The 144179-nt window shown below is 43.8% G+C and overlaps 1 long non-coding RNA gene across 2 annotated transcripts; it reads right to left on the reverse strand.

Moving 5' to 3' along the window:
- Window positions 1-5336: 5336 nt before the first annotated feature.
- Window positions 5337-84886, reverse strand: LOC141096318 (uncharacterized). Of its 2 annotated transcripts, XR_012233653.1 has the most exons (8): window positions 84762-84886; window positions 73727-73801; window positions 55620-55785; window positions 55233-55296; window positions 53336-53388; window positions 52669-52720; window positions 52034-52073; window positions 5337-6480 (listed from the first exon to the last, which is right to left on the reverse strand). It is a non-coding gene; the product is annotated as an uncharacterized lncRNA (long non-coding RNA). The 2 variants fall into 2 exon arrangements; XR_012233654.1 differs by lacking the exon at window positions 52669-52720.
- Between the last annotated feature and the right edge of the window lie 59293 nt (window positions 84887-144179).

A 144179-nucleotide genomic window follows, 5' to 3' on the forward strand; every position in this document is an offset into this window, starting at 1 on the left:
GTTCATTCTGTGTCCCAAAAATCGGAATAAAAAGTGATCAAAAGATGTCACGTGCCCGAATATGATACCAATAAAAACGTCAACTCGTCCCGCAAAAAATAAGACCTCACATGACTCAGTGGGTCAAAATATGGAAAAATTAAAGCTCTCAATATGTGGTGATGCAAAAACTATTTTTACAATAAAAAGCGTCTTTTAGTGTGTGACAGCTGCCAAATATAAAAACCACCATAAATAGTAAATCAAACCCCCTTTATCACCCCCTTAGTTTGAATAGTTTAGGCACATCAGAGGCTCTCCAAACGCACATGACACCCGCAGACCATTCCTTCAAAGTCTGCATTCCAAAATGTCACTACTTCCCTTCCGAGCCCCGACGTGTGCCCATATAGTAGTTTTCTCCCACATATGAGGTATCAGCGTACTCATGACAAATTGGACAACAACTTTTGGGGTCCAATTTCTCCTGCTACCCTTGGAAAAATAAAAAAAATTGGGGACTAAATGATCATGTTTGCGGAAAAAATACGATTTTTTTTATTTTCACGCCCGGGCATTATAAACTTCTGTGAAGCACTGGGGGGTTCAAAGTGCTCACCACACATCTAGATAAGTTCCTTGGGGGGGTCTAGTTTCCAAAGTGGTGTCATTTGTGGGGTGTTTCCACTGTTTTGGTACATCAGGGGCTTTCCAAACCCGACATGGTGTCCGATCTCAATTCCAGCCAAAAACGTCAAATGGCGCTTCTTCCCTTCCGAGCCCTGCCATGCGCCCAAATAGTCGTTTACACCCACATATGGGGTATCAGCGTACTCAGGACAAATTGCATAATAACTTTAAGGGTCCTGTTACCCTTGGAAAAATAAGAATTGAGGGTGAAAAGATCATTTTTGTGGAAAAAATATGATTTTTTAATTGTACGGCTGTACGTTATAATCTTCTGTGAAGCCCTTGGGGGTTCAAAGTTCTCAACACACATCTAGATAAGTTCCTTGGGGGGTCTAGTTTCCAAAATGGTGTCATTTGTGGGGGGTTTCCACTGTTTTGGTACATCAGGGGCTTTCCAAACGCGACATGGTATCCGCTCTCAATTCCAGCCAATTTTGCATTGAAAAAGTCAAACGGCGCTCCTTCCCTTCTGAGCTCTGCCATGCACCGAAACAGTGATTCCCCCCCTATATCAGGTATCAGCGTACTCAGTACAAATTGCACAATAACTTTTGCCATTCAATTTCTCCTGTTACCCTTGGTAAAATAAAAAAAATTGAACCTGAATATTTTTTTTGTGAAAAAAAGTTAAATGTTCATTTTTTTTTTAAATTTTCAAAAAATTCCTGTGAAGCACCTGAAGGGTTAATAAACTTCTTGAATGTGGTTTTGAGCACCTTAAGGGGTGCAGTTTTTTTAGAATGGTGTCACTTTTGGGTATTTTCTATCATATAGACCCCTCAAAGTGACTTCAAATGTGATGTGGTCCGTAAAAATAAAATGGTGTTGCAAAAATGAGAAATCGCTGGTCAACTTTTAACCCTTATAACTTCCTAACAAAAAAAAATTTTGGTTCCAAAATTGTGCTGATGTAAAGTAAGTATGTGGGAAATGTTACTGATTAAGTTTTTTGTGTGCCGTATCTCTGTGATTTAAGAGCATTAAAATTCAAAGTTGGAAAATTGCGAAATTTTCAAAATTTTCGCCAAATTTCTGTTTTTTTCACAAATAAACACAAGTTATTTGAATGAAATTTTACCACTAACATGAAGTACAATATGTCACGAGAAAACAAAGTCAGAATCACCGAGATCCATTGAAGCGTTTCAGAGTTATTACCTCATAAAGGGACAGTGGTCAGAATTGTAAAAATTGGCCTGGGAGTTAACATGTAAACCACCCTTGGTAGTGAAGGGGTTAATTAATAAAGAGCCACTCTCCCGGTTGTTTACTTCTCATATTGTAAGGTTACATTGGATCCCTCTTATCATTGTGTCTGATACGGGAGTACAATTTGTCTCTAAATTCTGGAGCATTTTTTTTAATAAAGTCAGGATTGACTTGTCATTTTCATATGCTTAACCCCCAAAAACCAATGGTCTGACTAACGGTACTGTCACACTTAGCGATGCACCAGCGATCCCGACCAGCGATATGACGCGGTCAGGATCGCTGGTGCATCGCTAAGTGGTCGCTAGTGAGCTGCCACACAGGCAGATCTCACCAGCGATATCGCAGGGGTCGGGGGTCACTACTTAGCTGTCAGACGAGGCGATCCTGACGTCCTCCCGCCCGCGTCCACGCGTCGCTCATCTCCACAGCAGGAAGCTGACGATGAGAAATGGTCCAGGCCGTTCTCGCGCGATCAGCGATAACCAGCTGGGGAGCCGGTCGGAGGTAAGCATCAGACATAGCGATATCGCTAGCAATATCGCTATAACATCACAAAACCAGTGACATTATAGCGATATTGCTAGCGATATCGCTTAGTGTGACAGGCCCTTAAGCGGACAAATCAATCTTTGGAACAAATTTTAGTGTGCTTTGTGACAGCTCAGCAGGAGGATTGTTTTTCACTTTTACCTCTTGCTGAGTTTGCTTTTAACAGCCGCGTAAAGGCCCCGTTACATGTATCAATGTCCCAGCGATCCCACCAATGATCCGACATGGATGGGATCGCTGGGACATAGTTAGGTGATCGCAGGTGAGCTGTCAAATAGACAGACCCACCAGCGATCAGGACCAGCAAGCAAGCTGGTATCCAAGGTAAACAGCGGGTATATAAGAGCCACGCGGCTCTTGGATACCCGCTGTTTACCTTGGAAACCAGCATCGCTGATCGCTGGTCTCTCGCTGCCACACGCAGTGATGCGCGCTGACCAGTAGGAGACCAACGATCAAAAAATGGCCCAGGACGATCCTGCACGATCAGCAATACCCGGCAAGGGGGCCGGTCGCTAATCCATGTCACACACAGCGATGTCGCTGGCGAGTTCGCTGTGGCGTCACAAAATCAGCGATCTCGCTGTGTGTGACGGGGCCCTAAAGCAGTCTACTGGAACCTCACCATTTTGCTGTTATTATGGTTTTCATGCCGGTTTCTGTGAATTTTCTAGGATTAGTTCTGAAGGTCCTGGGGTGGAGATCACCATACAGACACTTGTGGATGTCTGGAAGGAGATTCAAATGAATATTTGGACTATTCAGATTCGCCAAAAATGGAAGGCTGGTAGAAGATGTTCGGTAGGTTCTACTTTTAAGATTAGGGATAAGGTTTGGTTGTCATCTATGTAAATTAAACTGAAAATTCCTCCATCCCTTTGCATTCCTAATGTGTTCAATGAATCCCTATTAGTAGAGTTTGTCCCTTTAGCGTTGTCTCCCTCATCCCCGCCTCCTCCAGTTTTACTCAACAGTGACTTGGAGTATGAGGTTCAGAGGGTTGTGGATTCTAGTAGTGTATGAAATTCCCTCCAATACCTCTTCCACTGCAGGGGATATTTACAAGAGGAGAGATCCTGGGTTCCAGCTAGAGATGTGAAAGTCAATCAGTTAGTCAGGGCCTTCCATCTAAAATTTCCTGGGAAGCCTGGGATACTGTCATGGTTCCCCCTCAGTTTTTCTAGGATGCATTTACTGACACCTCAGTCATCCACTCTGGTTATGGGGCTTGCTGAGCTGTCAGCGTGTTAGTTGACAGCTTGGCCATACAATCTGAGAATGGGATATGCTGGCTGTCTCCGGGTGTTCATTGTCCCTGTGATTGACAGGCTACTTAACTGCACTGTTAAGGCCCCTTTACATTTAGCGATGCACCAGCGATCCCGACCACGATACGACCCGGTCAGGATCGCTGGTGCATTGCTAAATGGTTGCTAGTGAGCTGCCACACAGGCAGATCTCACAGCGATGCAGCAGCGATACAGCGGTCGTTACTTACCTTTCAGACAAGGCGATCCTGATGTCCTCCCGTCCGCGTCCACGTGTCACTCGTCGGCGCCAGCAGGAAGCCCAGCAGAAAGCACCCGATGAGAAATGGAGCTGCGTGATCTCGCGCAATCAGAGACAGACAGTGGGGGAGCCGGTCGGAGGTAAGTATCACACATAGCGATATCGCTAGCGATATCGCTGCTGCATCAACAAATCGGTGATGCTTTAGCGATATTGCTAGCGATATCGCTATGTGTAAAACCCCCTTTACTCCCAGATCTCTACCAGATGCACAATCAGCTACTGTGTGGTTTGCCTTACATTCTGTTTGTAGATTATTTGTAGCCTGATGTTGAACCTCGTTCTGACCATCCATCTATTTAACCCCTTCTGCTCTGGTCCACTATCCTACTGGTATTCTGGTCTCACTGGCGAGATCACTGTGGTGTCACAAACTGTGGCGTCCCTTAGAAACCCTATGTGTACGTTAGTTACCACCATGCTGATGCAGGGAGCTGGTAACTAACGTACACATCGGGTATCTAAGGGACGCACGTCCCTTGGATACCCGATGTGCACGTTAGTTACCAGCTCCCTGCATCAGCGCGCTGGTAATTGATGAACACAGCGACGCCGCGTGCTCGGCGCCGCTGTGCTGATTGCTGGTGAAGCTGTCTGTTTGACAGCTCACCAGCGATCATGTAGCGACTTACCAGCGATCCTGACACGTTAATATCATTGTTGGGATCGCTGGTGAGTCGTTATGTGTGACGAGGCCCTTAAGTCTTTGTCTCTTCCTTCTGTTTATGGCATGCCCTCCTGGCTTCTGACCTTGGACACCTTGACTATCTTCTTTCATGGCTTGGTTGTCAGAGGTGACTCAGCATCACAGTCACTCTGTCACTTTATCACTCTGAAGTACTTATTTTTAATCTCGTTGTATATAATGTTAATTGCCTTTTTATCATTTTGTAAACACAATACTTTAGCTTCCTTATATTATTCATTTTATTGATGTGTCCATATTTGCTTATGGTGTCAGCCTTATGCCTACTTGTGCACTTTTTGTGCTAACACATTACATGGTTTTACACTGGCTATATAAGTGTTAAGTGGATTATTACTTACCCCTGACATTTTTATGTCTACATTTGCAATCGTGGACTTAAGGTTTGTTTATTTCTCATATTTCTCTAATAATTTTTCTCACTTACATGAGCGAATGAGATGCCGCTTACATGTTTGATGTTGTCTTTCTCTTACTCAGCTGCTGTCTTGATCTCGAAGTTTAATCCATTTTTGTTACCTGTATGATTTATTTTTATTATTTTTTTATATATATTTTGAGATTGCTTAAATGTACTTTGCATTTCTCTGTATGTATATCAGCTGGATGAGAGCAAGTAACATGTTTTGTGCACTAAAAACTTTATTTTATTTTCAGAATACCCATACTCTCTGCATAACTATAAAACAATTAGTATTTTCATACATGCCATTCCAATCTTATTTTTTATTTATTTTTTGGATAAGAAACACGCATTTATTATATCTATATGTACCTATTCTGACAAAAGAGTTTGACTTCTGCCAGACAAGCGCATGTGCATAAGTTCACTGCTGAGATATATGGCACGCCCACCAGGGCTGTGGGGTACTCGGAACCGGGTCTGACAGTCTTTCGGGTAAATTACAGGGCCGTGACCCAACTCCGTGGCCCTGGCTGTGCCACACAATGGGGAATATGTATATGGGATTTAACGTGATGCCACCTGTGGTGTTCCACAATGGATGGCCGACGCTGCTAAAGGAGTCCTCTGGGGCTGGTGGTGATGCAGCTGGGATGGTTCTGCTCCCCACAGGAGGAGCAGGGCCCCGCGACTACCGAATCTGTTTTTGTCAAGCTTCGTGTACCTTGTGGTTCAGGGCTCAGGGCACAAGAGATCACTGGAGGGCACAAGCACTGTCGTTTTCTTTTCCTTTACTTGATGGTTCATAGTACAGACCAGGGCACTGGTAACAGATCGTGAAGGAGAGCCGGGCAGCCTGGGAGCAATTTTGGATACACCTGGCCAGGTAGGTATGGAGGCCTTCCTTCTGCGCTGTCCTCTTTTGTTCCTCACTGCCTAACAGCTCACCCTCATGCTGCTGTCGCTTTCTGTTTTAAAAACAAACCGTTGCCCGCATGGCAGGCAGCTCAAGCCTATCACAGGTGCCGCACCTTTGTGTTGGCTCCATGCTCTGGTATGCTGCTGTGCCTCTGGGCATTAGATTGGGCCAGGAGACCTGCAGTCCCCTGCTCTCTGTATTTAGCTGCTGGGACTTCAGTACCCGCGCAACCATGGACTCCGGTATCCGTTTCCTAGCGCTCAGCTCTGGGGCGAGTTAAACACAGCTCCACTCCCCAGGTTCTGCTTGACTTCTCTCCTACTGACACCTGGTAAGGGGACCCCTCCTTGCTTCCAGACATGGCAGTAGTCCCTGTGAGGGAGGCAATGCCACTGTGGCAATCGGACTCCTGGGGTGCCACCTTCCTCCTTAGTGAAATTCAGTACTCCCGAACTGAGGAAATATAAACATATTAACAAGTGAGCAATCATAAATATTTACAAGATTTCAAAAATTAAAATTACAAAAACCAAAGCTCAAAAATAGTCCTGGTGACGATTAGTCAATGGGTCATTGTCCATTGTTCATTACTGAGCCAGGTTGGTAACTATACAAGCATTGTCCTGGTCACAACGAATCCAGCAGTGACCCAATCGTCCATTAAATCAAGTAAAATAGGATTGCTCCAGAGTTCTTACAGAGTTTCTGTAGGCTCATATGCTTGACAGTTACGTACTTACTAGTGTTGAGCATTTCGATACTGCAAATATCGGGTATCGGCCGATATTCGCTGTATCGGAATTCCGATACCGAGTACCGATATTTTTTCAATATCGGATATCGGAATCGGAAGTTCCCATAATGCAATGAGCCACTGTTGTGGCTCTGATTGGCTGCCGAAATGACGTCATCATGATGCGCGGTCCGTGCGCATCATGATGCGCCGCCAGTTTTGGCCTTCCGGGGGGTCTGTGCCGACTGCCCGGGGGTATGTACCGGCATGCCTGGGGGTCTGTGCGGCCTGCCGGGGGTCTGTACGGGCCTGCCGGGGGGCTGTGCCGGCCTGCCGCTGGTCTGTGCCGACTGTAAGGGGGTCTGTGCCAACTGCCCGGGCGATGCCTGCTACCATGACAGTCATTGACACATTAGCCAATGATGGGACAGTAGTAGTCCCATCATCCGGCTAATGTGTTGAATGTAAAAAAAAAAACATACTACATACATGCTACATGCTACATACATACTACATATATACTACATGCATGCAACATGCATACTACATATATACAGCATACATACATACATACTACATATATACCACATGCATGCAACATGCATACTACATATATACTACATGCATGCCACATACATACAGTGGGGCAAAAAAGTATTTAGTCAGTCAGCAATAGTGCAAGTTCCACCACTTAAAAAGATGAGAGGCGTCTGTAATTTACATCATAGGTAGACCTCAACTATGGGAGACAAACTGAGAAAAAAAAATCCAGAAAATCACATTGTCTGTTTTTTTTCATTTTATATGCATATTATGGTGGAAAATAAGTATTTGGTCAGAAATAAAATTTCATCTCAATACTTTGTGATATATCCTTTGTTGGCAATGACAGAGGTCAAACGTTTTCTGTAAGTCTTCACAAGGTTGCCACACACTGTTGTTGGTATGTTGGCCCATTCCTCCATGCAGATCTCCTCTAGAGCAGTGATGTTTTTGGCTTTTCGCTTGGCAACACGGACTTTCAACTCCCTCCAAAGGTTTTCTATAGGGTTGAGATCTGGAGACTGGCTAGGCCACTCCAGGACCTTGAAATGCTTCTTACGAAGCCACTCCTTCGTTGCCCTGGCGGTGTGCTTTGGATCATTGTCATGTTGAAAGACCCAGCCACGTTTCATCATCAATGCCCTTGCTGATGGAAGGAGGTTTGCACTCAAAATCTCACGATACATGGCCCCATTCATTCTTTCATGTACCCGGATCAGTCGTCCTGGCCCCTTTGCAGAGAAACAGCCCCAAAGCATGATGTTTCCACCACCATGCTTTACAGTAGGTATGGTGTTTGATGGATGCAACTCAGTATTCTTTTTCCTCCAAACACGACAAGTTGTGTTTCTACCAAACAGTTCCAGTTTGGTTTCATCAGACCATAGGACATTCTCCCAAAACTCCTCTGGATCATCCAAATGCTCTCTAGCAAACTTCAGACGGGCCCGGACATGTACAGGCTTAAGCAGTGGGACACGTCTGGCACTGCAGGATCTGAGTCCATGGTGGCGTAGTGTGTTACTTATGGTAGGCCTTGTTACATTGGTCCCAGCTCTCTGCAGTTCATTCACTAGGTCCCCCCGCGTGGTTCTGGGATTTTTGCTCACCGTTCTTGTGATCAGTCTGACCCCACGGGGTGGGATTTTGCGTGGAGCACCAGATCGAGGGAGATTATCAGTGGTCTTGTATGTCTTCCATTTTCTAATTATTGCTCCCACAGTTGATTTCTTCACTCCAAGCGGGTTGGCTATTGCAGATTCAGTCTTCCCAGCCTGGTGCAGGGCTACAATTTTGTTTCTGGTGTCCATTGACAGCTCTTTGGTCTTCACCATACTGGAGTTTGGAGTCAGACTGTTTGAGGGTGTGCACAGGTGTCTTTTTATACTGATAACAAGTTTAAACAGGTGCCATTACTACAGGTAATGAGTGGAGGAAAGAGGAGACTCTTAAAGAAGAAGTTACAGGTCTGTGAGCCAGAAATCTTGATTGCTTGTTTCTGACCAAATACTTATTTTCCACCATAATATGCAAATAAAATGAAAAAAAAAACAGACAATGTGATTTTCTGGATTTTTTTTTCTCAGTTTGTCTCCCATAGTTGAGGTCTACCTATGATGTAAATTACAGACGCCTCTCATCTTTTTAAGTGGTGGAACTTGCACTATTGCTGACTGACTAAATACTTTTTTGCCCCACTGTATATACTACATGCATGCAACATACATACTACATATATACCAGATATATACTACATGCATCCAACATACATATATACAACATGCATACTACATATATACCACATGCATGCAACATACATACTACACATATACTACATGCATACAAAATGCATACTACATATATACCACATATATACTACATGCATGCAACATACATACTACATATATACTACATGCATGCAACATGCATACTACATATATACCACATATATACTACATGCATGCAACATACATATATACTACATGCAAAATACATACTACATATATACCACATATATACTACATGCATGCAACATACATATATACTATATGCAACATGCATACTACATATATACTACATGCGTGCAACATACATACTACATATATACTACATGCATACTACATATATACCACATGCATGCAACATACATATATACAACATATATACTACATGCATGCAACATGCATACTACATATATACCACATATATACTACATGCATGCAACATACATATATACTACATGCAACATACATACTACATATATACCACATATATACTGCATGCATGCAACATACATACATACAACACACATACTACATGCATGCAATATGCATACTACATATATACCACATATATACTACATGCATGCAACATACATATATACTACATATATACTACATGCAACATGCATACTACATATATACTACATGCATGCAACATACATACTACATATATACCACATGCATGCAACATGCATACTACATATATACCACATATATACTACATGCATGCAACATACATACATACAACATATATACTACATGCATGCAACATGCATACTACATATACAACATATATACTACATGCATGCAATATACATATATACAATATATATACTACATGCAACATACATACTACATATATACCACATGCATGCAACATGCATACTACATATATACTACATGCATGCAACATACATATATACTACATGCATGTAACATACATATATACCACATGCATACTACATATATACTACATATATACCACATGCATGCAACATGCATACTACATATATACCACATATATACTACATGCATGCAACATACATATATACTACATGCAACATGCATACTACATATATACTACATGCATGCAACATACATACATATTACATATATACCACATGCATGCAACATGCATACTACATATATACCACATATATACTACATGCATGCAACATACATACATACAACATATATACTACATGCATGCAACATGCATACTACATATATACAACATATATACTACATGCATGCAACATACATATATACTGCATATATACTACATGCAACATACATACTACATACATACTTGTTGTGAGTTCATTTTCCCCTTCACCGTCGATGTCCGATGAACTCCCTCTTCTGGTGAAGGAAGGTAGTGAGGCTGATTACCAAACACCTGATCTGGTAGATGATGACTGGGTAACAGGAACGTCTGACTGGATATAAGGCAGCCGACGCCCTTCTGAGTCGCTGGTGATTTCTCTGCTGGATTCTTGGAGACCAGTCTGATTCCTGCTTCCCAAAGATAAGTTTTTGCTCTGCTATTGAACTTATTAGTTTTGTTTTGTTTACCCTGTTTTTTTGGCGTTCAGCCATCCCTGGTCGGGGGTGTGCTGAGTTCCATTTTTGTCTCTGATCAGTTTGTCTTTTTGCTCTGTCTTCAGAATTTACCTGAGTGCTGATATAGTCTTTTTGAAGTCCTAGCAACTTCAGGGCCTGTTTTTCCTATCAGACGGTTGGGACATTTTTTGGTAGGGTTTTTTATGGATTGCAGACAGCAGCTTTTCTATCCTGTCCTTTTTAGTTAGCTTGGGCCCCATCGTTTGCTCAACCTATCTTTCTATCTGTGTTAGTGTTTTCATCTTGCTTCACCGTCATTATATGTTGGGGGCTGCCTATTGCTTTGGGGTCTGCTCTGGGGCAGTTTAGATTTCCCCTTTCTTTCTTTAGGCCTATTTAGTTCTCCAGCTGTGATCGAGGGGTCTAGGGCATCGTAGGAACCCCCCACGGCTACTGTTAGTTGCTGTGGATAGGATCAGGGGTCTGCAATCCGATAGCTAACAACCTCTCCGGTTTTCTGGACTTAGCTTGTATTTTTGTTTTTTTTCTCCTTCAGTGACTCATTCATAACACATACTACATATATACCACATGCATGCACCCTGCATACTACATATATACTACATATATACTACATGCATGCAACATACTACATATATACCACATGCATGCAACATGCATACTACATATATACTACATGCATGCAACATACATATATACTACATACAATACATTCATACAATACATACATATAGACATACAGTACATGTAACATAGAGTACATACTCACCATCACTTGTCACTTTGATCCCTGAAGCCATTGTCATCTGTGGAATAAATATTAAAATAACAAACCACCAATATACTTACCCCTGATCCGCAGAAGTCCACGAGTGTCCCACGACGATCTTGCGTGGAGAACAGCAGCATCAGCTGATGCTACCGTTCTCTAAGGGCTCCAGGAATCCAATGACGGGAGATAGGTATCCTTCCGCACTGTATTCCTCCACCACTATAAAAAAAAGTCCCTTGTCTCACTTTATGGCAAAAGCTGTGTGGGAAATTTCTCACACAGCAATGCCATAAAATGAGACTAGGGACTTTTTTTTACAGTGGCGGAGGAATACAGTGCGGAAGGATACCTACCTCCCGTCATTGGTTTCCTGGAGCCCGTAGAGAACGGTAGCATCAGCTGTTGCTGCTGTTCTCCACGCAAGATCGTCGTGGGACACTCGTGGACTTCTGCGGATCAGAAGTAAGTATATTGGTGGTTTGTTATTTTAATATTTTTTCCACAGATGACAATGACTTCGGGGATCAAAGTGACAAGTGATGGTGAGTATGTACTCTATGTTATATGTACTGTATGTCTATATGTATGTATTGTATGAATGTATTGTTTGTAGTATATATGTATGTTGCATGCATGTAGTATATATTTAGTATATATGTTGCATGCATGTGGTATATATGTAGTATGTATGTTGCATGCATGTAGTATATATGTATGTTGCATGCATGTAGTATATATGTAGTATGCATGTTGCATGCATGTGGTATATATCCAGTATGCATGTAGTATGTAAGTTGCATGTAGTATATATGTAGTACATATGTATGTTGCATGCATGTAGTATATATGTGGTATATATGTAGTATGCATGTTGCATGCATGTGGTATATATGATGTATATATGTATGTTGCATGCATGTGGTATATATGTAGTATGCATGTAGTATATATGTGGTATACATGTAGTTTGTATGTATGTTGCATGCATGTAGTATATATGTAGTATGCATGTTGCATGCATGTAGTATATATGTAGTATGTATGTTGCATGTGGAATATATGTAGTATATATGTATGTTGCATGCATGTAGTATATATGTGGTATATATGTAGTATGCATGTTGCATGCGTGTAGTATATATGTTGTATATATGTATGTTGCATGCATGTGGTATATATGTAGTATGCATGCAGTATATATGTAGTATGTAAGTATGTTGCATGCATGCACTATATATGTAGTATGTATGTTGCATGTAGTATATATGTAGTATATATGTATGTTGCATGCATTTAGTATATATGTAGTACGTATGTTGCATGTAGTATATATGTATGTTGCATGCATGTAGTATATATGTTGTATATATGTAGTATGCATGTTTCATGCATGTAGTATATATGTTGTATGTATGTTGCATGCATGTAGTATATATGTTGTATATATGTAGTATGTATGTTGCATGCATGCATGTAGTATATATGTAGTATGCATGTTGCATGTAGTATATATGTATGTTGCATGCATGTAGTATATATGTGGTATATATGTAGTATGCATGTTGCATGCATGTGGTATATATGTAGTATGTATGTATGTTGCATGCATGTAGTATATATGTAGTATGCATGTTGCATGTAGTATAAGTATGTTGCATACATGTAGTATATATGTAGTATGCATGTAGTATGCATGTTGCATGTAGTATATATGTAGTATATATGTATGTTGCTTGCATGTAGTATATATGTGGTATATAAGTATGTTGCATGCATGTAGTATATATGTGGTATATATGTATTATGCATGTTGCATGCATGTAGTATATATGTAGTATGCATGTTGCATGTAGTATATATGTAGTATGTATGTAGCATGCATGTAGTATATATGTAGTATGTATGTAGCATGCATGTAGTATATATGTAGTATGCATGTAGCATGCATGCAGTATATATGTAGTATGTATGTTGCATGCATGTAGTATATATGTAGTATGCATGTTGCATGTATGTAGTATGTATGTAGCATGTATGTAGTATGTATGTTGCATGTATGTAGTATGGTTTTTTTTTTTGTACATTCAACACATTAGCCGGATGATGGGACTACTACTGTCCCATCATTGGCTAATGTGTAAATCACCGTCATGGTAGCAGGCATCGCCCGATGGGACTTGTAGTCCCATCGGACGATCCTGCACAGACCCCCGGACAGTCGATACAGACCACCGACAGGCTGGCACAGCCCCCCAGCAGGCCGGTACAGACCCCCGCAGCCTGCACAGACCCCCGGACAGTCGGTACAGGCCACTGGCAGGCCGGCACAGCCCCCCGGCAGGCCGGTACAGAACCCCGGCAGTCGGCACAGACCCCCGGGCAGTCGGTACAGACCCCCGGCAGGCCGGTACAGACCCCCGCAGTCCACACAGACCCCCGGGCAGTCCACACAGACCCCCGGCAGGCCGGCACAGACCCCCGGAAGGTCCGTGCATACCCCCAAGAGGCTGTACAAGGACAGAAAAGGTTTTTTCTTATTCCGATACCAGAAGTCCCATAGACTTGAATGGGACTTCCGGTATCGGAATCAGCGATACCCGATACTTTTTTCGTATCGGGCCGATACCATCCGATCCGATATTTTAGGGTATCGGATGGTATCGCTCAACACTAGTACTTACATTACATATTTACATATCTTATTTGCACAATCTACTTACTGTACATGCGGTACCTTACGGGGATTTGACTTAGGGTACTACGGGTAGACCTTCATAGCACTGGTACTGGTGTAGTGCGCTCTCTATTGGCTGCGCTACAGGTGACTACATAGCACGAGTATACCTGATGTTCTACGACCACTGATGCTCACAGTGGGCATGACAGATTCACTGCTGGCAGGAGGTGGATTCTCCGGCTCCGCTGCTGGTGTGGCATCTGATGCTTGAGCCCGCTGGTCTTCAGGATGGTCTTGAGTCGCATCTCTTTCTGGCCCTACTAGCTGGGGAAAGGTCAAAATGGACATGACTATGGCCTGGTTCACCCTTGTTCAATTTGGAGGGGACTCGCCGAGTACTGTGCTGATCTTTTCCTTCACCTCTTCAACTGGCTGAGGAATGTATTGGTATTCAATCCTTTCCTCTAGTTGGTCAGGGCATGGTTTTAGATGATCCCTTGACACTGCCACTGAGCTTTCTCCTCCATCTTTACTGATGATACTCACCTTGGTGTTATCAAAGTCTGAAGGTAAAGCGGTGTATGGCTCAGCCTCCCACTGGTCATCTAGTTTGTGAACTTGTATCTTCCTTTTGAGTACCTGTTCTCCAGGTGACAAGGGAACTGCAGGGGCGTGCTGATTATAATTTCTTTCCTGCCTCTGTCTTGCCTGGGACAAACTTTTCTCTACACATTCTTGCACCTTGTGATATTGTTGCAGCCGCTCCGTATCCCAGTCTGGATCTGGTGATGTTGTCTCAGGTGTTAAAACTCCCATGTCCAAGTCAATGGGTAACTTGCCAGGTCTTGCCCTTATCAGGTAGGAGGGTGTACAGTTGGTGGAATTCACCATGATGTGGTTATATAAGTCTACCAAATCCATTAACTTTTCTGGCCACAGGCTACGCTCTTCCAGGGGCAGAGTCTTCAACAGGTCTATTACTACCTGGTTCATCTTCTCGCATAACCCGTTGGTCTGGGGATGATACGGTGTGGTTCTTATTTTCTTGCAGCCATACAGGTTACAGAACTACTGGAACACTTCTACTTCGAAGGCTGGGCCTTGGTTGGTAAGCACTTGTTCAGGGTAACCGTGCGGTTGACAAAAGTGTTGATGAAATGCTTTGGCTGCCGTCTTCGCCATCTGATCCTTCACTGGTACTACTACCAGGAACCGGGAGTAGTGGTCTACTACAGTATGGTGAGAGCGTAGACATAGCCTGACCGTCTTGGGGCCAGCTTCATGTGGTCAAAGGCTACCAGCTCAAGTGGTTGTTTGGTGACTATGGTCTGTAGGGGAGCCCTCTGGCTATCACGATCTTTCCATCTCAGGTTGCATGGACCATATTCTCGACACCAATTCTTGATTGCTTTCTTCATGCCAGCCCACCAGCCCAGTTGAATCGCTCACGTAGCAGGACTTCCAAATTCTTCCACCCAAAGTGTCCTGCTCCATTGTGGTACGCTTCTAAGACCATTGGTGCATCCCGCTTCGGGACTACCACCTGCCAGACCAGTTCATGGGGTCGGGAGTTGACGCTTCTCTGACACAGCTTTCCCTTATAGATGAAAAGCTTGCCCTTCTCCTTCCACAACTGTTGGGTTTCTTGTGTAGCTTCTGGACGAGGGTTTGAATCAGCTTGTGTCAGCAATTCCTTTACTAGGCGGACTGCCGGATCGCTGTCCTGCGTTTCTGCCCATCCATGGTTTGGCAATGGGTTAATCCTTGCCTCTTGCACAGCATGGTGCTTGTCCCTCATGCAGTGGGAGCACTGGGCCTCACCAGGGCAGTGGAAGGCTGGTAACTCGATTTCTTCGAGTTCCTCCGGGTCTTCTCCCCCATCCAGCAAGTTGGGCATCCTGGACAGCACATCAGCATTAGCATTTTTATGTCCCGCCCAGTATTTTATGGTAAACTCGTAGTTGGACAGCTGAACCATCCATCACTGCTCCAACGCACCTAGCTTTGCCATTTCAAGGTGGGTCAGAGGATTATTATCCGTATAAATGGTAAACTTCGCTGAAGCCAGGTAGTGCTTGAAGCACTCCGTTACTGCCCAGACTATCTTGAGAAACTCCAATTTAAAGGAACTATAGTTGTTGGGGTTCCTTACCGTGGGATAAAGCTTCCTGCTGTTGTAGGAAATCACTCTCTCTGCTTTGTTGTACCTGGGACAGCACTGCTCCCAATCCCACGTTGCTGGCATCCGTTTAGAGTATAAAGGGTTGGCCATAGTCAGGGTAGGCCAGGACTTTGTTTCCCGTAAGAGCCACCTTCAACTGAATGAAGGATTCTTCTTCTCTTTTACTCCACTCGAACAGAGGATTCAGGTTATTGGCTTTCTTGGACTTGCCTATTAAGAGGTCCTGCATGGGTGCTGCTATCTTGGTGAAGCCCTTTATGAATCTCCTGTAGTAACATACCAGCCCGAGGAACTGCCACACTTCCTTGATATTGGAGGGTCTTGGCCAGTCCTTGATCATTGTGACTTTTTCAAGGTCTGGTGTTACACCTTCGGCGCTTACCACGTGACATAGGTACCGCACCTTGTGCTTCAACAGGTGGCACTTGGAAGGCTTTACTTTAAGGCCAAAACTGGAAAAGACCTCAAACATCGTGGCCAGGTGCTCCAGGTAGTCTTTGTACATCTTTGAGTAGACGATGACATTGTCCAGATACAACAAAATGGTTTCAAAGTTTTTATGTCCTAGGCAGCATTCCATTAACCGCTGGAACATTTCCGGTGCATTGCATAGCCTGAATGGCATGCAGTTTAACTCGCAGAGGCCCATTAGTGTCCTAAACCCTGTCTTCTCTCTGTCTGCTTTTCCACGGGATCCTGCTAACACCCACTGTTGAGATCTAAACTGGAGAAATAGTTAGCGGATCTCAGTGCAGCTAATAATTCCTCAATTTGTGGTAACGGGTAGGCATCTGTATGTGTAATGCGGTTAATCTGCCTGTAGTCAACACACATCCTCATTGTACCATCTTTCTTTCTAACGAGGACTAACGGAGCTGCCCAGGGGCTACAACTATCTCTGATTACCACAGGCTCCTTCATCTCCCGTAAAATACCCTTGGCACATTGATAATGAGCTGGAGGTGCAGGCCAGTATTTCTCTTTAATGATCTCGAGTGGGGATATGGTGTTGGACTTCTATTACCTGCCCAAAGTCTAGAGGGTGTTTTCTAAAGACCTGCTCATATTCTTGAACCACCCAGTAAACTCCGTGCTTTTGGTGTGAAGGGGTGGAGTCAGTACCTACTGTATGTGTAGCTTCTGACACCAATCCTCCAGCTGCCCCTCAGGGCCATTGTCCTCTCCCTGGTCGGACGAAAGCAAGGGTTCCACAGCCTTTATTGCATTATTACTGACAGTGAACAGCTTAGCAAGGGTGGCATAATGGGGTGAATGGACCTTTCTCCCCACAATTCAGGATGCGTATCGTTACCCTCCCTTTGTGGACATTGACTATACCTCTGGCTGTCAGGATGGTGTGTCTACTATCAGAGTACACGAGTTCTACCAGGGCCTGGTAATCTTGACCCCTGAGGCCTATTGCTGCCTAACACCAAATCAACATTTCACTCCTAGGGGGTATTGCAATGGGAAATAGATCGCTTACTCTGATACTGCAGACTTCTCCACCAGACAGCTCTACCTGTTGTCTCTGCATCAGGCTCTGATTTCCTTTTGCAGGACATGCTGCTGACTGGAACTTCCGGTCTCAGCTTCATGTTGCAACAAAACAATAAATTCTTCAAGAGAATTCTCTATTACTTTGGTGATTAGAGTGATCATAGGATGGCATTCTCGTCTGTTAATATCAACTATAATCAAACCTTGCGACTGAAATTCTACTCGGCCAACCTTGTTGGTCACCTCCATATACCCCACCTGAGGCAAGGGCTGACCATTGCTGGCAAAGATGATAAAGTGTTCATCTGGGCTGCAAATAATGTCTGAATCAGCCCAATACCGTTTAAAAAAGATATATGGCATTGTTGTCACCTGGGAGCCCGTGTCGAGTAGAGCATTCATCGGGAAACCATCCATCACCACTGGGAGGACCAGTGGTCCCCTGACATACTTGCCTCGCCACTGTTGCGGGCCTAGTTGTCTTACTCCCGGGGGTTGGCCCGCTGCCCCCCGGGGCTGCTTGTTTAAATTAAAGAATTTTGTGATGTGCCCCGCCTTGTTGCAGTGGCGACAGATGGGCCGTCTGTCCTGGTTGTAGCAATTGTCTCTCCCTCTGGTTGGTGGGATTCTTCTCTGCCATTGCCATGGGATGTCATCTGGACTGGAGGCCAGCTGGATCTTCTCCTTTGGGGACACTTGCATGGACTGCATGGTTTTGGTTAGTGCAGCCACACTTTTGGTCAGCTCCTGGACCTGGAGATGTAGGCCTGCAGAGGAGTCATTATCTAGGGTCTGCACATCGGCCTTCATGGGTGCCAGAGAAAGGACGCCACCTCCTGATGGTATGTGATAGCTGGGCACTGGAGGGATGCAGTGCCACTTGGGGTGGGTTCTCACAGCACCCAGATGGCCCAGTCTTTAAATCATGTGAAGTCCAGGTCAGTGTTTTGCAGGGCCATAATGCGCAGCTGTGTCCGGTGAGTGGTAGACAGGATCCCCTCAGTAAACTGTTCAGTTAGCAATCTGTCCTCGTCTCGCACTCTGTAGGGGTTTACCTGTTTAATGGCCTGCAGAGCCTCTTGCAGGTTTAGGGCATAGTGCCGTACACTGTCCTGCGCTCTTTGTTTGCACACGTATAATTTAATTTTAATCTCCGCTGCTGTTTGGTTGTCAAAAGTATCCTACAGCCGGGCCAGGATTTGCCTAACAGTCATTTTGCTGGTGTCCAGCCAGGACTTCGCCTCTCTCTGGGCCGCATCGGTTAGCCGGCCAATAAGGATGCTGACTTTTTGGCTTTCTGACAGGGGGTACACTTCGAATAAACTATGCAGTCTCTCCCCAAGGTCGCTCAGGGTGTGTGACTCCACTGAGTACTGAAGTAGCCAGGCCGCCCCTGGAATATATGGCATGGATAAAGGCATTACGATGGCTGCAGATGCACCCGCCAATGGATCCTCACCTAGATTGGGCATCTCCTTCCCTCCATAATAACCTCAGCCAGGCTTTGGGTATCGTTACCATAGTAAGTGGCTGCTCCGCAGGCGGGATGGATTGAGCTCCCAGGGGTTTCCAAGTCGGGGTCTCCTGCTTTCTGCACACCATGTGACGCAGTAATTGCAGCTATTACACAGCTCAATAAAGTCTATCGCACACAGTACCCGGTAATACCAGGCTACGAAATCCTGTTTGTGACACCAAAATGGCATGCCCACAAGGGCCGTGGGGTACTCGGAACTGGGTCAGACATTTCTTTGGGGAAGTCACGGGGCCATGACCCAACTCCATGGCTCTGGCTGTGCCGTAAAATGGGGAATATGTATATGAGATTTAATATGACGCCAACTGTGGTGTTCAGCAACGGATGGCCGATGCTGCTAAAGGAGACCACTGGGGCTGATGGTGACGCAGCTGGGATGGTTCTGCTCCGCACAGGTGGAGCGGGGCCCCAGGGCTACCAGTTCTGTTTGTTAGGCTTCATATACTTTGTGGAGCAGGACTCAAGGCGCATGAGATCACTGGAGGACACAAGGACAGTAGTTTTCTTTTCCTTTACTTGATGGTTGATAGTACAGACTGGGGCACTGGTAACAGATCGTGATCAGGGCCGGCGCTAGGGGCAGGCAGACCAGGCAGGTGCCTAGGGCTCCCGCTCCCCCAGGGGCCCCCAGCTAGCGGAACATCATGGAGCCGCTATGGGGCCCCTGTGAGGCAGGGGGCCCCGCCTGCCCCCAGTGCCGACTCCCGCCGCCGCATTGAACTATACCGGCATCATAGACGCTGGTATAGTTCACCGCAATGATGGAGGAGAGGGCATTAGCTGACGCTCCCTCTCCCATCATTCCCCGCTCTGCCTCTTAAAGACAGCGGGTGCGCGATGACGTCATATCATCACGCGCTCACTGTGTGCCAGGCAGTGTAGGCTGAGCCAGGAGCTGGGACCAGCACGGGAGCGAGGAGAAGAGGTAAAGAGTGTGTGTGTTTTTTTTTTGTTTTGTTTTGTTTTGTTTTTTTTAATCACTGTGAGTACTGGACTGTGGGGCCACTCTCGGGGGGGGGGCTATATACCAAGCTGGGCTGTATACCACGCTGGGCTCTATACCACGCTATATACCATGCCGGTTTCTATACCACGCTATGTACCATGCTGGGCTGTATACTATGCTGTATACCACGCTATATACCATGCTGGGCTGTATACCACGCTGCATACCACGCTATATATCATGCTTGGCTCTATACCACGCTATATATCATGCTGGGCTCTATACCACGCTATATACCATGCTGGGCTCTATACCACGCTATATACCATGCTGGGCTCTATAGCACGCTGTGTACCATGTTGGGCTCTATACCACGCTGTGTACCATGCTGGGCTATATACCACGCTGTGTACCATGCTGGGCTATATACCACGCTGTGTACCATGCTGGGCTCTATACCACGCTGTGTACCATGCTGGGCTATATACCACGCTGTGTACCATGCTGGGCTATATACCACGCTGTGTACCATGCTGGGCTCTATACCACGCTATATACCATGCTGGGCTCTATACCACGCTGTGTACCATGCTGGGCTCTATACCACGCTGTGTACCATGCTGGGCTCTATACCACGCTGTGTACCATGCTGGGCTATATACCACGCTGTGTACCATGCTGGGCTATATACCACACTGTGTACCATGCTGGGCTCTATACCACGCTGTGTACCATGCTGGGCTCTATACCACGCTGTGTATCATGCTGGGCTCTATACCACGCTGTGTACCATGCTGGGCTCTATACCACGCTGTGTACCATGCTGGGCTATATACCACGCTGTGTACCATGCTGGGCTATATACCACGCTGTGTACCATGCTGGGCTATATACCACGCTTTGTACCATGCTGGGCTATATACCATGCTAGGCTATATACCATGCTGGGCTGTATATCATGTTATATACCATGCTGGGCTGTATATCATGCTGTATACCATGCTGGGCTGTATACCATGTGGTGCTGGGCTATATAATATGCGGCTGTGTTATATACCATGGGGAGTACATTTTTCATTATATTCTATGGGGGAGGCTGTTATATAATATGGGGGGCTACATTATATTCTATGGGGGGCTGTATTATATTTATTCTATTGGGGTGATTGCATCATACTCTGAGGGGGCTACATTATACTATATGAGGAGGCTACATTGTATTCTATGGGGGGCTGCATTATATTGTATGGGGGCTTCATTATACTATGAGGGGGCTACATTATATTCTGTAGGGGCTGCATTATACTGTATATGAGGAGGGCTACATTGTATTTTATGGAGGGGCTACATTATACTATACAAGGGGCTGCATTATACTCTGAGGGGGTTGCATATATTCTATGGAGGGGCTGCATTATACTATTTTGGGGGGCTGCATTATATTCTATGGGGGGTTACATTATATTGTATGGCGGGTCTGCATTATGCTCTATGGGGTGGCTGCATTACTATATGTGGGCTGCGTTATACTGTATCGAGTACTATGGGGAATACATTATATGAATAACTATGGGGTGCATTATACTATGGGAAGTGAATTGTACTACATGGATGACTATGGCGGTGCATTAAACTATATGGAGGACTATGAGGAGTGTATTATACTATATGGAGGACTGAGCAGTGTATTTTAATATATGGAGGACTATGGGTAGTGTATTATACTATATGGAGGAGTGTATTATACTGTATGGAGGACTATGGGGTGTAAACTGTAGATGTGCTGCTGATAACATGATACTGTGTGGTGATCCATTAGTGATGATCCTGTCCCTAACATCCTCTTTCAGATGGGGGAAAGAGGCCGGGAAACAAGCGTTGAATGACTTCAATATTGTCGATCTCACTCATTTAGCGGCCTGAACTCAGCGCATGTAACTACAACCAAAATGCTTCTGTGTGATGTGCAATATGTTACAGTAGCATTTGGGGCCCCATTTTAAACTTTGCCTAGGGCCCCACTTTGCCTTAAACCGGCCCTGATCGTGATGGAGAGCCGGGCAGCCTGGAAGCAATTTTGGATACACCTGGCCAGGTAGGTATGAAGCCCTTCTGCGCTGTCCTCCCCTTTTTCCTCACTGCCAACAGCTCACCCTCCTTCTGCTAACTGTCTCTTTCTGTTTTAAAAACAAACCGTTGCCTACATGGCAGGCAGCTCAAGCCTATCACAGATGCCACTCCTTTGTGTCAGCTCCAAGCTCTGCTATGTTTCTGTGCCACTGGGTATTAGATTGGGCCAGGAGACCTGCAGTACCCTGCCTTCTGGATTTAGCTGCCGGGACTTCAGTACGAGACTCCAGCATCTGTTTCCTAGCGCACAAATCTGGGGCGAGTTTAATCACAGCTCCACTCCCCAGGTTTTGCTCGACTTCTCTCCTACTGACACCTGGTAAAGGGACCCCTCCTTGCTTCAAGGCATGACATTACTCCCTGTGAGGGAGGCAATGCCACTGTGGGAACTGGACTCCTGGGGTGCCACATATAAACTGCCCAGAATCCTCAATGAAAACTTTATTGGCTGACATGCGTGCTTGTGTGATTTCCTTAATTGTCTTATATGCCTGTGCACACCTTTCTCTATGTATTGCTTCCTTTGTACCCTGTGCACAGGCGCAAAAGCCATATAATCTATGCGCACACGTGGTCATTCAGACTGCATGATTTTAAGCACTTACGTGATTGGTGTACCGTTTAGAATGTGATGATCCTCCAGTAAGTCCAACGGCTGATTCCCATAATTAACTACTACTTTCTTATTTAAACTGCTTTATGCACACACAACTCACAGACCCCTGTGGAAGTCACATCAAAGAAATTTTACCACTAACATCAAGTGCAATATGTCACGAAAAAAAACAATCTAAGAATCAGCGGGATCCATTGAAGCATTCCAGAGTTATTGCCTCATAAAGGTACAGTGGTCAGAATTGTAAAAATTGGCCCGGTCATTAAGCTGCAAATTGGCTCTGTCACTATTGGGGTAAGTGACATTCCTGCTACCAGATATGCATATATTTTATCAATTCCTGCGGGCAAACTCCCTCTATGCCAAGTTGGAGAAGTGTGTGTTTGAGCAGGAGTCCTTGCCTTTCCTGGGCTATATCATCTCCGCCCAGGGATTGGCCATGGATCCTGCCAAGCTACAGGCGGTGATGGATTGGCAAGAGCCCCATTCTTTCAAAGCGGTGCAGCACTTTATGGGATTCATAAACTACTATTGCCAATTCATCCCCCACTTTTCGACTTTGGTAGCCCCCTTGGTGGCCCTCACCAAGAAGCGCGTAAATCCCAAGTTGTGGTCTGTGTCTGTCTCCAAAGGTGAAAATAACTTGGCACTCAACTTATAGCGTCCAGAATAGAAATAAATTTTATTTAGTCAGTCTCCAAACGTTTCGGCCTTCATGGCCTTCAACAGTCTGATAAGAGATTTAAACATGATAAACAAAAAACATGATCCACAAAAATTTTTTTATACAATTATGTCCTCATATAGACATATAGAAAATCACAGTATATGATTGTATATAAACAAAATAGATACACCAATACGATGGGACAAAAAATAATAATATAATGATATTATTAATAATAAAAAGAGAGAAGAGCCAGCACTGCCAGTGGTCAGAACACATAACATGAGGTGCATATGCACATATCTTACTGCATTCAAAATGAGACATTTAGCAAAATATTGATCAATATATTGAGCCACCCCGCCACGCCAAGGCAATCTCATATGGGGGGTCCTACTCTACATTTGTATTTATTCACTGTGCCATTGCGGCCTCCTAAATGTTTTAAAAGCAAGACCATATCAAATACAATCCATACCTGAAGCATGACTGCATCACTCCAGTGCAGCCAGATGGAGCAGGTGCAGATGAAGGCCAACCAGGTCTGAACACAGACATCTCAGGTTTGACCTCCACACACTGCCCAACCAGCAAACACAGATGAAGGGCAATGCAGGCTCAGACATGGATGCAAAAATAAATAAAGCCTGGGGCCCTCACCAAGAAGCGCGTAAATCCCAAGTTGTGGTCTGTGTCTGTCTCCAAAGGTGAAAATAACTTGGCACTCAACTTATAGCGTCCAGAATAGAAATAAATTTTATTTAGTCAGTCTGCAAACGTTTCGGCCTACATGGCCTTCAACAGTCTGTGATAAGAGATTTAAACATGATAAACAAAAAACATGATCCACAAAAAATGTTTTATACAATTATTTCCTCATATAGACATATAGAAAATCACAGTATATGATTGTATATAAACAAAATAGATACACCAATACGATGGGACAAAAAATAATAATATAATGATATTATTAATATCCAAGGAAAACTAGGTGGAAGGACGGAAACAAAAGTTAAAGGAAAAATAAAAGAAAAACACACCTACCCGACTGCTTTTTTTGAAAAAAATTTTTTAGTGGATGAGTAGAAGAATGAGCATTATGCAGGCTCCTATTGAAATATAACAGGATTTTGCAAGTTAAAAAAGGATCCAAAATGAAAAAGGTTAATCCTTTAATGGGGATCAAAGGGATACTATAAAAAATACCTGTTGGACGGAGTATAAAAGGTAAGCTGTACGGCTCCCTATTACAATGAGGATCTCTGTAGACAAACATGCACCAAGAGGTAAGTATAACGTGGTAAGTATGTGAATGCATGCAGAAGAAGGAGAGCACGTTACCTGTTATTTATGCTGAGAATGCCTGTATGGCAGACCCTTGTGAGGCTAGAATAAGGTAATATATGTCAGGAGATGATTGTAGAAAAAATGGTTATAAATAACATTAAAGTGGTATTATGGACATACCTGTTATATGAAATTTTAAGGCATGTACAAATTACCTTATATACTTAACCTTTTTCATTTTGGATCCTTTTTTTAACTTGCAAAATCCTGTTATATTTCAATAGGAGCCTGCATAATGTTCATTCTTCTACTCATCCACTAAAAAAATTTTTTAAAAAAAAGCAGTCGGGTAGGTGTGTTTTTATTTTTTTTTCCTTTAACTTTTGTTTCCGTCGTTCCACCTAGTTTTCCTTGGATATTAATAATATCATTATATTATCATTTTTTGTCCCTCCGTATTGGTGTATTTTGTTTGTTTATATATGATTTCATATAGTGTGATTTTCTATATGTCTGTATGAGGACATAATTGTTGCATAAAAAATTTTTTGTGGATCGTGTTTTTTGTTTATCATTTTTAAATCTCTTATTGCAGACTGATGAAGGCCATGTAGGCCGAAACGTTTGCAGACTGCCTAAATAAAATTTATTTCTATTTTGGACGCTATAAGTTGAGTGCCAAGTTATTTTAACCTTTGTGCTTTGGTTTGGGTAACCTACTTGTGCACCCTGCAGTAGTGCCATGCTATAATATACATGGTGTCTGTCTCCAAGGCATTTTCCTCCATTAAGTCCCATTTCACTAGCGCTCCCATTCTACATCGCCCCGATGTAGATAAGCCCTTTATACTGGAGGTGGATGCCTCTTCCGGCGGTGCTAGAGCGGTACTTTTCTAGAAGGACACGCAAGTTCGGAAGAAACCATGCTTCTTTTTCTCCAAGACCTTTACACCGGCGGAGAGGAATTATTCCATCGAAGACAGGGAGTTGCTAGCGATAAAGTTGGCCTTTTTGGAGTGGAGACACCTCCTGGAGGGGGCTCGTCACCCTTTCTAGGTGTTCACCGACCATAAGAACTTGGTGTATTTGCAAACGGCCCAGCGATTGAATTCTCACCAGGCCAGATGGTCCCTGTTCTTCTCCCAGTTCCATTTTACCCTACTTTTTCTCTCCGGGGAGAAGAACGTCCGCACCGATGCACTTTCTCGCTCCGTGGTGTCATCAGAGGAGGAGCATCAGCTGATTGTCCCATCCGAGAGCCTAAGGACCGTGGCTCCGGTCGCCCTTGAGTCAGTTCCTCTGGGCAAGACATTTGTCCCTGCCCGTCTGCAACCGGAGGTCCTCTCTTGGGCTCACTCATCCAGGGTGGGTGGACATTTTGGGACAAAACGGACCTCTGAGCTTCTGGCGAGGACGTACTGGTGGCCGCATATGGCCCGTGACATCAGGGACTATATTCAGGCATGCATCACATGCTCAGGTCCTTCTCCAGCTCAGATTGGACCATCAGGAAGGTCCTGGAAGGATGCTGCTATAAAAGGTTGAATGCAAGGGCTGCCAAAAATTTGGAGGCGCTACAATGCCCCTTTGAAGAGTCGTAGAGGAGGGCCTCATGAAAAAATGGGCTCATTATTAGGAAATGGGTCTCCCATAGTGTTTGCCTATGCAGTGAGTACAAGGGCTACCAAAAATTTGGAGGCACTCCAATGTCCCTTTGAAGAGACGTAGAGGATAACCTCATGAAAAAATGATACCCATTATTAGGAAGTTGGTCTCCCATAGTGTTTGCCTATGCAGTGAATGCAAGGGCTGCCAAAAATTTGGAGGCACGCCAATGCTCCTTTGACGAGTCGTAGAGGAGGGCTTCGTGAAAAAATGATCCCATTATTAAGAAATGGGTCTCCCATAGTGTTTGCCTATGCAGTGAATGCAAGGGCTACCAAAAATTTGGAGGCACTGCAATGCCCCTTGAGAGAGACGTGGAGGAGGGCTTCATGAAAAAATGTTCCCATTAGAAAGGAGCGGGTCTCCTAAAGTTGTAATCGCAATGCACAAAGTGTACGGGATGACAAACATTTACCCCAGGGGTATACATGAAAATACTGTATAACCAATTTTTATGGGCATCATAAACACTCTTTAAAAAAAATTATGTGAGTGTTGCATCATGGACCACGGTCACCCTGGGGATATGGTGGTGGAGGAAGAAGATGAGGAGAAGGAGGAGGACAACAGCAAATAGCCAAAATCAGGAAGCATATACCCATGTGTGGGTGTGAATAGGTGCATGGGAATAGACCTCCCAAAAAAAGACTTGGGATTTATATTTATGTTACACTGCTATCATTTGATGGTGTTGAGAAATCTGGCCCATTCCAGCCCTTATTCATTTTTGTAAGAGTCAGCCTGTCATCATTTTGAGTTGACAGGTGGATGTGCTTATCAGTTATAATTTAACCAGCGGCAATAAATACCCGCTCTGTCAAAACTCCAGCGGTAAGGAAGACCAGGATCTCTAAGGCAAACCAGCTTGGATACCCAAAAGTTATAAGGCACAGAGGAATCACAGAGGACATTGGTACAGTCAGCAAGGTACTCTCTCAGCATCTTCACAAACTTTACACTCCTTGTGAGAGTACCCCACACCTCAGGCCTGTGCAATGGGAGGGTCTAAGAAAACTCGTCCAGAAATTTACCAGTGTTCCCCTGCCTCTGCTGGATTGGAGTTGTGTCTTTCTCACCTGTACTCCTTGGTTGTCCAAAGAACTGTGACCTCTGCCGCCAGTATTTTCAGATGGGAATTTTTTAAATAATTGCGCAACAAAGGCCATCTAGTATGGCCCCATTTTAGTACCCTTGCCCACCTCAGGAATAAAAGATTAAAAGTTCTCCTTGTAGTGTGTTCTAGAAGTGTTACCAACCAATAATGACTGTCACCCAAAATTTTGAGATGCAAGGGTCATGGGAAAAGCAGCGTAATATAAACTCAGCCATGTTTTGACAGACTGCTAACAGGCAAGACTTCCATGTCCTCACCAAGAGGATGACTGACCATGCTCTCCTCCTCTTCCTCATCCTCCCTTTCCTCAGGTCATCCACGCTGAACGGACAGTATGACAGTTGTGCAAGTAGTACCGTCTATAGCCCATGAAACTAGCTCCTCTTCTTCCTCCTCCTCTTCCTCATTGTCACCCAATCCACGTTGGGATGACATGAGGCTGGGCTGTGTGTAATCACCCTGTATGGTTTCTTGATATATGTCTTCATGCTCTACCTGCAATGCATCCTCTTTCATTGTGAGCAGAGTGCTTTTCAGAATTCAAAGATGATGCTAATTATGGTGTCATTGCCACTCACCATTTTGGTTGGGTCCTCGAAGTTTTGGAGGATGGTACATATGTCTGACTACTATGTCCACTCCTGAGGTCTTATGTGTGGAGCCTGAACTGAATACTGACACCCTTGTTGATGCTGAAAGTCAACCACTGCCCTCTTCTGCTCACAAATCCTTTCCAACATCTGCAGTGTAGAGTTCCAATGTGTTGGGACATCACACAACAGTCGGTGAGCCGGAAGCTGCAAACACTGCTGAAGCACGGCAAGGGCTGCGGAAGCTGGTGCTGACTTTCTAAAATGGGCACACAGGCGGCGTACTTTCACAATCAGATCTGGCACAGCTCTGGGTAGCTTTTGGGAAACCGTTGAACAATGAGGTTAAGCACATTGGCCAGGAATGGTAAGTGTGTGAGCTAGCCTCGCCTCAGAGCTTGTCCTTGTTTTTGCAGAAAACTGGTGTCAATAACTAGGCTAAGACACAGCAAAAACATGCAATGGAGGCCTGAAATGGCATAACTTTTATCACACTGATATGTGATGCGTGTGGTGGAGATACCTCACTTTAAAATTTCTGACCTGTATTTTTTTTTGCAGCAAACTGGTGTCAATAACATGGCTAAGACACAGCAAAAAATGCATTGGAGGCCTGAAATGGCACAATTTTGAGCACACTGATAAGTGATGCTTGTGATGGAGATTTCCCAGTTTAAAATATCTGGCCTGTATTTTTTTTGCAGGAGCACCAAACTGGTGTCAATAACTAGGCTAAGACATAGCAAAAAAATGAAATTAAGTCATTAAATGGCACAATTTTGAGAACACTGATAACTAGGCTAAGATAAAGCAAGAAAAAATGCAATGGAGGACTAAAATGGCAAAAGTTTGAGCACACTGATATGTGATGCTTGTGACGGAGATACCCCACATTAAAAATAACTGACCTATCCTTTTTTCTGCAGCAAACTGGTGTCAATAACTAGGTTAAGACACAGCAAAAAAAATGCAGTGTAGGCCTGAAATGGCATAATTTTGAGCACACTGATTTGTGATGCGTATGATGGAGATAACTCACTTTTAAATACTTGGCCTGTATTTTTTCTTGGGCAGAAAACTCGTGTCAAGAACTAGGTTAAGACACAGCAAAAAAAGTGCAATGGAGTCCTGAAATGGCATAATTTTGAGAACACTGATATGTGATCCGTGTGACGAAGATACCCCAATTTAAAATATGTGGCCTGTATTTTTTTTTGCAGCAAACGTGTCAATAACTAGGCTAAGACACAGCCAAAAAAATGCATTGGAAGCCTGAAATGGCACAATTTTGAGAACACTGATATGTGATGGATGTGACGGAGATATCCTAGTTTTAAAATACCTGGCCTGTAGTTTTTTTGGAGCAAACTGGTGTCAATAACTCGGCAAAGACAAGCAAGAAAAATGCAATGGAGGCCTGAAATAGCACAATTTTGAGCACACTGATATGTGATCCATGTGACCAAAATACCCTACTTTAAAACATGTGTCCTTTCCTTTTTTTTGGCAGCAAACCGGTGTCAATAGCTAGGCTATGACACAACAAAAAAAATGCAATGGAGGCCTGAAATGGCACAATTTTGAGAACACTGATATGTGATCCGTGTATTGGAGATACCCCACTTTGAAATATCTGGCCTGTATTTTTTTTTCAGCAAACTGGTGTCAATAACTAGGCTAAGACACAGCAAAACAAATTCAATGGAGGCCTGAAATGGCACAATTTTGAGAACACTGATATGTGATGGGTGTGACGGAGATATCCTACTTTTAAAATATCTGGCCTGTAGTTTTTTTTGGAGCAAACTGTTGTCAATAACTCGGCAAAGACAAGCAAGAGAAATGCAATGGAGGCCTGAAATAGCACAATTTTGAGCACACTGATATGTGATCTATGTGACCGAAATACCCTACTTTAAAACATGTGTCCTTTCCTTTTTTTTGGCAGCAAACTGGTGTCAATAGCTAGGCTATGACACAACAAAAAAAATGCAATTGAGGCCTGAAATGGCACAATTTTGAGAACACTGATATGTGATCCGTGTATTGGAGATACCCCACTTTGAAATATCTGGCCTGTATTTTTTTTTCAGCAAACTGGTGTCAATAACTAGGCTAAGACACAGCAAAACAAATTCAATGGAGGCCTGAAATGGCACAATTTTGAACACACTGATATATGATCCATGTGACGGAGATACCCCACTTTAAAATATGTGGTCTGTCCTTTTTTTTGGGCAGCAAACTCGTGTCAATAAGTAGGCTAAGGCTAGTTTCACACTTGCTTTTTTTTGCAGCGCGTTTTTCCCGCAAAAAAACGCATTGAAAAAACGCATACAAAAGCATACAACTGCTGCGTTTTTTTCAAGCATTTTTATGAGCATGCATGAAAAAAACGCAGCGTTTTTATGCGTTTGTATGCGTTTTTAGTGCGTTTTTACCGCGTTTGCGTTTTTTTCCAACATTAGGTGGCCCCTCACACTAACCCAAACCATGACTTTACTAACCCTAACCCTGACCCTAACCCTTAACCCTAACCCTGACCCTAACCCTAACCCTAACCCTGACCCTAACACTTAACCAAACCATACTTAACCCTAACCCAAACCCTAAACCCTAACTAACCCTAACCCTGACCTTAACCCTAACCCTAAGCCTAACCCTAACCCTAACCCTAACCCTGACCCTAACCCTTAATCAAACCATACTTAACCCTAACCCAAACCCTAACTAACCTTAACCCTAACCCTAACCCTGACCCTAACCCTAACCCTAACCCTAACCCTAACCCTGACCCTAACCCTTAACCAAACCATACTTAACCCTAACCCTGACCCTAACCCTGACCCTAACCCTTAACCAAACCATACTTAACCCTAACCCTGACCCTAACCCTGACCCTAACCCTAACCCTAACCCTAACCCTGACCCTAACTAACCTTAACCCTAACCCTAACCCTGACCCTAACCCTAACCCTAACCCTAACCCTAACCCTGACCCTAACCCTTAACCAAACCATACTTAACCCTAACCCTGACCCTAACCCTGACCCTAACCCTAACCCTTAACCAAACCATACTTAACCCTAACCCTGACCCTAACCCTTAACCAAACCATACTTAACCCTAACCCTGACCCTAACCCTGACCCTAACCCTAACCCTAACCCTAACCCTGACCCTAACCCTTAACCAAACCATACTTAACCCTAACCCTGACCCTAACCCTAACCCTAACCCTAACCCTGACCCTAACCCTTAACCAAACCATACTTAACCCTAACCCTGACCCTAACCCTAACCCTAAACCCCCTTAACTAACCCTAACTTTACCCAAACCCCTAAATTCCATTGTCTAAACTAATGGTAAAAAAAAAAACGCATGTGCAAAAAAACGCATACATGAGCATGCCAGTGCGCACATATGCGCATCCATAGGCTATAATGGCCAATTTTAGCGCAAAACGTGCGCATACGTGCGCATGCGCTTTTTTGCAGGGCCAAAAAATGCAACATGCGCACGTATGCGCACGTTTTGCGCTAAAATACAAACGCACACCCCAAAAAAACGCAGCGCATGAAAATCGCATACGTGCGCTTACCAGCGCGCAGGTATGCGCACCCATGTTAAATATAGGGGAAAAAACGCATGCGCAGGTATGCATTTTTTTCCAGCGCAAAAAAACGCAAATGTGAAACCAGCCTGAGACACAGCAAAAAAAGTACAATGGAGGTCTGAAATGGCACAATTTTGAGAACACTGATATGTGATCTGTGTGACAAAGATGCCCCAATTTAAAATATATGGCCTGTATTTTTTGGTCACAGAAACAACTAGAATGTGACAAAAGTAATAATAAATCAAAAATCTATGAAAATGAACAAACGAAAGTCAGACATTGCTTTTCAACCATGCTTCCACTTAACTTTAAAAAAAATAAAACTCATGAAATAGGCCTGGACAGAGATGATGGTACCCCTGAAAATAATGTTACAAAAGGAACTACATGTTGACAAGCCACAAAGCTTCTGTGAGAATGTCCTATGGACAGATGAGATAAAAATTGAACTTTTGGGCAAGGCACATCAGCTCTTTGTTCACAGATGGAAAAATGAAGCATATCAAGAAAAGAACACTGTCCCTTCTGTGAAACTTGAAGGAGGCTTTGTTATATTCTGGGGCTGCTTTGCTGCATCTGGCACAGGGTGTCTAGAATCTGTGCAGGGTACAATGAAATCTCAAGACTTTCAAGGGATTCTAGAGAGAAATGTGCCCCCAATGTCAGAAAGCTTGGTCTCAGTTGCAGATCATGGGTCTTGCAACAGGATATTGAAACAAAACACACAGCTAAAAACACCCAAGAATGGCTAAGAGGAAAACATTGGACTATTCTGAAGTGGCCTTCTATGAGCCCTGACATAAATCCTATTGAGCATCTTTGGAAAGAGCTAAAACATGCTGTCTGGAAAAGGCAACCTTCAAACACGAGACAACTGGAGCAGTTTGCTCTTAAGGAGTGGAACAAAATACCTGTCTAGAAGTGCAGAAGTATCATTGAGAGTTACAGGAATCGTTTGATTGCAGTGATTGCCTTAAAAGGTTATGCAACAAAATATTAAGTTAAGGGTATCATCATCTCTGTCCAGGCTTATTTCATGAGTTTTATTTTTTTTTAAATTCTGTGGAAGCATGGTTGAAAAGCAATGTCAGACTTTCATTTGTTCATTTTCATAGATTTTTTATTTATTATTACTTTTGTCAGATTCAAGTTATTTATGTGATCATTGAGGGTTTTTCTGTCATTAAACGAGGGGTACCATCAATTTTGACCACGTGTGTATATTTATTCTATGTAACGATTAAAACCTATAATGATGCTAGATGCATATATATGCATGCTCCAATGTGACATATTGCTAACAGGATCACTTTTGAAGGAGCACAAACCCCATCCATTATGACAGTTTTGTAAACTAATGCTGTTTTGTATAAAACACAACAGTCGCATTATGATCTTAGAAATATAAGCTTACTGAAGACGGTTGATAAGAGTACAGTAAAGTCCCAGTGGAAAGGTAGTAAAGTAATAAATAATTGTTTAATGTTGTTTGCTGCTCTGCTGATTATTTTTCAGGGGGATTGGTTGTATGTTCCTTCTGAAACCTGCAGGCAGATATTACATTTTCCATCTTATGTTGATAATCTGTCTCTAACTACAGAAAGAAGAAATCACTCACAGCTTTATCAGTTTCCTTTTGGAGTAAAAATGTATTTTATTTATGTGCAGTTCAAAGATTAAAGATTTTTGTTTTACTATACAACTTTCTTAATATTTATTCACTGGTTGATCAAAGATAATGTTATGGACATTCAGAAGTATCATTTGCGTTTTTTGTTTGCTTGTTTTTTAAAAGACGACCTGCTGCCAAGCAAATACATCTCTTAGACCTGAAGAATCATATATTCGTACTGAAATTCCATGCCAGCTTGGTTGTGTAATTGTGAAATAAAAACTAGCATTTTATGAGTCTAACATTCATAAAATGGTTATGGTGTCTTAACCCTTTAAGCCCCAAGAGTGGTTTGCACGTTAATGACCAGTGGTCCCAATTTTTACAATTCTGACCACTGTCCCTTTATGAGGTAATAACTCTGAAACGCTTCCATGGATCCCAGTGATTCTGTTTTCTCGTGACATATTGTACTTCATGTTAGTGGTAAAATTTCATTCAAATAACTTGCGTTTATTTGTGAAAAAAATGGAAATTTGGCGAAAATTTTGAAAATTTCGCAATTTTCCAACTTTGAATTTTTATGCCCTTAAATCACAGAGATATAGCACACAAAAAACTGAATAAGTAACATTTCCCACATGTTTACTTTACATCAGCACAATTTTGAAACCAAAATGATTTTTTGTTAGGAAGTTATAAGGGTTAAAAGTTGACCAGCAATTTCTCATTTTTGCAACACCATTTTATTTTTACGGACCACATCACATTTGAAGCCACTTTGAGGGGGTCTATATGATAGAAAATACCCAAAAGTGACACCATTCTAAAAACTGCACCCCTTAAGGTGCTCAAAACCACATTCAAGAAGTTTATTAGGTGCGTCACAGGAATTTTTTGAATATTTAAAAAAAAATGAACATTTAACTTTTTTTCACTAAAAAAATACTTCAGGTTCAATTTTTTTTAATTTACCAAGGGTAACAGGAGAAATTGGACTGCAAAAGTTATTGTGCAATTTGTCCTGAGTACGCCAATACCTGATATGTGGGGGGGAACCACTGTTTCGGCGCATGGCAGACCTCAGCAGGGAAAGAGCGCCATTTGACTTTTTCAATGCAAAATTGGCTGGAATTCAGATCGGACGCCATGTCGTGTTTGGAAAGCCCCTGATGTACCAAAACAGTAGAAACCCCCCACAAATGACACCATTTTGGAAACTAGACCCCCCAAGGAACTTATCTAGATGTGTGGTGAGACGTTTGAACCCACAAGGGCTTCACAGAAGTTTATAACATACAGCCGTACAATTAAAAAATCATATTTTTTCCACAAAAATGATCTTTTCACCGTCAATTCTTATTTTTCCAAGGGTAACAGGACCCTAAAAGATATTGTGCAATTTGTCCTGAGTGCGCTGATACCCCACATGTGGGGGTAAACGACTATTTGGGCGCATGGCAGAGCTCGGAAGGGAAGCAGCGCCATTTGACGTTTTTGGCTGGAATTGAGATCGGACACCATGTCGTGTTTGGAAAGCCCCTGATGTACCAAAACAGTAGAAACCCCCCATAAATGACACCATTTTGGAAACTAGACCCCCCCAAGGAACTTATCTAGATGTGTGGTGAGCACTTTGAACCCCCCAGTGCTTCACAGAAGTTTATAACGCCCGTGCGTGAAAATACAAAAATCGTATTTTTTCCACAAACATGATCCTTTAGTCACCAATTTTTTCATTTTCCCAAGGGTACAAGGAGAAATTGGACCCCAAAAGTTGTTGTCCAATTTGTCCTGAGTACGCTGACACCCCATATGTGGGAGAAAACTACTGTATGGGCACACGTCGGGGCTCGGAAGGGAAGTATTGACGTTTTGGAATGCAGACTTTGATGGAATGGTTTGCGGGTGTCATGCTGCCTTTGGAGAGCCCCTAATGTACCTAAACAGTGGAAACCCCCCACAAATGACCCCATTTTGGAAACTAGACCCCCTAAGGAACTTATCTAGATGTTTGGTGAGAACTTTGAACCCCCAAGGGCTTCACAGAAGTATATAATGCCCAGGCATGAAAATAAAAAAATCGTATTTTTTCCACAAACATGATCAATTAGTCTCCAATTTTTCTATTTTCCCAAGGGTAACAGGAGAAATTGGACCCCAAAAGTTCTTGTCCAATTTGTCCTGAGTACGCTGATACCTCATATGTGGGAGAAAACTACTGTATGGGCACATGTCGGGGCTCGTAAGGGAAGTAGTGACGTTTTGGAATGCAGACTTTGATGGATTGGTCTGCGGGTGTCATGTGCGTTTGGAGAGCCCCTGATGTACCTAAACTATTGAAACTCCCCACAAGTGACCCCATTTTGGAAACTAGACCCCCCACGGAACTTATCTAGATGTGTGGTGAGCACCTTGAACCCCCAAGTGCTTCACAGAAGTTTATAACGCCTGGGCGTGAAAATAAAAAAATCATTTTTTTCCACAAAAATGATATTTTTGCCCCCAATTTTTTATTTTCCTAAGGGTAACAGGAGAAATTGGACCCCAAAAGTTGTTTTGCAATTTGTCCTGAGTATGCTGATACCCTATATGTGGGGGTAAAACACTGTTTGGGCGCATGGCAGAACTTGGAAGGGAAGGAGCACCATTTGACTTTTTCAACGCAGAATTGGCTGGATTTGAGATCAGACACCATGTTGCATTTGGAGAGCACCTGATGTGCCCAAACAGTGGAAACCCCCCAATTATAACTCCAACCCTAACCCCAACACACCCCTAACCCTAATCTGAGCCCTAACCCTAACCCTAGCCCTAACCCTAGCCCTAACCCTAGCCCTAACCCTAACCCTAGCCCTAACCCTAATGGGAAAATGGAAATAAATACTTTTTTTAATTTTATTATTTTTCCCTAACTAAGGGGGTGATAATGGGGGGTTTGATTTACTATTTATGGTGGTTTTTATGTTTGACGGCTGTCGCACGCTAAAAGACGCTTTTTATTGTAATAATAGTTTTTGCATCACCACATATTGAGAGCTATAATTTTTCCGTATTTTGACCCACCGAGTCATGTGAGGTCTTATTCTTTGCGGGACGAGTTGACGTTTTTATCGGTACCATTTTTGGGCACGTGACATTTTTTGATCGCTTTTTATTCCGATTTTTGGGACGCAGAATGAACAAAAACCAGCGTTTCATGAATTTCTTTTGGGGGGGTGCGTTTACACCGTTCCGCGTGCGGTAAAATTGATAAAGCGGTTTTATTCTTCGTGTCGGTACGGTTACAGCGATACCTCATTTAGGTCGTTTTTTTATGTTTTGTTGGTTTTTTGCAATGAAAACAATTTTATATAAAAAACAATTATTTTTGCATCGCTTTATTCTGCGAGCTATAACTTTTTTATTTTTTGCGGATGATGCTGTATGGTGGCTCTTTTTTTGCGGGACAAGATGACGTTTTCAGCGGTACCATGGATATTTATATGCGTCTTTTTGATCGCGTGTTATTGCACTTTTTGTTCGGTGGTATGATAATAAATCATTATTTTTTGCTTCGTTTTTTATTTTTTAAGGGGTTCGCTAAAGGGGTTAACTAATGGGAAAGTTTTATATGGCGGGTCGCTACGGACGCGACGATACCAAATATGTGTACTTTTAATTTTTTTTTTATTTTCAAAAAATGAATTTATTGGGGAATATTTTTTTTTTTTTACTAATTTATTTAGCGATTTTTTTTTTTTTTTTTAACTTTATTACATAGTCCCAGGTGGGACATCACTGTCCTGTGACAGATCGCTGATCTGTCACATCACAGATCACTGTGACAGATCAGCAATCTGTCACAGGCAGTTCTGCAGACTTCCTCATGCCTGCGCTTTGCAGGCAGTGAGGAAGTCAGCTCCCTACAGGCCCCCGAAGGCCCCCGTCGCCATCTTGGATCCGGGGGCCTGTAGGGAAAGAGCCCCCGGCAGCAGCGCTGCACATTGCGCTGCCGTGGGGGCTCAGGGTAGCACGGAGGGAGCCCCCTCCCTGCCGATGCTTCCCTTTAACTCCCGGTACACCGCGATCGTGTTTGATCGTGGTGTACAAGGGGTTAACGTGTCGGGGGCGGTCCGTGACCGCCCCTGACACATTGTGCCGGGTGTCAGCTGTGATAATCAGCTGACACCCGGCCGCGATCAGCGGCGCTCACCACGTGGGCACCGCTGATCGCATTAGATGTACTATCCTGTCCCTGGGAATTAAGTCCCAGGGCACATGGACGGGATAGTACGTCTAATGGCAGAAAGGGGTTAATATTAGACAGTGAAACTTTTCAAAAGGATTGTACAACCAGTCTGACCTGGATTTTTAAATTTTAATCTATTTATTAATAAATGCTGCTTTGATTGTGAAATCTGGTGAAAAAATCCAATTTAAATCTTTTGATTGATTTACCTGTGTAAGAATCCTTTGCAAGGAAAACTAATGAGGAAAGTTTCTATTAGGCCGGTTTCACATGTCAGTGGCTCTGGTACGTGTAGAGACAGTTTCCTCATGTACCGGAGACACTGACACACGCAGACACATTCAAATGAATGGGTCTATGCCGATGTCAGGTTGTTTTTGCGGACACACGGTACGTGTGCAAAACACACTGACATGTCAGTGTTTGTGGGAGCGCACAGGCCAAAAAACGTGCTGAACACGTGCACATGGAGAACAGTTCACACTGTCCTCCATGTTCATGGAAGGCCGCCGTGGAAGAAGCGCTACTGTAATCGCTGTTCCCCTGCGGCTGGTGTCTAACGCGGCTGTCATTCTTCTCTCCTGCTCTGCCGGCAACAGCGAGCAAGAGAGAATGAATGAATGAAAACCTGACGTGGGGTCCCCCTCTGTTTGTGAACCAACCAGGCAAAACTCACAGCTGGGGTCTGCTATTCTCAGACTGGTAAGGGGCCTTTGATTTTGCCCCCCCCCAGCCTAAAAACAGCAGCCAGCAGCTGCCCAGAAAAGGTGTATCTATTAGATGCGCCTATTCTGGAGCTTTGTCAGGTTCTTCCCACTTGCCCTGTAGCTGTGGCAAGTGGGGTTAATAAGGAGTTAATGTCACCGTGCTATTGTAATGTTACATTAAGACCAGCTTATTAATGGAGAGGTGTCAATAAGACACCGATCCATTACTAATCCAAGAGTTATTCAAGGGTTAAATAAATACACACACAATTAGAACAAAGTATTTTAATGAAAGAATACACTACACAGTGTTTAAAGCTTTATTACACTCCTAATTCCATATCGACGCCATTGTTCTCCTGTAAAAAATTATAAAATAATAAACCAATAATATCCATACCTTTCTGGCGATCAGTCACGACCTATGGTGTAAATCCATCTTGAGGGGTTAATCAGTTTACAGCTAGAGTGCTGTTAATGTAACCGCTCCAACTGTAAACTACTGGAGAATGAATGATAAGCTACGCACAGGGTCATTGATGAGCGATGACATCACAGAGCCTGCGCACGCTGCTTCCATTCATTCCTCAGTAGTTTACAGTGGGAGCGGTACTGGAATTATCTGGACATGTGAGACTGCACTTAGAGGAGGGCACCAAGCTTGTGTAGAGAGGCATATACAGTAGGCTAGGGGAGAAGGTGTTCAAATAAGGCTCTTACAAGAAGAATAAACCTCGCTATCTAGAGCTGCCTTTTGCATTTCAGAACTGGAATATTTGTTGATTGTAAATTTTAATGTATAATTTGTTTTTACTTCCTATCTGTGCATGTGAAATCATAATCAGCTTTGCCTTGTTATAGAGTACATAATAAGACAATCTTGTAGTATAGCTAAAAAGTGACAAAAAGCGCACAACATGGCATCACCCTGGCACAAATACTGCAGATCATATGGTATTGATCACCTGGATGAATTGTGTCAGTCACATCTATTACGCAGATATAGACCCCATCTGTTACTGTTCTGTATGTTGGAATACAACCAGCAGTAAATGTAATAGTAGAAAGGTATATACCGATAATTCTGCTGCGCTGCTGGAAAAGAAAATATCCAATGGAGATGATGGTGTCGAGAATAGAGCAGTTTTATTAATCTACGAGTGTGATAATTGAACAAACTTCTTTATCATGAAAATACTGCAAAAGAGGCACACAGAAAGATGTTGGGGTTTAACCACTTTCTGACATTTGTCATAATAATACGTCCCTGTGCCCTGAGCCTATCTGACCAGGGATGTATTATTACTGCATGGCAATCACCCACACACATATGCTGTTCGTGGGCGATCACCGCCGGGTGTCAGCTGATTCTGACAGCTGACACCTGGCACTAAGTGCCAGGAGTGGAGCACACTGTTCCTGGCCCTTTAACCCCCTAAATGCTGCAAATGAAAGTGATTGCAGCTTTCTGGGAACCAGAAAATGGCTGTCAGCCCCTCTGCCTTTTGATTGGAGACCCCACTTTGTGACGCGGGGTCCTGATCAATGCCATTTTTACTCAATGTTGTCTCCAGAGCTAGGAAAGTGCTAATCATAGAATCATAGAGTTGGAAGGGACCTCCTGGGCCATCTGGTCCAACCCCATGCTCAAAGCCGGATTCACTAAATCATCCCAGACCGATGTCTGTCCTGCCTCTGTTTGAAGACTTCTATTGAAGGAGAGCTTACCACCCCTCGTGGCAGCCTGTTCCACTCATTGATCACTCTAACTGTCAAAAAGTTTTTTCTAATATCTAATCTGTGTTTAATCCCATACAGTTTTATCCCATTGCTTCTAGTCTTTCCTTGTGCAAATGAGAATAAAGATGATCCTTCTACATGTGACACCCCCTGGAGGAAGCACTGACAGCGAAATGCGCATCGGGGTTGAGGATCTTTAGCGGGCCATTTGGCTTTTATGTGGCAAGAGCTGGGAACAGGTAATATGTATTTATGAGATATTTATAATATGATTGATATGTCTGGTTGTGAGCCGTGATATAATGTAGCGTTATGTGCAATGCAACGGCAGTATCTGTAGCTGCAACTATTTGCTTCAGTCTGCATTTCTAATGGGACTTTGCATTGTGCAAAGCACATAGCAGTATCAGGAACTGCCTTAGTGTGCCTTTTGTCTTTTTTGTGCAGACTGAATATGCTATAAGGAATTTCTCCAATGAATATATAAATAAAATAGAAGGTTGACAAACTTTGGTGGCACTCTTTCTAGAGTATAAGAGGAGTATCTCCATATATGCGGAGCACACAATTTACAAATTGATGCGGTTTTCACTATTCTATCTTGTTAGTAGTGTAACGTTAATTTGAATCTATTTCATATGAATTACTACCAATTAGGCCATGCGGTTTGTTGCAATATCTATGAAAAAAGGTAGATTTTACTGAGAAATATAAAACTAAATTGAAGAGGATAATTTATCTCTGTATAATAATTATATGGTGTGTTTTCAATGATATATTTTTTGTCTTATTTTCTAAGATAATTCCACTGAAATTGCAGAAAATATTCCATGCACAATTTTGAAATGCAGCTTACAATATATGTCCATCTTTCATGTTCCTTGAACTTTTGTATTCGCTAAATTTTGATCTTTTGTATGGTATGAGGCACTTTTATTTTATATGTTGAAATAAAAATTGGAATTTTATATGAGTGTTTCTATCACATTTTTTTTTTATCTAGATGTAGCGTATTGTCTACAAAGATCAGTATGTTTCATTGATATTTAAAGTGTGGCCCATCCCTTGGTAAGGGAAATGGGTTTGGGTAGTGTGCTTATCAATTGAGATATTTGTAGACAGCTATTAAGTCTCCTCTCAGTCTTCTCTTTTGCAAGCTAAAAAAATCCCAAATCCTGCAACCTTTCCTCATAAGACATGGTTTGCAGACCGGTCACCATTCTGGTCGCTCTTTTCTGAACTTGCTCCAGTTTGTTGATGTCTTTTTTTAAAATGTAGCGCCCAAAACTGGACACAGTATTCCAGATGTGGTCTGACCAAAGAGGAGTAGAGGGCAATAATGACTTCATGTAATCTAGACTGTATGCTTCTGTTAATATATCTGTTGTGAGCTCATTTTCGGGTTTGCCTCTGGCTTCTGGTGAGGGTTATGGAGCTGGCTGTGCTGACAGAGGAGTAGTGAGTTCTCTATCTGGACTCCCTCTGTTGGTGAAGGGAGGTAATGAAGATTATCTAAATGGCAGAAACCGGCCACCTGAGGAAGAGGACTGCGATTGGACATCAGGAGTTTCTGATTGGATTTAAGGCAGCCGACTCCCTAGTTTCTTGCTGGTGATTTTTCCTGACTGTTGCTCCTGGTTTCCAGTTTGGTTCCTGCCTTCCTAAAGCTAAGTTTTCTATGCTATTGTTCATGTGAGTTTTTGTCTGGTTTACTTAGTTTTTTTGTTCAGCCAGCCCTGGCTGGGACTGGGCTGAATCCCCATTTTGTCTCTGATCAGTTGATCTCTTTTGCTCTGTCTTCTGAATATACCTGAGTGCTGATATAGTGATTTGAAGTCTAGCGACTTCAGGGCCTTTTTCTATCAGATGTGTTGGACATTCTTTTTGGCAGGGTTTTTTGCGTGATTGCAGACATCAGCTTTTCTTTCCTGTCCTTTCTAGTTAGCGAAGGACGCATCGTTTGCTCAGTCTGTCTTTCTACCTGTGTCTGTGTTTTCATCTTGTTTCACCGACAATACATGTTGGGGGCTGTCTATTGCTTTGGGGTCTGCTCTGGGGCAGTTTAGATTTTCCCTTTCTTTCTTTAGGCTTATTTAGTTCTCCGGCCGTGTCGAGGCATCTAGGACCACCGTAGACACGCTCCAAGGCTACTGCTAGTTGTTGTGGATAGGATCAGGGGTCTGCAATCCACTAGTTACCAACCTCTCCAGTTTTCTGGGTTTAGCTTGCTTTTTGTTTTTTCCTCCCTGGTGACTCATTCATAACAGAATGACCAGCCATACCGCAGATTCTAGTGTACTCAAAAGCAGGAGAGAATTGTAAAAAAAAAAGAAAAAATGCACTTCCGGACGCCACTCCGGAAAAACGTGCAGCGACGACCCCCGTCACGTGATCGGGGTTCATCGCTGCATTACCATCATAACCAGAGGTCTCCTTGAGACTTCTATGGTTGTTGATGGCAGATTGCTATGAGTGTCACCCTGTGGCCAGCTCATAGCAAGTCTCTAATTCTGCTGCATAGAGGGGATCTGAGCATCACCTCTATGTAGCAGAGGTGATTGCACTATGGCAGTTTCTAGTCTGATCACTAAACTACGTTCGGATAAAAAATCAAAACGCCAGAATTAACGGGCAATCAAAAGAATGAATTTGCAGAAAAGTGGTATCATTAAAAACGTCAGCTCGGCATGCAAAAAATAAGCCACACCAAACCCGAGATCATTAATAATGGAGCCGCTATGGGTCTCGGAAAATTGCGCTGTTTTTTTTTTTTAGCAAACTTTGAAATTTTTTTTCACCACTTAGATAAAAGAGAACCTAGACATGTTTGGTATCTAGGAAGTCATAATGACCTGGAGAATCATAATGGCTGGTCAGTTTTAGCATTTAGTGAACCTAGCAAGCAAGACAACAAGTGTGGGATTGCATTTTTTTTGCAATTTCACCGCACTTGGAATTTTTTTCCTGCTTTTGAGTACACAGCATGGTAAAACAAATTGTGTCGTTCAAAAGTACAACTCATCTGCAAAAAATAAGCCCTCACACGGCCATATTGATGGAAAAGTTAAAAAGTTATGGCTCTGGAAAGAAGAAGAGCGAAAAACAAAAATGAAAAATCGAAAAAAGCTCTGGTCATGAAGGGGTTAAAAACCTTACGTGATACAGACTTTTGGAGCACATATTCATGTTCAGGACATCAAAATCTATAAGATACAATAAAATTTTCTCAGGGACAAGAACTTCCCTGAAATTTGTTGCGCAGTGTAATTATTCCTTATTCAAACAGAATATGCATTCTGAAAGCCAAATGGTAACTTTTTCCATTCTGAGCCTTTCTGTGTGTCCAAAAAGTAGTGTACAACAATTTGAGATATTGCCAAGTTGAGTTAATTTTTAGCAAAAAAATAAGTAATTTAATCAATACTGCAGAGGACAAATCCTGCACCGCTGCAATACCTGAGCCCAAATATCCACTACGTGTGATCACCTCGTCAAATACACTGCCCTTACGGATTCACGGGTGCCAAGCCCTATGAATAATTGCATAAATCCATATACTGAAGAGAAAAAAGGGTGGCACTCACCGTTTATATGGGACCCTTAGAAGCGCAGGGAGCGCAAAACGGCCATCGTCCGACTTTTTCTTCCCATTCTACCCTCCTGCTGAAGATGTTTTAATTTGTCATAATAAAGACTGGATTTTAGAAACGGTGAGTGCCACCCTTTTTTCCACTGCTATGCCTTGTCAAAATGACAAATTTTAACCTGCCACAACATTTTACTAGAAACATGTTTTTGTTGGTTTTCTGTTTCTTTTAAGCACCTGTGAATTAAAAATGCCCTCTCTTGGTGAATTCCTTGTGAGATGTGTTTTTCAAATTAAAATTACTTATGTTGAAGAGGGGTTTTGACCATGTTTCGGCACATAGAAACTATACAACTGAAACATGGCATCTGCATTCTATTCCAGGCAAATTTGTGCTCCAAAGTAAAATAGAGCTCCTTTCCTATTAAGTCCTGAATGTGTGCCCAAAAATTCGTTTTCAGCCACATATGGATATCAGTGTATTCAAGAGAAATTGCATAAATAATTTTATAGTCCATTTTCAACTATTACCCCTTTGAAAAAGACAAATTTGCTGCTAAAAAACATTTCAGCTGTAGAAATGTAATTTCTCACTTTTACATTCCAATGTTATTATACAACTAAATTAATTTCTTGAGAAATTTCAAAATGAAGTCAACTGTGTGGAGTTCTGCAGCTCAGGTGCCTTGCAAATGCGACATGGCATCCACATGCCATTCAAACAGCACTTCTTCTATACAGACGCAAACAGCGGTTTTTGATCACAAATGGGATTTTGTCAAATTCAGGAAATTTGCTTACCTAATAGGGATGTGAATAGCACTAAAGTGCTTGGATGTTTATTAGTTTAACTAAGCAATTCTTTATGCTCGGATGCCTGTTTCGAGTAATGAATATACAGTATGGCAATAAGAGTCAATGGGAAATCTGAGCATTTTTCCAGCAGACTCTACAAGGAGGTCTGGAGGGCAGTGAACCTGTTGAAATGGATGAAAAAAGTCCTGAATGCAAGAATAACAACATGAGGAAGACCACTGGAAGCATCTTTGACTCCAAGATCGCTGCTGAGAACAATGGTGTCACACTTTTACTCCACTTTAAGGACTGACAATAAAACATTCAAAATCCAAGAGAAATTGGAGTTTACAGGAAAACATTTTCTTAAGAAACATTTAATAAAATCATTGGACATTTCAGTGCAATTTATGAAGAATGCATATTCTGTTTGAATAAGGAATAATTACACTTCCAAAAAATTTATGGAAAAAAGTCTATGTATTAGATATACAGATTCTGTTCAAATTGTCATGTAATAGTACTCCTAGACTCATAAAAACTATGCACTAAGTGCAATACCTGCCAAAAATCAGAAGCAGGGTCATTTATACACCCTTGAAGGCTCCAACTGTAGTGCCTCATTAAATATTGTGTTCAGAATTATAGTTATGGTACTCCTACACTCATAAAGCTCTGCACACAATCCAAAACCTTCCAAAAATTACAAGCAGGGTTATCAATGCACTCTATAAAACACCAACTGGAGAGCATCATTCAAATATTAAGAAAGTGTACTTCTATACTCATAAAGGTTCTGCACACAGTGCAAAGTCAGAAAACAATTGTAAAAAGGGTCATGTTATGAATGAGTCACCAAGGAGGAAAAAACAAAAAGCAAGCTAAGCCCAGAAAACCGGAGAGGTTGGTAACTAGCAGATTGCAGACCCCTGATCCTATCCACAACAGCTAGCAGATGCCGTGGAGCGTGCCTACTGTGGTCCTAGACACCTCGTCATGGCCGGAGAACTAAATAAGCCTAAAGAAAGAAAGGAAAATCTAAACTGCCCCAGAGCAGAACCCAAAGCAATAGACAGCCCCCAACATGTATTGTCGGTGAAACAAGATGAAAACACAGACACAGGTAGAAAGATAGGCTGAGCAAACGATGGGGCCCTCGCTAACTAGAAAGGACAGGAAAGAAAAGCTGCTGTCTGCAATCACGCAAAAAACCATGCCAAAAAGAATGTCCAACACGTCTGATAGAAAAAGGCCCTGAAGTCGCTAGACTTCAAATCACTATATCAGCACTCAAGTATATTCTGAAGACAGAGCAAAAGAGATCAACTGATCAGAGACAAAATGGGGATTCAGCCCAGTCCCAGCCAGGGCTGGCTGAACAAAAAAACTAAGTAAACCAGACAAAAACTCACATGAACAATAGCATAGAAAACTTAGCTTTAGGAAGGCAGGAACCAAACTGGAAACCAGGAGCAACAGTCAGGAAAAATCACCAGCAAGAAACTAGGGAGTCGACTGCCTTAAATCCAATCAGAAACTCCTGATATCCAATCGCAGTCCTATTCCTCTGGTGGCCGGTCTCTGCCATCTAGATCAGCTTCACAACCTCCCTCCACCAACAGAGGGAGTCCAGATAGAGAACTCACTACTTCTCTGTCAGCACAGTCAGCTCCCTAACCCTCACCAGAAGCCAGAGGCAAACCCGAAAATAAGCTCACAACAGTACCCCCCCTTGAGGAGGGGTCACCAAACCCTCATCCACGCCACCGGGCCGATCAGGATGGGCCCGATGAAAAGCACGAACCAATCTATTGGCATGAATTTCAGAGGCAGAGACCCAAGAATTGTCCTCCTGGCCATAACCCTTCCACTTGACCAAATACTGGAGTCTCCGCCTAGCCAGACGAGAATCCAGTAACTTCTCAACCTCATATTCCACATTACCTTCAACCAATACAGGGTCAGGAGGTGCAGCCATAGGAACTACTGGCTCAACATATCTCTTCAACAGCGACTTATGAAACACGTTATGGATCTTAAATGTAACAGGAAGAGCCAATCGAAAAGAAACCGGATTAAGAATCTCCAAAATCTTGTAAGGTCCAATAAATCTTGGCTTGAACTTTGGAGAAGCCACCTTCATAGAGATATTCCTTGATGACAACCAAACTATATCACCCACTTTAAACCGGGGACCAATGGTCCTATGCCGGTTAGAAAACCGCTGGGCCTTTTCCTGGGAGAGAGACGTTATCCACTACTTGGTCCCAAATCTGCTGCATTCTCTCTACCACAGTGTCAACACCTGGGCAGGCTGAAGATTCCACTTGCCCTGAAGAAAATCGAGGATGAAACCCAAAGTTACAGAAAAAGGGCGACATCAAGGTGGCAGAACTAGCTCTATTATTTAAAGCGAATTCTTCCAAGGGCAAAAATGAAACCCAATCATCCTGATCAGCAGATATAAAACATCTCAAATAGGACTCCAAAGTCTGGTTTGTTCTCTCCGTCTGCCCATTGGTCTGAGGGTGAAACGCAGAAGAGAAGGACAACTGAATTCCCATCTTGGAACAAAAGGCTTTCCAGAATCTGGAAACAAACTGAACTCCTCTGTCCGATACAATGTTCTCAGGAATCCCATGCAACCGAACCACCTGATGTAAAAACAAGGGTACCAACTCTGAGGAAGATGGCAACTTTGGGAGTGGTACAAGATGGACCATCTTAGAGAATCTATCACAAATCACCCAGATAACAGTCATTCTCTGAGAGACAGGAAGATCAGAAATAAAATCCATTGAAATATGGGTCCACGGCCTCTTAGGCACCGGCAAGGGCATCAACAACCCACTAGAGCGAGAACAGGGTTTAGACCGGGAACAAGTCCCATAGGACTGCACAAAATTCCTGACATCATGAGATAAGGCGGGCCACCAAAAAGACCGACTCACCAAATCTCTGGTACCAAAAATACCTGGATGACCAGCCAATGCGGAGCAATGAACTTCAGACATCACTCTCTTCCTCCACTGGACAGGAACATACAATTTTCCCATAGGACAACGCTCAGGTTTGCCCTCCTGGAATTCTTCCAGAGCACGTCTCAAATCGGGTGAGATGGCAGAAAGAACTACCCCCTCACCTAGGATGCTAGTAGGCTTGGTCACAATAGGAGAATCAGCAAAGAAACTCCTAGAAAGGGCGTCTGCCTTAACATTCTTAGTGCCTGGAAGAAAGCAGACCACAAAATCAAAACGCGTAAAAAAACAAGGCCCACCTAGCCTGTCTAGGATTCAAGCATTTGGCCGACTCAAGGTAAATCAAATTCTTGTGGTCAGTGAGGACCACAACTTGATGTCTAGCTCCCTCCAACCAATGTCTCCACTCCTCAAATGCCCATTTCATGGCTAACAATTCCCGATTCCCCACATCATAGTTACGTTCAGGTGGGGAGAACTTTCGGGAAAAGAAGGCACAGGGATTCATTTTAGGCGTCACCGGATCTTTTTGGGACAAAACAGCTCCTGCACCAATCTCTGAAGTGTCTACCTCCACCTGAAAAGGAAGTGAGACATCAGGTTGCCGCAAAACCAGAGCAGAAGTGAACCTCCGCTTCAGCTCCTGAAAGGCCGAAACAGCCTTTGAAGACCAATTCGGCACATCAGCACCCTTCTTAGTTAAATCAGTCAGTGGTTTAGCAATACCAGAAAAATTAGCTATAAATTTACGATAAAAATTAGCAAAACCCAAAAACTTCTGGAGAGCCTTCAAAGAAGTGGGTTGAACCCAATCATAAATGGCCTGTACCTTGACCGGGTCCATTTCAATAGTTGACGGAGACAAAATAAATCCCAAAAATGAAATCCTCTGTACACCAAAAAGGCACTTCGATCCCTTAACATACAAGGAATTCTCACTCAAAATCCGGAACACAGTCCGAACATGTTCCACAAGAGAATCCCAATCCCTGGAAAAGACCAAAATATCATCCAGATAGATGATCAAAAACTTATCCACAAAGTCCCGGAAAATATCATTCATGAAGGATTGGAAGACAGAAGGGGCATTAGTGAGCCCAAAAGGCATCACCAGGTACTCAAAATGTCCCTCCGGAGTATTAAACGCCGTCTTCCATTCATCCCCATGCTTGATGCGAATAAGATTATACGCCCCCCTGAGGTCAAGCTTAGTAAACCAGCAAGCACCTTTAACTCTGGAGAATAAATCAGAAATCAGAGGTAACGGATACTGAAATTTAACCGTAATTTTGTTGAGGGAACGATAGTCAATACAAGGCCTTAATGAACCATCCTTCTTTGCCATGAAAAAACCCCCAGCACCTAAGGGCGAAGAGAATGGTCTAATATGACCCTTCTCCAACGACTACTTAATATAAGATCGCATAGCCTCGTGTTCGGGTACAGATAAATTGAAAAGTTGACCCTTGGGAAATTTACACCCAGGTCTCAACTCAATTGCACAGTCATAACTCCTATGAGGAGGCAAAGACGCAGACTTGCTCTCACTAAATACATCATAAAAATCAGCCAAATAGTCAGGAATATCATGCGACTGGACAGACACAGACTTCCAATCCAAAACCGGATTATGGATTTGCAACCAGGGAAAACCCAGAACAATGGTATCATGTAAATTATGCAACACAAAAAATCTGCAATTTTCTTGGTGGTCTGGGGCGACCCGCATTATCACCTGGGTCCAAAACTGAGGTTTATTCTTCGCCAAAGGACTAGCATCAATACCTGTTATGAATGAGTCACCGAGGAGGAAAGAACAAAAAGCAAGCTAAGCCCAGAAAACCGGAGAGGTTGGTAACTAGCGGATTGCAGACCCCTGATCCTATCCACAACAACTAGCAGAAGCCGTGGAGCGTGCCTACGGTGGTCCTAGACGCCTCGTCATGGCCGGAGAACTAAATAAGCCTAAAGAAAGAAAGGGAAAATCTAAACTGCCCCAGAGCAGACCCCAAAGCAATAGACAGCCCCCAACATGTATTGTCAGTGAAACAAGATGAAAACACAGACACAGGTAGAAAGATAGGCTGAGCAAACGATGGGCCCTCGCTAACTAGAAAGCTAATGAGCTCACAACAGGGTCATCCATATACCCTTAAAGTCACCAATTGTAGGGCCTCATAAAAAAGTAGAAAAGTGTAGTTGTGGTATTTCTGCACTCATAAAGGCTGCGTACACAGTGTAAAGCTAGAAAAAAAATTCTAGGACCAGTCATCCATACCACCTTCAAGGCACCAAATGGAGGGCCTCATAAATTTTTTTTAGAAAGTGTCATTGTGGTACTTGTACACTGGTAAAGGCTATGCACACAATGCAAATCCATAAACAAATTCTAAGGTGGGTCATCCATATACCCCTAAGACATCAACTAGAGGGCCTCATCAAAAAAAATTAGAAAGTGTAGTTGTGGTACTTCTACATTCATAAAGATTGTGCCCATAGTGCAAAGTCAGAAAAAATTCTAATCCATACATCCTTAGAGGCACCAACTGGAGGGCCTCATAAAAATAGAAAGTGTACTTGTAGTACTTCTACACTCATAAAGGCTGCTGTGCACACAGTGAAAACCAGAAAAAACCTCTAATTCTAATAAGGGTCATCCAAACACCCCTAAGGGCAACAGCTGGAGGGCCTCATACAAATATTGAAGATTAAAAACAGTTTATGTGCTGCTGTCATCTGGTAGTGTACCAAAGTCAGAGCTAATCCAGGCTTTGTTGATATTTATCAGAGTGAGGCTGGTAGCATTTTTTTGTGTGTACTTGCCATCGCTTGCTGTATGTTCCGTCATTGCTTTCTAGCAGCAGTTTAACAACTCTGCACTGTGGACCCTGGGTTGCCATTGCACTTTATTATTAATTTTTATTTAGTGCAATCCACCAACCCTAACATAAACCATTGTAATTTTACACAAAGCACGTTCAACTGTGTAGATGACAATATAGTCAATGTTTTCACTTGCAACATCTACAAGTATATATTTAACAATCTCTGCTTAGAGACTGTATTCAGCCAATCTTTGCTCCAGCAGTTGTCCCTAGGCTAAATGTAGAATATCTATTATAGAAAAAGCTTAGCCCTTAGAAGGACTTTTAATATGATGATTCAGCATCAGCACCAGTAGCACCACTAGTGGACTCTGATTAATTAAACTTTGCGCACAGGCCTGGACAGCTACTCTCTCTCTTCAATTACAACTGTCTCTGAGCTGTACAATGAGTCAATGAGCCAAGCATGGTTGCGCCAGTCCTTTTATAACTTCTGATAAGGTAATGCTGGCAGCCAATCACAGTAATGTCGCTACCAAGATGGTACGGCATTGCAGTAACTGGCAGGCAATCTATTCATGTTTATTGGCTGTGCAACAGGCACCAAATATGTGGGGTGAGGATTCAAGCATTCAACTTGAGCACCAGCCAATGCTCGATGAGTGTCAGGGCTGGACTGGCCATCTGGCAAATGCCAGAAGGGCATGTCTGGTCATGGGCCACCTTGTCTGCTATGTTGTTAACAGAATTGGTGTTCTCCAGACACCCATACTGTTAAGAGTTGTGAACGAGCACAAAGTCGCTGACTCCGTCACTTACCCAAGCTGACCACTGGTATTATTAGACATATTGGTCTTGTAGGAAATCTTGCTTTCCTTAATCCAGGGTAATATTAGTAATATATCCCATCTGGTGCTTGGGGATGGGCACAACATGGGCCTGAATGATTTCAAATGCCAGAGCTGAATTTCGGCTCCAGTCCGTACCTGATGAGTCTCAAGCATATCCGAGCACCAAGATACTCTATTAATATTTGAGTATCACCGAGCACGTTCGCTCATCACTAGTAGCTAATTGTGCAATCTAATTTCTCCTATTACAACTTGTGAAAATGACAATTTATAAACATTTTTATAAAAAAAGTTAACATATAATTATACTCAATATATCAATATTCTATTGGAAACAAAATTTCATTTTTAATTCCAAGTTCTGTGAAGAACTAAAATGGTTAACAGATTTTGTGAGCACAGTTTTGAATAGATTGAGGGATGTAGTTTTTAAAATGGTATTTCTTTTAGGGTTTTTCCCATATACAGTCATGGCCAAAAGTGTTGGCATCCTTTAAACTGTACCAGAAAATGAAGTATTTCTCCCAGAAATTTATTACAATTACACATGTTTTGCTATACGCATGTGTATTTCCTTTGTGTGTTGGAACAACACCAAAAAACAGAGAAAAAAGGCAAATTGGACACGAATTCACACAAAACCCTGAAAATGGGTAGGACAAACTTGTTGGCACCTTTCAAAAAAATGTGGGTAAACAACTTTGTTTCAAGCATGTGATGGTCGTTCAAACTCACCTGTATCAAGTAACAGGTGTGGGAAATATAAAAATCAAACCTGAAACCAGATAAAAAGAGGAGAAATTGACTAAATTTTTGCATTATGTTACTCTGTGCCAAACTAAGCATGGAGAATAGAAGGAAGAGAAGAGAACTGTCTGAGAACTTGAGACCCAAAATTGTTGCATAATATTAACAATCTCAATGTTACAAGTCCATCTCCATAGATCTTAATGTTCCTTTGTCCATGATGCACAACATACTCAAGAAGTTTAGAACACATGGTACTGTAGCAAGTCACCCTGGACGTGGAGGTCAGAGAAAAATTGATGAAAAGTTGCAATCTATGATAGTCTGGATGGTGGACAAGCAGCTCCAATCAAGTTCCAAAGAATATCAAGCTGTCCTGCAGTCTCAGTTTACATCAGTGTCAGCGTGAACTATCTGTTGATATTTGAATGAAATGAAACGCTATGGCATGAGACCCAGGAGGACCCAACTGCTGACACAGAGACATAAAAAGCTATGTATTTAGAAAAAAATGAAACATATTGGTATATCGACTCCTTGTCTAATAATGTTTCTAGTTCATCTGTTAGTCCCACATGCTATGGCAATTAAATGTTGCATCCAGTGCTAAAGCAATCACATACTTGTACGCATTGGAAGAGGAAACCCAGAGATTTGATGGTGACCTAGGCATCCCTAGCAGAGAAACAGTAGGAAATCAGTCAATTAAACTGTGTGCGCCAATTGTGAATGATGACTGTACAGCTCTACAGAATAAGTTGCTGTTATCTAAATTAATGAAAAAGAATTTTTAACAAACAAATTATATTTTAGATTAGTTATTTTACTTAAATATAATTAGGAATGTTCTTCGGAGTCGCTTTGATTCACATTGGAAGTGAGCATATCGAACACTGAACAAGAGCAAATTCTAGAAAATGATTAAATAATTGCAGTTATTAATAACATTCTAATAAAGGTACATAAGCGAAACATAAATGTGCAAAGCTAGTATCTCCTTAAGTAGATACATGTGAATACTACAGATGATAATAACATATCAGAACTACTTTCCAAGATTTTGTAGCATTTACAAAAGCAAACTGTTATATTCCAATTTGAGGGTCATCAGGAGCTAAGCCATATGATTTACTGCTTTTATGAAGTTTATAAAAAACAGTAAAATATACTACTTTTATTCAGCCCTAGTACCTTGATCGACTGCTTACAGCACAATATGTTTCCCCCACAGTCCCCCAACATAGTATGATCTCCCTACACAGTATTATAGCCGAAAAAAAATAAGCTCACCACTTTCATTACTCTGCAACTGGGTTGGAATGGAGTTTTCGTACTGAGCCACCCTGGTGTAGGTAAAGGCAAATACAAACAATATGAAATATAGGAATGCTCCAGAAATGAAAAGGTAAGTATGAGGGTATGTTTCCACGGTCAGGAAACACTGCGGATTGGACACTGTGTACAGCCGCAGCGTCCAATCCACAGTGGCCAGATGTTGCAACATAGTGGAGGGTATTTTATGAAATCCCATCTCCACTATGCGTTCAAAGATGCAGGTGGCAGACCTGCATATACGCACATGCGTCGCGTCTTTCTAGACTGCAGCGTATCTATTTATCTTGAGGAAACACTCAGTCTCCACAAGATAAATAGCACTATGTATAGGATGTGGTGATTCCCACATTTGTTCAATGAACACATGCGGAATCACTGCATGTACAAAAGCCGGCAGCGCTTTGGGCGAAGCTGCATCCAAAGCGCTGCCAAAATGGAACATCGATACATACCCTAAAATTTCTCTTTTATAATAGTGATTTAAAAATGATGGAGGATATGTATGATGGGGATATGGGAGCGGGACTATGGGATGGAGGATGTGTGATGGGTATATGGGCACTGGACTATGGTATGGAGGATATGTATGATGATTATATGGGCACAGGACTAAGGGATGGAGGATGTGTGATAGGTATATGGGCATGAAACTATGGGAGGGAGGATATGTATGATGGTCATATGGGCATGGGAATATGGGATGGCGGTTATGTATGATGGGTATATGGGCACTGGACTATGAGATGGAGGATAATCATTATAATTTGTTATAACTAACCAAAGCTAGTTACTATGCCTGGGCAACGTCAGGCTCTTCAGCTAGTTTTCTATAAAAATTAGGACACATTAGGGCACACTCCCTCCATTTTTGCAATTGCAGTATATGAAGATTAACAAAAATGCTATTATTGATGTACTGTTATAACCCCATATCCGCAGGTAACATTTTTTGTGGCTACAGGTTCCCTTTAAATCCAGAACCTAAGTTTTGATGATCATAGATCAATAAATTCACAGTCACATAACTATGCAGTTACAGCAGCTCCCTATCACACTTCAACACTAGTGCAATAGTAAAGGTGTCTCTTTAGAAATCCATAACATAATGAATTGTCTGTCCTGTATCAACAGAAATGCATAATGAATCCAGGTGTTTATTCTGACTGTTTGGAGTAAGAAAGGATGTTTTCTTCTGGTATATTTGGCTGCAGTGTGATAGGAATTGTTCTGACTTTCAAGTAGGTTGTACTCTGTAGACTTTGTCTTTTTTACCCATTCATTTGTTACCATTTAAATTGAACCAGTCACCAGAAAAAAACATTGGCTCTGCATTGGGACCAGCTTTCAGTCAGGGCCAGGGGTGCGGTTACAGCACCTGAACCTGCACTGGCGCCGCCCCCCCCAGACTGGAAGCCAAATGCTGCTGTGGAATAAAATTCATTTTTTTTTCCCAATAACATTCAGCTAAGTGCAGGTGCCGGGCTGGTTAATAATGCTATTAACCTGCAGATTAAACTTAGATAAGCAGGTTAATAGCATTTTTTTGTGGTGACAGGTTCCCTTTAAATCCAAAATCTAGGTTTTGCGTTAATTATTTCTTTAAGGTGCAAGGGAATCAATTATTTATTATTCTATATTATGTTGGAGAGCTATATAAGATATAGTTTATAGAGTAAATAAAATAAGGTTAGCGGTGCAAGTATATATATGCGCTGAGTCAGCTGCAAGTATCAACAATCCCCTTACCACAATGGGGTATTAATGCTCAAAAGATATATATATACAGTATATATACTCGCGCTTTGACTCAGTCACAACAAGACATTACTGATAGGTCTATCAAAAAAGTTACCTTATATTAATTTGTTGAGAGGTGTTCGATATTAAATGAAGAAAGACATGGCTTTTATAACCAACTAAAAATTAAAAAGAGAGCAAGTTATTTAGGAGCTGTGAATAGACACACTTAATAAAAAATAAATATATAAAAAATTCTTTCCTTTCTTTAGCGTGCCATGGTAATATTTAGCGACATTTAACAATGTGTGCCCAACTTAAAAAATAACACAATTAATTCCCAAATCTAATGGAATACTAATAAATCATGTTATGCTTAAATAGCGTGAAGATACACTCCTGGACTTAAATGTCTAGCGCTATATGCTTGTATTGGCACCACTTAATAAAGTGCTGTAAGTGCTAAGATCATATAGCAATATAGGCAAGTGAAGTCCGATACCTTTGTGGAGGAAGCACCTTGTTCAAATCAGCTTTTTAAAAGAGTGGCTTGTCCTTGAGCGATGTCCTGGCCGGAGACAAGCTCCCTGTGTGGGCTGCTGAAGCGCGCGGTAGCCGCGATGGACGCGGTGAACGCCGGCAGGTCGTGTGAGTAGCTAGGATCACAGCTAGGATCAAAGCGCGAGTATATATAAGTTTATAGAATAAATAGCATACAAAATAAAAATGTCAATCCAGATAAAATAATCTTTTTAATGAATTTATGTTTTTTAATGAAAAGATTGAAAAACCTGTATGCAATCTTGTTTTTCTTATGTATAATACCTGACAATGTTATTTTCAATTATTCTGGTCTTTATTATTTTCAAAATAAAATACCTTTATTTTGAAAGTGTTTTCTCTGCAGAAAAAAAAGCAAGAAATGAAGTTCAAAAAGAACGGCATCATCCCAGGCTCCCACGAGTACAAGCTGTCACTGCATTCCTAATGAACAGATTTTTTCATGTGCAGGGATGAATCAGTTTCATTTCTCAAATTATAAACATAACTTCCTACTATTTTCATGCAAAGACAAGTTATGTTATTCTCTTCAGTAAAGAGGAGTGCAGACAAATGATAAGCATAAATCAGTTCTCTAATCATTGTCCCGTGGAGGGACTGGTCATAACTGAATGGCTGCTGAGATTTGTGCAATTTTTCATTGCCAAACCATTGTTTTCTCTTTACTGCTACCAGATTATTGCAGAAAACAGACTGAGAGAAGGCAGTCATTTCTAAGCATAGCAATGAAGTGTTCGCATATGTGACCAATCACTATGTCTTATAATAGCATACGCTACATCTGTCACTTTCTGTCATATGGCGAGCATCTATGGCTTGTACTGAAATGTGAAATAGCGACAATTTAAACAAACGAATGATGTAAAAAGTGAGTAGGTCGGTAGTGGAACACATTTTATTTTTATTATAACGAGGGTTTCTATATTTAAACACTCAAAGTGAAGAAATGTTTCTATAGATTATAGGTACTAGTATACATGGGATCAAAATTGTTGGTACCCCTGACAAAGATAATAATAAAAAAATTTTATGAAAATGAACAAATGAAAGTCAGACATTGCTTTTCAACCATGCTGCCACAGAATTTAAAAAAAAATAAAACTCATGAAATAGGCCTGGACAGAAATGATGGTACTCTTAACTTAATATTTTGTTGCACAACCTTTTGAGGCAATCACTGCAATCAACCATTCCTGTAATTGTCAATGAGACTTCTGCACCTCTCGACAGGTATGTTGGCCCACTCATCAAGACCAAACTGTTCCAGTTGTCTCGTGTTTGAAGGTTGCCTTTTACAGATGGCATGTTTCAGCTCTTTCCAAAGATGCTCAATATGATTTAGCTCAGGGCTCATAGAAGGCCACTACAGCATAGTCCAATGTTTTCCTCTTAGTCATTCTTGGGTGGTTTTAGCTGTGTGTTTTGGGTCATTATCCTGTTGCAATACCCATGACCTGTGACTGAGACCAAGCTTTCTGACATTGGGCAGCACATTTCTCGCTAGAATCCCTTGATGGCCTTGAGATTTCATTGTACCCTGCACAGATTCTAGACACCCTGTGCCAGATGCAGCAAAGCAGCACTAGAACATAACAGAGCCTCCTCCATGTTTCACAAAAGGGACAGTTTTCTTTTCTTGATATGCTTCATTTTTTCATCTGTCCATAGGACATTCTCCTAGAAGCTTTATGGCTTGTCAACATGTAGTTTGGCAAATTCCAGTCTGGATTTTTAATGATTTTTTTCAACAGTGGGGTCCTCCTTGGTCGTCTCCAATGAAGTCCACTTTGGTTCATACAACGATGGATGGTGCAATCTGACACGGATGATCCTTGAGCTTGAAGTTCACCTTTAATCTGTTTAGAAGTTTTTCTGGGCTCTTTTATTACCTTTCGTATTATCCATCTCTTTGATTTGTCATCAATTTTCCTCCTGCGGCCATGTCCAGGGAGGTTGGCTTCAGTCCCATGGATCTTAAATTTCTGAATAATATGTGTAACTCTAGTCACAGGAACATCAAGCTGCTTGGAGATGGTCTTATAACTTTTACCTTTAACATGTTTGCTATAATTTTCTTTCAAATCTCCTGAGACAACTCTTTCCTTCACTTCCTCTGGTCCATGTTGAGTGTGATACACACCATGTCACCAAACAGCACAGTGAGTATCTGTACCCCTCTCTACAGGCCCACTCACTGATTCCAAGATTGTAGACACCTGTGATGCTAATTGGTGGACACTAGTGTTGAGCGATACCATCCGATAGCCTAAAATATCGGATCGGCTGGTATCGGCCCTATACGAAAAAAGTATAGTGTATCGCCGATTCCGATACCGGAAGTCCCATTCAAGTCTATGGGACTTCCGGTATCGGAATAAGAAAAACCCTTTTATGTCCTTGTACAGCCTCTCGGGGGTGTGTACGGACCTTCTAGGGGTCTGTGCCGGCCTGCCGGGGGTCTGTGCCGACTGCCCGGGGGTCTGTGCGGACTGCCGGGGGCTGTGCCGGCCTGCCGGTGGTCTGTACCGACTGTCCGGGGGTCTGTGCAGGCTGCGGGAGTCTGTGCAGGCATCGTCCGATGGGACTACAAGTCCCATATGGCGATGCCTGCTACCATGACGGTGATTGACACATTAGCCAATGATGGGACAGTAGTAGTCCCATCATCCGGCTAATGTGTTGAATGTACAAAAAAAAATACATACTACACATACATACTACATGCTACATACATACTACATACATGCTACATACATGCAACATACATACTACATACATGCTACATGCTACATACATACTACATATATACTACATGCATGCAACATACATACATGCAACATATATACTACATGCATGCAACAAGCATACTACATATATACCACATATATACTACATGCATGCAACATACATATATACTACATATATACTACATGCATACTACATATATACTACATGCATGCAACATACATACATACTACATATATACCACATGCATGCAACATGCATACTACATATATACCACATATACTACATGCATGCAACATACATACATACCACATATATATTACATGCATTCAACATGCATACTACATATATACCACATGCATGCAACATGCATACTACATATATACCACATACAGTATATACTACATGCATGCAACATACATACAACATATATACTACATGCATGCAACATGCATACTACATATATACCACATGCATGCAACATACATATATACTACATATATACAGCATGCAACATGCATACTACATATATACTACATGCATGCAATATACACACATACTACATATATACCACATGCATGCAACATGCATACTACATACAGTGGGGCAAAAAAGTATTTAGTCAGTCAGCAATAGTGCAAGTTCCACCACTTAATAAGATGAGAGGCGTCTGTAATTTACATCATAGGTAGACCTCAACTATGGGAGACAAACTGAGAAAAAAAAATCCAGAAAATCACATTGTCTGTTTTTGTTTCATTTTATTTGCATATTATGGTGGAAAATAAGTATTTGGTCAGAAACAAAATTTCATCTCAATACTTTGTGATATATCCTTTGTTGGCAATGACAGAGGTCAAACGTTTTCTGTAAGTCTTCACAAGGTTGCCACACACTGTTGTTGGTATGTTGGCCCATTCCTCCATGCAGATCTCCTCTAGAGCAGTGATGTTTTTGGCTTTTCGCTTGGCAACACGGACTTTCAACTCCCTCCAAAGGTTTTCTATAGGGTTGAGATCTGGAGACTGGCTAGGCCACTCCAGGACCTTGAAATGCTTCTTACAAAGCCACTCCTTCGTTGCCCTGGCGGTGTGCTTTGGATCATTATCATGTTGAAAGACCCAGCCACGTTTCATCTTCAATGCCCTTGCTGATGGAAGGAGGTTTGCACTCAAAATCTCACGATACATGGCCCCATTCATTCTTTCATGTACCCGGATCAGTCGTCCTGGCCCCTTTGCAGAGAAACAGCCCCAAAGCATGATGTTTCCACCACCATGCTTTACAGTAGGTATGGTGTTTGATGGATGCAACTCAGTATTCTTTTTCCTCCAAACACGACAAGTTGTGTTTCTACCAAACAGTTCCAGTTTGGTTTCATCAGACCATAGGACATTCTCCCAAAACTCCTCTGGATCATCCAAATGCTCTCTAGCAAACTTCAGATGGGCCCGGACATGTACAGGCTTAAGCAGTGGGACACGTCTGGCACTGCAGGATCTGAGTCCATGGTGGCGTAGTGTGTTACTTATGGTAGGCCTTGTTACATTTGTCCCAGCTCTCTGCAGTTCATTCACTAGGTCCCCCCGCGTGGTTCTGGGATTTTTGCTCACCGTTCTTGTGATCATTCTGACCCCACGGGGTGGGATTTGGCATGGAGCACCAGATCGAGGGAGATTATCAGTGGTCTTGTATGTCTTCCATTTTCTAATTATTGCTCCCACAGTTGATTTCTTCACTCCAAGCTGGTTGGCTATTGCAGATTCAGTCTTCCCAGCCTGGTGCAGGGCTACAATTTTGTTTCTGGTGTCCTTTGACAGCTCTTTGGTCTTCACCATAGTGGAGTTTGGAGTCAGACTGTTTGAGGGTGCGCACAGGTGTCTTTTTATACTGATAACAAGTTTAAACAGGTGCCATTACTACAGGTAATGAGTGGAGGAAAGAGGAGACTCTTAAAGAAGAAGTTACAGGTCTGTGAGAGCCAGAAATCTTGATTGCTTGTTTCTGACCAAATACTTATTTTCCACCATAATATGCAAATAAAATGAAACAAAAACAGACAATGTGATTTTCTGGATTTTTTTTTCTCAGTTTGTCTCCCATAGTTGAGGTCTACCTATGATGTAAATTACAGACACCTCTCATCTTTTTAAGTGGTGGAACTTGCACTATTGCTGACTGACTAAATACTTTTTTGCCCCACTGTATATACTACATGCATACTACATATATACCACAAATATACTACATGCATGTAACATGCATACTACATATATACCACATATATACTACATGCATGCAACATACATATATGCTAACATATATACTACATGCAACATGCATACTACATGCATGCAACATACATACTACATATATACAACATGCATGCAACATGCATACTACATATATACCACATATATACTACATGCATGCAACATACATACATACAACATATATACTACATGCATGCAACATGCATACTACATATATACCACATATATACTACATGCATGCAACATACATATATACTACATATATACTACATGCAACATGCATACTACATATATACTACATGCATGCAACATACATATATACTACATATATACTACATGCAGCATACATACTACATATATACTACATGCATGCAACATACATACTACATACATACTACATATATACTACATGCATACTACATATATACCACATGCATGCAACATACATACAGTATATACTACATGCATGCAACATGCATACTACATATATACCACATATATACTACATGCATGCAACATACATACAACATATATACTACATGCATGCAACATGCATACTACATATATACCACATATATACTACATGCATGCAACATACATACTACATATATACCACATGCATGCAACATGCATACTACATATATACCACATATATACTACATGCATACTACATATATACCACATGCATGCAACATACATATATACAACATATATACTACATGCATGCAACATACATATATACAACATATATACTACATGCAACATACATACTACATATATCTACATATATACTATATGCATGCAACATACGTATATACTACATATATACTACATGCGTACTACATATATACCACATGCATGCAACATGCATACTACATATATACCACATATATACTACATGCATACTACATATATACCACATGCATGCAACATACATATATACAACATATATACTACATGCATGCAACATACATACAACATATATACTACATGCAACATACATACTACATATATACTACATATATACTATATGCATGCAGCATACGTATATACTACATATATACTACATGCTTACTACATATACAGTGGGGAAAAAAAGTATTTAGTCAGTCAGCAATAGTGCAAGTTCCACCACTTAAAAAGATGAGAGGCGTCTGTAATTTACATCATAGGTAGACCTCAACTATGGGAGACAAACTGAGAAAAAAAAATCCAGAAAATCACATTGTCTGTTTTTTTTTCATTTTATTTGCATATTATGGTGGAAAATAAGTATTTGGTCAGAAACAAAATTTCATCTCAATACTTTGTGATATATCCTTTGTTGGCAATGACAGAGGTCAAACGTTTTCTGTAAGTCTTCACAAGGTTGCCACACACTGTTGTTGGTATGTTGGCCCATTCCTCCATGCAGATCTCCTCTAGAGCAGTGATGTTTTTGGCTTTTCGCTTGGCAACACGGACTTTCAACTCCCTCCAAAGGTTTTCTATAGGGTTGAGATCTGGTGACTGGCTAGGCCACTCCAGGACCTTGAAATGCTTCTTACGAAGCCACTCCTTCGTTGCCCTGGTGGTGTGCTTTGGATCATTGTCATGTTGAAAGACCCAGCCACGTTTCATCTTCAATGCCCTTGCTGATGGAAGGAGGTTTGCACTCAAAATCTCACGATACATGGCCCCATTCATTCTTTCATGTACCCGGATCAGTCGTCCTGGCCCCTTTGCAGAGAAACAGCCCCAAAGCATGATGTTTCCACCACCATGCTTTACAGTAGGTATGGTGTTTGATGGATGCAACTCAGTATTCTTTTTCCTCCAAACACGACAAGTTGTGTTTCTACCAAACAGTTCCAGTTTGGTTTCATCAGACCATAGGACATTCTCCCAAAACTCCTCAGGATCATCAAAATGCTCTCTAGCAAACTTCAGACGGGCCCGGACATGTACAGGCTTAAGCAGTGGGACACGTCTGGCACTGCAGGATCTGAGTCCATGGTGGCGTAGTGTGTTACTTATGGTAGGCCTTGTTACATTGGTCCCAGCACTCTGCAGTTCATTCACTAGGTCCCCCCACGTGGTTCTGGGATTTTTCCTCACCGTTCTTGTGATCATTCTGACCCCACGGGGTGGGATTTTGCGTGGAGCACCAGATCGAAGGAGATTGTCAGTGGTCTTGTATGTCTTCTATTTTCTAATTATTGCTCCCACAGTTGATTTCTTCACTCCAAGCTGGTTGGCTATTGCAGGTTCAGTCTTCCCAGCCTGGTGCAGGGCTACAATTTTGTTTCTGGTGTCCTTTGACAGCAATTTGGTCTTCACCATAGTGGAGTTTGGAGTCAGACTGTTTGAGGGTGTGCACAGGTGTCTTTTTATACTGATAACAAGTTTAAACAGGTGCCATTACTACAGGTAATGAGTGGAGGAAAGAGGAGACTCTTAAAGAAGAAGTTACAGGTCTGTGAGAGCCAGAAATCTTGATTGCTTGTTTCTGACCAAATACTTATTTTCCACCATAATATGCAAATAAAATGAAAAAAAACAGACAATGTGATTTTCTGGATTTTTTTTTCTCAGTTTGTCTCCCATAGTTGAGGTCTACCTATGATGTAAATTACAGACGCCTCTCATCTTTTTAAGTGGTGGAACTTGCACTATTGCTGACTGACTAAATACTTTTTTTCCCCACTGTATACCACATGCATGAAACATACATATATACAGCATATATACTACATGCATGCAACATGCATACTACATATATACCACATATATACTACATGCATGCAACATACATATATACTACATATATAATACATACTACATATATACTATATATATATACTACATGCATGCAACATGCATACTACATATATACTACACGCATGCAACATACATACATACTACATATATACCACATATATACTACATGCATACTACATATATACCACATGCATGCAACATACATATATACAACATATATTCTACATGCATGCAACATGCTTACTACATATATACTACATGCATGCAACATACATACATACTACATATATACCACATGCATGCAACATGTATACTACATATATACCACATGCATGCAACATGCATACTACATATATACTACATATATACTACATGCATGCAACATACATACATAATACATATATACCACATGCATGCAACATGTATACTACATATATACTACATGCATGCAACATACATACATACTACATATATACCACATGCATGCAACATGCATACTACATATATGCTACATATATACTACATGCATGCAACATGCATATATACTACATACAATACATTCATACAATACATACATATAGACATACAGTACATATAACATAGAGTACATACTCACCATCACTTGTCACTTTGTTCCCTGAAGCCATTGTCATCTGTGGAATATATATTAAAATAATAAACCACCAATATACTTACCCCTGATCCGCAGAAGTCCACGAGTGTCCCACGATGATCTTGCGTGGAGAACAGCAGCATCAGCTGATGCTACCGTTCTCTACGGGCTCCAGGAATCCAATGACAGGAGGTAGGTATCCTTCAACACTGTATTCCTCCGCCACTGTAAAAAAAAGTCCCTAGTCTCACTTTATGGCAAAAGCTGCGTGGGAAATTTCTCACACAGCAATACCATAAAGTGAGACTAGGGACTTTTTTTTACAGTGGCGGAGGAATACAGTGCGAAAAGATACCTACCTCCCATCATTGGATTCCTGGAGCTCGTAGAGAACAGTAGCATCAGCTGATGCTGCTGGTCTCCAAGCAAAATCGTCGTGGGACACTCGTGGACTTCTTCGGATCAGGGGTAAGTATATTGGTGGTTTGTTATTTTAATATTTATTCCACAGATGACAATTGCTTCGGGGAACAAAGTGACAAGTGATGGTGAGTATGTACTCTATGTTATATGTACTGTATGTCTATATGTATGTATTGTATGAATGTATTGTATGTAGTATATATGTATGTTGCATGCATGTAGTATATATGTAGTATATATGTAGTATGCATGTTGCATGCATGTGGTATATATGTAGTATGTATGTAGTATGCATGTTGCATGTAGTATATATGTAGTATATATGTATGTTGCATGCATGTAGTATATATGTGGTATATATGTATGTTGCATGCATGTAGTATATATGTATGTTGCATGCATGTGGTATATATGTAGTATGCATGTAGTGTGTATGTAGTATGTATGTATGTTGCATGCATGTAGTATATATGCAGTGTGTATGTTGCATGTAGTATATATGTAATATATATGTATGTTCCATGCATGTAGTATATATGTAGTATGTATGTTGCATGTAGTATATATGTTGTATATATGTATGGTGCATGCATGTAGTATATATGTTGTATATATGTATGTTGCATGCATGTGGTATATATGTAGTATGCATGTAGTATATATGTGGTATATATGTAGTATGCATGTTGCATGCATGTGGTATATATGTAGTATGTATGTATGTTGCATGCATGTAGTATATATGTAGTATGCATGTTGCATGTAGTATATATGTAGTATATATGTATGTTGCATACATGTAGTATATATGTGGTATATATGTATTATGCATGTTGCATGCATGTGGTATATATGTAGTATGCATGTTGTATATATGTTGTATGTATGTATGTTGCATGCATGTAGTATATATGTAGTATGTATGTAGCATGTAAGTAGTATGTATGTTGCATGTATGTAGCATGTATGTAGTACGTATGTAGCATGTAGTATGTATTTTTTTCTTTTTTACATTCAACACATTAGCCGGATGATGGGACTACTACTGTCCCATCATTGACTAATGTGTCAATCACCGTCATGGTAGCAGGCATCGCCCAATGGGACCTGTAGTTCCATCGGACGATGCCTGCACAGACCCCCGCAGCCTGCACAGACCCCCGGGCAGTCAACACAGACCCCCGGCAGGCCGGCACAGACCCCCGGCAGGCCGGTACAGTCCCCCGGCAGGCCGGTACAGACCCCCGGGCAGGCCGGTACAGACCCCCAAGCAGTCGGCACAGACCCCCCGGAAGGCCCGAACTGACGGCGCATCATGATGCGCACAGACCGCGCATCATGATGACGTCAATTTGGCAGCCAATCAGAGCCACAACAGTGGCTCATTGCATTATGGGAACTTCCGATATCCGATATTGAAAAAATGTCGGTACTCGGTATCGGAATTCCGATACAGCGAATATGGGCCGATACCCGATATTTGCAGTATCGGAATGCTCAACACTAGTGGACACACCTTGATTTAACATGTCCCTTTTGTCACTTAATTTTCAGAGGTAATATCATTTCTGTCCATGAGTTTTATTTTTATAAAAATTCTGTGGAAGCATGGTTGAAAAGTAATGTCTGACTTTCATTTGTTCATTTTCATAGATTTTTTTTTTTACTTTTGTCAAATTCAAGTTATTTCTGTGAACATTGTGGGTTTTTCTGTCATTAAACGAGGGGTACCAACAATTTTGACCATGTGTGAAGCTATTTAAGAAGTTGAAATGATAAGATATTTAATTATTAAACTAAATATAAAATATTTTCATTCACACCAAAGGAGAGCAATAAGCAGGACTACTGTATATCAAATTATACTGTATACATTTTCACTCTTTAACCATGTTCTTGTTTTAAAAGTAGGATTCACAATACAAATTATGCTCTGCTGGGATAAGACTGGAGGTTTGATTAAGGTAAAAATAATTATCAATTATTTCTGATGTGGTTAAAATGACTCATCTAGAAGTAAGTTGAAATGTATTAATTTAATACTTTTTATGCCCTATTGCTTATTTGTAGTGAGTTAAATACATTTTTATATTTAAAAGAGTATTCTGAACTCCAAGATCTTAGTAATAATCTATTCTATTATTTCTAAACACTGTTATTCTGTGATTACTTTGTATTTCCATTCATACTGCACCCACATACACAAATGATACCATTTGAAAGGTAAACTTGCCTCCTTCAGCAGGAAAATAGCCAAACAAACCACACATCCACGATTTGATCACAATATACATTTTAAACATTAATTTTCATAAACCTGCAGTAAGCAAAAATGACCTGCAGGTAGCACTACAGTACCCCAAAGCACACTACCACAAAGCTGCCTACAGACATCACAAACAAATCCAAACATTTGCCTTGGAGGCTATCCAGCTTGCCGAACTGGTTGCCCAGCCTATTTTAGCCAAATTGGAGGATTGTACACTTTACTGCAGATGAGGCACATATGCAAACACATTTGTAAACATGCACTACCTATTGAATTGCACACTTGCTCCGCTCATACTCCACCCACACAAACAAATGATACACTATTTGAAAGGTCAAATTACCTGCAGGTAGCACACTTCACTGCAGGTGAGTCACATATGCAGACACATTTGTATAGATGCACTGCTTTTTCTGTGATTACTTCGACCTACACACACAAATGGTGAGGCACATATGCAAAAACATTTGTAAACATTCAGTGCATTTTCACTGATTACTTCGCCCCACACACTCAAATGAAACACCATTTCAAAGGTAAACTTGCTCCCTTCAGCAAGAAAAGAGCCAAACAAACCACACATTTACGATTTTATCAGTTTAAACATTAATTTTCATAAACCTGCAGAAAGACATAATGACCTGCAGGTGGCACCTCATCCGGAAGACATTTTTTGCCCTCTACTTATCAAACCAATTTATTGTACAGTATTGCCAATCTACATAGATAAATACCTGTCTGTGTTCATCATCTCATGAAATACAAATACACTTCACCAACTTGCTTTTTCAGAAATTGCCTGCACCCCCCCCCAACGACCAATGTGCGAAAATTTTGCACAGGCCAAGCTAGTAATAATAATATTAGCAAATACCTCCAATTAGAAATGTAGTACAGTTTTTCTGATTCACTAAGTTGTTTACCCCATGTGCAGGGCATGCAGGGCATTGCAGTAGCTTATGTATCGATCGTTACGAGTAATGATGAGCAACCTCCCGCAGGAGCCCAGCGCTGCCAGTGGCTGAGCTTCTGCACTAACAGCCATGAGTGGCGTCCGCACTGCCCCTGGCTGTTAACCCCCTAATTACTGGGATCTAGCGTGATTGCAGCGTTCAAGAGGGAGGCAGAGGAACGGGAACTTCCTCTGCCTTCAGATTGGCATTCCCAGCGACGTCATTGCGGGGCACGATTGTTGCAGTGGTGACTCGGGGTCGTCATGGCGACCCCTGGCTCATCAAGCTATGGAAAGCATCTTAGACCATGCTCACATCATGGTCTCAGAAGCTTTAAATATACAGAAGGTATACCGAGGAGGGGTGGAACCAGGGACAAGCTCGATGGGACAGTCAAAAGGCCGGTGCGGGGGAAGGATCTCCACTTCCTTCTTATCAAAGACGTCTGCGTAGGACCTATAGGCTGAGAGGTCAGAAGGTGGACTTGAAGAAGCAGCTGAATGAATAGGGTTCAGGCACCGATCATGGCACGAGTGTCCCCAGCGAAGAACCTCCCCAGATGACCAGTCGAGAACTGGCTGATGTGTCCGTAGCCACGGAAGCCCCAGGAGGATCGCGTGGGAAAGACTAGGCAGCACATAGAAGGCCATTCTTTCACGGTGTAGGGCGCCGACTTGCAAGTCTACCTCCTCGGTAACCATGGTGACGGGTACCTGTAGCGGTCGGCCGTCTACCGACGCAATTAGCCGAGGATTCTTCAGAGTGACCACGGGAATCTGGTACTTCTCCACCTCTTCCCGCCGGATGAAGTTACCTGCTGAGCCCGAAACCACGTAAGCCACCTCGGAGCCATGCCTCTGCCCCGAAATCAAAAGAACAGACATTGTAAGAGGTTGAGAGGAATCATGGACACCTAGGGAGGCCTCTCTTACTTGGCCTAGGCGGAAGAGTTTCCTGGTCTCTCAGGACAGGAACGGATGAAATGCGAGGCTTCACCACAATAGAGACAAAGACCTTGTGCCAGTCACTCTCTCTGCCAGACCTCGGCCAACTTGACATGGTCAACTTGCATCGGTTTGGACAGAGGAGTGTGGGGAACCCCGGCTGGACGTGGACTAGAGGACCGGTTGGTGGAAAGAGCTGGTCTAGTTGATCTCCTGTTTCTAGCTGACTCCCGGGTGCGCTCCTGAAGCCGGAGATCTATGCGGGTAGCCAGGGAAATAAGGTCCTCAAGAGTGGTGGGGATATCTCGACCTGCCAACTCATCTTTTATCCTGCCCGAGAGACCACGCCAGAATGCCCCCACCAGTGCCGCATTATTCCATCCTAATTCAGAGGAAAGTGTGCGGAACCGGATAGCATACTGTCCAACGGTGAGGGCGTCATAGTGGAGGTAGAAAAGGGACTCAGTAAGAAAGGCTAGCTGACCTGGCTCATCAAAGACCCTCTGGAAAATATCCAAAAAGACCGGAAGGTTCAAGTCCACGGGATCATCCCTCTCCCAGAGAGGGTTTAGCCAAGACAGGGCCTCCCCCTCCAGATGGGACATAATAAAGGCCACTTTGGCCCGATCGGAGGGATACTGGTGAGGTAACAGCTCAAAGTGAAGGCTACATTGGTTTAAGAACCCCCTGCAGTGTTTGGGGTTGCCACTGAACCAGGGTGGTTTGGCGAGGCGAGGAGATAGAAAAGAAACGGGACCGGGAGCAGATGCTGTGGCGGTGGACTGGAGAGCCACCAAGCGATTGTCTACTGAGGCCATATAAGTTAAGATATGGGACTGGGTGTCACGTGCTGGCCCAGCTCCGGTTGGAGACTGGCCAGCTGAGCAGCATTTCCTGGATTGGCGGCCTGAAGAGCTGACAGACGGGAGTCCATGGATTTCATTATGGACATTATGCGCCCTTGGTTCTCCCACAAAAAGAGCAACTCCTTTTGTGCAAGGGCAGAAGTACCGGCGGAATTCATGGTCTGATTGTATTGTTAGCGTTTCGCTAGGCGAGGCAGAACTCCAGGAGTGGACCCTCTGGACCACGGCACCGAGGGGCCCCTGGGCGAGCAACCAGGTGGAGCCGACCCCTATACAGGGACCGTTAGGAGCAGGCCCAGGGGTTCGAATGCCACTGCAGCCGGTACCAAGAGGGGCGGCTCGGGATGGACAGGAGTAGAACAGAGTACCTAGTACCACGAGCACGAAGAAGGTGTAGGGCTCGGGTGGAGAGACTGGAGTAGGACAGCAGGAGACAGAGAAGGACAGGCAGGATGGAGCAAGGACACAGGACCGGAGTAGGACGACAGGGACCAGACATTGGCAGGCAGGACGAAGCAAGGCACAGGACCGGAGTAGGACGGCAGGAATCAGGCATGGGCAGGCAGGACCGGAGTAGGACGGCAGGAATCAGGCATGATCAGGCAGGGCCGGATTATGACGACAGGACTCAGGCACGGGCAGGACCGGAGTAGGGCGACAGGAATCAGGCACGGGCAGGACCCAAGTAGGGCTGTAATAGGAAGCACAGGGAGAGGTGAGAATCAGGCACAGTGCACAGGGCAAGGGCACAGGGGCCTAGTGTGCGGGAAAGAACACAACGATCAGGCACCTCCATTACAGGAGGGCGGCCTGAAATAGCCTGGAAGCGGCCTCCATTGGTCCGGCGATGCTTCCGGGTCAGGGCACTGCCGGAGCATAAGAAGAGAAGGAAGGACGTGGCCGCAGCCTACGGCGCATGCGCAAAGCATGCAAGGATGTCGCAAGGGTTGGTAACAGGACGCCACGGCTGATGGGAGAAGACAGGCTGCGGCGCGGGAGCGGGCAGGTAAGTACAGTGGGGCACGATGGGGGCCGTGACAGCTAAAATTCCTTTGGAAACAATTCACACCTTGTATGAATCCATACCTCGGAATTGAGGCTGTAATCGCCGCAAAAGGTGGACCTACACCATATTAAACTAACTTTGGTTGATGTTTCCAGGTGTTTCCATTATTTTGTCCAACCCCTGTATATATATGTGTAACTTACATCTATAGATCTTTCTATTCTATATGTATTTACTGTATGTAATCCATTTCTCCTATCCTGATGGATCCTGCAGTGATTTTACACTACACGGCTGTTGAATTGCTGGCTTTTCTTCTATCTATATAATATACAGTATATACATATATATGTGTGTGTTTCACTGAAATCTATATATATGTGTATTCTATGTGTATATATCTATTCTTTCTATTGTAACCTGTCAAGCTGTGAATTTACTGAACGCGGCACATGAATTGCTGGCTTTTATTCTATCTTTTACCAAAAGTTACCGACTTTTTCCAATTTTAAGAAAAATGCTTGCGTTACCGATGATGAGTCTGAATGCACCATATTCATGCCGAATTTATGTTTGGTGATCGTTTTCCGAACATATTCGCTCATCTCTACAGATGACCATAAACAGCCTGTATTTGTCAATAAATGCATGGAAAGATGCTGTCATGTTGTGTACTGTGGAACAAATGTATGCGACCAGAAAGATAACTCATTTCCAGCAGATGATACTCATATGAGGCAACAGGACACAGAATAAGATGGCTAAAAATCAAGAACTTGACTTAGCCTCTGAAAAAATGTTGGGATGATTTTAAAAAATTATGAATTGGATTTGAGTGGAAAAATATTAAAAGAGGCACTCTCCTACAGCTATCAGGGTGGTATGACACTCTACACCAGGTTGTTATTGCACTCTGCACCAAGCAGTTAGAGCACACAGTTAGGGCATACAGAGGCTTTACTCTGACAGAGATGGGTGCAAAGTATAAACATATGCTTTGTGGCACAGTACTCCCATAGAGACAGGTTCAGAGTAGTGATGGGAAATAACGTTGTCACAAACTGGGGGGTGTTTGGTTGCCTCCTGTTCTTCTTCAGCAGGGATTTCTGTACATCCCACTGCTGCCACCAATATGTAATGAATTACAGGGGGATCTATTTGTTTATCCTGCTTTCCAGTTCTGGTTCAAAACTTGCAGCTCTCTGTTGCCCCCCTTACCCTCAGGTCAGTCAGGGAACTGCACCTAGGATAAGTAGTTGCCAGATGGGCCTCCCGGTTGTGTACTGGCTATTGGGCATGCTGCAGTGAGGGAGATAAAATTATTCCCACTCTCGGCAGGGAAATACACTTTATAAAACCTTCATCCGTCACTGCAAGAGTCTCCCAAATACCCAAGAAGACACTACGCCGCCACCAGCTCCTGGTTCTAATTAATATCAGGTCAGGAGCCACCTGATCAGTAGCGTTGGCCTAATTTAGCATGGAGGTCATATGGATACGTGTTAGAGCAGGGAAAACTAAGCTAGTAAATTTTTATATTATTACTCCAAAAGAATAGGCAGTGTTTACAAAAGCATAAAAAGATGTTACAAAATGCGACAAATTACATTATGTACAGACAATTACAAATAAAAGGGGATTAAAGGTGAAAATAAACAGTTATTTCAGTTCATGGTAAGCCATGTGGTGTGGGGGAGGGGAGATATCCCAATGCATGGGGTCAGACTGCACAGCCTCTGGTAACTAACTCCCCGGGCGAAAGACAACCTCGGACTGAGGTTTTCTGATCATATACCATCTGCTAGTGAATTTACTTGAGTGGGCGGAGCTATGTAATGCATTCCCCTTTTCACCAGAACTGAAAACTTTACTAACACCTTATTAATTCCATATCTCGGGCTGTGAGGCTTGTAGGATGCCGGCAAGACTATCCTTTCTCCAAGCATGAAATTGGCATTCATTTAAGTCCAAACAGGGAGGGGAAGGATGTGAGGGGGGTCAAAGCCTGCAGCGTGTGTCGGCACAGAGCTTTGTGTGTGTGTGTCAGTAAAGCCATGGAACATTCTAGAAGTATACTTAGCAGAGACCTAAATGTGTGATTGGACAATAAGACATATTTCCTGACAAGCGTGATTGGATATGACATTCATATCCGAGCATGCTCAAATGTTATCTGAGCATCTTGGGTGTCCTTGTATATTATGTTCAAGTCTCTGCAGTTGCTTGATTTGCGGCTGTAATGATTTGCGTCGGTGCAATCCTCAATCATTCAATTGCATCGGCAACGGCATCCCTGACTGAACCAAATAAAACACACCCCTGTGACTAAATGAGCAGGCATGATATAACTATATACAGTGCTTTTTCCACATGATTAGACAGTCATTTTTAATGGAATTTAGATGACAAAGTCTTATCAATAAACTGTGTAGATAGTGCTTTCAGATGCCACCACTACTCCTGAAACAATGAGGTCTAACTTTGTAAGGCTATGTGCCCACGCTAGCGTTTTTAAACGCTCAGGAATCGCATCCCCTTTCCCAGAAAACGTGCGTCTTTCTCTGCACGATTCTTGTGCATTTTTTGACACTCGTTTTCTGGGAACATTGGGGGAATGCTAAAAACGCTCAGCTATGCGGAGATTAATGAGCATGCTGCGTTTTTAGCCGCTGAGCGATTCCTGAGCGGTTAAAAATGCATGCATCAATAGTGAATGTATACGCACCCAACAAGGGACACATTCGTTTCTTGAACAAGCTTATCAAAAAAATCGACAAAGTTAAAACAGGCGAACTCATCTTATTGGGCGACTTTAATATTGTCCCAGAGAGCAGCATTGATTTAGTTCGCCACAAGGTCCCAGCTTTAAAAAACTGGTTAATTCAAAATGAGCTTTATGATGCTTTCCGCTGCTTGAATACATCGTCACGTGAGTATTCCCACTTTTCAGATGTACATAAGACGGCTTCCAGGATAGATCTTCTACTTACTAACATATTCAATCTGTCCAAAATTAAGGACATTCGCTTCATGCAGAAGTCCATTTCGGATCATACCCCTGTTCTCATTGACTTCCTTGTGGGTCCTCCCCCTGACAAACCATTCCGCTGGAAGCTTAACTCAGCTTTGCTATATATACCAGAGTACAAACAAGAGATAGAAAATGCTCTCTTAAACTACTTCAAGGAAAACGTACCTGGTGAAGTAGATCAGTTCACGGTCTGGAACGCCCATAAAGCGGTTCTGAGGGGGTGTCTTATGCAAATTCTTTCTAAACATAAGAAGAGAAACAGGGAAAATATTACAAACCTACAGGCCCAAATTAATGATCTAGAGAAAAAACAAACAAACTTAAAAGTTCCTTCCCAGACCGCCCAGGCTGAGATTTTGAGACTTAGACAGAGTTTGAGATCTGAAATCTACCAGGAATATGATGCAGTCATCAAAGCATCTAGGTACAAATCGTATGCGTCTCTTAACAAGCCTACCAGGTTTATGATGAGGAAATTAAAGAGAAAGAATTAAAAGGAGAATAAATAAGATAGTATCTCCCTCGGGTGACCCCAAAACTCACCCAAGGGACATTGTCAACTCATTTGCAGAATTCTTTAAAAATCTCTATAACCTGAAAGATGACCCCCAAACACCGGTGGTTAACTCGAATTTTGTAGATTCTTTTCTACAGAGTATCGATCTACCAAGAGTCGATGAGCTAGACTTGAATTATGTCAATAGCCCCTTTACAGAGAGAGAAATTGTTGACGTTATCAAGAAACTGCAGTCCCAAAAATCACCAGGTCCGGATGGCTTCTCTGGAGACTACTATAAATCCTTTTCAAAAGTTCTGGCTCCGCAGCTGGCTTCCGTCTTTGATCTGGCGTCCTCTCGGGGTTCCTTCCCAAAGGAGATGTTAGAGGCAACAATTATCATGATTCCAAAGGAGGGGGGGGACCCCGAGAGGATACAGAACTATAGGCCAATCTCGCTCATAAATAGCGATATTAAAATCTACTCAAAGATCATTGCAAACCGATTAAAAAACATCCTTCCACGTCTGTTGGCGGATGATCAAATAGGCTTTACAGAGGGCCGCCAGGCCTCAGATGGAACTAGATGGGTGTTGAATCTGATAAATTTAGCAAACAACCTAAGAACCCAAACTGCTTTTCTGGCACTGGACGCCGAGAAGGCGTTTGATAGGCTAAACTGGCTTTACTTAAAAGCAACTCTCGCTAGATTTGGCTTTGACGAGAAGTTGCTATCAACAGTCTTCGCCTTGTACTCGGGTCCTAGTGCCAGGATTTATGCAAACAACTTCCTCTCCGACCCGTTCGACATTACCAATGGCACGAGACAGGGGTGGCCCCTGTCCCCCCTTCTATTTGTGCTTGCCATAGAGCCCCTAGCCGAAAAAATAAGAATAAACAATGATATTAAAGGCTTTGAACTGCCATCACAAAATTTTAAAATTGGATTATTCGCAGATGATCTATTCCTCACGCTACTGGATCCTGCAAACTCCATTAAAGCCCTTTCAGTTGAACTAGAAAAATTCTCTAGAGCATCTTATTTTAAGATAAACCCAAACAAATCAAAATTTATAACTCTAAACATGAAACAATCTGAAATTAACAAAATAAAGGCCCAAACCCAGTTCATTTGGGAGGAGAAAGAGATTGTCTATCTAGGGATTAGAATAGCTGGATCAATCCAAGCCACAGTTAGGGCCAATTTAGACAGCATTATAAAGACTATTACAGGCGATCTATCCTTTTTGGCTCAGCTAGAGACCTCCATCTTTGGGAAGATTCTGGCAGTCAAAACTTTTATCCTTCCCAAACTTTTATACATATTTAGGACTTTACCAGTTAGCTTTCCGCGCCAAACCATTGATAAAGCTCAAGAGCTCATCCGACTATTTATTTGGAAAAGTAAAAAAGCAAGAATATCTGCAAACTTGATGTACAAAAATAAAAAACATGGGGGCGCAGGACTGCCCAACATATACGCTTATTATCAGGCCTCGCTCATTAAACAGAGCTGGCACTGGTTTACTGAAAACATGATTCATCCAGCTTGGTATGGCTTGGAGAGAGATGCTAGTGATAGAGGTTCATTGCAAAAGCTTTTCTTTAACTTCCTTCTGCAAAAGCCCAGTGCGAACTCATCTCATCCTATATTCCGGCCGATAATCTCAGCCTGGAGGGATCTCATTAAGCCGACTAAAAATATCCAAAAAGCAGAGCAAATCTTAAAGTTGCCTCTTTCTTCATTGGCACTGATGGATGATCTCCCGATACCGGATGTTTGGGGAAATCTGGAATTAAAAGGGTGGGGGATGTTTTTAGTGGATTGGAGTTCCTGAAATTCGGTGACATCAGGGTTAAATATAAGTTACCGTCATCTGATCTAGTCTTTTACACCATGTTGAAAGACAGAATTTGGAAATTCATAAAAGGGAAGACTTTGAATTATGAAATGCTAACTTCACTGTTGTGCAACCTTAAAAATAAAAACCTCTGGAGTCTGCGTAATTTGTATAGATCTGTCATCAAAGACCTAACGAGCCACAAAAACATATACATGAAGAGATGGGAGTCCGATTTTGGTGCTGATATCCGTCTCGAGAACTGGAACGATGCTATCAAAAACACTTACAATTCCAACATATCAATGGGTCTTCATGAGAGTTATTTCAAATTGTTAAATAGGTGGTACTATACCCCGATGAGGTTATCGCATTTTAACACAGAGCTATCTTCCTTGTGCTGGAGAGATTGTGGACACCAAGGGAACCTCTACCATATTTTCTGGGGTTGTTCAAAAATCAAAAACCTCTGGCTTCAAGTCACACAGCACATTAACCTCATTGCTAAGGACTTCACAATTACACCCGAAAGAGCACTTCTTTCATTAGACATGGAACAATTTGATGATTCGGTAAGACACATTATCATACACATCCCCTTAGTGACCAAGACCATGTTAGCACAAAGGGGGAAGAAAGCAGAGGTTCCCAAGTTTTCAGACATACTTGACAAGATAGGCCAACATAGTGATTTAGAACGCAGATTTGCGATTAACAACAAACACATTCACAAATACTCAAAAAAATGGAAGACCTGGAACAACAAATTTCATATCAAATAGACTTAATAAGAGGCACTATATTTTGAAGTTTAAACCTGGGCACTTTAGTACTGGGATGCTGTATCTCCATCCAAGAATGTTACCCCATAATAAGGATTGTCGATTTTTTTTTCTTTTATGTTGTTATTCGATATATGTTATTCTATGCCTATTTGTGGGTTCTCTAGTTTTTAAATTTTTTTTCCGTACCTGTACAAGTTTGTTTATTCCCCACTCCCTTCCCTCCCTTATTACCTTCCTTTCCCTACCCTGCTTATTTCTAAAAAAAAATAAAATTATTTGAAAACAAAAACGCATGCATTGGCACAAAAAGCCAAAAATGCATGCAAATTAATTGGAAGCATCTGCGTTTCTGCAGCGTCTGATCTGGCACAAATGCTGCGTAAACACTTACAAAAACGCAACGTGGGCACACAGCCTAAGAACATTAAGTGACATGATATGGGAGAAGAGGATATATAGTGGTACTTGAAAATTTTTGAATCCTTCAGAATTTTCCATATTTCTGCATACATTTTTATGTCCCAAAATAGATAATGGCAGCCAAATTAAATGAGTTATAAATATTACACTTTGTAATTTTTTAAAATTATAAAAATAATAAAATGTCATATGCCTGTGATTGGCAAAAATATGTGGACCTTTGCTTTTAGTACCTCGTGCAGAAATACCTGCATCTAATGTTAATAGTTGATCAGTTCTGCACATTGGCTAGAGGAATTTTAGCCCATTCCTCCCTACAGAAAATCTTCTACTCTGTTATGTTGGTAAACTTTCTCCCTTGCCTCACTGTCTTCAAGTCCTTCCACTTCATTACTATAGGACTAAGCTAAAGACTTTAACCGGCCATTCCAAAACTTTAACTTTGTTCCTCTTTAACTATTCTTTTGTAGAATGACTTGTGTGCTTTAGGTCATTGTCTTGTTGCATGACCCACTTTTTCTTTAGCTCCATCTCAAGGACATATGTCCTGACATTTTAATTTGTAATTTGCTGGTTTAATTAAAAATTACTTGCTCTATCAAGGATGCCAAGCAATACTGACCTATACACAGCAAAACAAGTACAAATATGATACTATCAACCCCATTTTTTACAGACAGTTTGAGGTTTTTATGCTGCAATGAAGGGTTTTTTGTTTTCTTTCTGTAAACTTAATGCTTCTCATTTAAACCAAAAAGTTCTATTTAAGTCTAATCCCTCCACACAAAATTGCTTCAATGGCCTTCAGCTTTTTTCCAGGTGATCTTTAGCAAACTGCAGATAGTCAGTAATGTTCTGTTTGGAAATCACTGGCTTTCTCCTTGTAATCCCGATATGCTGCCCATTGTTATTCAGTGTCCTCCTGATGCTTATAAATATTAGTTGCTTAGAGGTTATCTTCAGGTCCTTAGTGACCTCACAGACATAATAATGATCTTGAATTTTCTCTATTAGTACATAATCTATCTGACTGTGGTTTTAGGGACTCAAAACCCTTTATAAATGGATTTGTCCCCTTTTTTTTCTAATTAAGTTAATCAAATCTTATTTTCAGGTTATCAGAAATCTCCTTTTATGTGCCATGATACACTTCCACAAACATCTGATTTTGATAGATTTCTGTTCTTAAAAAAAAATATGGAGCCCACTCACACCTGATTGACATCAAATTGTTTTAAAACACCAGAAGACACCTTCAAATTATCTGTTAATCCTTCTGAAAATATTCACATAATTCACTCACAGACTTTAGAACTTGTGTGAAAATGTAATGTAGTTTTAAGTCAAATTTATGCACATCTATGGCATGGCCAGATTAAAGTTGGTATTGCCCCATCCTAGCTCTGGGAATCTGAAACACTATTGCAGCCATATATAAAATGGATGACAGCTTCGCCGATAATATTCATAAAAGTTGGAAAGAAAGCCAAGTCAGTTAATCATTTAAGCTTCAAATGGAAAACCATATGTTGTCTTCATGTGCTTTTTTAGAATCCACTTATATTGAAAGCTGGCATGCAATTACTGTAAGATGGCTGTCTCCCTTTGAATATTCTTACTAATTCAGCAGTGGACATTGGTGGTGTGACACCCAATGTACACTTTTGTAGAAGATATCTCCTACCACACACTCCAAAAACACACGGTATTAATAGGTTATTTTGCTTTTTACAGAAATGATTAATTAATGCCTTTTTGTTAAAAGTTTGACTAGAGGTAGAACAGAATAGATAAATTTCACTTAGCTTTATTGCATAATCAATAGTTATGTCCACAATCAAATCTCTAACTTATGCTTCAGACTTAAAGTAAATTACCGTAGGTTTTGAATATTTATTAGAGTTGAGCGAAACGGGTCAGTCAAATTCAAAAGTCGACGACTTTCGCTAAAGTCGGGTTTCGCCGATCGAAACCCGAACATAGTGTGAGGTCGGCCATGCGGTCACCGACCAGAGCGCCAAAGTCACGTTTCCCATAATGCTTCCAGCACCTTCTCTTAGCCAATGATCGAGGACACACACTGTGGGCAATGAGATGACCTGGGCAGTGGCCACCACCATCTTAGAGAAGGACATTCAAGTGATTAGCTTGCTTTGTGTGCAGTCACAGTGGCTATAAAAGCCCTGACCGCCGGCCTCCATTTTACTTCTGCTGTTTCTCAATAGGGAGAGTGTTAGGCAGGAAAGAAAAAAAAATCTGTGCTTCTGCTTATAGCGATTTTCACTGTACAGTTAGTGTGCAGTGAAAGGGGAGGATTTTTTGTGTACAGCAGCGCTGGTGGTCATTAGGCTGCCTTATTAGGCTACCTGATAGCTGCATTGCTGTGTGCACACTGCTGTGCAGACTGCTTTTTTCAAAGCACTCCTACTTTTATTCTTTTTTTCTGCACAGTTACCGAGTGTTCATTTTTTCACACACCGTATAGAGGTGTACGCTCCTCACACACTACTGTGTACCGGCTGGTATCACGGACAAATACATGCTATCTGTGTGTGACTCCGGAAAAAAGATGGAGATTTACATTTTCCATACATACACCATATAGAGCTGTCCGCTTCTCAAACAGTATCGTATATCTGCTGTTTGGATGATGGTCAAATCTATACAGAAACAGCGTGTGTGTGTGTGTGAGACTCTGTAAATACATATACGGACATTTCTATTTTTCATACACGGTATAGAGCTGTCCGCTTCTCAAACAGTATCGTATATCTGCTGTTTGGATGATGGTCAAATCTATACAGAAACAGCGTGTGTGTGTGTGAGACTCCGTAAATACATATACGGACATTTCTATTTTTCCATACACGGTATAGAGCTGTCCGCTTCTCAAACAGTATCGTATATCTGCTGTTTGGATCACGGTCAAATCTATACAGAGACAGCGTGTGTGTGTGAGACTCTGGAAATACATATACGGACATTTCCATTTTTCCATACACTGTATAGACCTGTCCGTTTCTCAAACAGTATTGTATATCTGCTGTTTGGATTCCGGTCAAATCTATACAGAGACAGCGTGTGTGTGAGACTCCGGAAATACATATACGGACATTTCCATTTTTCCATACACCGCATAGAGCTGTCCGCGCTTCTCAAACAGTATCATATATCTGCTGTTTGGATCATGGTCAAATCTATACAGAGACAGCGTGTGTGACTCCGGAAAAAAATAGATGTAGATTTAAAATTTTACATGCATGCACCGTATAGAGCTGTCTGCTTCTCAAACAGTATCGTATATCTGCTGTTTGGATCACGGTCAAATCTATACACAGACAACGTGTGTGTGTGAGACTCCGGAAATACATATACGGACATTTCCATTTTTCCATACACCGTATAGAGCTGTCCGCTTCTCAAACAGTATCGTATATCTGCTGTTTGGATTACGGTCAAATCTATACAGAGACAGCGTGTGTGTGTGAGACTCTGGAAATACATTTACAGACATTTCCATTTTTCCATACACCGTATAGAGCTGTCCGCCTCTCAAACAGTATCGTATGTCTGCTGTTTGGATCACGGTCAAATCTATACAGAGACAGCGTGTGTGTGTGTGAGACTCTGGAAATACATTTACGGACATTTCCATTTTTCCATACACTGTATAGAGCTGTCCGCCTCTCAAACAGTATCGTATATCTGCTGTTTGGATTACAGTCCAATCCATACAGAGACAGCGTGTGTGTGTGAGTCTGGAAAAAAATAGACGGAGATTTAAAATTTTCCATACATACACCCAGGGGCGGACACAGACTGTAGTGGGCTCATGTGCAAGAAATTTTTGGGCCCCCCCACCCTTCATAGGGCAACAAAGTTATTTGGTATTTGTTGTTATCTAATATTGAGGCTATGCAGGGCTGGATATATCTGTAGGGTGCTGCTGGGCTGTATTTATTATTTGCAAGTTGCAGCCTCCAAATTATATATACAGGCCAGCACAGCTTCCAAATAACATATATAGCCCACTAGCCCAACATTGCCTCTAGTTGTTAATATATACAGCCCAGCACAGCCTCCAAATAAAATATTGTATACAGCCCAGCATAGCCTTCAGTTAATATATACAGCCCAGCACAGCATCCAAATAACATATACAGCCCAGCATAGCCTCCAGTTAATATATACAGTCTAGCAACAGCCTTCAGGTAATATATACAGCGCCCAGCACAGACTCCAGGTAATATATACAGCCCATCACAGCCTCCAGTTAATATATACAGCCCAGCACAGCCTTCAGGTAATATATACAGCCCACCACAGCCTCCAGGTGATATATACAGCCCAGCATAGCCTCTACTCCTCCACTCCAGGTAATATATACAGCCCAGCACAGCCTCCAGTTAATATATACAGCCCAGCACAGCCTTCAGGTAATATATACAGCCCACCACAGCCTCCAGGTAATATATACAGCCCAGCATAGCCTCTAAATAACATACATAGCCCAACACAGCCTCCAGGTAATATATATAAGCACCCCCGTTTCCCTGTTTCATAATGCTCTCCCCCATATGCGGTCCACTTTTGGCATAGTGCTTCTCGCCCTATGTGCCCCCCCAGTTTATGCTGCTTCTCCCCATGTGGACCCCCCAGTTTATGCTGCTTCTCCCCCTATGTGGGCCGCCCGATTCATGTTTCTTCTCCCCCCATGAGCCGCCCCATTCATGAGCAGCCAAGTATCTCCCCCAGGGCCCCCCCATTCATGAGCAGCCATGCTTCTCCCAAGGGGCCCCCCATTCATGAGCAGCCAAAGCCATGCTTCTCCCCAGGCCAGGGGCCCCCCAACTCATGAGAAGCCAGGCCATGCTACTCCCCAGGCCAGGGGCCCCCCATTCATGAGCAGCCAGGCCATGCTTCAAGTTCTCCCCAGGCCAGGGGCCCCCCCATTCATGAACAGCCAGGCCATGCTTCTCCCCAGGCCAGGGGCCCCCCATTCATGAACATCCAGGCCATGCTTCAAGTTCTCCCCAGGCCAGAGGCCCCCCATTCATGAACAGTCAGGCCATGATTCTCCCCAGGCCAGGGGCCCCCCATTCATGAGCAACCAGGCCATGCTACAAGTTCTCCCCAGGCCAGGGGCCCCCACATTCATGAGCAACCAGGCCATGCTTCCCTTCTCCCCAAGCTAGGGGCCCCATTCATGAGCAGTCAGGCAATGCTTCAGTTCTCCCCAAGGAGCCCCCCAAAAATCATGCCTGCCATGCTTCAGTTCTCCCCAGGAGCCCCCCAAAATTATGCCTGCCTCAGTCGACGTCCCTCAGTCCTGCTCAGCTCTGGTACTCTTACCTGGAGCAGGCAGGGCAGGCCAGACCAAAAGGATCCATCCACTGTCCACACATTCCTGAGCTGCAGCATTTAGTTATGGGGCACGGAACACAGTGACTTCACAGACACACACTGATGCTGGCGCTGCGGCTGCAGCCACCAGCCAGTCGGCACCACATTCACAATGAGTGACAGTCAGTCTGTCTCCTCCTCTCCTCCCCCACAGTGGCAGCACAGCACAGAACTGATGCTGATCTCACCTCAGGGCTGCCTCCTCTTCACCAGCGCTCGCACTCTCAGGACCCGCTCCCGTGTGCCTCTCACAGCGCTGCTCTCCTCATTGTGCCTCGGCTCCATGGCGCTCCACATGGTAAATTTGAATATGTAAATAATTAGCATGCCTCCCAACTTTTGAAGGAGGGAAAGAGGGACAAAGGCCGTGCCGCAAGTGTTAGGCCACGCCCTGACCACACCCATTTCACAACTAGTCACACCCATGCCCACGCCCAGTCGCACCCATTTAGCACTGCTGATCACACTGATTGCTATTAGGGGCATAGTGGCTGGCATTATGGGCACAGTGGCTGGTACTGTGGGCACACTGACTGGTACTAAGTAAAAGAAAGAAAGAAAACAGAGAGAGAAAAAAGAAAATAGAGAAAGAAAAAGAAAGAAAGAAAGAAAGAAAAAGAAAGGAGAGAGAGAGAGAAAGAAAAAACAGAGAGAAAGAACAGAGAGAAGAACAGAGAGAGAAAGAACAGACAGAACAAGGGGAAAGAAAGAACAGAGAGAGAGAAAGAAAGAGGGGAAAGAAAGAACAGAGAGCAAAAGATAGAACAGAGAGAGAGAAAGAAAGGGGAAAGAAAGAAAGAACAGAGAAAAATAAAGAGGGGAAATAAAGAAATAACAGAGAAAAAGAAAGAGAAAGAAAGAACACAGAGAGAAAGTGGGGACAGAAAAAAGAACACAGAGAGAGAAAGAAAGAACAGAGAGAGAAAGAGGGGAAAGAAAGAACAGAGAGAGAAAGAAAGAGGGGCCAGAAAAAAGAACAGCGGGAGAGTGAAAGAAAGAAAGAGGGGAATGAAAGAAATAATAGAGAGAGAAAGAAAAAGAAAGAAAGATAAAAAAAAGAAAGAACAGAGAGAAAAAGAAAGAAAGAGGGGAAAGAAAGAACAAAGCGATAGAGAGAAAGAAAGAAAGAAAGAAAGAAAGAGGGGAAGAAAGAACAGAGAAAGAAAGAAAGAGGGGAAAGAAAGAAAGAACAGAGAGAGAGAAAGAGGGGGAAGAAAGAACAGAGAGAGATAGAGAAAGAAAGAAGTAAAGAAAGAAAGAGGGGAAAAAAGAACAGAGAGAGAAAGAAAGAACAGAGAGAGAGAAAGAAAAAAAAGAAAGATTAGAGAGAGAAAGAAAGAACAGAGAGAGAAAGAAAAAGAGAGGGAAAGACAGAACAGAGAATGAGAAAGAAACAGAGAGAAAGAAAGAAAGATTCTATAAAGATACTATAGCAGCCAGGCTCCCATTGTAATGCCCACCTGAGCCTCCCGATGCAGGACATATCATGATCCGCTCACATGGCCAGCATCCCTGATTCCAAGGTGATCCTGCTGTCCGCACTGTCGGAGGAGGACATGGTGATGGATTTGAAGCATTCCTGGTTCCGTCACAATCTCCTCATAAAATTACCTCATTTCCGGTCAGCTTCTAGCACATCACTTCCGGTGGAACGTCATGTGCGAGTTTTAAAGTGCTCCTCGGGGCTCTGCCGCGTACTCCTGTGTCCGTGGGAAAAGCCCACTTTGTATGCCTTGTACACACTTGGCTTCGCTCTGTACATCCAGTACACATAAGGCTCCACTCCGTACACACACGGCTCCACATACACAGGGGGCTCCGCTCCGTACACCAAGTACAAACACGACTCCGCTCCGCACACCTCGTACACATGCAGCTCCGCTCCAAACACCTCGTACACGTGCGTCTCTGCTGCGTACACATGCGACTCTGCTCCGTACGCCCCATACATGCGCTGCTCCGCTCTGTACACCTCGTACACATGCGGCTCCACTCCGTACACCTCGTACACACGCGATACCGCTCCATACACCTCATACACACGAGCACACGTGGCTCCGCTCTGTACACCTCATACACATGGGGCTCCGCTCCTTACACCTCATACACACGTGGCTCTGCTACGTATGCCTCGTACACACACAGCTCCAATCTGTACACCTCGTACACAGACGGCTCCGATCCATTAACCTCGTACACACACGGCTTTGCTACATCCACACTGTAAAACCCTCCTGACCCCACAGAAACTTTACCTCATCCAGCCAGTACCATGACAACCAGCACAGCAGGGTCCTGCAGAGTGCAGATAGACACAGAGGCTGACATGGCCCCTGATCATGTGACCCGACTCCTCCCCTCTCACAGGTCCTGTGCGCACAGAACACACAGCCGAGCCTCACAGACATGGAGGCCCCTGATCATGTGACCCCTGACTCCTCCCCTCTCACAGGTCCTCTGCGCACAGAACACACACAGCCCAGCCATATCATTGCAGGCTGTGGTGCATCTATATGGAACTGCGAGCATGGCGTCAGTGGATGGGGGAGTGGCGTATTGGCTCAGTGCAATGTGGGGAAAAATAGCCATGAATTAGCCATGCGGTGCTGGAGGCTGGAGGGGCCCCCTCTCCCCCGGGGCCCCGTTCAATGAATGGGCTGCACGGACAGTAGGTCCTCCCCTGCATACACCGTATAGAGCTGTCCACTTCTCAAACAGTATTGTATATCTGCTGTTTGGATTACGGTCAAATATATACAGAGCCAGTGTGTGTGAGACTCCGGAAATACATATACAGACATTTCCATTTTTCCATACACCATATAGAGCAGTCCGCTTCTCAGACAGTATCGTATATCTGCTGTTCGGATCATGGTCAAATCTATACAGACAGCGTGTGTGTGTGTGAGTCCGTAAATACATATACGGACATTTCCATTTTTCCATACATACACCGTATAGAGCTGTCCACTTCTGATACAGTAACGTATATCTGCTGTTTAGATTACGGTAAAATGCATACTGAGACAGCGTCTGTGTGTGACTACGGAAAAAAATAGACGTAGATTTTCGTTTTTCCATACATACACTGTATAGAGCTGTACGCTCCTCACACACTACCATGAACCGGCTGGTATCACGGACAAATACATGCTATCTGTGTGTGACTCCGTGAAATAATAGACGGAGATTTTCATTTTTCCATACATACACCATATAGAGCTGTCCGCTTCTGATACAGTACCGTATATCTGTTTAGATTGCGGTAAAATCCATACTGAGACAGCGTGTGTGTGTGACTATGGAAAAAATAGACGTAGATTTTCATTTTTCCATACATACACCGTATAGAGCTGTCCGCTTCTGAAACAGTACCGTATATCTGCTGGTTGGATTACGGTCAAATACATACTGGGGGAGCGTCTGTGTGTGACTCCGGAAACAAATATACTGTGATTAACATTTTCCCCAAAAACGAATACATCTGTACACTTCTGATACAGTACCATATATCTGCTGGTTGGATTACTGTCAAATACATACTGGGAGAGCGTCTGTGACTAGAGTTGAGCGAAACGGGTCAAACAATTTCAAAAGTCGCCGACTTTTGGCAAAGTCGGGTTTCATGAAACGAAACCCGACCCTAGGATGAGGTCGGCCACGAGGTCGGCGACTTGCGTGCCAAAGTCGCGTTTCAAAAGTTTGTTTTGCGCTCTTTTTCAGCCAATCAGGATCCACGGACACTGTGGGCAACGTGATGACATAGGCACGGGTCACCACCATCTTTCAGAAGGGCATGCAAGTGATTGGCTTGCTTTGGTGGGCGTCACAGGGGGTATAAAAGGGCGTGCACGCCGACCGCCATCTTACTTCTGCCGATCTTAGTATAGGGAGAGGTTGCTGCTGATTCTGTAGGGAGAGCGTTAGGCAGGGAAGAAGACAAAAAAACTGCTTCTGCTGCTAGCGATTTGGCCTGCACAACACACCAGTCACTGTGTGTGCAGTGCAAGGGGAGGCTATATAGTGGTGTATCAGTGGTGTTGGTTGTTGGGCTGCCTTCTAAGGCTTCCTGACATTCCTGCATTGCTGTTTACCCACTGCTCCGCAAACTGCTTTTTTAAAAGCAATCCCAATTTTTTTTTTTTGTCCTGCTGAGAAGAAAAAAAAACTGCTTCTGCTGCTAGCAATTTGGCCTGCACAACACACCAGTCACTGTGTGTGCAGTGCAAGGGGAGGCTATATAGTGGTGTATCAGTGGTGTTGGTTGTTGGGCTGCCTTCTAAGGCTTCCTGACATTCCTGCATTGCTGTTTACCCACTGCTCCGCAAACTGCTTTTTTAAAAGCAATCCAATCTCCCTTATCCTCTAGTCACTTTTGTCACAGCTGTGCCATCGAGCCTGTCACATAGCGCTCAGATATTCATTGGGCCTCACACAATCCAAAAGTGTCCAGTGTCCAAAAGTGTGTGCAGAGATTCAAAATCTCCCTTATCCTCTAGTGACTTTGGTCACAGCTGTGCCATCGAGCCTGTCACATAGCGCTCAGATATCAGTGGGCCTCACACAATCCAAAAGTGTCCATCCAGTGTCCAAAAGTGTGTGCAGAGATTCAAAATCTCCCTTATCCTCTAGTCACTTTGGTCACAGCTGTGCCATCGAGCCTGTCACATAGCGCTCAGATATCAGTGGGCCTCACACAATCCAAAAGTGTCCAGTGTCCAAAAGTGTGTGCAGAGATTCAAAATCTCCCTTATCCTCTAGTCACTTTGGTCACAGCTGTGCCATCGAGCCTGTCACATAGCGCTCAGATATCAGTGGGCCTCACACAATCCAAAAGTGTCCATCCAGTGTCCACAAGTGTGTGCAGAGATTCAAAATCTCCCTTATCCTCTAGTCACTTTGGTCACAGCTGTGCCATCGAGCCTGTCACATAGCGCTCAGATATCAGTGGGCCTCACACAATCCAAAAGTGTCCAGTGTCCAAAAGTGTGTGCAGAGATTAAAAATCTCCCTTATCCTCTAGTCACTTTGGTCACAGCTGTGCCATCGAGCCTGTCACATAGCGCTCAGATATCAGTGGGCCTCACACAATCCAAAAGTGTCCATCCAGTGTCCAAAAGTGTGTGCAGAGATTCAAAATCTCCCTTATCCTCTAGTCACTTTTGTCACAGCTGTGCCATCGAGCCTGTCACATAGCGCTCAGATATTCATTGGGCCTCACACAATCCAAAAGTGTCCAGTGTCCAAAAGTGTGTGCAGAGATTCAAAATCTCCCTTATCCTCTAGTGACTTTGGTCACAGCTGTGCCATCGAGCCTGTCACATAGCGCTCAGATATCAGTGGGCCTCACACAATCCAAAAGTGTCCATCCAGTGTCCAAAAGTGTGTGCAGAGATTCAAAATCTCCCTTATCCTCTAGTCACTTTGGTCACAGCTGTGCCATCGAGCCTGTCACATAGCGCTCAGATATCAGTGGGCCTCACACAATCCAAAAGTGTCCATCCAGTGTCCAAAAGTGTGTGCAGAGATTCAAAATCTCCCTTATCCTCTAGTCACTTTTGTCACAGCTGTGCCATCGAGCCTGTCACATAGCGCTCAGATATTCATTGGGCCTCACACAATCCAAAAGTGTCCAGTGTCCAAAAGTGTGTGCAGAGATTCAAAAGCTCCCTTATCCTCTAGTCACTTTGGTCACAGCTGTGCCATCGAGCCTGTCACATAGCGCTCAGATATCAGTGGGCCTCACACAATCCAAAAGTGTCCATCCAGTGTCCAAAAGTGTGTGCAGAGATTCAAAATCTCCCTTATCCTCTAGTCACTTTGGTCACAGCTGTGCTATCGAGCCTGTCACATAGCGCTCAGATATCAGTGGGCCTCACACAATCCAAAAGTGTCCATCCAGTGTCCAAAAGTGTGTGCAGAGATTCAAAATCTCCCTTATCCTCTAGTCACTTTGGTCACAGCTGTGCCATCGAGCCTGTCACATAGCGCTCAGATATCAGTGGGCCTCACACAATCCAAAAGTGTCCATCCAGTGTCCAAAAGTGTGTGCAGAGATTCAAAATCTCCCTTATCCTCTAGTCACTTTTGTCACAGCTGTGCCATCGAGCCTGTCACATAGCGCTCAGATATTCATTGGGCCTCACACAATCCAAAAGTGTCCAGTGTCCAAAAGTGTGTGCAGAGATTCAAAATCTCCCTTATCCTCTAGTGACTTTGGTCACAGCTGTGCCATCGAGCCTGTCACATAGAGCTCAGATATCAGTGGGCCTCACACAATCCAAAAGTGTCCATCCAGTGTCCAAAAGTGTGTGCAGAGATTCTAAATCTCCCTTATCCTCTAGTCACTTTGGTCACAGCTGTGCTATCGAGCCTGTCACATAGCGCTCAGATATCAGTGGGCCTCACACAATCCAAAAGTGTCCATCCAGTGTCCAAAAGTGTGTGCAGAGATTCAAAATCTCCCTTATCCTCTAGTCACTTTGGTCACAGCTGTGCCATCGAGCCTGTCACATAGCGCTCAGATATCAGTGGGCCTCACACAATCCAAAAGTGTCCATCCAGTGTCCAAAAGTGTTTGCAGATATTCAAAATCTCCCTTATCCTCTAGTCACTTTTGTCACAGCTGTGCCATCGAGCCTGTCACATAGCGCTCAGATATTCATTGGGCCTCACACAATCCAAAAGTGTCCAGTGTCCAAAAGTGTGTGCAGAGATTCAAAATCTCCCTTATCCTCTAGTCACTTTGGTCACAACTGTGCCATCGAGCCTGTCACATAGCGCTCAGATATCAGTGGGCCTCACACAATCCAAAAGTGTCCATCCAGTGTCCAAAAGTGTGTGCAGAGATTCAAAATCTCCCTTATCCTCTAGTCACTTTGGTCACAGCTGTGCCATCGAGCCTGTCACATAGCGCTCAGATATCGGTGGGCCTCACACAATCCAAAAGTGTCCATCCAGTGTCCAAAAGTGTGTGCAGAGATTTAAAATCTCCCTTATCCTCTAGTCACTTTGGTCACAGCTGTGCCATCAAGCCTGTCACATAGCGCTCAGATATCAGTGGGCCTCACACAATCCAAAAGTGTCCAGTGTCCACAAGTGTCTGCAGAAATTCAAAATCTCCCCTGTCCTATAGACACCTTGTACCTTGTTTTACATTACTATATAGTTTGTTGGATTTTGTCTACATTTCTACCAAAAATGAGGAAGGCTGGTGGAAGAGGCCGTGGAATTGGGCGGGGGTTGGCAGCTGGTAATGATGGTGTTGGTGGTGGATCTGATGGTAGTGGCAAGAGCAAAATAGGACGGAATGCAGGAGGTGCTGACCCTGCGTCATCGTCTGGCTACATAAGGCTTCGAACGCTTAGTTTTCTAGGAGTTGGCAAACCGCTTTTAAAGCCAGAGCATCAGGAAAAAGTTTTGTCTTACATTGCTGACTCAGCCTCCAGCTCTATCGCCTCCTGTTCTTCAGTTGTAAAAAGTAAAAGCACTGAGTCGTCATTGGAGGCTCATGTTCATGAACCACACCTTTCCTTGTGTCCTTCACCCCAACCAAGATTGAAGGATGACGCAGGCCATACTACTGATTACTCCATGGAGCTGTTTTCACATACCATGCCTGGATTATCAAGTGAAATGGTGAATTACCCAGGCCAAGATGAATCTGACATGGAGTGCACTGATGCACAGCCGCTGATGGATGATTCTGCTGGTACATTCACTCAGAGCACTACATTGTCCTCGCAGTGTACAGAGCCAGATTCTGACCCTGATGAGACTCAGGTGCCCCTTCCCGCACACTATACCACCATACACGGTGACACAGAGGAAGGTGCACATGACATAGAAGAGGAGGTGATGGATGACCCAGTTGTTGACCCAGATTGGCATCCATTGGGGGAAGAGGGTGCTGCTTCCAATAGCTCAGATGAGGAGCATCCACAGCAGACATCGACATCGCAACAGCTGTTATCTGGCAGGCCCGGAGCACTCCAAAGACAGGTTCCAAACATCAAAAGAGTTGCTGGACAGCTTGTCCAGAGGGTCAAAAGATCACAGTGTGCTAGGCCGCAAAATGTCTGCCAAAGTAGGAAGAGTGCAGTGTGGCACTTTTTTGAACAAAATCCTCATGATCAGGCCAAGGTTATCTGTAAGAAGTGCGCAAAGACCTTTAGCCGAGGGAAAAATCTGAAAAATTTGAATACCAGTTGCATGCTTAGACATTTAACCAGCATGCACTTGCAAGCGTGGACACAACACCAAACCTCAAGTGCCACATGTGCAACCGATCACAACGAAGGTAGTCAGCAACGCTACATTGTTTCCCCCACTGTAAGCCCACCGGTTAGCACAGCAGCAAATGTTGAGGTGTCGTTGCAAGACCACAGCAGTCAGGGAATCCCACTGTTATATCACCGAAAGACTGATTCTAGGCCATCAGAAAGAACACCAACTCCATCACCATCATCAACCCTCTCTCAGTCCGCCCTGTCCACCGCTACTTCCACCATATGCAGCTCTCAAGTCCAGCTCACCCTCCCAGACACTATGAGTAGGTCAAGAAAGTACTCAGTCTCTCATCCGCGTACACTGGGTTTGAACGCCCACATTGCCAAACTAATCTCGTTTGAGATGATGCCCTTTCGGTTGGTGGAAAGCACAGCTTTCCGCGAACTCATGGCCTATGCAGTACCACGCTATGACCTACCCAGTCGCCACTTCTTCTCTCGCAAAGCCATCCCAGCCCTCCACCATCATGTGAAAGACCACATTGTCCATGCACTCAAGCAGTCAGTGAGCGGAAAGGTGCACCTCACAACTGATGCATGGTCCAGTCGGCATGGCCAGGGCCGTTACGTGTCCATCACTGCGCACTGGGTTAATGTGGTGGATGCAGGGTCCACAGGGGACAGCGGTGGTGGGACAGTGCTGCCTAGCCCATGGTATAGGAAACAGTTGGCTGTAGGCGTTCGACCCTCCTCCTCCTCCTCCTCCTCCAGAAGCGAAAGCTCGTCCACAGAGCGCAGTCGTACGAGCACTCCATCTGCAGCTGCCACTGTTGCACACGATGTGTCCCCCTATCGAGCAGCTAGTGGAAAGCGTCAGCAGGCTGTGTTGCAGATGATGTGTTTGGGCGACAGACACACCGCCGAGGTGCTGGCCGAGTACTTGAAGCGACAAACTGAGTCATGGCCGGGCAGTGTACATCTTGAGGCAGGCAAGGTAGTTAGTGATAACGGCCGTTATTTTGTGGCAGCCATAGCCCTTTCAAAACTCAGCCACATACCTTGCTTGGCTCACACCTTGAACCTGGTGGTGCAGTGCTTCCTCAAAAATTATCCGGAGTTAACAGCCCTGCTCCAGAAGGTGCGAAGACTGTGCGCGCACATCCGCTGGTCGCCTGTACACTCCGTTCGTATGCAGAAGCTGCAGCGATTGCTCCACCTTCCCAACCACCGTCTCATTATCGACATTGCAACAAGGTGGAACTCCACCCTGCACATGGTGGAGCGGCTGTGCGAGCAGAGGCAGGCCATAATGCATTTGTGGGAGGATACACGGCCAGGCACTTTGAGAGCAGACATGGAGTTGACAGGTGTGCAGTGGTCGAAGCTGAAAGACCTTTGTAAAGTCCTTCAGTGTTTTGAGGAATGCACACGGCTGGTAAGCGCAGACGACGCCATCCTAAGCATGAGCATCCCACTTATGCGTCTGCTCATGCAAACTTTGACGCACCTTAAGGAGCAGGCGTCTGCAGCCAATGTTGATGAGGAGGAAAAGGAGGAGGGAATCCTTGATGACATTCAGCCATTGTCTGCTCAGGGACCTCTCCTGGACGAGGTGGAGGAAGAAGAGGAGGAGGAGGATGATGATGGGGATGATTACTTAGGGGAGGAGGATGCATCTCGTGGGGCAAGTGAAAATGTTGGCATGGCAAGGTCTGGTACAGGGTTTGTGCTTGACTGGAGGGATGTGGATTTGCCAGAAAGTGCTCCTCCACCCAGCACTCGCAGTGCATCATTGACACCGGGAACATTGGCCCACATGTCAGATTATGCCTTGCGGATCCTAAAAAGGGACCCCCGCATTGCCAAAATGATGAACGATGACGACTACTGGTTGGCCAGCATCCTGGATCCACGCTATAAAGGCAAATTACAAAACATCATGCCACAGGAGAACCTTGACCTAATATTGGCTAATAAACAAGCAACTCTGGTAAATCGGTTGCTTGAGGCATTCCCAGCACACAGCAGCGGTGATGGTTCTCACACGAGCCGTACGGGCCGGGGGGCAGCTTGGCAGAGGTGTTCGTGGTGCACACAGCAGAAGTGGCGTTGGAGACAGGGGTTTCATGACAATGTTGTGGACTGATTTTTCAAATACCGCTCACACAACTGGTAATACTGCATCGATGGAAAGTGACAGGAGACAGCAGTTGTCAACTATGGTTACAAACTACTTTTCCTCCCATATCGATGTTCTCCCACACAGGTCATTCCCCTTTGACTATTGGGCCGCTAAACTGGACACCTGGCCTGAATTGGCCCAATATGCCTTACAGGAGCTCGCTTGCCCAGCTGCAAGTGTGCTATCGGAAAGAGTCTTCAGTGCAGCTGGATCAATCCTGACAGAAAAAAGGACCCGTCTGTCAACCCAAAATGTGGATGATCTAACCTTCATTAAAATGAACCACGCATGGGTTTCCAAGGATTTTGTCCCACCTTCCCCTGATGACACATAGGGTGACAGAAAAATGACTTGCTTTGGTCCACCTCTTCCTGGTACTTCACCTATTTCGCCTTTTGCATCAGCTGAATGTCCAACATCAACATATGCCACTTTCTAAAACTCCCTAACTGTGCTGCCTCCCCCCCCATGGCCGGGGTCACCACCTAGCGCACGACACCGTGCGAGTGCCGTTGCCCTGGACAGGTGGGTAAGCCGACTCTTGGGCGCGGGCACTGGCACCGGGTCCCTCATAGTGCAATCAAGTGTCTCTGACGGTGGTGGTGCACACCCGCCGTCAGACACACCGCTGTACTATGAGGGGCCCAGTGCCAGTACCGACGCCCACGAGTGGGCCCCCCTTGCTTGGGCAGGGCCCCAGCATTTGCAATCTTTGCCTCTCCCTGCTCCTCCGCTGTGTAATCTGGGCCGTCAAATCCATACTGTGCCTGACACCGTCTGAGCCTGCCTCCTGATGTATAGACATATATTTTGAATGTGTACGCTATCCATACATGTTATCCGGGGATACGGTACCCTTTCTAACCTTTGTGCAATCACGTGCAATCCATACTGGGCCTAACACCGTCTGAGCCTGCCTCCTGAGACATATATTTTGAATGTGTACGCTATCCATACATGTTATCCGTGGATACGGTACCCTTTCTAACCTTTGTGCAATCACGTGCAATCCATACTGGGCCTAACACCGTCTGAGCCTGCCTCCTGAGACATATATTTTGAATGTGTACGCTATCCATACATGTTATCCGGGGATACGGTACCCTTTCTAACCTTTGTGCAAACACATGCAATCCATACTGGGCCTAACACCGTCTGAGCCTGCCTCCTGATGTATAGACATATATTTTGAATGTGTACGCTATCCATACATGTTATCTGGGGATACGGTACCCTTTTTAACCTTTGTGCAATCACGTGCAATCCATACTGGGCCTAACACCGTCTGAGCCTGCCTCCTGAGACATATATTTTGAATGTGTACGCTATCCATACATGTTATCCGGGGATACGGTACCCTTTCTAACCTTTGTGCAATCACGTGCAATCCATACTGGGCCTAACACCGTCTGAGCCTGCCTCCTGAGACATATATTTTGAATGTTTATGCTATCCATACATGTTATCTGGGGATACGGTACCCTTTCTCACCTTTGTGCAATCACGTGCAATCCATACTGGGCCTAACACCGTCTGAGCCTGCCTCCTGAGACATATATTTTGAATGTGTACGCTATCCATACATGTTATCTGGGGATACGGTACCCTTTCTAACCTTTGTGCAATCACGTGCAATCCATACTGGGCCTAACACCGTCTGAGCCTGCCTCCTGAGACATATATTTTGAATGTGTACGCTATCCATACATGTTATCTGGGGATACGGTACCCTTTCTAACCTTTGTGCAATCACGTGCAATCCATACTGGGCCTAACACCGTCTGAGAATGATAGATGGGGCCCACCATACACTGGAACATTCCAAAGGTGGACATCAGACACTGAAGCAGCATTTACAGGGCCCATTCTACACTAGAGCATTAGAAATGGGGCCCATTATGTTTGGAGCATTATTTGGGCCCATAAGACAGTAGAGCTTCATCCATGGGGACCAACATATACTGTAGCATTATGTGGAGCTCATCATATACTGTTTCAAACATTATATGGGACCAATGATTCTGTATGGAGAAATAGATGGGCCTCGTCATGAGATGTAAAAAGTGAGGCATTTTTCATTGTACTATACCGCTATTTCTCTGCCGTATCGGAGCATGATGAGTTGTGGTATGTGTTAAAGGGGCGCTCTTTCGCCCAGGGCACATGAAAACCTGGAGCCAGCCCTCCCCCCCCACCGTCTGTAGCCAAATAACCCCCATTTTTCAGTGCGTAACTTGTATTATGAAGTTAATTAAGGTTGACAAGCTTAAGTAAGAAGAATTGATGCTTTTGGCATTCAAATGGGTACTGTTGGTGTGTTTCCTGTCCTCCTGTCACTGCCGACTTTTATTCCCCATTGACTTACATTGGGTTTCGTGTTTCGGGACGACCCCGACTTTTCCCTATAATCGGACGATCTTGCTCGACCCGACTTTTGGAAAAGTCGGGTTTCACGAAACGAAACGCGACCCTAAAAAAACAAAAGTCGCTCAACTCTATCTGTGACTAAGGAAATAAATTCGGAGATTTAAATTTTTTCCTACACCTTATACAGCTGTACGCTCCTCATACAGTACCATATATCTGCTGGTATTTTTGGTACATTTTCCCAAACATGAGGAAGTATGGTGGAAGAGGCCGCGGATGTGGGCGGGGGGCAGCTGGTACTGATGGTGGTGATGGTGCATCTGCTGGTTATGCCAAAAGCACAATAGCAGTCAAGGCAGGAGGTGTTGAGCCTGCGGCAACGTCTGGCACAAGAAGGCCTGTAAGGTTCCCTTTTCTGGGAGTAGGTAAATCGCTTTTAAAGCCAGAGCATCAGGAACAGGTTTTGGCTTACATTGCTGAAACAGCCTCCAGCTCTATTGCCTCCTCCTCTGAAGTTTCAAAAACTGAAAGCACTGAGTCGTCAGTGCAGGCTTCTGGTCAGGAACAACACCTTTCCTTGTGCCCTTCACCTCCACCAAAAGTGAAGGATGCGGCAGCCCACACTTCAGATTACTCCATGGAGCTCTTTTCACATACCATGCCTGCGTTATCAAGTCAAATCCTGAATTCCCCCGTCCAACATGAATCAGAGATGGAGTGCCCTGATGCACAGCTACTGCTAGATGATTCTGCTGGTACATTCACCCACAGCACTACATTCCCCTCGCACTCTACTGAACCAGAATCTGACCCTGATGAAACTCAGGTGCCCCTTCCTGCATACTATACCACCTTACACGGTGACACAGAGGAAGGTGCAGATGAAAGTGCCAGTTCCCTAAGCAGGTGGGGGGCATACTCGTGGGTGACGACACTGGCACAGGGCCCTTCATAGTATGCAAAAGTGTCTCTGCCAGTGGGAGGGCCCACTCACCTTCAGACACACCAGCAGACTATGAGGGTCCCTGTGCCAGTGCTGTCGCCCATGAGTGGGTCCCCCTACTTGCTCAGGGCCAAAGTACTTGCAACACTTACCTCTCCCTGCTCCACTGCCACGACGTCTTCCGCATTTCCTGACAGTGGCATTCAGGTCAGAGACCGCGATGACATCACATCTGTATGCCCTCTGCGTAAACAGTCCAAGTGCAGAGAGCTGGAAGATGGTGATGCTGAGGAGTCCAGAGTAGAGCAGTGCCCAGCAAGGAGAGGTTTTTATTTTTTTTAAAGGTTGGGTGCAATTTTTGGGGAGCACTATACACTGGAGAATGATATATGGGGCCCATCATACACTGGAGCATCATCCATGAGGCCTATCATATACTGGAGCATTCCAAATGGGGGACATCAGACACTGGAGGAGCATTTAAGGGGCCTATTATACACTGGAGCATTAGAAATGGGGCTCATTATATATATGGAGCATTATTTGGGCCCATAAGACACTGGAGCATCATCCATGGGGCCCATCATATACTGGAGCATTCTAAATGGGGCAGATTATATATGGAGCATTATTTGGGCCCATCATACACTGCAGCATCATCCATGAGGCCCATCATATACTGGAGCATTCCAAATGGGGGACATCAGACACTGGAGCAGCATTTACGGGGCCCATTATACACTGGAGCATTAGAAATGGGGCCCATTATATATGGAGCATTATTTGGGCCCATAAGACACTGGAACATCATCCATTTGGCCCTTCATATACTGGAGCATTCTAAATGGGGCAGATCAGACACTGGAGCAGCATCTATGGGGTCCATTATACACTGGAGCATTAGAAATGGGGCCCATTATATATGGAGCATTATTTGAGCCCATAAGACACTGGAGCATCATCCATGGGGCCCATCATATACTGGAGCATTCTAAATGGGGAAGATTATATATGGAGCATTATTTGGGCCCATCATACACTGGAGCATCATCCATGAGGCCCATCATATACTGGAGCATTCTAAATGGGGCAGATCAGACACTGGAGCAGCATCTATGGGGCCCATCATATACTGGAGCATTCTAAATGGGGCAGATTATATATGGAGCATTATTTGGGCCCATCATACACTGCAGCATCATCCATGAGGCCCATCATATACTGGAGCATTCCAAATGGGGGACATCAGACACTGGAGCAGCATTTACGGGGCCCATTATACACTGGAGCATTAGAAATGGGGCCCATTATATATGGAGCATTATTTGGGCCCATAAGACACTGGAGCATCATCCATGGGGACCATCATATACTGTAGCATTATGTGGAGCTCATCATATACTGTATAGAACATTATTTGAGACCATTACTCTGCATGGAGAAATATATGGGGCTCATTATTCTGTATGGTGCACTATGTGGTGGCCATAATACTGTATGGAGTAATGTACTGTCCGTTTTTTGAGCTATTGTAGAATTTAAAATAGATATCAGTCGTGTCATGTAATAAGTGAAGTATTTTTCATTGTACTATACCTAGATTTCTGTGCCAAATCGGAGCATCATGAATTGTGGTATGTTTTAAAGGGGCACACTGACACTCTTAGGCCCGGGGCACACGAAAACCTGGAGCCAGCCCTACCCCCCCACAACTTTAGCCAAATAACCCCCAGTTTTCAATGCGTAACTGTTATTATAAAGTAAATTAAGGTTGACAAGCTTAAGTAATAAGAATTGATGTTGCTGGCATTGAAATGGGCACTGTAAGTGTGTTTACTGTCCTCCACTCCCTGTCGACTTTGCTTTCCCAGTGACTTGCATTGGGTTTCGTGTTTCAGTCGGACCTCCTACTTTTCCCTATAGTCGGCCGATTTCGTTCTACTCGACTTTTGAGAAAGTCGGGTTTCATGAAACCAGACTCGACTCTAAAAAAGGCAAAGACGCTCATCTCTAATATTTATATTTTTTTTATATATTGTTAAAAATATTACGCACGATGATGGATTTGTTGAGTAGAAGATTATAAGGTGAGATAAAGATATTTGCTCGCCATAATTTAGTGTAATCATCAAGTGAATTAATGATCACCAAAGATAATTAATTTCTATATGAAAATCGTCAATAGTGAAGTGAAGCAATCAAAATAAGTATTTGTCAATTTTTCACAATCTTGAGCTGTGGTTGTTAGTTGATCAGAACTCTCTGAAAAAATGGCTAAAAATCAATTAAAAACACAGAAAAAGAGAAATAGCAGCAATACTTGCCATTCCATGTCCAGATACAATATATATACTGTATATATATATATATATATATATATATATATATATGGGTTGGACAAAATAATGGAAACACCTGGAAACATCAACAAAAGTTAGTTTGATATGGTGTAGGTCCACCTTTTGCGGCGATTACAGCCTCAATTCTCCGAGATATGGATTCATACAAGATGTGAATTGTTTTCAAAGGAATTGTAGCCCATTCTTCAGTTAAAACACCCTCCAGTTCTTTGAACAACGATGGTGGCGGAAATCGACGTCTAACTTGAATCTCTAAAATCGACCATAAATGCTCAATAATGTTGAGGTCTGGGGATTGTGGGGGCCAGATGAGATGCTCAACTTCATTACAATGTTCCTCGTGCCATGCTTTAACGATTCTAGCTGTATGAATTGGTGCATTATCATCCTGAAAGATGGCGGTCCCCTCCGGGAACAGTGCTTGAACCAGATGTACTTGGTCGCCCAAAATGCCTAAATAATCGCGGCTGTTAATTCTTCCATGAAGGTATATCATTGGCCCGGCGGATCTCCACAAAATAGCACCCCAGATCATCAAAGAACCTCCGCCATGTTTTACGGTTGGGAGAAGGCAGTCTGGATGGAATGCTTCTTTTGGCTGTCTCCAAACATACACTCGGCCGGAGGTCAGAAATAGAGTAAACGATGATTCGTCTGAGAATATCACATGTTTCCACTGCTCGAGGGACCAATTCTGGAGGTTTCTACACCACTCTAAACGCTTGGAAACATTTGTCATTGAGAGCAGTGGTTTTCTAATTGCAGCTCTTCCGTGGAATCCAGATTTGTGCAGCTCCCGACTAACAGTTTTCGTGGAAACTGGGTTCTGTAGGTGTTCATTGAGCTCAGCAGTGATTTTCGGAGCCGTGGTCTGGCGATCCTCTCTCACAATTCGCTTAAGAGTCCGACAGTCTCTCTCAGTCAACTTCGACTTTCGGCCGGACCTGTGCTTTGCTGCGGACGTTTTTCCTTCTCTTTCAAACGCAGTCATTACTTTGGAGACAGTACCTCTTGACACGCCAAGCATTCGGGCACTTTCTGTTACACTAGCGCCTGCCAACAATTTGGCCTCTTTGAATATCCGAGAGGTCTGCCATGGGTATCAAGTTTTCATCAGTGTTCTTACAATTGTGCAAAACAAACAGTTAATTTACATACACATATCACATAACACAAATAACTACAAAACATTACCATATGTCACGTTTGCATGTTTATAACATGTTCGAAGATTATGATGCCAAAACGTTAGGTGTTTCCATTATTTTGTCCAACCCCTGTGTATATATATATATATATATATATATATATAGTAAGACAACAAGTTACTAACTCACCAAACATCTATGAATTGGCTGCCTAGTATTCTATATTCACACAGGCTTTCACCATTGCGTGAGATGCACCTCAGGCTGTAAAGCAGCCTACTACCAACTCCCCTCCTATCACATCAGCTGGGCTACCAATACCATATGTGCACCCACACACCAATACCTCATGCATTATACTGTATATCTTTTTTGCATGTTTTTTTGCAGGATGCAGGACAAGTCGCTCCATTGGTGGCTGGGTAGTGTGGTTGCACATATGGTATTGGCAGCTTGACTAATATAATAGGAGGGGTGCTGGTAATAGGCTGTTATACAGATAGAAGTGCATCTCAAGTATTGGTGTGAATTACACCCAATGCAAGCCTGGGTGCAATTAGAATACTAGGCAGTCAACCCACATATTTTGATTTGTTTTGCACCCGTGTTGCCCCTGCCTTTATCATGGGGGATCTGCTACATTCTATTTGTGCATTTGTGTCTAGACATAGTATTGCAAGTGTAAAGGGCATGTCACACTAAGAGATATCGCTAGCAATATCGCTATAACTAGTGACGTTATAGCGATATTGCTAGCGATATCGCTGTGTCTGATACTTACCTCCGATCGGCTCCCCCGCTGGTTATCGCTGATCGCGCGAGAACGTCCTGGTCTGACGCATGGAGCCGGGCGGGAGGACGCAGGATCGCCTGGTGTGACAGGTAAGTAGCGACCCCCGATGTCGCTGGTGAGATCTGCCTGTGTGGCAGCTCACTAGCGACCACTTAGCGATGTACCAGCGATCCTGATCGCGTCATTTCGCTGGTCGGGATCGCTGGTACATCGCTAAGTGTGACAGTACCTTTACAGAACCCCCCAGCACCCCGAATAGAAGATGCATGTATGATAGGTGTAATGTGAGATGAATGCCCTTAATGCAGCAACCGACCGGCTGCCCCCCTGGGCAGAGCTAAACGAGATATCCTACTTCTGACCTCCCCCCACCTTTGTTAATCCCACGGCTATTGTAATGTACATCTGGCATCTTAATTGGAGCCTGTTATCTACTGGCCCAACACATATTGATTGTCCTGCCCTCTGTATGTATTTATATTCTGAGACCGATGAGTAAAATGTTGTCACACTGGACACACGTGGAGAAGCAGTGATCTTTTATATGTTCCCATGTTGCAAAGTCTTTCGAGCCAGCGTCCTTCATCCAGAAGTGAGGAAAAGCAGAGTGGACCTCCTGAAACACGGGGTGGTAATGTAAGAGGTATTACAGCACAGAAGTCCCCGTTACACTGGTGGCAGCGGCGTGATATGATACCCCATCTATAAGAGTAAAGGACTGAATGGAAAACAACTACCAGAAGTTAAAGATTAATACATTAAAAGACCTGGTGGAAGCTCGAGGGTTAATCGCCAACAAAACAAAAGCGGATTTGATAGCAGCCATCATGGAACACGACAGTGCAGCGCCTCCCAATGTGAATGTGGAAGAGACTGAATTCCAGAGGGAGGTAAAGAGCAGACTGGTGTTCTATGGCCCAAACCCTGCCGTAGAGATCGGACGAGAGGTGATGGCTGATGTGCATACTGATCTGAAGGAAAAGATGGCAGAGCGGACCAGGATAGAGCTAGACAAGATGGAGATGGCAGAGTGGATCAAAATAGAGCTAGCCAAGATAGAGCTAGCCAAGATGGAGATGGCAAAGCGGAGAGAGGAGAGTCAGCGAGCAGGGGGAGCTCTGGCCTCCGCCCAGGTACCGACAGCAGTAAGCCACAAAAAAATCCAGTATAATGCCTTCCAACAGTTGGGGGAGGCAGAGGAAGACATTGATGGCTTTCTGCAGGACTTTGAGCGGCAGTGTGCCCTTCATCAAGTGAAGCCAGAGGATTGGTTTCAGGTTCTGGCCAGCAAGCTGACAGGCCGGTCGGTTGCTGCATTAAGGGCATACATCTCACATTACACCTATCATACATGCATCTTCTATTCGGGGTGCTGGGGGGTTCTGTAACAGCAAATATGACTGCTATTTCTCTTTTTTAGTAATGTTTGTTATTTGATCATATTAAGATCCCCCTTATATGTTAAATAAGTATATATTATATCGCCAATATAAGTTGATACTTGCCTAATTCATTAATAAGAGCTACTACTACTACTAATACTAATCATAATAATAATGTTATAAGTAATAATCTTCATAATAAAAATAACAGTTAATTGCTTAAATTTGTGTAAAACAGAATCTTAAAAGGCAATTTGACTGTTTCTCATTAAAATAATAAAATATTTGATCTACTCATTAAGTTACAAAAACCTAATTTCAGAATACTGTATATTGCTTAGCACATAATTAGCTTTTTCACTAAATTATTCTCTCGTTATTTACAAGTGCATATGATTTATGTGTGGTAAAGTAATGAACTAACGAGTAGCATCTTATAAAAACTCTACCTCGTAATAAACAATAATGCAAGAATAGGAGGAGAATGGGCATTCACATAGCAAATGAAACATAACTTTTAAAGGGCAAAATCCATCTCATTTACAAGTGCTTTAACCTCCAAATGGTTTTTTTAATGCAGATATTAAAAGTCCTACAATGCTGATCAGAAACAGTTTTATGAGCACCGGACTCATGCACAGAATGAAGAAATAGTCTGAAACACCCAAAGAAGCTCTTTCTGCTTCATAGATCAAGTTAAGGTTTGGCATTTATGAGTGTTCTAAGGTTGTAAATTCTGTAGGGATATGCTAAGGATGGAACTTCTGTCTTTAAGTAAGAGTCCGGGCATTTAAACCTGAAATAGAATCAGTTTTCTTGTTTTTGTGTTTTCAATGCCAATAATTTATATTGTTCACATTATCTTTCTAAACACAATTAATGTGTTTTGTTCTGAGGTATTGAAGAAAACTTTTAATATGACTTACCTACGACAAGCATAATTGTAAATACGTACCTTTTGCTTCGGATGTTTTCAAAAAATATGAAAAAAAAAATTATTAAGTATATTGCATAATTTTCAGAACTGTAACTATTTTATTTATGATTGCAGTGAAATGCTTAGAAATAATAAAAATAAGTTAATCTGCCACATTTCTAAAGCAGAATATTTCCTTAATATAAGTTGGAAAATTCAATTTGCATAACATTTTTTGAAGGAAATAGAATAAGTCCTGATTGCCGTTGAGCTGTTTATTATGCTCTAAGGCAGACCTGGGCAAAGTGCGGCTCTACGGGCCACATCCAGCCCTCTGGCTGTCTCAGTCTGTCCTGCAGACTGAGACAGTCGAGGCCCACGGGCTGCACCATGCCCGCCTGCTCTCTGACTCCATCATGCGCTGACTTCGTTGGTGAAGGAGGGGCCTCTGGCCACTTCTTCCACCAATCAGCGTGTGAGACAGCAGACGCAATGACAATACACAAAGAGACAGCGCCTCAAACGATGGTGAAGAAAAATCTTACATTTTATTCTGCTTCTTGTGGCAACGTTTCGATCAGAAGATCTTTTTCAAGCACCTTGAATGTAAGATTTTTCTTCACCATCGCTTGAGGCGCTTACTTTTTGTGTATTGATATGGAATCCTCTCCAGGATGGACTCCCTGGTTTTGGCATGCGCTTTGAAAAACTTGTCTTAAAGACTATGACGGCTTTGAGGTGCAGTTTAACTTTTGGCTTTTTGTACAGCTGACGCAATGATGTCATCTCATCACATCAGTTGTGTACTGTGGAGAGTAAGCACATGGGAGACAGGAACAGAAGCAGAGCATCAGGGAAATAGTGCCAAGGTGAGTATGTGATATTTTTTTCATTTGTATGGGATGTTTGGGTGGACATGGAAGGCTATGGGTGAGTCATGCTGGACATGAGGAGGCTATGGGAGTGTCATGCAATATATGGGAAGGCTGTGTGGGGCTCATTTATTATATGGGGATGCTGTGTGGGGCTCATCCTGTATATGGGGAGGCTCTGTGGGGCTTATGCTGTATATGGGGATGCTCTTTTGGGCTCATGCTGTATATGGAGAGGCTGTGTGAGGCTCATGGTGCATATGGGAGAGGCTGTGTGGGGCTCATGCCACATATGGGGCAGGCTGTGTAGGGCTCATGTGACATATGGGGGAGGCTGTGTGGATCTCATGCCGTATATGGGGAGGCTGTGTGGGGCTTATGCTGCATATGGGGGAGGCTATGTGGGGCTCATGCCACATATGGGGGAGGCTGTGCAGGGCTCATGCTGCATATGGGGGAGACTGTGTGGGGCTCATGCCACATATTAGGGAGGCTGTGAGGGGCTCATGCCACATATGGGGGAGGCTGTGTGGGGCTCATGCCGCATATGGGGGAGGCTGTATGGGGCTCATGCCAAATATGGGAGAGGCTGTGTCGGGCTCATGCCACATATGGGAGAGGCAGTGTGGGGTTCATCCCACATATGGGCGAGGCTGTGTGGGGCTCATGCTGCATATGGGGGAGGCTCTGTGGGGCTCATGTTGTGTATGGAGAGGCTCTGTGGGGGCTCTTACAGTATGTAAGGGGCTGTGTGGAGGCTCTTGCAGTATGTAAGGGACTGTGAGGGGGGTTCATACGATAGACAGAAGGGTTGTATTCGGGTAGAAACGGTATATAATGGGATGTCAGCATGCTTAATTCTGCTCAATATTGAGTGATACAATTAAAATTAATGTAATTAGCAATAATATAATAATTATAACATAGTGATAATAATGTTGAGCAGAATTAATTTCAGCCTATTGGTTTGGCCCTCCAAAACAGTCACAGTTTCTCACGTGGCCCCTTGGGAAAATTAATTGCCCTCCCCTGCTCTAGGGTCTTCTAACTCCAAAGTATAATAAACAGATGAGTCACAATCAGGTTAAAAACAATAAAAAATACTCACCTAGCCTTTTACCTATCCCTGCTGCCACAGCTCACATCTGATGTACTGCTGGCTTTTTTGGCTCCTGCCCTGCTCTGGTAGTGGTCTCATCTTCATTAGAGCTTCCAGTGTCAGCTGGGCTTAGACATGTATTTTGAATTCAAGAATGTCAGCATTTTTTCCTTTCTGCCTATTTCAGGACCATTTTTGGGGTAATTTGCTGGTGATTAAAAACAAATTTACTTTCACAGTTAGTTGTGATGCTAGATTCCAGCATTGTGATTTTAATGACTGACTAAAAGTAGCATTGTGTACCTAGCATTATAGTAAACCAACTACTGTATGAGAAAGTAAAGTCAAAATTGTCATGAACAAATACACAACTTAATTCACACTATATTCCAAAATTTAAACCAGCCATTTGCTCTTTACTATCAGTATGATCCCCTGCTACAGAGGAATTACATTTCTACTATTTCATAAATCTTTACTGCCACAGTGATATTTGCTAAGAAAGGCTCTTTGAATTTTAGCTAAAAAGGTAACAAAAAATATTTTATCTGGCAACAAAACCAAAATTGTAGCTGGATCACTCTGATGCTTTCAGATTATTTCCAGATGTAAATGTGTGTAGTCTCTCTTTATCAATGGTTTATCTGTAAGCAGGTAGACAAGCGAGAAGACGAGTACAGTTAATGCCTAACTGAGCAAGTGCAAGTGAACACCATCATCTGCTGATCAAAGACTATAGAGAAAGTGAAAGCAAACAGGATTACAGTAGTAGGAACCCCAAGAGTGGAGGTGCATGTTCCTGGGGAAAAGATTGAAGGCGACGTTGGGACAGTTGTGTCGCAGTTGCAAAATATAAAAGGCCTGGTAGAGAGGAGAAAGAAGCTGTTGGCACCAGAGCCTTTACCAGGCAGGTCATGTGGCAGCAAAATGGGCCCACAGCCACCATTAGAAGGGTCTGAGGGCAGTCAAATCCCGGAGAAGGCCTGAGCTGAGAGGAAAACTCCGGAGAAGGCTTGAGCTGGGAGAAAGATCCCAGAGAAGGCACGAGTTGAGTAGAAAACAGTGACCCACAGGAGTAGAAGACCATTTCCAGACCTGAACCAGGCTTGAGAGATGATGCAGGTGTAGTGGAGCACCATTCCTTTGGGCCGTTACTTCCAGCATAGACATTGTGTAGGTTGTGGTCTGTGTCAGCACTCCAGAAGTGAGTGACTTGCTTATGAAAGACTTGCGACCTAGCGGGGAAAAACAGTGACCCCCAAAAGTAACTGTGTAACCATCAAAAACACTTGTAGAGAATATGAGAGCAATGGGCCTAGTGCTGAGAATGATGCCCTTTGAGCTGAAAAAAAAGGCATCAATATTCGTTTGACTGCTGAACCATAAGGATAGTGTCATAAAGCACTGTACTGCTCTTAGTATTTTTACTCCCATCATTGCATTTACCTGCTTATTTCATACATGAACAGTGGAGAAAGTAAGTAAAATAAAAACCAGAAAATCACATTGTTTGATTTTTAAATAATTAAATTGCATTTTCTTACATGAAATAAGTATTTGATCACGTACCAGTCAGCAAGAATTCTGGCTCTCAAAGACCTGTTAGTTTTTCTTTAAAATGCTCTCCTACTCTGTATGGGTCGCCCTCCCAGGGCGGTGGGGTACTCGGTACCAGGCCGGTATCCATGGGATGTGTCACAGCAGCGGTGACCCGGACCGTGGCCCTGGGTGCCCAAGTAATTGCGAGATGTAAATGGTGGAGTGTAGTTAGATGAATAGTTCGTGATGCCACCTGTGGTGTTCGGCAAGGGAGGTGTTAAGCCGACGCTGCAGACAGATCCTCCGGGACAGATGGTGTGGTGCAGCAATGATGTTATAGCCCTCCAGAGGCAGGGCTGTTGTCTCAGGGCAGTATAGATATGGAGACAATTAGATGGTGTTGTGTTTGGCGCAGGGGATGTAGCAGTGCCAGGCGGATGGACGCAGGAAGGAATGGAGGACATCAGGGCATGTAGTTCCAAAGCTTTACTCACAGTCTGTAGTGCCCGCTTCTGTGCCATGTCCTCCGGGTCAGGGACTCAGTCAACCTCCAAGCAAGATAGAATGCTCCCTTCCACACTTCGCCAACTTATGTGCCTTTTCTGAACGTCTCCTCTATAGCGCCTTTAAGTGTGAAGATCTCCAAGTACTGTGTTACACTGGAGTTCCTCCTGTCCGATGCTCCAAAGAACTCTACTTGCACGGCAGACAGCTGTAGTCTGCTTCGGGGACTCTCTACTCCGAAGTCCCGGCTCTCTATCCGTATTGCTGTTGTGCCCTCAAGTCTTAGATGGGAGCAGTGCATTTACAGCCCACTACTCCACCGGTGTCTGCTGCAGAACCATTAGTGTCAATACAACCTCAGGGACCGGGCCCCGGCCTTGCGCTTAGAACATCTAGGCAGGGTTCTTCCTCTAACCCACGTCCTCCATGTTCCCTTTTACTCCTACATTCCGTACTTGTCTTTTCCCTTCTATGGAAGCTCAGGCTTCGGTTCAATGTCCTTCTCCTTCCTTCCTTTCCTTTCCTGTGCCAGCTGGCTCAGGTCACTGAGGCAGCTGCAGTACTCCTTCCTCCATCCCTCTTCCAGCGATCCCCACTCCTCCCGAGTGGCCTCCTCTCCTACTCAACCTCCGAACTCAACTGAACTCAAATGAACCTCACTCCTGGAACCGTCCCACTCTTTTATATGTATACTCAACTCCACCCACCTCCCAGCACGTCTAGTGTTCCAAGCAGGGAACCACCAAAGGTGCTCTGCCTCTCTCTAAGCAAGGAGCCGCAATGTGGTTTTGCTGAACTACTCTATTGTTAATTCAAAGTGCTATTATCTGTTACTCACTATCACTTCAGTATTCTTCATCTTTCCATCTCTAGTACACATTTTCTTTTTCTCTCTCTAGTGCACATTTTCTACTTTCCTTCAACTCTGAGTGACAACCGTGATGCCTGGTTTATCATCTGCATTTTCAATTCTTTATTCAAATCTCTCATCTCTGTATCAATGAATCCAAAGGGAGTTTGTAGCTATATTCCGCGCTGCCGCTTTAGACAAATTCCAGGAGAATGCTGTATGATTGCAGTGGTTTTATTCTACGCGTTTCAGGGGTCTCATGCCCCCTTCATCAGGAAATACCACCTGGTATTTCCTGATGAAGGGGGCATGAGACCCCTGAAACGCGTAGAATAAAACCACTGCAATCATACAGCATTCTCCTGGAATTTGTCTAAAGCGGCAGCGCGGAATATAGCTACAAACTCCCTTTGGATTCATCATTTCTTTGGTCACTGAAGACCTGTGGATCTGCAGCAGCCGCTACCTACACGCTCTTATCTCATCCTAACCAGGTGAGCATATTTCATGATATACTGTCTTTTGTAACGTGGATAAGACCCTATTGCGCTTTTTTGTCTCCCCCTTTTTTTGCAATATCTCTGTATCAAAACATTCCTAATTCTATATAAAAGCCATTTCCTAGTTAGCAATACTCTTATAAGATACATCATTATCAAATACTTCACATTAAAACTTTTCAACAATTCTTGTAAGTGCTGGACACAGCTCCCAGCCGGGATCTCTTGCAGTGTCCTTTGATTGGAGCCATGCTCCACATGAGGTAGACGTAATCTTCGCAAAGTGTCTATATGTAAAACCAAGAGAGGGCACCTAAAGAGGTGCAACTATTTAGAAATAAAAGTTTTTGGATCACTCCAAGTTCATGATCGCTCAGTTCAAATGTAGAGGCTGCCAACAACACAGGGCAACACTGGGAAAACAAAAACTAAACCATGATGGTCAAAAATAGAACAAAAGGCACAACGGTGCAAATAAACCCTCCTCGGTAACGAGAGTTAGTGTAGGTTACTAGTGCTGGTCCCCTCCTGGGGTTCTGGAAGCTGCTGATTGGGTACTGCTACCAGATGTAAGGAATGCACGGGCAGTCCTCAAGTACTCCTCTTCCAGTGGGGTGAAACCTGTGGCTTTCTGTACCTTGGGCACATCTTGGCACATAGGGGCAGTAGGTGGTCTCTGCCTGCAGGTCTGGATGAGATCCTCTGGGACTCACCTGATGTTTGTGGCTTACCAGCCTCAGAGACCTTCATGTCTGGTGAAGGTCACATTGTCTCCCGGGCTCAGTTTCCTGGCAGGGTGTCCTTTCCTCAAGTGAGGCTCCTCGTCTCTCCGGTTGAAAAATAGATCGGAGATTCGGCTAGGGTCATTGATAAAGCCCAACCCCCTCTCATTGTTCACGTTTAGGATGTGGCCCCAACCTGCCGCATCTTTGGGACCATAATGACCGGCCCGGCCCGCTCCTTCCAGTCCAAATCTGGGCCTAGTACCGCTTGCCGGCGCTGCTCCCTCTCCCGGTGTTCAGCTGCCAGTTGCCGGATTGTAGCTTGACAACTAGCCCAGTTTTCATCATCCTCCCGCTCCTCCCGGGACTGGTCCAGACTGGTTTGGTACTGTAGTGCCACCTTCAGGGGTTCCGGTGTTCCCCCCCGGGGACTGGTATCCCGGTCCCAGACCAGATCTAGCACGACCTGGCCAGCCACTGCGACCGTGGTGCACACCATGGCCTTCCCAGGTGTCGGGGCATCGGACGTACCAGGGGCCTCCTGGCGGCGGGTCTCTGCTTCGGTGCTGGTGAAAGCGGGTCGGTGGCAGCAGGTGGTGGCTCCGGGTCCGCGGGGGCCTCTGGCTGGACCTGCGCGGCCGCGTCAGGTCCAGGCGGGAGCTCCTTTTCCTCCGCTTCAGTTCCCGGGGCCTCATATAACTCTTCCTGTGGCGGCAGCAAAGGGGCTTCGGATGCTGCCGGCAATGCGATGGCGGCAGCAGGCTCCACTGAAGTTGCCTGGGGAAGCTCCGGTGCAGGGGCGGCAGTCACCGCAGATGTAGGCCCCTCCTGGGTGCACAGCCAGTTCAGCCTCCACAAGGCCTCCTGCCTCAGCCGCAAACATTGGGTCAGCCGGGCAATTTTGTCCTCCACCTGCTGACGGTTCATCTCCGCTACGGGGTTGGAGCCTTCAGCCATGGCACCGGGGAGATCTACTTCCCCACGCTCTGCAGGCCTCCTTCCCTCCCTCTCCAAGATGGTGTTCTGGCGTTCTTCTCTCTCCTCTCTCTGCCCCTTTCCCGCCACTGGCTTCTGCCCCTCCTTCTTGGGGCGGCGTCTTCTTCCAGCGCCTCCATACCAAGCCAGTATACGAACCCCTCGGGGGGTGGGCCATGTCGCTGTCACATAGTAATTCAGGCAGGGGAGGCCCAAGACTGTTTGCGGTCTTTTCCTAGGACCTCCCATCTCGCCACGCCCTTCTTCTCCACACCAACGGCCATTTTTAATGTTCATTTCACAGTCTATCAAACTGGGTCTTCTGCACATTCTCAAAAGTTTTAAGTCCAACAAATCTTAGGCGCACAGAACCCGATGGCATCGGGTCTTGTCATCCTGTTTGTGACGCCAAGTTGGGTCGCCCTCCCAGGGCTGTGAGGTACTCGGTACCGGGCCGGTATCCGTGGGATGTGTCACAGCAGCGGTGACCCGGACCGTGGCCCTGGGCGCCCAAGTAATAGCGAGATGTAAATGGTGGAATGTAGTTAGATGATGGCACCTGTGGTGTTCGGCAAGGGAGGTGTTAAGCCGACGCTGCAGACAGATCCTCCGGGACAGATGGTGTGGTGCAGCAATGATGTTATAGCCCTCCACAGGCAGGGCTGTTGTCCCAGGGCAGTGTAGATATGGAGACACTTAGATGGTGTGGTGTTTGGCTTAGGGGATGTAGTAGTGCCAGGTGGACGGACGCAGGACGGAATGGAGGACACCAGGGCATGTAGTTCCAAAGCTTTACTCACAGTCTGTAGTGCCTGCTTCTGTGCCGTGTCCTCCAGGTCAGGGACTCAGTGAACCTCCAAGCAAGATGGAATGCTCCCTTCCACACTCCGCCAACTTATGTGCCTTTTCTGAACGTCTCCTCTATAGCGCCTTTAAGGGTGAAGATCTCCTAGTACTGTGTTACACTGGAGTTCCTCCTGTCAGATGTTCCCAAGAACTCTACTTGCATGGCAGACAGCTGTAGCCTGCTTTGGGGACTCTCTACTCCTAAGTCCCAGCTCTCTATCCGTATTGCTGTTGTGCCCTCAATTCTTAGATGGAAGTAGTGCATTTACAGCCCACTACTCCACCGGTGTCTGCTGCAGAGCCATTAGTGTCCATACAACCTCGGGGACTGGGCCCCACCTTGCGTTTAGAACTTCTAGGCAGGGTTCTTCCTCTAACCCACGTCCTCTATGTTCCCTTTTACTCCTACGTTCCGTACTTGTCTTTTCCCTTCTATGGAAGCTCAGGCTTCGGTTCAATGTCCTTCTCCTTCCTTCCTTTCCTTTCCTGTGCCAGCTGGCTCGGGTCACTGAGGCATCTGCAGCACTTCTTCCTACATCCCTCTTCCAGGGATCCCCACTCCTCCCGAGTGGCCTCCTCTCTTACTCAACCTCCAAACTCAACTGAACCTCACTCCTCGAACCGTCCCACTCTTTTATATGTATACTCAACTTCACCCACCTCCCAGCACGTCTAGTGTTCCAAGCAGGGAACCACTAAAGGTGCTCTGCCTCTCTCTAAGCAAGGAGCCGCAATGTGGTTTTGCTGAACTACTCTATTGTGTGGGGTGCGAGTGTTGGAGCGTGGTCAGGAGCCCCCAACTTACGTGGATGGTGGGGCACCACACCTTAGGAGAAGGTGCAGTACCTCTGTGGCGACTGAGCCTCAGGGGCACCACTTGTACTCATTACCTGTATTATTTGCTTCTGTTTGAACTTGTTACCTGTATAAAAGACACCTGTCTACACACACTCTATCACAATCCAACCTCTCCACCATGGTCAAGACCAAAGACCTGTCTAACGACACCAGTGACAAAATTGTAGAACTGCACAAAGCTGGTATGGGCTACAGGATAATAGGCAAGCAGCTTGGTGAGAAGACAATAAGTCTTAGCACAATTATTAAAAAATGGAAAAACACAAGATGACTGTCAATCTTCCTCAGACTGGGATATAAAGAGTACCAGCATCAAATCAAAAAACAATTTACGTAGGTAAACTCAAAAATGCATAGCAAAGGAACGGAGAAAAACGAGTTTACCATATACTATGAAAAGTACGTATTTATTAGTAAAAAAATTCCTCAATTACATAAATACTAAAATGTATAAAATGTTGTATATATCACAATCAATATGTATGGATATAAATGATCCACAAGATAAGTGGCCACACACTACAAGCAACAAAGACTAGCAGGGCAGAGCATAGATAAGTCATTTCAAGGTAGTGGTGTCAAAAGAGTTAATTAAAAGTAAACATCAAACAGCTGACCATTTGAATATAAATGGCTCACATAACCGACACTATAATGATAAGCTGAATGAATGTCCTTCAGTAGTAAGCACCATCAAGACATCAATAGTAAACACACAAAGTCCTCTATATAAATGAAGAAAATAAAAGAGCTAATTACCCATAAATGTTTGTGGTAGCTGCCTGCGCTGTGACCACGCTCCCTGACGTGCGTTTCGCGTGCTGTATCATTGCTTCCTCAGACAGAGGCTGGACAGACGTCTGTTTGGGATGATTTAGCGAATACTGCATTGAGCAGGGGGTTGGACCAGATGGCCCAGGAGGTCCCTTCCAACTTTACAATTCTATGATTCTATGATTAATTAACTCTTTTGACACCACTACCTACCTTGAAATGACTAATCTATGCTCTGTCCTGCTAGTGTGTGTTGCTTGTAGTCTGTGGCCACTTTTCTTGTGGATCATTTACAGCCATACATATTGATTGTGATATATACAACATTTTTATACATTTTGGCATTTATGAAATTGAGGAATTTTTTGTACTAATAAATACGTACTTTTCATGGTATATGGTAAACTCGTTTTTCTCCGTTCCTTTCCTCAGACTGGGGCTGCATGCAATATCTCACCTCGTGGGGTAAGGATGATTTTGAAAAAGGTCAGGAATCAACCCAAAACTACATGGGAGGACCTGAAAAGAGCATGGGACCACAGTCTCAAACAATACCATTACTAACACACTCCTGCTGTCATGGATTATATTCTGCAGGTCATGCAAGGTCCCCCTGCTAATGCTAGCATATGTCCAGGCCCATTTAAAGTTCATCAATGAACTCAGCAGCTCCTTCAAAGTGCATGTAGACCACTTTGTGGTTTACGTCATAGATTTCCCTCCTGATCCAATGTTGAGAATGAATAACAACCTATTCTAGGCAGATTCAGCTTCCTTTTTTCTTAACAAATCATCTAATCTGCTCACTTGAATTTGTAAACTTTTTAAAAATATTTTGCAGCCTTTTCCCTTTTTTTGCTTCTGTCTTTACCTTTACCTTTCTTTTTAAAAATTAAAGATAACTTTGGTGGTGGCCGTAAGTAAACACATGGAAAGGATCTCCAAAGTGCCTACAGTGACCTGTAGACTGCAGAACGGAGAGTGGTACACCAGGGAGACCATAGCTTACTGTTTTACCACAGATAAATGGCAGTCCACCTAGGTGGGCCCCAGCACATGAATGGCCCAAGATAACAGCCTCATCTGACCCCTCTGGTAGCTGTTCTACGCTTAACATATCTAGCTTCTGCAAAATGGGATGATTGAAACCATTTCTTATGAAGAATTATCATTATTTTGTTCATCAATTATTAATAGTGATTAAGAAAAATAGTCTATTCCATTCACATTTTAGGCAAACCATGCCATCCATCCTATGTTTGTGTTAGATTGGGCTGTAATGAGAAAGTGGTAATGCTACTTACAAATTTTTACAAAAAATGTGTGATGAAATAGCCTTACTTAATGTTATGAGGATTCCACGAATGAGTGGGGGCAGAATATCAGGGTGTCTGGTAAACCAAACTCCAGCATTGTTTAGTACTGCTTCACCACCCTACTAAATGCAGATTTTCTTTGCTTTGGCCTTTATAGGGTTAATCTGTTCAGTTGATCTCTTGGAGCTCTCCATCCTTTATTGGCTTAGCTATTATGTGTTGGATACTCTCCTCTGGTATATATGCTTGCTAATGACATTTGCGAATTGCCAGTGATAATTCTTCCTGCCTGGTTTGAAGTCGGAGGAGTTCTTTGGTGTTTGGAGTTGGCAGTTGGAGAGTTGTTCTGGAGATTTATGCATCGAGTATGTTTGCGTGTTCATCCTCATTCTCTTCTTTTTGGTCTCACCTATCTTACTCTATCCTTTGTACCATTCTGTTGTTTCGTGAATGCATTTTGTATGATTGTAGTTTTAATTTATCCCTGCCTGTTTCACACCCCCCCAGGGCCGTGGGGTACTCAGAACTGGGTCGGACAGTTCTTTGGGGAGGTCATAGGGCCGTGACCTGACTCCGTGGCCCTGGCTGTGCCGTAAAATGGGGAATATGTATATGGGATTTAACGTCACACCACCTTTGGTGTTCGGCAACAGATGGCCAACACTGCTAAAGGAGACCACTGGGGCTGATGGTGGCGCAGCTAGGATGGTTCTGCTCCCCACAGGTGGAGCAGGGCTTCAGGGCTACCGGTTCTGTTTATGTCAGGCTTCGTGTACATTGTGGTGCAGGACTCAGGGTGCAAGAGATTACTGGAGGACACAAGGACTGTAGTTTTCTTTTCCTTTACTAGATGGTTGATAGTACAGACTGGGGCACTGATAATAGATTGTAATGAAGAGCCAGGCAGCCTGGAAGCAATTTTGGATACACGTGACCAGGTAGGTACAAAGCCCTTCCTTCTGCGCTGTCCTCCCATTTTCCTCGCTGCCTAACAGCTCACCCTCCTGCTAACTGTCACTCTCTGTTTTTAAAAACAAACTGTTGCCCGCATGGCAGGCAGCTCGAGTCTGTCACAGGTGCCGCTCCTTTGTGTCAGCTCCAGGCTCTGGTATACTGCTGTGCCGCCGGGTATTAGATCGGGCCAGGAGACCAGAAGTTCCCTGCCCTACGGATTTAGCTGCCGGGATTTCAGCACCTGCGCAACCACTGACTCCGGTATCCAGTTCCTAGCGCTCAGCTCTGGGGCGAGTTTAATCACAGCTCCACTCCCCAGGTTCTGTTCGACTTCTCTCCTACTGACACCTGGTAAGGGGACACCCTCTTTGCTTCCAGGCATGACATTACTACCTGTGAGGGAGGCAATGCCACTGTGGCAACCAGACTCCTGGGGTGCCACATGTTTTCCCTTGTCTGTCTCGTTAATGTAATCTTCCTATACACTTAGGCCTCACACCCTCCTAGGTTTGGGAGGAAACAGATAAGGGTAAGAAAGGATCATAGCAAGGCATGTGACAACTGTCCAGAATAATCTGGGAGAAAGGGATAGACTAGGGCAGCCCCTAGCTTGAAAGATAGGGAAGGAGCCAATTGCCAAGTTATATCTTGCAACAGTACTGTGACAGTTAATCTGAGATGTAAAATACCGGCATTAATGCACACTTGAATTATCTAGAATGATACTCAAGCTACCTACAAACTAGGTGAGATGCAGGGAGAGGGAGAGGGACGAAAGCGCTTACCACTTTGAGAATATGTAGCTGGAGATTTGGCCCGGAGTTCCTCCTGAAGGTGCCATTTCCACTGGGGATCACAGGAAGGTAGATGAAAAAATGGGGAAAAATTCAGGCAGATCGATCCAGGGATAAAACATATTTTTTATTCAAAGGTGGTTAAAACATTAAAAGGTGAGGCCTCATAACTGATGAGTTTCAGGTGTATACACAATCTTAGTTATAGGCTAACTGAGGCATAAGTGTAACAATCCAAAATATATACATTGTCTGAACAAAAGGACAATTACAACAGGTTAGAACAAAGTCAACGCCCATAAGTTGGAACCTGTGGCTGGAGAGGAGAGAGGAACACACATGATGGTAATAAAATAAATGCAATATATGCAATGAAGTGCACATATGATCCAAATTATAATAGTCAAAAGACAAAAAAAAATACAAAAATTAAACAAAAGCATAAAAATACATGAAAAGGCACAAAAATGTTTCTACCATATATCAAGACAATTATTATTAACCAAATAAACATACATAGTGCTATGGGCTTGTGGAACGCACCAAATAATACAAGATGGTATAGAGGTGCGTTCGCAGCCCGGGGTCCACCGTGCAGAGATGTTAACTGCTGCTTGGTAATGGCGGAGCACTAACTCATTGCTGGCTATTGCAGGCTACTATAGCTGAACCCAGATTGGCAGCAGTAACCAAGCCAACAGTAGTAGACTGAGCAAGATGCCGGGAACAACATCATTGCTGAGCAGACTCCTCTGTGGCCGGAGAGGAATAGGAGACTGCAAAATACAAGGCTGGGGATTCCTCCTGTGCAGAGGCAGGAACCCGATGCCTAACACCCCTTGGAGTAAGAGCCATGCAACGGTTCTTTGGGTTTGCCCACTATTATAGGCAGTTTATTCCTTGCTTTTCCTCTTTGACCAAGCCTATCTCGTCTCTCATCCGAAAATGAAGCTAGTCTTAATGTATGGACTCCGGAGGCTGAGAATGCCTTTTTAACCCTGAAGCAATCCGTCACAGCAGCTCCTGTACTACATCGTCCAGAGGTTAGCAGACCAATAATTCTCAAGGTGGATGCCTCCTCCACAGGAGTCAGTGCCGTGCTTTCCCAAAGGTCCTCTTGTGGAAGGATAGTTACCTGTGGCTTTTCCTCCAGTGCGTTTTCTACATCGGAATGCAATTTTTCTATTGGAGATTGTGAACTATTGGCCATAAAGTTGGCTCTGGAGGAATGGTGATATCTACTCGAGGGTGCCGAACATCCATTTATAATCTTCACTGATCATAAGAATCTGGCTTATATTCAATCTGCACAAAGGCTCAATCCTTGGCAGGCCCAGTGGTCCCTATTCTTCACTCATTTTGACATTGAACTCCACTTCCGGCCAGGCAGCAAGAATATCAAGGCGGATGCACTGTCAAGGTCTTTTCAGTCTTCTGATATGGAGGCGGAACCGTCACACATTATTGACCCCTCTAAAATCATCATTGTGGCTCTCTTGAGTCTAACCATTCCACCGCCTGGTAAGACGTTCGTGGCTGAGAACGACAGGAGGAGGGTGTTACTTTGGGGACACTCATCTAATTTGGCTGGTCATGCCGGGATAAAGAAGGCACTTCTCCTTATTGCTCGCTTCTATTGGTGGCCTACCCTGTTTCAAGATATTAATTATTTTGTTGCCTTGTGCCCATGCTGCACCTGTTAGGGCTGCCGGAATGCACCAAATAATAAAAAGATGGTCTACCGTGCAGAGATGGTAAACTGCTGCCCGGCAATGGGGGACACAATATGGCGGTATAATGGAAGAAAACACACAGGTTAACGTCACCTGGTGTGTACAGGGCGAACTCTGTTACCTCACAGAGCCACACTACCGCAGAACATAAATGCCGGAGCCAGTTTAAGCTCACAGAGCTCGGCAAAGGAGCACACAGAATGCGGTCACAGAACTCTGCCCCAAGGACATGGGGTCAGAGTCCCTCTAGACCTTCTGAGCACACATCGTCGCACCTGCAGACACCACTATAGACGCTGGCTATGGTGGAGGGTCGAGCAAGTGCACCATGGCTTGCAGAGCCACCGGTGGACACTGATGCCATCTCTGACTCTGCCTTTACCTACACATAAGCCTGGGTGCTTAAAAGGCTAGGCTGCACCACACATGTGTACCTTGTGTACATCGGGGGTTTCTTAATGAGTCATTCATCAGAGACATTCATACATGCATACAACACTCACTCCACATAGTTTGATAATGCAGTCTATACAAGCACATGGCCGAGTGGCCATGCAACCCTTTTATAGTAGCGTCCTTCCTTGACCTTCCTGATGGTCCAATCTGAGCTGCTTGAGAACCTGAGCACGTGACCTCCGACCTCCAATGAGAGGTCATCCCACGGGCATGCTCAGTGAGCTGCAAAAGTGACAGACTCTGGAGCTGCGCGCCACGGACTAGTGCAGGCTACTATAGCTGAACCAGGGAAGGCAGCAGCAACCAACCCAACAGCACTAGCTTGAGCAAGACACCGGGATCGACGCCTTTGCTGAGCAGGCTCCACTGTGGCTGGGACTGAATGGGAGACCACAGAAGGCAAGGCTCGGGATTCCTCCTGTGCAGAGGCAGGAACCTGACAGCGCCAAGAAAAAGATCTCTAGACAATTACCCTATGAGTCTCTGCTTCCCCTTCCAATTCCATCAGCTCCTTGGCAACATATTGCGATGGACTTTATTACCTACCGAGTTCCTCTGGCTAAACTGTCTTTCTTGTGGTCATGGATTGTTTCTCTAAAATGGCTCACTTTGTCTGGCTTGCCCTCTGCTCCTGAGTTGGCAAAGATTTTCATTTGTCACATCTTCAGACACCATGGATTTCCTCGGCACATCGTATCTGTCAAGGGGTCCAATTCACTTCCTGCTTCTGGAGGGCCCTCTGTAAATGTACTGTCACACTTAGCGATGCACCAGCGATGTGATGCGGTCAGGATTGCTGGTGCATCGCTAAGTGGTCGCTAGTGAGCTGCCACACAGGCAGATCTCACCAGCGACATAGCAGGGGTCGGGGGTCGCTACTTACCTGTCAGATGAGGTGATCCTGACGTCCTCCACCCGTGTCCATGCGTCGCTCGTCGGCGCCACAGGAAGCTGATGACAAGAAATAGCCCAGGCCGTTCTCGCGCGATCAGCGATAATCAGCGCGGGGAGCCGGTTGGAGGTAAGTATCAGACTTAGCGATATCACTAGCAATATCGCTATAACATCACAAAACCAGTGACGTGCTAGCGATATCTCTTAGTGTGACAGGCCCTTAAGCTTATGAATGTGACCTTGGATTTCTTCTCGGCTTATCACCCTCAAACCAACAGTCAAGTGGAGTGGACTAATCAAGTCTTAGCCTCCTATCTCCGGCACTTTTCTAACACTCATCAAGACGATTGTGTAAGTTTGCTTCCTTGGGAAGAATTTGCTTACAATAATCGCCAGTGAGTTCTCTGCCAAATCACCCTTCTTCGTCTCTGGGCAACATCCGGGTATGCCTCTTCCAGTCTCTGGGGTACCAACAGCTGACTCTCTGCCCATGGAATTCTCTAAGATTTGGGAGGACACAAGGGAGCACTCGAAAGAGCTTGTGGAAGAATGAAAAGGCATGCTGACAAAAGGCACCTTGACTCTCCTCCTTACATTCCAGGTGATAAGGTTTGGCTCTCGTCCAAGTGCATAAGACTCATAATGCCTTCCTACAAGTTGGGTTCACAGTACATTGGTCCCTCTGAGATCCTAGAATGAGTCAATGACGTTGCCTACAAGTTGAGGTTGCCTGCCTCTCTCCGTATTCCCAACAACTTTCATGTGTGTCTTTTTAAACCACTACTTAATCGCTTCCATTCGTCATCCGGAACTACTCCTCAGCTTGTTTGCACCAAGAACATCTTTGAGGTGAAGGATGTATTAGCCATGAAAAAGGTCAGAGGGAGAAATTTCTTCTTGATTGATTGGAAGAGTTTTGGTCTAAAGGAGAGATCTTGGGAGCCGCAAGAGAACATCAATGCACCATGTATTCTGGACAGGTTTATTTCCGGTCTTCAAAAGAGGGGATGTAAGGGAAGGGGTACTGTTGCCGCTGCCGCCCGGGCTTCTGCTGCTGCTCCGGCATGCCGGCGCACTGCTACTACCTTGTCTCGCCGTGCTTCCACTACACTTCCGGTCGCGCACTTTGCAACGAGATCCCGACACTGTGCATGCTCCCTAGGATGCTTAGATCATGGTCCCACGCGTCACCTGCTTTTTATGGATCCACCATGCCCTGTCCCGGAAGTGCCGTCCAGCCTATAGGAGTAAGGGATTGAGTATATTAAGCTGCCTCCTCTTAGAGTTGTATGCAGCAAGAGTGTGATGGCCACTTATACGTGGAAGTCCAGAACTATGCAGATAGATAAGATGACACCTTTCATGGAAGTCCAGAAATACATAGGTGGTGCATAACAGGGAGTAGGTCCTTAAATGTACCTTTTGGGCTGAGAAGTCCCGCTCAAGTCCCGCAAAGCAGCCCGCAACAGAACACAATCTCAGAAGTCAGGACAGCAGGCAACCTCAGCCAGGATCCGGAAGAAGCTTAGAAGGCTGAATGCATTTGGCAGTGGTGAGGCAGAGCACCAGGTTGCGAGCAGCAGCTGGAACTCCAGAGGCAAGCCAGTAGGAAGCTCATAAGCAAACAGCAACAAAATACTCAGGAAAGGAGGAACTCCCAACCTGGACTTAAATAGCAGACAAGACAGGAAGTTCCAGGACAGGGCAAAGTACCATACTCCATGTTGGACAAGGGCAAAACAGGCTCCAAGCAATCATCCAGAATCCTTACAGCTTTTTTTCTAATTTACACTGCCCTGTCCTTTGACATTTTCACTTATTCTTTTACCATATATTTTGTTCAACACTGTAATTAATTTTTGATATTTCACCCCAATTATTCAACACTCGCCAAAGATTAGTGAACAAGAAATGTTAGGTTGGTTGATAGGTGCATGTACAAAATGCAAAATGTGGAAGAAAGTGGCAATACAGGTATGGCTTGTATAGTGGTCAAATTGGATTAGTAAAATAGATGTTTAGACACAGACATGTACAGCTAAATGTGTACTTGTTTTAAAAAAATTCTCTATTTTCTTAATAAAATTCAAACTCCTTTCCAAAAATTATAAGCTATGCTATGTAGGTAAACATCCAAAAAGCCAACACCTGAAACATGATGTTTTATTGGCTTGGCTTTTATTATGCTGCCTTTTGCTGTTGCCTTCTATAGTGGTTAGGAATGAAGAAAACAGATGCCAGCAGCACCACTGATCAATTACACTGAGACCGGTATTGTTACTGCTAGCACCTCTCATATCTCTCTCAACATTTATCAATTTAGTCTCTGTATTTTCCCAGTCCACTACTCTCATCTTATTCACTGCTGTAGTTGTACAACACGTGTACTGTATGTAGAATTCTTTTCTTTTCACTATCTTAAATCACTGTCAAGTGTTTGCTGCACTTCCTGTCTTGACTTTTATACAAGTTATGATAATCTCTCTTGATTGGCTATGCCATTTGATGAAATAGGTGAAGCCTGCACGATCACAACTAAGGTCACGTGAGTATTCTCTGACTGATACAATCTTGACATTGTATAGAAATGCAGCTGTATTTTTTGGAGATTCTTGCAAATCAAGTCGCAAATTGTTTGAATTTGCAAGGAAGTGCAAATTTCATATTTGATTTGAATTCAATTTGAATTTCTTGAATTCTCTGTCTGAAAATGTAGAGCTACATTTTAAATTTAACTTTTCAGCTCCCTTCCTACCAATAGACAAAAAATATATTGTGTTGCTAAAATTAATTACCGTATTTTTCGGACTATAAGACGCACCGGACCATAAGACGCACCCCAATTTTCAGAAGGAAAATAGGGAAAAAAATAATAATGTGTCAAATGGGGGTCCGTCTTACAGTCCGAATTCAGCTTACATGGGAAGGGATCCGGCACAGGTGGAGGAGTAGTCACAGGGGTCATTCAGTGGTCCAGGCTCGTGCGGTGGCGGCTCTGTGCTGGGGCAGGTTGGTTGTGCTGGGGCAGCTGCGCTGGGGCAGGGGCAGCTGTGCTGGGGCAGCTGTCCTGAGGCTGGGGCAGCTGTCCTGAGGCTGGGGCAGCTGTGCTGGGGCAGGGGCAGCTGTGCTGGGGCAGGGGCAGCTGTGCTGGGGCAGCTGTCCTGAGGCTGGGGCAACTGTGCTGGGGCAGGGGCAGCTGTGCTGGGGCAGCTGTCCTGAGGCTGGGGCAGCTGTGTGGGGCTGGGGCAGCTGTCCTGAGGCTGGGGCAGCTGTGCTGGGGCAGCTGTCCTGAGGCTGGGGCAGCTGTGTGGGGCTGGGGCAGCTGTCCTGAGACTGGGGCAGCTGTACTGGGGCAGTTGTCCTGAGGCTGGGGCAGCTGTCCTGAGGCTGGGGCAGCTGTCCTGAGGTAGCTGTCCTGAGGCTGGGGCAACTGTGTGGGGCTGGGGCAGCTGTCCTGAGGCTGGGGCAGCTGTGTGGGGCTGGGGCAGCTGTCCTGAGGCTGGGGCAGCTGTGCTGGGGCAGCTGTGTGGGGCTGGGGCAGCTGTCCTGAGGCTGGGGCAGCTGTGTGGGGCTGGGGCAGCTGTCCTGAGGCTGGGGCAGCTGTCCTGAGGCTGGGGCAGCTGTGCTGGGGCAGCTGTCCTGAGGCTGGGGCAGCTATGTGGGGCTGGGGCAGCTGTCCTGAGGCTGGGGCAGCTGTCCTGAGGCTGGGGCAGCTTTGCTGGGGCAGCTGTCCTGAGGCTGGGGCAGTTGTGCTGGGGCAGGTGGGCCTCTGCAGGGCGGTGGTGGCGGCGGGCTGTGCTCCGGTGCAGGGGCGGCGGCTCCGCCGGCATTTCCTCCAAGCCCGGAGGCCCCCCGCACATCCCTTGCTGGCCGCCGCCATGTTGCGGTGGCCTCCGGGAACATGGCCGCCGGGAAGATGGCCGCCGGTCCGGGGACGGCGTATGCGCGGCTTCAGATCTCGTCCCGAAATCTAGGGAACGAGATCTCGTCCCCCGAGATTTCGGGACGAGATCTGAAGCCGCGCATGCGCCGTCCCCGGACCGGCGGCCATCTTCCCTGCGTCCATGTTCCCGGAGGCCACCGCAACATGGCGGCGGCCAGCAAGGGATGTGCAGGGGGCCTCCGGGCTTGGAGGAAATGCCGGCGGAGCCGCTGCCCCTGCACCGGAGCACAGCCCGCCGCCACCACCGCCCCGCAGAGCCCCGCCCGCTGCCACCACCGCACCGCAGACCCCCGCCCGCTGCCACCACCGCACCGCAGAGCCCCAGAGGTGAGTATATTGCGACCATAAGACGCACCCCCCACTTTCCCCAAAAATTTTTGGGTAAAAAAGTGCATCTTATGGTCCGAAAAATACGGTAGTCTTTTTGGTGCAGTCTTTGATGGAAATGTTTCCTCTTTGAAAAGAAAGCAGGCAAAAATATGTATCTAATTAATTTTCAAAAAACTTGCAATATTGAGGTTATTGTCAGGTCTTATCATACACATTTATTATGAAAGATGCCAAGGACATAAAATAAATGCACAAATGCATGAAAATAAAATTTTTCACACCTTGCAGTTATTTTTTCCCACAAAAAATAATTTTCAACAGCTTCTAAGACCATCTGTGATAAGCATCAGCTTTATAAGTGTTCTGAAAGGCAACGGAATAAAAACAAAATCCTCTGAATTTCAGAATTACTCCCCACTTACACATAGATCAAGCTGAGCCATGGCATTTATGTGTATATGATCCTATAAATTGTGATATGAGAAAACCTGAACTGGAATTCAATACCAAATCATCCCTCTTCTGAGGTCTAAGCCCATTGAAATGTTTATCACTAAAAAAGAAATATCTTGTGCATTTACATAGTAATGTATTAATAAAAATATTTTACAAGCGATAGCATTTATTTTTTTATCTGCATATTATTTAAAGAGCTATACACTATAAGAGCAAATAGTTTTAGTTTTCGATGTGCAGTCTGAAGTTAAATAAAAGTGGATTTAAATTTAAAAATATAAGATATTTCAGAGAATTTAATTTAACTGCATTTTACATGGTTTTAATAAAGCACAATACTAACATTAAACTAATACTAAACATAAAAATTTTAAGCAGCAATAGCCTTCCTTTGTAGACAGTAAAATTATTTTTCATGTTTACCATTGTGAATGCACCAAAATAGTTTGGACATAAATACTTAAGCTGGGAGACCAATGACAAATGGTGGATGACATGCCAATATTCCATATTGTAGTGTATGTTAAAGACAGGGCCGGACAGGGACAAAAAAGTAGCCCTGCCATAAAAGCCCACCAGCCACATACTATACCACTCCCCCCACCCCAGATTAGTGAATTTTGCTAGACTTTATCATGCCTCTCAACAATCCCCTTAAAGGAGTGTTATTAGAAGAGCCATATGTGAATGGCGTCACATTGTACATGATCGACCACAGCTCCATTTACCTGGTGATCTTTAGAGCTCTGGTTCTCGGGATCACGATGGTCCCCGAGGTCAGACAACTAGCGATTGGAATGTTCTTGGGGTTAATTTGGAATAATCCAATTAAATCGATTTTTCAATATTTCTATTTTAGATTTCCCATAGGAATACTGAAAATAATAAACCAGTATTGGCCCTCATAAAGTCCAACGTCTACTCTCTCACAACTGGAGTGGTACTGTGCAATGTATATACATAGGAAAGGAGAAGTGGTACTGTGCAGTGTGTATATAGAGGAGAAGTGGTACTGTGCAGTGTATAAATACCGGACTGGAGAAGTGATGTTGTGCAGTGTATATATACAGGACTGGAGAAGTAGTACTGTGCAGTTTATATATACAGTACAGGAGGAGTGGTACTGTGCAGTGTATATATACAGGACAGGAGAATGGTACTGTACAGTGTATGCACACACATATAACCTGGCGGCAGGATTTAGGCATACAGGAGCGGTTTTCCACTTAAACAGTCTATTCGGCTTATTTACACAGCATAAACCGCATAAAGTATAGTCCATGTCATTACATCAACGGAACCTGTTTTGACCACCAGTCTGTTCCTTAACAGATACACCTGTCTGCCTTTACTACAACCCCCTTGTCTGAGGTTACCTTCCAGGAGCTCCGCTCCACAAGCTGACTTCTTGTTAGTCCTGGCTTCTTGGGGAACAGCCTTACTGGGATCACTGAGCCATATTCTGACTTTCTCGACAAGCTACAACTCGCCAGTTCCAGACCCTAAGAAGGACGGTAGTTTTCCCCAACTTAAGATAGCCGTCATAGACTCTGCAGGCACATGTCCTCCTCCCTGTGCTATCCAGGAAACCTGTCCTCTTCCAGGACCTTCCAACACCGAAACCATGTGACCAAACAACAATTTCATTATATCCCATGAGACACACCCATTAATGGGAGGTAGGTGGTCACCCAGACCCACTCAGCTCTCCAGGTAACCTGCAAGCGCAGCTTACATAAACTAAGCAAGGCTTGTGGAACTACAGGTGTCAGAGCAACATTCCAGGCTTACAGTGCATAGGACCTCCACTTCTGTGACACATACCGACCTTTCACAATAACGCCAGTCACTGTCTCACAATGTATATATATAGTATATATATATATATATATATACAGGACAGAAGGTATAGTACTGTGTAGTGTATATATACAGTATGGGAGAAGTGGTACTGTGCAGAGTATATATACATTACAGGAGAAGTGATATTTTGAAGTGCTGCCAATAAAGCTTCTTTGAATTTGAATATATACAGAACAGGAGAAGTGGTACTGTGCAGTGTATATACAGGAGAAATTGTACTATGCAGGGTATATTGTAGTGTGGCTAATGGTCACTTATTCAATGGGAGGTATGTGTCGCAGAGATGGCTTGTCTCTTTGATGTAACCAGGATTATTTTCTCTAGTGCATGAAAGCACTAAGAGGTTTGTTTGGTGCACCTGGGATCAGGTTACGCGTAGCTGTGAGAGATGGGTGGATCTAGCTACCCACATACCTCATCTCTGGGTGTGGTAACAGCCTATATAATGGAGGCTGTTGTTTGGCATTGCCTGATCAGAAGGCTGTTTATTTTCTGTTTTTGCTTTTGGGTTTATGAAACAATAAACCCATATGAACTTTTAAAAGAACGAGCCTCCTGTTTTCCTCTCATCGTACCCAAGTGAGTAAAACCCCTACAATATACTGTATACAGGATAGGAGAAGTGGTACTGTGCAGTGTGTATATACAGGAGGAGTGGTACTGTGCAGAGTATATACACAGGACAGGAGAAGTGATACTGTGCATTGTATATATACAGGACAGGAGTAGTACTGTGCAGTATATATATCTAATATATAAAGCTCAAGTGTGTGTATGTATGTGTGTATGTCCGGGATTGGCATCCGCACCGTCGCAGCTACAGCCACAAAATTTGGCACAGTCACATGTCGGGACCCCGAGAGTGTCCTAGGCTATGTTGTGAGGCGAAATTTTAACCCTGCACATTCCAGTTCACCAAACAATTTTGCCCCTATCTACATAATGCGGAAAAAGTGTGTGTGTATCAAGCCCCGCCCCTCATTATGATGTCATAATGGTTGCCATGGCGACGCTGATGTCATCATAGGTTGCAAGCCCCGCCGCTCATTATGATGTCATAATGGTTGACTATGGGATGGAGGATGTGTGATGGGTATATGGGCACTGGACTATGGGATGGAGGATATGTATGATGGGTATATAGGCACGGGACTATGGGATGGAGGATGTGTGATGGGTATATGGGCACTGGACTATGGGATGGAGGATATGTATGATGGGTATATGGGCACGGGGCTATGGGATGGAGGATATGTATGATGGGTATATGGGCATGGGACTATGAGATGAAGGATGTGTGATGGTATATGGGCACTCGACTATGGGATGGCGAATATGTATGATGGGTATATGGGCATGGGACTATGGGATGGAGGATGTGTGATGGGTATATGGGCACTCGACTATGGGATGGAGGATATGTATGTTGGGTATATGGGCATGGGTCTATGGGATCGTGGATATGTATGATGGGTATATGAGCACGGGACTATGGGATGGAGGATAATTATAATTTGCTATAACTAACCACAGTTATTTACTATGCCCGGGCAGCGCCAGGCTCTTCAGCTAGTATATATATATAACAGGAAAAGTGGTACTGTGCAGTTTATATATACAGGGCAGGAGAAGTGGTATTGTGCAGTGCATATATACAGGATAGGGCCACACTCACATGTTCAGTATTTTTCTTATTTTGCATCAGTATTTGTAAATCAAAACCAGGAGTGGGAGAAAAATGCAGAAATGATGACATATTTCTATTATACTTTTCCTCTGATTAATCCACTCCTGGTTTTGGCTTGCAAAGACTGAGGTAAAACACTGACCAAATACTGAAAATGTGAGTGCGGCTGTAATACAGTTACTGAAAATTAGGGTGGACTCACACTAGCATATGTCATCAGATGCAGGGCCGCTCCAGGTTTTCATGGGCCCCGGGTGAAAGCGTATCAGTGGACCCCTTTAACACATACCACAATTTATGATGCACAGATACAGCAGAGAAATATAAGTATAGTACAATGCCAAAGATTTCACTTACTTCTTACATTGCATGAGTGATATCAATAGCTCAGGACCTGGACGGTATAGTGCTGCATACTGTATTATGGGCACAACATAGTGCTCCATAACAAATAATGAGCCCCATATATTACTCCATACAGAATAATGAGCCCCATATATTGCTCCATACAGTATAATGAGCCCCATGTAAAGCTCCATGCAGTATAATGAACCCCATATAATGCTCCATACAGTATATGATGGGCCCCAGGGGCAAACATACCGCTTGTGCAGCCAGAGCTGCTGCATTAGGGCCCAGAGGTTTTGGGAGGCCCTTATAGAGCGGCTAATAATGAGGGCAATCTGACCTGTTTATCTGGCCCCCAAGGCTCCGGGGGGCCCCTAGCCAGATCACCCTCATGTGTAGTGAGCAAGGAGAGATCCCTGCAGCTCTGCTGCCTTCGATAGAAAATGGCAGTGGAGCTGCAGTGATCTGTCCTGCTCCCTGCCTGCGCTTTCTGTCTCACAGCAGTCAGCCGTGGCTGGATGACATAATCATTCAGCACCGTGACTGTGCCAGAGAGAGGAAGCTGACGGTGATGCTGTGGCTGCGGGAGAAAGTGCGGAGAGATGAGAGGTGCTGTGTGTGTGAACGTATGTGTGTGTAAGTATGTGTGTGTCACACCCTTGCTACATTAGGGCCCTATAGGGTGAGCAGGGGGAGCTGTCATGGAGTTGGGGCGCTACTGAGCAGGCTCTAGGGTGCCAACCTCCACTGTCAGGTAGGGGCAAGAAGGCCAGCATAGGGACAGGCACCTCCCTATGGTGATAATTCTGGTTTTGGTGGCAGTATGATGCAATATTGGTATAAATAAGTAGTATTTTCTATTTTTAATACTGGATAATAAAGCTTGTTGATTTTATGGTTTATGTAAGGATTTACTGTGAGCTGTTTGTCTTTTGGTGGATGCAAAAGACTGCTGGATATAACAAGAGTGACAGACTGCCCAAAAAAGGGAGCCTAAAATGCCTCAATTCTTGGCACACGGATGTATGAGGCGTGTCAGAGATAGACCAAACTGTAAAGTGTGCCCTTTTTTTTTTATTTTTGGGCTAGCTAGTGCTGCATTTAATCAAAAGTGACAGCCAGGCAAAAATAAAAGAAAATTTCTGCACACACAGATATCAGCTGGCACGAAGATACCACACCAAAAAAGGTGTGGACTGTATGTGTTTTTTTGCCACCAGGCAAAAAAGAGAAAAAAGCCGTAAACTGGCCAAACTTTGAGCATGCACAGTTATATGGCACGAAGATACCACACCAAAAAATGTGTGGCCTTTTTTTTTTGCCTAAATACTGCTGTATTTAACCAGAACTGACAACCAGGTAAAAAGGAGAAAAAAGCTGTAAACTGGCCAAACTTTGAGCACGCACAGATATGATCTGGCACGGAGATATCACACCAAAAAATGTGTGGACTGCATGCTTTTTTTTTGCCTAAATACTGCTCTATTTAACCAACACTCTCAGCCAGGCAAAAAAGAGAAAAAAGCCATAAACTGGCCAAACTTTGATCACGCACAGATATGATCTGGCAAGAAGATACTACACCAAAAAATGTGTGGCCTTTTTTTAGCCTAAATACTGCTGTATTTAACCAGAACTGACAGCCAGGTAAAAAGTAGAAAAAAGCCGTAAACTAGCCAAACTTTGAGCATGCACAGATATGATCTGGCACGGAGATACCACACCAAAAAATGTGTGGCCTGTATTCCAATTACATCTGGGGCTAGCTATATATGGCTAATATATCCCACAGGTAGCAGCAGCAGCACCAGAACACAGGAAGTGAATGGACCCTCTTGATGTATGCAATGCTCTATATACACATACAGTTCCTGCAGGCCTTCCACTGATGTGTATACAGTGACGTACACTCCCCTGCCTGCCTAACACTGGAACCTATATACTCCGGAATTAGTCCTTAGAAGAACTGTTTTTTTAGCTGGATGTGAGTATTTAGGATGGTAGACCCCACACTAACTAAGAAATCCCCAATTCGGACCCTATCAAGGCAGCCGCTCTACCTACACTCTCAATCCGGAGCTGTATGCGCCGAGCTCTTATACCCCTGATGATGCTGTGCAGCAAGCCAATTACTGCACAACCACAAGCCACAAGTAAGATGGCTGCGGCGTTTCATAGCCTGACAGACAATCTCTGCAGCGTGATTGGGTCTCTAAAGTCCGCCAAAAATGCTGGGTGGAGACCCGAGTTCCCGCCGAGTAATCCCAGAAATGCTCGGTGCTCACTGAGTACAGTGATACTTGGGCAAGTAACGAGTAGTGGCAAGGACGTTCACTCATCACTACTAATGATTCCAGAAAATTTTGCTTTCAAAAAGTCAAATGTCACGATTTCACTTCCAAGCCCTATCTGATTCCAAATAGTAGTTTTTCCCCACATGTGCTTAGGAGAAATTGAACAACATATTTTGTGGTCAATTTTCTCCTGTTACTCTTGTGAAAATAAAAAAATTTGCATCTAAAGTAAGATTTTTTGCGAAAAAAGTAAAATGTTCATTCCTTTTTCTTTTACATTTAATTAACTCCTGTTAAGCACCCGAAGGTGCAACTTAATGAACTTCTTAAATTTGGCTTTGAACACCTTGAACACCTTGAGGGCTGTAGGTTTTAGAATAGTGTCAATTTGGGGTATTTTTCTGTCATATAGGCAACTCAGAGTCACTTGTCATGTGAAGTGGTCCCTAAAAAATTGTTTTGTAAATTTTGATGTGAAAATGAGAAATCGCTGTTCAACTTGTAACTCATAAATTACTATGAAAAAAAATTGTTAAAATTTTGTGTTGATGTAAAGTATACATGTGGAAGATGTTATTTACTAACTCTTTTGCGTGACATAACTCTCTGATTTATAGCCATAAAAATTAAAAGTTTGTAAACTGTAACATTTTACAAATTTTTGCCAAATCTCTGATATTTTCACAGACAATTGCAAGTCATATCAAATATATTTTACCACTTTCATTTTGTACTATATGTCACTATATTCTCAGAATCACTGGGTTCCGTTAAGGCGTTCCAGAGTTATTACTTCATAAAATGACAGTCATTAGAATTAAAAAAAAAATTGACCTGGTCAAATTTATTACTAGAAAAAAATCTACTCATAAATATAAAAACTTTTTACTTTTGAAAATTAAACATTCAGAACTTTTTTAAAAATTTAATGTAATTAAATGTTTCAATGTAAATAGCAGAAAAATATTAATACACTTATGTATGTATTTTAAACAGTTATATTTTGATTTCAAGTAACAGCTAAGCGGTCACATATCATATACCATTTCTGCAAAACTAAATTAAAATTTGAGATCACTGACTACTAATGTTTTATCTAGCATCTCTGCTGAATATTGGAAATGTTAATTACTCCATCATTTCTTCTGTTAAACTTAACTAAAGTGACTGAAGTATAACCTGATAGTTTTACAATCTTGATCATCTTGATTTCAAATGTATAATTTATATAAAGATTTTCAAAATTGTTATTGCCTACAAGTCTGTAGTTAGGATATAATTATCGACTAACTGGTACTTAAATATTAACTCTTATAGAATACTTTTGAACATGTTAATCTAGAAATGCTGTGAGAAAAATACATATTTTAAAGCGCACTTATCAAATTTACTATTTGTAAGTTTAATTAAAAAATACATTAAATTATTTCTATACTGCACAGTGTTTAACTACTAAATTTGTGCATTGTTTAAAAACTTCTTTGAGCCCTCTTCATTGCTCAAATTTGCTTAATATTACTCTTATACGTATGCCAATGAATACAGTGGCAAGTTGAAGTGCTTAGTTGTGGGAATTTATCCTACCTAGAAATTGTGGTCCCATAATATTTTGTAAAAGCACCCCTCCTCTTTTCACCTTTAACCCCTTCCTGACATGAGACGTACTATCCCGTCCATGGGACCCGGGCCCCTATGCCTATAGACGGGATAGTACGTCTACCGCGATCAGCGGCGCCCACGTGGTGAGCGCCGCTGATCGCGGCCGGGTGTCAGCTGATTATCACAGCTGACACCCAGCACAATGTGTCATGTCACGTTAACCCCTTGCACACCGCGATCAAACACGATCGCGGTGTACCGGGGGTTAAAGGGAATCATCGGCAGGGAGGGGGCTCCCTCCGTGCTTCCCTGAGCCCCCCACGGCAGCGCAATGTGCAGCGCTGCTGTGGGGGGCTCCTTTCCTCCAGGCCCCCGAATCCAAGATGGAGACGGGGGCCTTTGGGGGCATGCAGGAAGCTGGCTTCCTCAGTGCCTGCAAAGCGCAGGCAAGAGGAAGTCTTCTTCAATGCCTGTGACAGATTGCTGATCTGTCACAGTGATCTGTGATGTGACAGATCAGCGATCTGTCACAGGACAGTGATGTTCCACCTGGGACTATGTAATAAAGTAAAAAAAAAATTAAAAAAAAGTGTAAAAATAATTTTAAAAAAATTGCCAAATAAGTTAGTAAAAAAAAAAATATTCCCCAATAAATTCATTTTTTGAAAATAAAAAAAAACCAAAACAATAAAAGTACACATATTAGGTATCGCCGCGTCCGTAACGACCCGCCCTATAAAACTGTCCCATTAGTTAACCCCTTTAGCAAACCCCTTAAAAAATAAAAATAAAAAACGAAGCAAAAAATAATGATTTATTATCATACCGACAAACAAAAAGTGTAATAACGCGTGATCAAAAAGACGCATATAAATATCCATGGTACCACTGAAAACGTCATCTTGTCCCGCAAAAAACGAGCCACCATAAAGCGTCATCCGCAAAAAACTAAAAAAGTTATAGCTCGCAGAATAAAGCGATGCAAAAATAATTATTTTTTATATAAAATAGTTTTCATTGCATAAAACCGAGAAAACATAAAAAAACGACCTAAGTGAGGTATCGCTGTAACCGTACTGACCCAAGGAATAAAACCGCTTTATCAATTTTACCGCACGCGGAACGGTGTAAACGCACTCCCCCAAAAGAAATTCATGAAACGCTGGTTTTTGTTCATTCTGTGTCCCAAAAATCGGAATAAAAAGCGATCAAAAAATTGTCACGTGCCCGAAAATGGTACCAATAAAAACGTCAACTCGTCCCGCAAAAAATAAGACCTCACATGACTCGGTGGGTCAAAATACGGAAAAATTATAGCTCTCAATATGTGGTGATGCAAAAACTATTTTTACAATAAAAAGCGTCTTTCAGCGTGCGACAGCTGCCAAAAATAAAAACCGCCATAAATAGTAAATCAAACCCCCCGTTATCACCCCCTTAGTTAGGGAAAAATAATAAAATTAAAAAAAGTATTTATTTCCATTTTTCCATTAGGGTTAGGGTTAGGGCTAGGGTTAGGGCTAGGGTTAGGGCTAGGGTTAGGGCTAGGGCTAGGGTTAGGGTTAGGGCTAGGGTTAGGGCTAGGGTTAGGGCTAGGGTTAGGGCTGAGATTAGGGTTAGGGGTGTGTTGGGGTTCGGGTTGGAGTTAGAATTGGGGGTTTCCACTGTTTGGGCACATCAGGGGCTCTCCAAATGCAACATTGCGTCTGATCTCAATTACAGCCAATTCTGAGTTGAAAAAGTCATATGGTGCTCCTTCCCTTCCAAGCTCTGCCATGCGCCCAAACAGTGTTTTACCCCCACATGTAGGGTATCAGCCTACTCAGGACAAATTGCAAAACAATTTTTGGGGTCCAATTTTTCCTGTTACCCTTAGGAAAATAAAAAATTGGGGGCAAAAATATAATTTTTGTGGAAAAAAATGATTTTTTTATTTTCATGTCCGAGCGTTATAAACTTCTGTGAAGCACTTGGGGGTTCAAAGTGCTCACCACACATCTAGATAAGTTCCTTAGGGGTTCTCGTTTCCAAAATGGGGTCATTTGTGGGTGTTTCCACTGTTTAGGTACATTAGGGGCTCTCCAAAGGCAACATGACACCCGCAGACCATTCCATCAAAGTCTGCATTCCAAAACGTCACTACTTCCCTTCCGAGCCCTGACTTGTGTCCATACAGTAGTTTTCTCCCACATATGGGGTGTCAGCGTACTCAGGACAAATTGGACAACAACTTTTGGGGTTCAATTTCTCCTGTTACCCTTGGGAAAATAAAAAAATTGGGGACTAATTGATCATGTTTGTGGAAAAAATACGATTTTTTTATTTTCATGCCCTGGCATTATAAACTTCTGTGAAGCCCTTGGGGGTTCAAAAGTGCTCACCTCACATCTAAATAAGTTCCTTAGGGGGTCTAGTTTTCAAAATGGGGTCATTTGTGGGGGGTTTCCACTGTTTAGGTACATTAGGGGCTCTCCAAAGGCAACATGACACCCGCAGACCATTCCATCAATGTCTGCATTCCAAAATGTCACTACTTCCCTTCCGAGCCCTGACGTGTGTCCATACAGTAGTTTTCTCCCACATATGGGGTGTCAGCTTACTCAGGACAAATTGGACAACAACTTTTGGGGTTCAATTTCTCCTGTTACCCTTGGGAAAATAAAAAAATTGGGGACTAATTGATCATGTTTGTGGAAAAAATACGATTTTTTTATTTTCATGCCCTGGCATTATAAACTTCTGTGAAGCCCTTGGGGGTTTAAAGTGCTCACCTCACATCTAGATAAGTTCCTTAGGGGGTCTAGTTTTCAAAATGGGGTCATTTGTGGGGGGTTTCCACTGTTTAGGTACATTAGGGGCTCTCCAAAGGCAACATGACACCCGCAGACCATTCCATCAATGTCTGCATTCCAAAACGTCACTACTTCCCTTCCGAGCCCCGACGTGTGCCCATACAGTAGTTTTCTCCCACATATGGGGTATCAGCATACTCAGGACAAATTGGACAACAACTTTTGGGGTCTAATTTCTCCTGTTACCCTTGGGAAAATAAAAAAAAATGGTGACTAAATGATCATGTTTGTGAAAAAAATATGAATTTTTTATTTTCACGCCCGGGCGTTATAAACTTCTGTGAAGCACTGGGGGGTTCAAAGTGCTCACCACACATCTAGATAAGTTCCTTGGGGGGTCTAGTTTACAAAATGATGTCATTTGTGGGGGGTTTCCACTGTTTTGGTACATCAGGGGTTTTCCAATCGCGACATGGTGTCCGATCTCAATTCCAGCCAAAAACGTCAAATGGCGCTGCTTCCCTTCTGAGCTCTGCCATGCGCCCAAATAGTGGTTTACCCCCACATGTGGGGTATCAGCGTACTCAGGACAAATTGCACAATAACTTTTAGGGTGCTGTTACCCTTGGAAAAATAAGAATTGAGGGTGAAAAGATCATTTTTGTGGAAAAAATATGATTTTTTAATTGTGCGGCTTTATGTTATAAACTTCTGTGAAGCCCTTGGGGGTTCAAAGTTCTCACCACATATCTAGATAAGTTCCTTAGGGGGTCTAGTTTCCAAAATGGTGTCATTTGTGGGGGGTTTCCACTGTTTAGGTACATCAGGGGTTTTCCAATCGCGACATGGTGTCTGATCTCAATTCCAGCCAAAAACGTCAAATGGCGCTGCTTCCCTTCTGAGCTCTGCCATGCGCCCAAATAGTGGTTTACCCCCACATGTGGGGTATCAGCGTACTCAGAACAAATTGCACAATAACTTTTAGGGTGCTGTTACCCTTGTAAAAATAAGAATTGAGGGTGAAAAGATCATTTTTGTGGAAAAAATATGATTTTTTAATTGTGCGGCTTTATGTTATAAACTTCTGTGAAGCCCTTGGGGGTTCAAAGTTCTCACCACACATCTAGATAAGTTCCTTAGGGGGTCTAGTTTCCAAAATGGTGTCATTTGTGGGGGGTTTCCACTGTTTTGGTACATCAGGGGTTTTCCAATCGCGACATGATGTCCGATCTCAATTCCAGCCAAAAACGTCAAATGGCGCTGCTTCCCTTCCGAGCTCTGCCATGCGCCCAAATAGTGGTTTACCCCCACATGTGGGGTATCAGCATACTCAGGACAAATTGCACAATAACTTTTAGGGTTCTGTTACCCTTGGGAAAATAAAAATTGAGGGTGAAAAGATCATTTTTGTGGAAAAAATATGATTTTTTAATTGTACCGCTGTACGTTATAAACTTCTGTAAAGCCCTTGTGGGTTCAAAGTTCTCACCACATATCTAGATAAGTTCCTTGGGGGGTCTAGTTTCCACTGTTTAGATACATCAGGGACTCTCCAAACGTGACATGGCGTCCGATCTGAATTCCAGCCAATTTTGCATTGAAAAAGTCAAACGGCGCTCCTTCCATTCTGAGCTCTGCCATGCGCCGAAACAGTCGTTCCCCCCCACAAATCAGGTATCAGCGTACTCAGGACAAATTGCACAATAACTTTTGCAGTCCAATTTCTCCTGTTACCCTTGGTAAAATAAAAAAAATTGAACCTGAAGTATTTTTTTTGTGAAAAAAAGTTAGATGTTCATTTTTTTTTTAAATATTCAAAAAAATTCCTGTGACGCACCTAAAGGGTTAATAAACTTCTTGAATGTGATTTTGAGCACCTTAAGGGGTGCAGTTTTTAGAATGGTGTCACTTTTGGGTATTTTCTATCCTATAGACCCCTCAAAGTGGCTTCAAATGTGATGTGGTCCTAAAAATAAAATGGTGTTGTAAAAATGAGAGATCGCTGGTCAACTTTTAACCCTTATAACTTCCTAACAAAAAAAAATTTTGGTTCCAAAATTGTGCTGATGTAAAGTAAACATGTGGGAAATGTTAGTTATCAAGTTTTTTGTGTGCCGTATCTCTGTGATTTAAGGGCATAAAAATTCAAAGTTGGAAAATTGCGAAATTTTCAAAATTTTTGCCAAATTTCCTTTTTTTCCCACAAATAAACGCAAGTTATTTGAATGAAATTTTACCACTAACATGAAGTATAATATGTCACGAGAAAACATTGTCAGAATCACCGGGATCCATGGAAGCATTCCAGAGTTATGACCTCATAAAGGTACAGTGGTCAGAATTGTAAAAATTGGCCCGGTCATGAACGTGCAAACCACCCTTGGGGGTGAAGGGGTTAAAGAAGCACTCCCATAAAACTTGTTATCCTCTTATATTGCAGTCATCGTACTATATGGAACTCTGTACTTATAATTACTAGTGATGAGCGAGCACTAAAATGCTCGGGTGCTCATTGCTCAGGTCGAGCAAATTGGAGTACTCGGACAGAACAACGAGCCCAATGTAAGTCTATGGGAGACCCGAGCATTTTTACAGTGACCCCCCTTGTGTGTTCTTTCAAGGTCTAAAAGTGTCAGAAAATGAAGTAGACACTGCTCAAATGACACAGGAACATCATGTCAACTGCCCCTGGAAGCATCTCTCACTCCTAGGTCACAGCTCTAAACAATGTTGTCAGAGTTTCACGCCCTTTTTACAGGCGCACCAAAAAATCTACTAAAACGAAACCAAAATGGATTTTGCTGGGAAATATGTTAAGGAACATCCTTTCCAGGTTAATGACTTTTATCTAAGCCAAAATAATTAACCCAAAACAAAAATTTTCCTCCACCACTTGGGCTATGTTCACACACAGCGTTTTTGAGACGTTTTGCAACTTTAGCATTGTTTTCAACCAATACAAATGCATTCACTGCGATAGGTCATTGTAACATTTAACAACGCTAGCTGGCCATGTGGTGTGTGACACATAAGCAAACACATCTTGTTTCATTTATGAAGGAGGGACTCTAAAAGGCACAGAGCCTATTTTTACAGGGGCATCAGGCAGCATTAATCTTTTTAAAGGGCAATTATTGAACAGTGGGTCTCCTATGCTGTTATTGCCTATGCAGTGAGTGGATGGGCTGCCAAGAATTATGACACACCCCAATACCCCTTTCAGGGAGGTACAGAAGGGCTTCCTGAAAAAATGTACTGAATGCAAGGCCTGGCCTGCCCCAAAGTTACATGCACCCCAATAAGCTTTTGAAGCCACATACTGGAAGGGCACAGGAAAATTAACTTCACATTATTCACTTTGTGCTCTCATACTCTTTTCTTATGCATTGACAGCAAGGTCTGTTCTGCTGTCAAGTCATATGCACCCTAATAAGCCTTTGAACCCAGGTACTGGCTGGGCACAGGAAAATCCACTTCACAATATTCATTTCATACTCCCATACTGTTTTCTTAAGCACTGAATGCAAGGGCCACCTTGACCCAAATTTGCACGCACCCCAATCCCCCTTGGAAGAAACATGGAGGAAGGCCTCATTAAAAAAGAGGCCCAATTGAAAGCAGTGGCTCTCCTAGACTTGTAATGCCCATACACTAAGTGTATGGGCTAGCAAACATTTTCCCCTGTGGGGTACACCTCAACCTTTTTCATAATGAGTATTTTACGCACAGCATAGCCACACACCCTTGTTAAGAAATCAACACTGGCTGTAGTAGCATGGAACATGTTAATCCTGGTGATCTAGTGGTGGTGGATGATGAGACGTGGAGGAAGGCCTCATTTAAAAATAGGCACAATTGAAAGAAGCGGCTCTCCTAGAATTGTAAGGCCCATACACTAAGTGTATGGGCTGGTAAACATTTTCCCCTGTGGGGTACAACTCAACCTTTCTCATAACAATTTTTTTTACGCCCAGCATAACCACCCACCCTTGTTAAGAAATCGACACTGACTGTAGCAGCATGGAACACGTTAACCCTGGTGATCTAGTGGCAGTGGATGATGAGATGTGGAGGAAGGCCTCATGAAAGTATAGGTCCAATTGAAAGAAGCAGCTCTTATAATGCCCATACACTAAGTGTATGGGCTGGCAAGCATTTTCCCCTGTGGGGTACACCTCAACCTTTTTCATAACAAGTATTTTACGCCCAGCTTAACCACTTAACCACCCACCCTTGTTAAGAAATCGACACTGGCTCTAGCAGCACGGAACACGTTAACCCTGGTGATCTAGTGGTGGTGGATGATGAGATGTGGAGGAAGGTCTCATTAAAAAATAAGCCCAATTGTTCATTAAGCACGTTTTTCCCCTACGTTGTATGCCTGACAAAATTGTCAGTAACCGGGGTCCCCAGTTTTCATCTCGGTTCTTTAGAAAGCTTTTTCGCCTACTCAGCATTGAGTTGAATCTCTCTTCAGCTTACCATCCTGAGATGAACGGGTTGGTAGAGAGGGCCAGCCAGACCCTGGTCACGTATCTGTGACATTTTGTTTCGGCCAGGCAGGATGACTGGGTATCCTTGCTACCATGGGTGGAGTGTGCGCTGAACAATGCCATAGCCGATTCCACTGGGCAAACCCCATTCCTCCTTAACTACGGCCAGCATTCACGGGTTCCTGTGCCCATGCCCGTGTCTTCCACCGACTCTAGGGTGGCAGACTAGGCGGTGGAGGCACGTGACATTTAGGATCACACACAGGATGCCATCCGGGCCTCCAAGGAGAGAATGAGGGTTTCCGCCGATGCACACTAGCGCCCCTCTCTGACCTTTGCTCCTGGCAACTTAACGTGGCTCTCAACCCATAATATCAGGCTGCGAGTTGCGTCCAGTAAGTTTGCGTCTCGCTACATATACAAGGTCCTGGAACAAGTTAACCCTGTGGCCCTTCCTCCATGCCTAGGTATGACTGACACCTTTCATGTGTCCCTCCTAAAACCTGTTCACATATCCCGGTTTTCCGAGTCATCTGCCAGGACATCGGGCACATCTATGGACGATCATGAGGTGAACGCCATTGATAGGTGCAAGGTGGTATGTGGCAAAAAGTACTACCTGGTGGACTGGAAGGGTCATGGCCCATAGGACAGGACCTGGTAACCTATGGAGCATATTCATGCTCCTCAGCTCATTGCAGCTTTTGAGTGTAGTGGAGCCCAAGGAGGGTAGGAGTAATGTTAGGCGTCAAGTTCCCACCGCTGCACAGGGGGAATCTCAAGCCATGTCCTCTGCGGTCTCCCATTCTTCTTCAGCCACAGAGGTTCCTGCTCAGCAGAAACATCGGTCCAAGCATCTTGCTATGCGTTTGGTTGCTGCTGCTGCCACCTCAGGTTCAACTATAGCATCCAGCATTAATCAGCGGTGAGCAGACGCTCCTGGGACTAAGTCCTGCTTTTCTCTATCTGAGCATGCCAGTGAGATGACCGCTCATTGGTGGTTGGAGGTCACATGCTCAGGTCCTCAAGCAGCTTGGATTGGGCCATCAGCAAGGTCCTGGAAGGCTGCTGTTATAAAAGGATCGCACGGCCATGCGCTAATATAGACCATGTGGAGTGAGTGTTGTATGCACATATAAATGTTTCTGGTGAATGACTCATTATGAAACCCTATTCTTGGTACACATGTGTTGATCAGCCTTTCCAGTTAGTGCCTAGGCTGATAGTGCAGGTAGGAGAGTCAGGGCCTAGCTTCAGCGCCTAGTAGTGGCTTGCTTGCATGCCACTGTGCACTTTGTCTGAACTCCACTGTAGCCAGCGTCTATTAGAGGCGTTCGCAGGTGCGACGCCGTGCACTTAGTGGGTCTAGAGAGGTTCTTACCCCGCATTCTTGGGGCAGAGTCTTGTGACCACACACTATTGCTGACTCAGCTGTGCCCTGTGACAGTCAACAGGGTATGGCATTTGTGTTATGCGGTTCCATGGCTCTGTGAAGCAACAGAGCCCATCGCTACTACACACTGGGTGGCGTTTAACCCACATGTGTCCAGTGCGATACCGCCATTTTGTGTCCGAGCAGCAGTTAACATCTCTGCACGGTGGACCCTGGGCTGCGAACGCACCTTATTACCATCTTATTTAGTACGTTCCGCCAGCCCTAATAGTAACAGACAGGAAAAACACTGGAATACTGTTAGGGCTGGCGGAACATACCAAATAATAAAATAATAGTAAGGTGTGTTCGCAGCCCGGGTCCTCCGTGCAGAGGTGGTAAACTGCTGCTCAGTAACGGTGGATAGATATAGCACTATACAAAAGGTCACATGTAGGTTAGCATCACCCGGTGTGAACAGGAGCGGACTCTGCTATGAAGTGCCCCAGAGGCTGTGGGATACTTGGTGTCAGGCCCGTTAACTTCAATGGGAAATGTCACAGTGGCAGTGACCCGGTCCGTGGCCTCAGGCTGTCATGTAAAAGGGGTTGAATTGAATGGGGATAAAGTTTATGTATTGATTCGTGATGCTAGTTGGAGCGTTCGACTGTAGCTTAGCCGGCACTGCAGATGATCCCTGGGGGAGTAGATGGTGATGGCAGTGCGGTTGTTAAACCCTCTCCAACCAGGGCTGCCCCCAGAGATTGTGATGCAAGTAGAAGGCACGGAGTAATAAGGCAGGAGACAAGGAAAGTCACTTTATCATTTACTGTAGTTCAGGTACAGTTCAAAGGAGTATTACAACTCTAACCAGGTTACAGTCTGCTCTGGAGAATGGGTGTTATCATCTCTGCTGTGATTCAGTATAACTTCCTGCTATACTAATCTCTTCTGGGACCAAGGCTTCCCGGAGTTTAGAACTTCCCAGTATTGCCTCTACTCACTGTGTATTTCTCCTTCAGCAACTTGCAGCTTTAATCCTTTGTGAAGCTGTCACGTGGACCCGTCCTGTGTGATGCGACCAGCAGGCCGGTAACTAGAACAACACGACGCGGCACGTGATACTGTCCTGTGTGACATGGCTCACAGGCCGGTAACTAAAACAGCAAGACAAAGGGAAGGGAAACAGTTACAATGGTGGGCGCTGTGATAGGGAAAGGGGACATGGAGACCTCCTGCACTCCCCTGAGTCAGTGTCCCTAACGCTCCTAACATTCCCTGTGCCGGTTGCAAACCGGGCGCCGATCTGGAACCTGTCGCCCTAGCACACCCTACACTTATCCCTTGCTAGGGAGCTGCGTGGCGCAGGCACTGGCCCCACCGCTGTACTAATACACACTAAGGAAAAACACAAACAGGGAAACACCACTTAGCTTTACTCTGTTGCACTTGCTCGTGGCAACAGAGTCCACCACCAGCATGCAGCTCTCCTCTTGAATCGCTGCCGCCAAGCTCTATCAGAGCTACAAGAGAATCCCCTATGACTCCTTTCACACCAGGCTAAAGCAGTGCTGCAAGGAACACTCTCCAGCTCCTTCCTCCACCAAGGATGGTTGAAATGAACACTATCACCAACACTGATTGCAAGACCTGTGACTCTTTTATAGTAGAGCAAGCAATCACACCTGCATTATAATCATGTGCACTTAACTAAAGAAACTAGAGTGCAATGACGCTCACCACCACCGGGGGTAAACTTAGAACAAATGACACCACAGTGCAATAATCCTAATAGCCACCGGGGCAAAAACCAACCTTAAGCACAGCTTAGGAAAAAAAAGGTTACCTGTTCTTTTTATCAGTCCTGATCCAGCATGGATCATGACAGAAGCACCTCAAGTTCCCACTTGCACTATCCTTCACTGATCCTAGGTTATTGCAGTATTTCTGAGGAAAAACACTTTTCTGCTGGTTGTATAATCCCACGCAGTCTTTCAGCTTACCACCCTGCTCTGAAAGCATGGATGGTCTAGGGGCTGGTCCCTGATGCTTCTTTAGCTGTACTCCTGGATCGAGCACATGTCTTAACATGGCTTCCAAGAGCTTCTTCCTCTTTCTTGTTCACTTAAACAACTTTCTTCTCCTCCCCCGCCCAGTTAGGGCATGTCTGCAAAGCTCTAAGCTTCAGACAAGTAAGGGAGTGAGGTGAATTGTGTGCGTGTGTTGTGGTCTCTAGTAGAGAAAGCATAACTCCCATTGCTCACAAAACACATGCAAAACAGTACATATTTAACCCTTTTGTGGCGGTAAAGTCGCAGGGCGCCACATTCCCCCTAGTTAAAGGTAGCACGTCCTCGGGCTACACACAGAACATAAGCATGCAACAAAATGACATAACATTTAACCTGAGCTGAGTTGTGGATTACAGCCCCAAACCATTTCTGATTGGTTGGATCGTCCCTGAGTGCAGCTGCAGGGCACACAGACCATAAAATGAAATTTACTGCACTGGCTGTTTTAGATGGCTTCCTGCCAAGGCACGATGAACAGTTTTTCTTCTCAAGTTTAAGAGTCTTTACAAGAGTTCTTGTAGTAGAAAAAGGCATAATAACTACTGAAATCTCACATTAGTCCATGTGGGCACAATTTCTTTAACATTTTTAGTAACGTTACCTAAGGCAAAGTTCAATAATAGTACAACTGAAAACTAACTTATTAATCTTAGACTATTTTATGAGAATATTTTACAAATCATTTCTATTGTGAGAAGGGGTTTCGCCCTGTGTGCTATGCTGTGATCTGCGTAAGATAGGAATACTAGGCAGCTTCCTATGAATCTTTGAACCTACCATGGGTACAACAAGTTCACTGCTGACTGTGGGCAAGTTTTCTGATTCTTCCACATGCAAAGCGTTAGTGGTTGGCATTAGCGATTGGTCGCTTCCAGAACAATTTGGTGTCTCTGATAAAGACCTTTGTGGGAACACCATCACTGGAACTACCCCTGCATTGTTAACTTGTAGCCAAGAACTAGGGAATTCACCAAGAACAGTGCGAATCTTTGTATCAGTCTTTTCTTTTAGCTGAGGATCTTCCTTAGTTTCAACTCTTTCACGCAGCTGTGCTGGACATACTCTCAGATTGTCTCTTGATTCGGTAGTACACAATTTTCCACTGTCTTTGGAGATGGTACACACTTTGCTGATGGTTGAATAGTGTAAGGCTGAGCCTCCCATTGGTCATCTAACTTGTGGTTTCTTCTCTTTTTCTTTAGGACTTGTTCACCAGTTGGTAAGGGGGTTGCCACAGCATGTTTATTAACCCCTTAAGCCCCAAGGGTGGTTTGCACATTCATGACCGGGCCAATTTTTACAATTCTAACCACTATCCCTTTATGAGGTAATAACTCTGAAATGCTTCCATGGATCCCGGTGATTCTGACAATGTTTTCTCATGACTTATTGTTCTTCATGATAGTGGTAAAATTTAATTCAAATAACTTGCATTTATTTGTGAAAAAAACGGAAATTTGGCGAAAATTTTGAAAATTTTGCAATTTTCCAACTTTGAATTTTTATGCCCTTAAATCACAGAGATACAGCACACAAAAAAATTGATAAGTAACATTTCACACATGTTTACTTTACATCAGCACAATTTTGGAACCAAAATTTTTTTTTGTTAGGAAGTTATAAGGGTTAAAAATTGACCAGCGATTTCTCATTTTTGCAACACCATTTTATTTTTACGGACCACATCACATTTGAAGCCACTTTGCAGGGTCTATGTGATAGAAAATACCCAAAAGTGACACCATTCTAAAAACTGCACCCCTTAAGGTGCTCAAAACCACATTCAAGAAGTTTTTTAACCCTTTAGGTGCATCACAGGAATTTTTTGAATTTTTTTTAAAAAATGAACATTTAACTTTTGTTCCAAAAAAATACTTCAGGTTCAATTTTTTTTATTTTACCAAGGGTAACAGGAGAAATTGGACTGCAAAAGTTATTGTGCAATTTGTCCTTAGTACGCTGATACCTGATATGTGGGGGGAACCACTGTTTTCGCGCATTGCAGAGCTCAGAAGGGAAGGAGTGCCGTTTGACTTTTTCAATGCAAAATTGGCTGGAATTCAGATCGGACGCCATGTCGCGTTTGGAGAGCCCCTGATGCACCTAAACAGTGGAAACCCCCCACAAGTGACCCCATTTTGGAAACTAGACCCCCCAGGGAACTCATCTAGATATGTGGTGAGAACTTTGAACCCACAAGGGCTTCACAGAAGTTTATAACGTACAGTGGTACAATTAAAAAATCATATTTTTTCCAAAAAATGATCTTTTCACCCCCAATTTTTATTTTCCCAAGGGTAACAGGACCCTAAAAGTTATTGTGCAATTTGTCCTGAGTACGCTGATACCCCACATGTGGGGGTAAACCACTATTTGGGCGCATGGCAGAGCTCGGAAGGGAAGCAGCGCCATTTGATGT

This window comes from Dendrobates tinctorius, unplaced genomic scaffold, assembly GCF_039654945.1.
Source record: "Dendrobates tinctorius isolate UK_male_01 unplaced genomic scaffold, ASM3965494v1 ptg000073l, whole genome shotgun sequence".
Lineage (NCBI taxonomy): Eukaryota > Metazoa > Chordata > Amphibia > Anura > Dendrobatidae > Dendrobates > Dendrobates tinctorius.